We start from the raw sequence: 142246 nt of genomic DNA on the forward strand, positions 1-142246 counted from the left end.
CTGACTCCTCCTTGAGGAATGAATCTCCAGAAAGTGCTGATCCCCTAGAGCAAGAGTAGGTTCACATAGAACAAATCATGACGTTAACCTTGTTTTCTCCTTCTACAGGGTCTCTGGTCCTGAGGGGCACCACGAATATGGTGAGTCTAGCAAGAGAGTCTAGCAAGCAATAGGGGCTTGGCATCTAGTCATTCTCTAGAGCCTCTCGTCTATGGTTCTCCTAAACCACAGAGGAGCAACCTGGAAAAATGGCATGGTCTTTGGTGGAGGAGGTTAAACCTCAGGGCGACTTCCCCACTGGTGTGGGGTCCCAGCAACCTGGCCACGATCTGGGAGAAGGCTCTAAACTGATACACCCAAGGCCCCACCCAACCCATCCTTAGGCAAGGATAAGCTGATGTGGCTTTTTCAGGTGCCTTCAGATCTGGAGATGACTTGGGTGGGTCCTGCTGCAGTTAGAGCCTCTCCCTGGGCCAGGTGTCCATAGATCAAAGCAAATAGGGTCAGGTGCTTGCACCCTGCCTTGACAGCTTGGCTCTGGGAAATCCTTCACTCCCCAACAGAACACCACATCCTTCACCTCCCAGGCATGCATCTTGTGAATAAAAACATGTCCAAGTTAGAACTATAGTAAGATACAATTTTTCACCTATCAGATTGGCAAAAAATAAAAAAAAAAAAAATTTCCAGTAGCACACTTTGTTGGCCAGGCTGTAGGGAAATAATCACACTCATCCATTGCTGGTAGGAGTTCAATTGTTACAACCTCTGCAGAGAACAATTAAGCAATATGTATCAAGATTACAAACACATATAACCATTGACCAACAATTCCAGGTCTGAGAATTGATGCTACAGATATACCTCGTACGTGCGAAATGACGCATGTACGAGATTATTCACTGAAGCATTGTTTGTAAAAACTAAAGAAGGAAATGACCTAACTCAACAAAGGACTGGTTGAATAAATGACAGATCAGCCATACAATGGAATATTATGCAGCTGTAAAAAAAAAAAAAAAAAAAAGCTCAAGGCATTCTTTACATACCACTATCAAGAGCCCTCTGAGATGGAGTAAACTGAAGAAGTAAGATACAGAACCATGTGTAAAGTATGCTACCTTTTTTGGAGAAAAGGGACAAAATAAGAATAGAAATTTTAAAATTCATGCCTTCCCTCACAGAGGCAAGGCAAAAACTCAAGGGACTTGGAAGGGACTTGGAAAGGACTTGGAAAGAAATTGCCCTGCCCACCTCTCCACCTTGGAATAAGAATATAAGAATAGATCCTTTTGTAGTTCATAAGCATGATGATTGGGTGTTCACTCTCCTGTGTGACATGTGCCTCCCTTAAACCTTGTTATGACCTCAGCACATTACCCATCTGACGTGGAAAAAAAAAAAGAGAGAGAGAAAAACAAAGAATGTAAGAATAATCCTGTTCTCAGACCTGCTTCTTATCCCTCAGGGCCTTTGCACTTACAAGCTAGCCTCCTTGCTCCTCCCCTGACCTCATTAATACCAATTGTCCTTGGCCAATGAGGAAAGAGCAGAGGCGGTGCTTAATATGTAAATGAGGTGTTGGGTTCAGTAGTCGCCAGCCACTCCCAGGTCCCCCTTCAAAGGAACAAAAGCCTGTATTCTGGAGGTCCCTAGCTTGTTCACACTGCAAGTGATGATTTGGTTTCAGCACTAAAGTGTAGGTGTCCTCCCTTTGAAATCAATTGCTTGTACTGTTTTCTTTGTACTTAAACAGCAAATTGATTTTCCTTTTGAGTTGTGCATAAGCTGAAAGTGAAAGGTATTTTATATCTAGTTGTATGTCTGCATATATCTAAGCAAACTTGATTTGAGTTAATACTGGGGTCCCATGAGAATATTTTTTCCTTGAAATGAGGTCCTAAACGTTACTGATGGTTGAGAAGAATCTGTTTGATTACAAGCTTCTCAAGAGCCTACAAGAAGTCTTTTCTTCTTTTGAGGGTGGAAGGGGATATCTTCTCAGGAACGCAGTAAGTGCTTAGTTAATGTCTGTCAAAGTAATGATCTAATTTAAGTAGGAATCTCAGCGGCAAGCAGGCAAGGTCCTGTCCCTCTCCCTCCCTGATGCAATTGGCAAGGAAGCCAGAACTTCATGATGCGGAAGCAGACGGCGCATGGCCCAGCGCCAGCACCTGGCTTGCATCCTCCACGCACCTGCCTGGGAATGGGGGTGGTGGCGGCGACAGACCAGGGCAGACCACTGCCTATGTCGGGCGTGGTCCCCCAAGTCGATGGGAGCGCGTTCCTGAGATAGGGGTGCAATGGTTGGAATGTGAGACCAGAGGCAATGATGGAGCTCACCAGCCCAAGAGCTGAACAAATATTGACCCTGAGCAGGGCAGACTCTTGAAAGCCCTCCATGGGATGCCTCTCGGTGTTCCCCTATCTCCAGTCGGCCTCACAGCTGGTTGTCTCCAGCTGGGGTGGGGGTGGGGCTGGGGGAGGAGGGTGCTGACTCTCTCTCTTGGGCCCCAAGACCCAGAGACCCTGCTCCACCTGGCATGAGTTTCCAGGGGCTTCCACTCCTGGCTCTCACTGACCTCTGGGCTCTCCAGCCTGGACATGGGTGGCCCCTGGATTAGGACATATGCCTCCCTGGAGCCAGGTTGCCTTTAAAATGCCCCATGGAGGCCCTCTCCCCAGGTCTTCATTAAAAAAGAAATGCACTACGGGCCAAGGACAATTGCTCTCCTAATTATTAATAATAATAATGATAACATTTATTTAATTTTTTAAAAGATTTTTATTTTTATTTGTCAGAGAGAGAGGGAGAGGTAGGCAGAGGGAGAAGCAGACTCCCCACTGAGCAAGGAATCTGATTCGGGACTCCATCCCAGGACCCTGGCATCATGACCTGAGCCGAAGGCAGATGTTTAACTGACTGAGCCACCCAGGAGTCCCAATGATAAATAACATTTAGTAAGAGATTTTTGTGTGCTAGGCACTAGATGCTTTACATGTATCAACCCATTTAATTCTCACAACAAGCGTGGGAGGTGAGTATTATTTTTCATCCCCATTTTACAGATGTAGAAACTGACTCACAGGGAGAGTGAGAAGTGCTAGATGGAGAAAAGTCACTCAAAGATATCATGTAAAACATGGAAATGGGGGGGGTCCTTTAAGAAGGCTGGGTACCAGTCTCCTTTTACAGAAGGAGACACTGAGGCCCAGAGCAGGGATGGCCTGCACAAGGTCACTCTGGGCTGAGGAACAAAGGTGCTGAGTCAAAGGTGCGGCTAAGCGACCGACATTCCTAGGGAGCTGACTGCTGAGCCTTGGGGTTACCTGAGGTCTTGTCTTCCAAGATCCCAAATGCTTTGTTTTCTTTTCCTGCAGGCCTGATACTCTGGGCAGACACCCCCAGCCCCTCTCCCCATCGAATATCTTTCTCCTCTCCTATCTCATTCACCCTAACCCTGACATTTTCCCCACATCATGCCAACAAATCGCTTTCTAGACCCAGTCCCAGGACCCTCTCTTCTGAGGCTTCTCTGGAATGTGTTCCTAGAACCTCTATGGACCTCTGTTCCCCAACTTGTTCAATGAGGACATTTGGGCCGGATCGTGCCAAGACCCTTCCTCTGTGTCTCTGAGGAGCTAGGAATCTCAGATTCCGAGTCTGTACCTGACAGGGTGGCTGCTGGGCCTCCTGAGACCCTGCAGGCAGCTGGGGTCTCCCTCTCGGTTTCATCGCCAGGCTGGGAGGAGGAGGAGGTCAAGATTGGAGATGGGAAGACGGGAAGGGTATTCAAGGGGTTTACCCCTTTGCCACCCCGCAGTCATCCAACCAGATTTCCACCCCTCAAGCCCCACATACTGTTCCAGCCTCCAAGGCCTTGTCCCGACTCCGAGGACCCCTCTGCCAATGAGGAAAGAAAAGGGAATGTAGGCTGGGGTGGGGTGGAGTGAACACTGTCCCGGGACAGAGTGGGGTGTGGTTGCCTCACTGGCCTCACAGCCTGGTCTCCCCTCAAAGATGCTGAGGAAGCCCAGCTGGGAATGTGATGGGCCCCTCCAGTTCTGCCAAGGGCAGCACCTTCTGCTTAGAAGGAAACACAGCCTGTGTGTGTGTGTGTGTGTGTGTGTGTGTGTGTGCACGCGCACACACGCACACGTCCTGCCTGCTCCACCCCAGGCTTGCCCTTGCCTTCCCAGGTCAATGACCTCTGGTACTCCGAGAACACTCAGGGACTCCCATCCTTCTGCCTCGTTCCAAGTCAGATTCACTGAATGAGATCCCCAAGTAAAGAGAAACCTCCTCAGCCCTCTCCTCAGTGTTCACGGCCCATGTGCTCCTTGGGAAAAGGGTAAGGCAGGCCCCAGATCCCCACACGGACTAGCACTCTGGCCCACCCTGGCTCAGCCCAACTCGGTCTGAGTGACAAGATAGTCTGTGTCCTGCAAGGGAGATTCTCAAGGAGGCACTCACCTCCCGCATATCCTCAGGACATGCATTCCCTGGTTCCAGGAGAGACTAGAAGCAAGGAGAAACACACAACATCTTCTGAGACCCAGGAACAAGCACTCGGGGAAATGAATCAGGTGTTGACACCCTGAACAGGCTAAGAGTGAAGGAGTTTCCTGGGATGGGAAGGAGGAACCAGACCCAGGGCAGAAGCGGGTGCTTCTGAACACAGAGGAGCCCCTTCACTTCTCTCACATGGTCCCGAGGAGCTGGGCTTGGGAACTCTGTGAACACAGGGATGTCTCCCCTCAGATGATGAGCTCCCTCAGGCAGGGCTATGTCTCTCCTCAGACTGGAGCTCCCTGAGGGCAGGGCTGTGTCTCCTCCCACTCAGACTGGGGTCCCTGAGGGCAGGGCTGTGTTTCTATCTCAGACTGGGGGTTGTTTGAGGGGTAGAAATCAGTTGTTTTCCTCATCATACTGGAAGCTTCTAGAATAAGAAATAGGAGCCAAGGCTATAAGTTAAAGACCAATTGTAAGTCATGACCAGAAAGAAGTCACTTCTTTTCTGTCATCTAAATTAATTAATTGGTCTTTATGGAAAGTAAGGTCACACACATTCTGGATATCAAAAAAATGTTCAGCTTGGGGATGCTTGGGCAGCTGAGTTAGTTAAGTGTCTGCCTTTGACTCAGGACATGATCCCAGGATCCTGGGATGGAGCCCTATGGCGGGCTCCCTGCTCTGCCAAGGGTCTGCTTCTCGCTCTGCCTGCTGTTCCCCCTGCTTGTGCTGGCTCTCTCTTTCTCTGACAAGTAAATAAATAAAATCTTAAAAAAAAAAAAAATGTTCAGCTCAGCCATCAAGCTCATCTACTCTGAGAAACACCTCTTCTACCAGGAGGAACAAAATGAACAGTTAAAATTTCATCTCATTTGCTTTTAAAATTAGATAATATATCTAATTATTATTAGATATGGTTATATGGATATGGTTATCATATGGATATATTGGTTATCATATCAACGTAATACCCAGGGATATACCTTGAGAAACCTCCTGTACCCCATTCCTCCCCATTTCCTCCCATATGTGGTCACATTAGCTTCTATGTGTCCTTCTGGTGTTCGTTTATGCAAATGGAAGTAACTACTCCTGCTTTCCCTTCCCCAGAGAGAACTTTCTGGTAGCTAGAACTAGTCCAGTCAAATGCCCGGGCTTGTTTCCCAGTTGTGACGTTGACCTGCTTGAATTTCAGGCCCCTCTCCTGGGGGGGCGGGGGCAGAGGGGACAACCGGTGTCCCTGCTTGCCATGAGGAAGGAGGCAGCCTTTGTAACGGGCCAGCATACAGCAAGTGCTCAGTGAGTGAGTGCTGACTGGTTTTTGTTGTTGTTTTTTTTTTTGGTTTGTCTTTTTTTTTAAGGAAAATATCATCTGAACTCCATGTGTTTCCTATGCCCTTAAATCGGGCTTAACTGGGCTTGTTGGCAAGTGGATTTGGAGAGAAGAGGTCTTCAGGTGAAGAGGTGGTTTTCGAGAGAGACTGAGGAGTGGGGCGAGGCCAATGCACGCGTAGAGGCAAGTGGCACTTCTGAGGTCTGCGGGTTTTGAGACTCTCCCAGCAAGCCATCCTGGTCCTGAGCACAGAAGGCCAGCCTGTGTATCCCCAGCAGCTCGGGGCCCAGCAGCCTCCGGGGCCAGACCGAAAGCCCTATCTAAGGTACACAGCATTATTTCCATTCCTCCCGCGGGGAGAGTCCAGGCCTCCCAGAGGGCCGGCCACCCACCACTTCGTTAATATTTACCGCCGCTGGAAAATGGCAGGCACACTAGGGACAGCCCCCTATCACCCAGGAATGCACACAGGGGTGCATGCACCCCACATGCAGCAGATCACGTCCGAGGGTCCCCGCAAGCCCCTTCCATAGCCAGGCAGGCACCAGCACCGAATCCCTGCACGCCAGCGGGCAGCCCTGGCTCCTTCCAGTGCAGGGAAGAACGTGAGACAGGCAACTGAGCCCTCGACACCCGGCGCGGGGGGCTGGCCCAAATTGAGATGTGCTGTGAGTAAACAGAGAATGCACACGGCTTCTGACGACTGAGCATGAAAATATCGTGTAAATTATCTCATGACATTTTCATGCCTTGATTAGCTGTTGAAATGAGACTATTTGTGGATATTGTAGGTTAAATAAATAAATATATGTACAAATACATGAAAATGTATACCACCTGTTCATTTTAGTCTCTCAATGTGGCTTGCTACTTATTAATGTGGGGTGTGGTCACACCATCTCCTCCAACCCCTGGAGCCTGTTCCACAACCCTGCCAACATCAGACTGGGGGCCCTGGGAGGACAGGAGCCAGTTCTCTGCTCTCTCCTGGTTTCACCCCAGCGCCCAGATGCTTTGGAGGGGAGAGGGCTGGCACTGTGTGAGCTGGCTGCCCCTGCTGTCTGCCCTGTCAGTGACAGCGTGCTCTCAGGAAGGCCAAGCCCCCAGCCCTGCGGCCTCGCATGATAACCCTCCTTGGCCTCGGTTGATGATCAGATTAGAAGTTGCTAGTTTCATTCAGCTGATCTTGAGAGAAAGCATTGTTTTCCCAAGACTTGAGATTGAGGCATTCAGCAAGTCGTGGGTCACTCCTGGGTCAGAAGTGGCTTGAAATGCTCACAAATTACAAAATTTCATGGAGAATCCACAGTAAATCTAGAAAAAGTCACAGTACCGAGTCTGGTCACATTTCAGCTTCTGCTCCCTCAGCCTTGTTCCACTGCTGTGAGACATACCCTCCTAGGAGAGCTCTTCTCTGAACGGTAGACACACATCTCTGCTCCCCAAGTCCACTCCTTTGCAGGCCCTTGGCCCTCTGTGCACTCCCTGCCTGGATCTGCTGGGTCCACTCCCAGCTCCCCTCCCCCAGCTGAACCCAGTTCCCCCATGTGCCTCACACTGCTGAGCCCAGCAGGTCAGTCACCTCCCTCACTCTGGATACGATATGTCCATTAACCGAGCTTGTAATTGCCACGCTCTTCGGATCACTACACGTCACTGCTGACACACCAGGAGCTGTCAACAAGCCTCAAGTCTTTTGTACTCAGATGGTTGATGTGTGAGACCCCCATGCTGAGCCTGGTAAATGCCACCTTGTATCTCTATGTCCCTCACGGCCACCTATCGTGGCCCTCCTGTGTCCCCACTCCCTCCCCAGTGGTTCGATTTTCTTCCCAAGAGGATCGGTTAACATCTGGGCCCTCTTCCAAGTCCTAGCTAGTGGGAAGCAGGATGTCACCCCCCACCTCTCCAGCATGGTGCTCCCATCCCTCCCAGGGTCTCTCCTCGGTCCTCATCCCAGTTCACCTCTCGGCACCATTTGGAACAGTTGGTTACGCCTCTTCACTGAAACCTTTTTCCCACTTTATTTTCAAGCTATCACACTCTCCTGGTTCCCCCCCACCCCCACCTCCTGGCCACTCCTTCTCAGCCTCCTTTGCTGGTGCCTCTCTGTGACCCAACTCTGTGACATTAGAAGGCCCCATGGCTAGTGCTTGGAGCCCTTCTCCTCTAGTCTCACTCACTCCCTGGGCAATCTCAAGCAGATGAGAGGCTTTAAATAAGACTTATAAATTGCTGGTTCCCAGACTTCAGTCTCCAGCCCAGCCCTCCCCTCTGATTCCCAGACCTGCATGTCCCATTGTCCCCATTCATCACCTCCCCATCCGGGTGTCTCACAGTCATCTCTGACTCAGCATTCCATCCCAGACATCCCATTCACCATCTCAAGATCTCTGGGCAGGTCAACTCCATCCTTCCGGTTGCTCAGACCAAACGCCTTTGCCATCCTATTGCCCTCACCCCTTTCTTTCACATCTCCTGGCCAATGTGTCAACAAATCCCGTTGGCTCTACCTTCACAACATAGCAGACTCCAACCATTCCTCTGTCCCTTCCAGTCAGGTTCAAGCCACTGTCATTTCTCGCTTGGATTTTTGCAAGAGCCTCGTGACTTTTGCCCTCTTGCTCTTTGGATCACTACAGTTTCCCTGCTCTGCCCTCCGTCTATGCTCAGCAAAGCTGCCAGAATCAGCCTATGAACACCCAATTCAGACACCACCCCTCCTCTGTGCAGACTCTCTGAGGGCTCCTGCCTCAGAGTAAAAGTGTCAGGCTTCACGAGGGCCCCCACAGCCCGCATCATCCAGCTTCCTCCCCCACTCCAACCTGTCTCATCTCTTCCATGCTCCCCCTCCCTCTCTGCTCCTCCAACACCCAAGCATTGCTTCAGCCTCCCGGGCTTTGCAACAGCCTTCTCTCTCTAGAAAGCCTCATGGCTCCCTTCCTCCTTTAGGTCTTTCCTGGCAGCCCCATTTGGAATCGCAGCCCCACTCTCTGGTACTCTTTATCAGCCTTCCCCACCTAATTTGTCTCCATAGCACTATTTTTTTCTTTCTAATATGCTATATATATTTTTTTCTTTGTTTTTTCCAGATTATTTATTTATATGGGAGAGTGAGCGAGAGAGGCTAAGAGAGCACACACACAAGCAGGAGGAGGGAGAGGGAGAAGCAGGAAGCCCTATGAAACGAGTCTCGGGGCTCAATCCCAGGAACCTGGGATCATGACCCGAGACTAAGGCAGACACTTAACCAGCTGAGCCACCGGGGCGTCCCTGTTTTTCTTACTCAATTTGTTAGTGTTGGTCTCCTACCAATGGAGTATCAGCTCCAGGAGGTCGGGGATTTCTGTCTGATTTGCTCACAGCTGTATCCCTAGTTCCTAAAGTAGCACCTGACACATAGCAGATAGTCAATCACTATTTGTTGAATGGACAAGACGGGACTAATGATGGAGCCCCCGTGGCATCTATTGTCCTTTTCTAGACCAATGTGGATTTATTAAGCAATATCGTTGACATATGGCCTTCTAATGTATCACATAATTTACTTATTTGTTCAGGCTTTCATTCACTGTCAGTCTCCTCCTGTAGAATGTAAGCTCCATGAATGTTTGTTAAATGAATGGATGACCATTTTTCCAGCTACTGACCCATAAAGCTACTTGAGGATCATGGCTCTATTTCTCCATCTTGACCATCAAAGCACCTGAGAGATGTTATCAAGAACTTTGTGGAGTTCCTGCACTTCCCACAATTTCTGCATCTACCAGTATCCAATCCTCTTGGGAGTCAGAAAGTCCATTAGTCAGAAATCTTTTTTTTTCCTTAAGACTTTATTTATTTATTTGACAGAGAGAGATACAGCAAGAGAGGGAACCCAAGCAGGGGGAGTGGGAGAGGATGAAGCAGGCTCCCTACAGAGCAGGGAGCCTGATGCGGGGCTCAATCCCAGGACCCTGGGATCATGACCTGAGCTGAAGGCAGACGCTCAACGACTGAGCCACCCAGGCGCCCCCATTAGTCAGAAATCTTAATAAGAGAAACGTGTATTAAAACTAGAGATTCCTTCTATCCGACCGCCCAGCACCAGTAAGACCTGAAAGTTGGAAAACACAGTTAGCCCAAATATAGGGAAACAGACCCTCTTGTATATGAAGATGGGGACATGAATCCGCACAGCTTCTGTGGAGTTGGACAATTTGACAATATCTATCCAAATCAAATGTGCGTAAATTCTCTGCTCGGCTACTCCCTGAGTATTTATTCTATAGAAATGCATACATATCGCATATGTCAAACATGCAGAAAGTGATATGTATGCAAAGTATTCATTGTAGATATGACAATGAGAGAGAAGGCCTGGTGGCTGTGGGGGGCCGGTGGGATAAGTGATGGGGCATCCTACTATGGTACTCCCATGCTGTCAAAAGAACCAGGCAGCCCCACTTGCACTGCTGCGTAAAAATCTCCGCAATCTACTATTAGAGGAAAAAAACTTCGATAAAATGTGGCAAGTGAAATATGCCGCATTTGCCCTTCTTAAAGAGTAGGTAGATGGGTGTGTCATATACATGAGCAGTGGTAATACTGGAGGCCTTTGAGGAACGCAGCTGGGGGGCTAGCAGGCAGCGGGGAGAGGGGGACTCTGCTCTGTATACTTTTTGTGCTTTTTGAATTTTATTCTGTGGGTATTTCTTATCTACTTCACAACACTTTTGTTTTTAATTGGTCTGACACACTAGTCATAGAGAGCCCGAGCCCCTGCTGGGTCCCTGACACCACCCTGCCACCTCCCTTTCTAAGTGCTCGTGAACCATCCCTGTCCCAGTCTGCAAGGATCCTGGCCCAGAACAGTCCTCAGCTGTGAAGTTATAGATTCCAAACCTCTCTTTTTGAAACTCAGAGCCACATTTTCCCTGCACCCAGCCCCGTGCTCTGAGCTTTCTCAGAGGGGAACAAGAAGACCCAGCAGTCTTATCCAGAAGATTCCCTTGTGCCTGAAATGTTTTACGGTGAGAGTCCCCCGCATACTCCAGGAGCAGCTGCTGGGGAAGGGCTTCTCTTTCTTCTCCCAGTGTGGCCTCGTCTCTGGTCTCTGTCAGAGGGACCCCAGCAACACAGCCCCAGGAACACCCCCTTTCTCCACTCCCCGTCGCCTAGGCCTGGCCTCGGCTTCCTCCCACCCCAGTCTCCACAGGCTCTTCGGTTGCCCCAGGTATCTCTCACAAAGTTCTGCCTATTTTTGTCTTCCAGGCACTGTGTTCACAGGCTCATGGCCCTGTCTCGGATTTGCCCTTCCCTTCTTTGCTCAAACCTTCCTAAAACAGCAACGCAGTGCCGAGCTGCCATGCCGCCCACTGATCATAGCCGCCGCTCCTCTTTCTTCAGCACTGGGACATAGACTACCCTGCATGTGATTGCACAGTCTGATGTACATTTTGGGGAGCTTCCCAGCCCTCTTGAGACATCTGTCCCTCCAGAGATTCATGCCATGGAATCCTTCCTATCTTGTCGCTGAAATATTGGCAGGCAGATTTGGAAAATCTTACTACAGGCCCTTAGCAGCTCTTGTCTGGATGGGGCAGGAACCTCCCTGCTTCTGCCTGAGCTTCTCCCAGCCTCTCCCATCCATTTGCAGTGCCCCAACCTTCTTAAAATCCCAGCTCAACAGGCCCCTCCTCTGCCGAAAGCCATTCAAGACCCTACAGGGTAGAATCCAAGTAAGCAGCAGGACTTGCAAAGCCCACTACAGTCTGGTTTCTTGTCACATCTCCACCTGCACCCACCTCTACCTCTCTGACTTCGTCCTTGAACTTAATATCTAACTGTGCACACATGCCCGTGCTTCTCCTCCGGCTATTCCTTCCACCTAGGTTCCCCTTCCGACTGGTCTTGATAGGTGTGGCCCAGACCTCGCTCAGGGATCACCTTTTCCAGCACCGCTGCCCCCCCACCCCCCGCCCTGGGAAGGGCTAACTCTGCCCTCTGGTTTCTCTCTGCATCCCAGGCCTGATCTTAGCTCTTACTGCATGTAGAAAACACTGTTCCTTCTACCTAATGGCCCAGCACTTCCTCCAGAACCCCCACCTTTCAGGTGGCAATGGACCCAGGCCCCAGGGATGAACCAAGGCTCATCTAAGATGTCATGAGCATCCTGTCTGCCCTCCCCCACCCCCACTGCCTGACCCTCACTTTCCCTGTCTCCCTTGCAGCGTTGCCTTTCAGTCCTGGCCAATGAGACATGAAAGGTCCTTTTCTGATGGAGTTTCTGGGAAATACTTTTCTTCCCTGATAAAAATGCAGCCACATTTTCTCCTGGGCCTTTTTGTTTCCTGCCTTGAATATAATTATAGGAGGCGCTGCAGCCGCCATCTTGCAACCCTGAGGTAACACGCATGCGGACAATAAGTTCATGGGTTGAGGAGAGCAGAGCAGAAAGACAGAAAAAGCCTGAGTTTCTGATAACATCACTGAGCTCTTTCACTAAACCTGGAGCCATAGCAGGTCCTAGAAGATGCTCTTGTTGGAGTCTGTCTCCATGGCCATATGATAGGCTCTTGAGGACAGGAATAGTGTCTTAGGCCTCTTGACGGTCCCAGAATGTGTTCCTAACACAATGACTCAGGAAACGAAGGTTCAAGAGAGTTGGACCAAAGTCCCTTCCCTGACAGTTCTGAATAAGGGGACAGGTTTACTTTTATCCCACATTTCTCGGATCACGGCCATTCTTTCAACCAATCCTTCTTGCTTCATTCTCTTCCCCCAATCGTCCAAGACATGAAATGGTCTCCAGCGCCAGGCAGAAACGAGCCAGATGCCTGGCAAGTCTTCACAGTTGAGGTGCCCATGCACTGGGTCCTGCCCTGGGCCAGGGAGACACCATGGGTCAAGAAAACACCACCTCCATCCTCTCCCTGCCCCTGTGAGTAAGGGCACAGGACACACACTGTCAGCTCAGACCAGGCCTCCAGACCCGGATCCTGACTGCTTCAGGGCATCTCCTCTTCGCTGTCTTTAGGAAGAGAAGTTCTTCAAAGGCAGAAGCCTGGCCTTCAGGATGGACCCCAGCCTCCGAAATCGTAGACACACAAAGAGGGCACTGCCTCCGCCATCCCTGACTGTGCTCCCCACTGCCTCTCCCAGGGTCTGGGTCAGGAAAATGCGAAATTCCAGAATGAACTGCCAGCCCTGTGCCCCTGTCTGGCTCATTATTAATGGACTCAACAATTTGAGTTACGAAACGTATTTTTTTTTAACCTTTTTTCCCCCCATATACCCACTTTTCTTTATTATTGTCTTTTTTTCATTCCTCTTTATTTATTTATTTATTTATTTAATTTCTTTTCAGTGTACCAGAATTGATTGTTTATGTACCACACCCAGTGCTCCATGCCATCCGTGCCCTCCCTAATACCCACCACCAGGCTCCCCCAACCTCCCACCCCCCGCCCCTTCAAAACCCTCAGATTGTTTTTCAGAGTCCATAGTCTCGCATGGTTCGTCTCCCCCTCCAATATCCCCCAGCTCCCTTCTCAAAACCTACTTTTTAAACCTAATTGATGCTGGGCTCCTGGGTGGCTCGGTGGGTTAAAGCCTCTGCCTTCGGCTCAGGTCATGATCTCAGGGTCGTGGGATCGAGTCCCACATTGGGAGGAGGGGGTCTCTGCTCAGCGGGGAGCCCACTTCCCCCTCTCTCTCTGCCTGCCTCTCTGCCTATTTGTGATCTCTGTCAAATAAACAAATAAAATCTTAAAACAAACAAACAAAAAAACCTAATTGATGCTGAGCATTTAAACCACTGATAGCATTTCATGTTGATTCCCAAGGGCTCCAACTACCTGTACTAAATATTGAACACAGACTCAGTCTTCTGGTAACATATGACAGAGAGCGTCACGTTGCAGCCGCACTCCGCTTTGCCCACATTCTCAGCAGGTAACTCACCTGGCCTGGGGCTCCATTTGCTACCCCTCCGCTCTCTCCGAGAAGCCTGCAGATCGATGCCCACCGTCCACCTCGGGGGGTGGGGGATCAGCAACATGCCCACCACTTTGGCTCCCGCAGCCCAGCCCCGGGGGACCCTCAGAGCCACTGTGTTTGTCCTCAGACCTGTTTGTCGGTGGCTCTTGTTACTGTCATTGCACAATTTAGTTGACTCCGGCTTAACACAATGAAATATGACTGTGAGAAGAAAGAGTTTTCCTGTTTTCTTAAAAATCCAAGTTGAATGTTTGGAAGAGTCCTGTAACAGCAAACCTCTGAAAACACGGCCATTGAGTTGGAGGTGGAAAAGGCAAACCACGAAGAGTGGGGCCAGCAGGCCATGTGGTTGTGGTTGCTCAAAATCTGGAAGAATCCTCCCCTTGATTAGTTCTTAAGAGGTGTGAAGTTCTCCCTGTACTTTAAACCAAAACTGGAACCCAGAGAAGACAGCGTGTCACAGGATGGTTTGCATGAGAGAAAACATTCAAGGCTCAGGAGGGGCTGAGCCCAGGGGAGGCCTCAGTCACGTATCAAAAGGCTGGCAAATATGAGCACATCCATAGGTCTCCAGGTAAAATGAGCTATTCGCCCCGTGCACGTCTATGAGCCCTGTGCTAACCAGCCGACTGCAAGTCCTGATGGAGAGAGGTGTTAGGAGAGCTTCCCAGTGCCAAGCCTAAACCCTACAGCAGAGGACTTATCACTCTGAGCCTCCGTGTCCTCATGGGTGATATCCGACCCACTTCAGAAGGCTAGGAAGATTAACTGGGACGGTAAAGTGGTTAGCCTAGCGCCCAGCACAGAGGAAGCACTCCGTTCACCAGCCAACCAATTAAGCATGTGAGAAATCTCAGACCCGCTCCCCAAGGCTCCCTCTCCCACCCCTCCCAATGCCACTCCAGTGACCCTGGAAACCCATGCGGGCTGCTGCTGAAAACCTCTTGACCCGGTCCTAGGGGGCCCTCCTCTCTCACGGGAGGACAGTCCACACATCTCTCCCCACCTCAGATTCCATCCTCCTCCAGCAACAAGAGGGGTGTTTTTATTTATTTATTTAAAGATTTTATTTATTTATTTGACAGACAGAGATCACAAGTAGGCAGAGAGGCAGGCAGAGAGAGAGGAAGGGAAGCAGGCTCCCTGCAGAGCAGAGAGCCCGATACAGGGCTCGATCCCAGGACTCTGGGATCATGACCTGAGCCAAAGGCAGAGGCTTTAACCCACTGAGCCACCCAGGCACCCCAGAGGGGTGTTTTTAAAACGCAAATCTGATCACGTCACTCCTTTGCAACGTTCCAGGCTCCTTCCAATAGCTGAGAAGGCACTCTGCACATACGTGCAGGCCCTCGTGTACGCACACGCACGCAAGCACACAGAGAGCACTGCGGCCACACCAGCCACCTGTCAGCTCCTCAGAAATGCACTCTGCCCCCTCCTGCCTCAGGACCTTTGTACATACTGCCTGTATCTAGAACAGTCCTTACCTCTTCTCAACCTGGTAAATGCTCCTCACCCTTCAGGCCTCTACTTACATGCCACATTCTTGGGAATACTTTCTCTTTCACTTCTTCAAAAAAAAAATGTTTATTCAGCACCTTCTACGTGCCAGGCGCTGTTCTCGCTATTGGGGATACAACATGACCATGACAGACAAGAATCCCTGCCCTTATAAAGATGATATTCTAGTGTGAAAGAAAGATAATAAACAATTAGATAAATAATATTTTCAGGCAGTGGTGATAAAGGAATCTGATCAAAACAAGATTCATTTTATTGCCAGAAGAAATAAAAGGTTAGAAAAAAATGATTTATATTTTTTATTTAAGAAAAAATTAAGTTTCAACAGTATATGGAAGGCATTTTTTTGATATATGTCAAACATATGACACAGAATACACATACATGTATCTGCCTAAAGTAATATCACAATTTGTATTAAAATTTAGTTCTAGAATGTTGTTTTCTGTTGGCGTAGTTTTGAAAAGGTGAGTCTGGTGCGTTCCATGACTCAACAGGTAAAATCCAATACGATGGCATTGCTCCTGTGTATACACACACGAACACACAATACCTGGAAACCAGCCTGCAGAGCCCGTCACAGGTGGCAGACTCACATGTGTACATACGCAAAGATATTATTAACATCATACACACATACACACACACACACACACACACACACACAGTGATAAACACACAGAAACCGGGGTTAGGGTGTGAGCACTACCCCCCACAAAAGCTGGTGCTCCCACCAGAGGTATGATTGCTGAGAGAGGTGAGCTCCTCGTCTCCTAAGACGTCATCATTCCGATGATAAGCAGCACCTGGGGTGGCAATTCTCCCCCCCACTCCCAACAGTTACCCAGCAACCTGACCCCTGGCAGAGGCTGAGGTTAAATTAAAATAAAGAGAGATCAAGGTACGTTGTAATTTTGTGGTCACTCTTTTCCCTGGCCTGCACGCAGCCCCCAAGCCCAGGGGCACACTCAGAACCCACCACATCACTGACACAGCCCACCTCGCCCACAGCATGCACACACACAGTCCCCACAGCTCATATGATCTCCTCATCGATCCCCCCTGCACTCGCACCCACAAATCACACACTCCTACATCAGCCCGTCTCGCATGGCACACAGAAACACAAGGCAGCCACCAGACCTCCCTCCCCCACCCACACATACCCAGTGCCCCTGCTCTGCTCTCTTTCTCCTCACCACTGCCTGCAAGAAGTGACTCACTGCTCTTACACCCAGAGCCAGCCATGCAGGGCAAAGTGGTACCCCCACCCTAGCCCCAAGCGAACATCCAAGTCTTCCCACTGTCCACTGGCACCTGACCTCGCTGCCATACTGCCCATAAATACCCAAAGAAAGGCCAAAGTCTTCGGGGACAAGGTCCCTCCTAAGTGGGGCAGGGCAAGTCATAGGATCTGAGGTGACATCAGAGGTCTTGGGACATCAAGAACACAGGGAGGGTTGAACCCTGGGCAGAGCACAGAACTGACCACCCGGGTCCCTCTGTGCCTGGGACCCGTGGAGCACAGCTGGTCGTGGCAACAATGGCCACGAATGGAGGGTAGTGGGGCAGTCCACAGAGGAGGGATCCAGGGAAGGCCCCAGGGAAGGATCAGGGATGATCCTTCCACCCTCCCTCCAAGTCTTGGCTCCAGGGGGCCTCTGGGAGTAATAATGCCTAGGAGATCATCAGAAAAGTCATATGAGAGCATCTGGAGGGAGACATGGCCAGGACCCTCTCCAAATGCCAAAGGATCTTCTCTTCTCTCTGATCCCCTGGTTCCAAGGGAGAACCAGGCAGCCAACAAGCTAGAAGGAAAACAGGCACAGAATGGTCCAGGCCCTCCTGGGGGAGGAAACCAGCACTGAGATTCTATGATTCTGTGACTTGGCACAGGGGAATACAGGGGAGGAAGAAAAGGGGGAGTGGCTGCCTTCCTCCAGCCCCAGCCTCTCCTGACCTGCCACCCCAGCCACACAGCCCCTGTCTCAGCCCAGCCTCAGGATCCCTTTACTAACGGCTAAGAACCAGTGGTTTACCTCCTTTCTCAGGGTGGGGGGCAGGGGGAGACCAAGACCCAACCATGAAGCAGATCGATGGAGAACAGGGCAAAACAGGCCAGGGAACCACCGGGAGAAACTAAGGGTGGAGTAAGGAAAGACTGCCTGGTTGACAAAAGACTCTAAAATCCAATTAACAAACAGTGACTGAGTACCAGTGGGTCTGCACTGGGCACTGGGCTAGGTGCTAGAGCCGCCAAGACGTAGGGAACGTGTTCTCTGACCTCAAAGAGCTGAGACTATAATAAAGTAATAATAATAACAGCCAGGACCTGTATCATGTTGGTGATATGTTAAGTCTTGTTTTATGAGTCATCTGATTCTCATAACCAGCCTTCTAAGCTAGAAACTGTTATGCCTCCTGTTTCAAAGATGGCAAAGAAACTGAGGCATAGAAGGGTTAAGCAACCTGCCCAAGACTGGACAGCCAAGAAGAGGATTTGAACGAGGCATTCTGGCTCCAGAGTCTGTGCTCCCCTCCGTCTTGTCTTCCCCCTCCTGGACAGCCATCTCACACCCATTCTCCACAGCACCGGAAGCCCCCCATCTCTCCCACCACGCTACCCCCAGCCCAAATCATGTGTCATTACAGATCGTCTTCCTTTCACCAAACACACACACAGAGCACCTGCTATTTGCGGGTCCTGTGCTGGTGTTGGTCATATGTCCCTCAACCAGGCGAGGGCCCAACTCCTGTGGTTGGTGGGTGAGGCCAGCCAGGTGGTCCCACTGTCAATGCAGGGAGACAGCCCTAGAGGTGACTCTGGAAGCCCAGGTGAAGTAGCCAGCCCCAAGCATGGCAACATCAGGAAGAAGGGTCATTCGTGAAACTTAGAATCTTCTCTGCATCTGGACACCTGGCAGTCTCAGTCAGTAGAGCATGTGGCTCTTGATCTCGGCATGGCAAGTTCAAATCCCGCACTGCATATGGAGATTACTTAAAAAAACAAATTTTAAAGAATCCTTGGCGCATCAAAAGATTCTATCAACAGAGTAAAAAGGCCACTCCCAAAATGGGAGAAAATATTTACAAATCATATATCTGATACCCGATAAGAGATTAATACCCAGAATGTGTGAGCACTCCCAAAACTCAACAACGAAAATACCCAATTCAAAAACAGGCAAAGAACTTAAAGAGACGACATACAGATGGCCAATAAGCACATGAAAAGATGCTCAACTCCACTCATCATCAGAGAAATGCAAATCAAAAGTAGAATGAGGGACACCTGAGTGGCTCAGTTGGTTAAGCCTCTGCCTTCAGCTCAGGTCATGAGCTCAGGGTCCTGGAATCGAGCCCCGCATCAGGCTCTCTGCTCAGCAGGGAGCCTGCTTCCCCCTCTCTCTCTGCCTGCCTCTCTGCCTACTTGTGATCTATTCTGTCAAATAAATAAATAAAATCTTAAAAAAAAAAAAGTAGAATGAGGTATGCCCTTACACCCATCCAGATGGCCACCATCAAACAACCCGAGAATCACAAGTGCTGACTAGGATGTGGAGAAATTGACACTGTTGTCGGGAACAGAAAATGGTGCAGTCTTTGTGGAAAACAGTTTGGTGCCTCCTCAAGATATGAAAAATGGACTTACCATATGATCCAGCAACTTTTCTTCTGGGCATATGACCCCCAAAGAATTGAAGGTAGGGTTTGAAAAAGGTATGCGCACACCTGCGATCATAGCGAGGACATGGCGAACATTATTCACACTGGCTAAAACATGGAAGCAATCCAAGGGCCTCTCAGCGGATGAATGGATCAGCCTAAGGTGGTCTATACATACTGTGGAGTGACATTCAGCCTTCAAAAGGGAGGAAATTCTACCATTACACCACAACATGAACGGACCTGAAGGACGTTTTGCTAAGTGCAATAAGCCAGCCACAAAATGACGGATACTCCTCTGTGAGCTACCTAGAGTAGCCCAATTCACTGAGACAGGAAGTACACGGCGGCCGCTGGAGGCTGGGGTCAGCCGGGGAAGGGGAGTCCGTGAGTCCGTGCCTCATGGGTGCAGAGCTGCAGCTGGAAAAGACGAAAAAGCTCTAGAGAAGGATGGTGGGATGGTTGCACAACAATAGGAATGTACTTAATGCCGCGGAACTGTGCACTTTAAAGTGGTTGAGGCAGTAAATTTTATGTTAAGTGCGCTTTACCACAATAAACAAAAATTAAGTAAAAGAATTAGAGGCAAGGTGTAACTCCAAAGCGAACGAGCCTGAACAGAGAAAGTTCTTTGAGGGAGAGCTGGAGAAGCAGTGCAGCGGGAAGCCGCGTGAGGCCCAGGCTGAGGAGGGCTGGTCGCCGCCACCAGGCCTCTCTAGGCTCCAGTCACAGAACTTCCTCGCTCCAGGGCTCAGTGTCTTCGTCTGTCTAGTGGGATTAATAAAACTTTCTCTGCCCAAACCCTAAGAAATTGTGTGTGCAAAGGGCTTGAGGAAGGATAAGCTGCCAGCCTGTGGTCTTTGAGCCAAATGATAACAGTTAAAAGCCACAGGCAAGAATCTGGGGGAAATCATTAGATTTCAATGCCTGTGAATAGACAAAAGTCATGAATTGCTCTATGAACCATGTGCAGGAAAGGAGAGCGAACTTGAGTAAAGCCTTCACAGAAAGAGGGACACTCCTGTCCATGGAAGTCTCTCCTGTGAGGTCATCTTGTCCATCCCTCTGCCTCTTCTGGGCCTGTGCTACTGGACAAGCCCCCTCAGGGCCCCCAGCCCCTCCCGTAGGGAACCCCCAGACGGCACAGCCACTTGCAGCCACAGAGCCCAAGGCAGTGACAGACAATGCAACATGGCCAAGCTCGAGGCCACGAGATTGCTGCTGTTTCCCACCCTGGCTCGCACACACTGACATCTGGGACTAGTGTGACCCCATCCTGCTCTTCCTGCGGATTTGTCCTTTTGTGACCGGAGTAGAGCACTTAGCAAAATGTCCTCCAGTTTGATCCACGCTGTGGTGTCTGGTAGAATTTCCTTCCTTTGGAGGGCTGGATAGTCCTCCATTGTATGCACAGACCACATTTTGCTTATTCCTTCATCCATTCCCAGGCTGGCTGGGGCAAATCATGAAAGCCTTCTGGAGCCTTGACTGAGCCAGTGTGCTGGAGAAACAGCCAGGCCGCAGCCCATCACCCCCTGTGGTAAAAAGCATGAACCTTTGATACAACCCAGACCAGGGGTCGAGTCCTGCTCTGCCCCTGCCATGTGTGTGATCTCAGGCAGTTACATAAGCTCTCCAGGCTCCCTTCTCCACTCTGGGAAACGTGGGGGTGAGATCCGTACCCTCTCGCAGGGCTATTGAAAGGATCACAAATGAATCTATATATATATATCCTCAGGGCCCAACAAAGGGTGGCCCTTGTTATTAATATTATTACTTACTATTCTGCTTCCCGAGGCTGGAGGGGTGGGACCGAGAGGGAGAATGGAAGGACTGGGCAGGTCAGGGGTGATGCTGGCAAATCATCCAAGTCTGGGGGACATGCATATGTCTAGTGGTTGAGGGTGAGGGACCCCAGGGACCTGCCTAGCCAAGGCCTGACCTCCTGAGGGCCCAAGACGTGCTCTCCCCTCTCATTTGGCTGGAAGACCCCCCCCACCCCTACTGTGGGAATTCTACGCCTCGCAAGTTTCTTCCTCTCCCAAACCGCTCTCCTGTCAGAGCTGGGGGTTAGGGAGAATAGTGCCCTGGACTTTACCCTCCCTTTCAGGCTCACAAGTTTCCTGGGCTGTCTGCCCTTAAAGACACACATGGCTCAAGCCCAGCCAGGAGGGGAGGCAACCCCAAGAGGTGTGCTCAAAGGGCCACGATCCTCCTCTTTATGTGTCAGCCCAGCGCTGTCCCAGGCCACCCGTCTGTCACCACTTCCCACCCATCCTCGTACACACTGTCCTCCAGGGCTGTTGGTGACCCAACAGGTAACCATTAACCCCGAGTGAAGGTGCTGGCCCTTTAAGGCTACCCTGGGAAGAAATGACAAAATCACCCCACTGGACTTTGTGCCCTGAGGCTGTGGAGGGGGAGGTGGACAGGAATAAGGCCTGGGAGCTACAAGCAGCCAGCTCAGGCCAGCTGGCAGCCAACAAGTCCCTTTCCTTCTCCCTTCCTCTGATAGGTTAGCCCTGCTTGTGAGAAATGGGACCTCTGCTGTGCACACAAGTGTCCAGGAGGCAAGCTCTCACTGAAGAGCATCCTCTCTGCCCCAGCTGCTTCCTTCATTCCCTTCTCTTTCCAACAGGTATCTCAGCCTGGGCCATCTTTTCAATGCCTATCTGCCACTGGGCGAGGAGGAGACCCTGGTAAGGACCACTCTCTCTGTGCCCCCCACTTCACCTGGTGAAGGCACTGGCCTCGTGAAGGAAAAGGGACAAAGGGTGACTCTGGGAGGGAGCTCAGGGGGGAATCAGAATACTTGCGTTCTGGCCCCTTTGGGTTCTGGCCACATCGCCCCATCCAGACCAGACCTTGGGTTCTAGGTCACTGCGGGGCCTCGGGAGTATCTCTGCCCATCTCCGAGCCAGCATGTCTGGCAGCAGGCGACGGGCCCTCTCATTGCAGGCTGCTGGCTGTGGCTCCTGATGGGGCAGGGCTTGCTGGAGAACAGCCCACATTCTCCCCTTCTCCAAGAACCAGGCCCCAGGCTGGTCACCGGCATATCTTGGACTAACAGAGATGGGCAAGGGCTCTCTTAAACAGCTTGACCACATGAATGGTTGTGTAAGAATGTTTTAAGGGCCTCAGGGGCCGCCTCCTCAGGGAAGCTTTCTCTGACTGCCCCAACATTTGGCTCCAATGCTGAAGACTGTTCTGGTAAATATCTCACCTCCCTGAGGTCAGGAACTATATCACCTCCAACTCTGAGAACCAGAATGAGCACAGCACCTGGCACATTGAAGGCTCTGGCCGAAGGTCTTTTTAGTGAAAAATGCATGAACATCGATGGTTTTAAAATATCAGCACTGCACGCCAAAGGGGCCCTGGCTCTGAGGAAGGATGTGCTGGTTGGGCCAGGACAGGCCCAAGCTCTTCAGCTACAAACTTGGGTGACCTTGAGAGATAATCTGACCTTCCTGGCCCTGCTTTGGCCCAGATCCCACAGGCCAGTTGGTTAGTAAGCATCACTTAGGGGTCCACTGTGTGCAGGACACAGGGGTGGGGTGGGGATCAGGGGACGACGCGAGAGAATAAGAAGACCCAGTCTCTGCATTCACAGAGCCTACCTATGGTTGAAGGCACCCATCTAAAAGAGCAACAGTGAGCAGAAGTTGGGACAGGATAGAGAGGCAGACCGAAGGCAGGAATGAGAAGATGATAAGAGCAGGGTGGAAGCAATCATGGCAGGTTTCCTGGAGGAGGTGAATTCTGAACTGTAGACCCAGGACGTTAGTCTCAATCCTCCATTCACCAGTCTTTTGGACCAGATGTCATCACCGGCCTTTGAGGACACAATGGTAAACAGACACTGTCCTCACGGATAAGTGAGGACAGCCTTACGAAGAAGCCAGCATCTTGACTCAGGTGACCACATAATCTGAGATGAGGCCTGATAGATACAGAAACCACATGCAGAAACAGGAAGTGCATCTCGGAAGGGTCAAATGCAGAAATCTTCCGGAAGAATCTGAGCTTCTAAGGAGGCAGGAGACAAAGTTAATGAGAAGGGCAGGAGGAACCTTATAAGGCAACAGGTACCTGACAGATAAACAAGGTTAATGAGGACCTGTTGTTTCTCCAGGTTCTTGGTGACCTCACCTTTGACCAACAATTTCCTGGCACTGGCTCAGGCTGCCAAGCAGGGTAGAGGGGGAGGAAGAGGAGTATAAACAGCAGGTGAGGCCAAAGGTGGTTCTGGAAGGCAAGGGGCACATTCCGAAAAGTCTCCCCAGCCTGAGGCCTGTGACAGAGCCCAAAGTCCGATATCGAACCCACACCTGCTTTCAAGCCATCCGAAGGGACCATGAGTACCTGAGAATCCACCAGAAAGGATGGTCTCCGGTGCCTGGGAATTCCTCCCCTCCCCAGCTCCCCCAAGTGCCCCCTTCTCCAGAAGGCCTTCAGGGTTCAGTGGAAGGAACTGAGGATTTCCATCTGGGCATGACCTCCTCCCCCTCGGCCTCCTCCTCTTCTCCCTTCTCCTCACTCTCCCTGCCCAGAGTGCCAGTAGGAGAACCCAAGAGCTAGTTGCTGGGTCCAGGCCCACGCTGCCAGCCACAGTCTGTGTGATCTCAGGCAAGTCACCCAGCCTCTCCAAACCTTGGGTTTGTCATCTGGAAGACAGAGCTGCTGACAGGGAAGGCTTTCACAGGGTTTTTGGAAAGAATAAATGAGATAATGTACATGAAATAAAGGTAGACATTACTATTCTAAATGCTGGGTGTTATTCTGATATCTCACAAACTTCTCATTTACTCAAGAGGAAACAGGTCCAGAAAAGACATGAAAAAAATTGGGGAATGGGGTACTCTCTCTCTCTTCCTTCCCCTTCCTCCTTCTATTACTCATCTTAGTCAGCCTGGCCTTCTAAATACGGGCTCCTAAGCTTTAGGGGGCACAGAACCCTTGGAGAACGCAAGAGCAAAGAACTTTCTGTCTCCCAGACACATTCATTGGCCTACCCCCCAAGTCTGTGTGAGTGATTTCAGGCAGTTTATTTGCCTTAGGCTGGAGGTGCTGTCCCTGTGACAGATGAGAAGGAGAGGCTGGCACAGTCTTCAGGTCATGCTTCCATAGTCACAGCTCCGGGAAAGTGAGAAATGACAAGGGGCAAAGCCCCAACTTCAGGGAGCAAACCTCAGCTAGAGGGTCCCCCAAAGCCCTGGGAAGGAAGTCCTATCTGAGACCCCACCCCTCCAAATAGCTCACCACCCTCCTCCTATACCCCCCCCCATTCCCAATCCACAAAAATCCCCTGAGCTAGTTCATTCCATTCTGGTCCTTGAAAGTCAAAAAGTCAAACAGAATCTGAGAGGCTATCTGTGCAAACCTCTTTATCTTTCCAGATGAGGAATATAAACAACAAAAGATAGACGGACTTGCTTGAAGTCACCTGGATAATCAGTACAGGAGCCAGGCTGAACTAGCCAACCCCGTCCCCCAGTGTGCGCCAAGAACCTACTGTGTGCTCTGGGCCCTGCTGGCAGGGGTGGGGCCGCCAAGAATTGATGAGCTGCAACTTGATTGGCCAAGCAAGCCTAAAATCCTTGGAATGAGAGCACAAACAGGTTACCAAGCTCCTGATTGTGTAAGAGAGGTTGCAAAATCTCTTCAAGTTAGCAAAGGCAGTGCTGGGACGTCGGTCCATCCATCCATCCATCCATTCGTTCATTTGTTCATTCATTTAACAAATATGTATCAAACCCCAAACACTAGGCATGAGCACGCAGTGGTAAATCACCCAGACCAGGTGCCTGCTCTCCTGGAACCCTAGAGAGGGAGAAAGACAATAAACATGTAAACAAATAAAATTAATTCAGCTAGTGAGGAACATTATGGAGAAAATAAAACATGATGTAATGGTTGGCGTGACTGATATCGTCGAGGGGAGGTGCTCAAGGGAGGCCTCTTGGAGGAGGTGATATTTGAGCGGAGTCCTAAAAGGTGAGGAGGAGGCATACAGGCAAAGGTGTGGAGCTGGAATGTTCTAGAAGGAGGGAACAGCAAGTGCAAAGTCCCTAAGGCAAACATGAAACTGATATGTTCAAGGAACTGAGAGATCAGTGTGTACAGGGGGTGAGAGGGGCCTCCAGGAGGTGGAAGAGGTGGTCAGGAGGCAGGTAAGGAGGGCAGGATTTATGCGGCGAGTGCGAAGGGTTTAAGCAGAGAGGCAGCATGATCCCACATATGGTGTCAAAGCTCAGCCTGGCTGCTGGGAGGGGCACGAATTGGAGGGACTGAAGGGAAAAAGGAAGCCACAGAACCCAGGAGAGACGGCGGGAAGAGTGGAGCAAGGGATGGAAATATTTTTGAAGTAGAACAGGCCCCAGGATTGCTGACGGATTTGGATGTGGGGCTCAAGCAAAAGCAGAGATCAAATACGAAAGCCAGGCTGTGGGCCTGAGCGACCGTGGGGGTGGCGGTCCCATTTCCAGGTACAGGAAAGTAACAGGTTCCAAGGGAAGCCAAGGGTTACCAGTTGTGTTTCAGGACAAAAGAGCCCAATGTCCTTTGCTCACAACCTTTTCCATTAATGTCTAGCACAGAAGAGTGTCCACATGACAACAAAAGATAGAGCCTTTTCAAGAATTCAAAGGAGGTTGTAACAGAGGATGGGGAAGCAGAGGCCTGGCTCTGAAAATGGTCAAAATCTCCAGAATTGTATCCATCACAGTAGAATTTCAAAATTATTTTCCTTCTGGGTTTTCTACACGGTGTGGCAGGTGGCCGGGCCGTGCGGCCGGGGACAGCGGGGCTGGCAGGGCAGCCTCGTGTACTGGTGTTCGTGGTTCTCTTGCTCACTCTCTCAGCCCATTTTCATGTTATACAAATGCAATTGCTGGATTTGGGCATGGTTCCTTTTCGTAAGTCGAGAGTTTCTTTTTATCGGAAAAAACTACCAGCTGAGATCAAATACAAAACCACACTCTCGGTGCCACCTTCTGAGGGAAACCCAGGTAGTAGACCCTGCACCCAGAGCTCCCGCTGGGGGCCTCCTGGGTTGCAGGGTGACACTGACCATCTCCCCTGTGCCTGTTAGGTCAGACCCCAGAGAAGGGTGACGGATTTCTCCTCTAGGGATTCTGGGTGGGAAACCCAGACTCTTCCTTCCTGTATCCTGTAAGGCCCCACTGGAGTACCCACCCATTAAGCCCTTGGGGTCTTACTGGCCCCTTCTCAGCCCTGCCTCAGCCCTGCTTCTCACCTGGGCCTCTGCTGACCCCTGCCACATCCTTCCTCTTTCTCTTCCATCTTAGTAACCACTATACGGTCCTTGTCTACTTTTTTTTTTTTTTTAAGATTTTATTTATTTATTTGAGAGACAAGGAGAGTGAATAAGAGAAAATAAGCTATGGGCGGGGGCGTGGAGAGGCAGAGGGAGAAGTAGTGTTCCCACTGAGCAGGGAGCCCAATGAGGGGCTCGATCCCAGCACCCTGGGGTCATGACCTGAGCCAAAGAAAGATGCTCAACCAACTGAGCCTCCCAGGCGCCCTGGTCCTTACCTACTTCTGAATGGAGGTGTCCGACAGTCTTCCTCATGTGCCACTCTCGCACTAGGCCACCTCCTCCAGAAAGCCCCCAGTGGTTAAGCCTGATGCCATCATCAACCTGGTAGTACAGTTTCTGACCTTTTTTTTTCCCCCTCTCTGTTCTGGATACAGATGTGTGATCATCCTAGGGAGAGAGAGAGAGCGAGAGAGCTTCCCCTTCAGACAGGGGAGATCTTACAGGGCCTCAGAGAGACCAGTAGACATGCCCCAATTCTCTTCTGCAGGAACTGCCCTTCCCCCACATATGGGCTGATTCCTGGTCATTGTCCTGCCTTCCTACTCTCCCTGGTCCCTTCCATCCAGCCAACAAATATTTACTGGATGCCTCCTCTGAGCCAGAGAAGTGCCAGGAGCACACCAGTGAAGGAGGAAGACAAAGCACCAGGTGTCTGGGGGACTGTTGCTCCAGGCGGAGTGACTGATTATAAATGGAGACATTGATGGGGCAGGGGTGAGAAGGTAAGTAGAGGCAGAAGGAACAGGTTTCTCCCACAGGGATAGGTGCTAGTCCCTCTCTCAACAAAATGAGCACCTACTATGTGCTGGATCCTGTTCCAAGGACTTAAGATACATCAGTGAACAAAACAGAGACACTTGCCCCTGTGGAAGTTTAATTCTAGTTGGAGGTGAGGGGAGACCGGCACTGTATCATGCAAATAACAAAAGCTTTTTATAATGTGAGGGCATTAGGAAAGTGATCAGCATTTAGGAGACAGAGTAAGATGAGAGACAAGAGCGTGGGGGAAATGTTGCCATTTTAAACAGGCAACTCCAGGGAGGCCTCATTTTGCAGGTGGTATTTGAGCAAAAATTTGAAGAAGGTGAGGGAGCGAGTCCTGTAGACAGCTGGAGAACATTCCAGGCAGAGGGGAAAGGTTGTGCAAAGGCCCTGGTATAGGAGCATGCCACATATGTTTGAAGGACAGCAAGGAGGCCTGTGGAAAAGGAGGAGCTGAAGACCAAAGTTAGGGAGGAAGCCAGGCTGGGAAGGGATTATGGAGGTGTTTGAGGGCCATGTGAGGGCTTTGGCTTTTACCCTGAGGGAAATCAGGAGCCGCTGCAGCTATCTGAGCCCAAAAAGAACGTGATCTGAGCCACCCTTTCCTCACTAAGGGGCATGATTGTAGAAAGTGATGGAGGAGGAGGCTGCTGCTTGAGGTAATGAGGTCAGTGGGTCTCTGAGGAAGCGCATCTAAGCTGGGGTCTGAGGGGCAAAGACTGGATGTCCCCCCTTCTTCCCCCTCCTCATCCTCAGTCTGTCAACCAGGCAGAGCCTTCTGCTGTCAAACTGCACCTCTCTCTTCTCCCTTCACATCTCCTTTCTGCCCCCTCATCCTCTCTCTCCCTCGCTCTCTCCTCCCACCCCCTTGCTGACCCTCCCTCTCTCCTCATCTCCGTCCTTCTTCTCACCTCTTTTTGTCTTCAGCCTTGCCCCATGGGGATGAGGGCTTCCCCCTTCCCAGGGTTCCTAGGAAACAATTGTAAAACCACTAGGAAAGGCCACAGCAGGCCCTTGGCAGGAGGGAGGAAGGCAGATTACAGTGTCTGGTCCTGGATGCTCACCCTGTAATCAGCAGGGTGTCTTAGGTGGACAGGGACACTGGGGCAGGCCCTGCCAGGCCAGGACTTCTCATCCCTAGTCCACTCCTCCCCAGCCCCCCACCTCAAGCAAGAGCGTGGAGAGAGAGAGAAGGCATCTTGCAGGCTTTCCCTCAGCCCAGCCCTCACACCTTGATAGGGGGAGAAGCGAAAAGAAACTTCCAAGCTTTCCAACACAAACCCTCATGGTGCAGAGGGTGGGACCCAAGGGCAAGAGTGCAGCTCCGGGTCTCATAGTCAGATTCAAACCCAGGATGCTGTCCACAGCCCAGACTGTCTCATCCTGTGGCCCCGTCCTCAGGATCAAGCAGCAGGTCAAGGCTTCTCCAGGAGCCCCTGCCTCAGGCAAAGAAGATGGGGCTGGCAGACATTCTCTAAGGGCAGAGCAGGGCAGCGTGTTGTGAGCTGCTGGCTGCTGTCTCCAAAGGGAAAACTCTCCCATTGACTGTGACCCTACTCCCACACCTCTTAGGGATAGTGGAGATGGCTCAACACAGCAGCCCTCCTGTCCTCTAGGAAAGGAGCCTCACAAGGTCAGTCTCCCGGGTCACCTGTCTGTCCAGGAACAGACCCAGCTCTTCTCGGCTGTCAGGTGCCACGCGTGGATGTGGCCTCCAGCACCTGAGTCATCTGTGACTCATCGCCCTCTGCCCTAGGTCCCAAGAGGGTTGGGCTGGGTGGACTTGGCTTGGGAATGGGATAAGACCTGTCCAGTGTCCCTGCTTCAGGCAGGCCTGCCCCTTTCCTCCCTGAATTGAGACAGAAAGAGTCAGACCCCTCATGGAGGACACCCAGGTCAACACACCTTTACTCACAGAGGAGCCGAAGCCCTCCCACCCTCACACACACATGCGCGTGCGCACACACATGTACATACACACACTCCCTCGTAGTGTCTTCTCACTCACACATGTGTTGTGTAGACCCACATCCCCCTGAGTCTCCATCTAGCCAAGAGCACAAGTCTGGGAGTCAGGGTTTACACTTACTTCCCTGTATGACCTCAGAAAGGATTCTTCCCCTTTTCAGGCCTCAGTTTCCTCCTCTGATCTGGGACTCACAGACCTCCAACATCCCTTCTATTCCTAAATCACAAGAGGGATTTTGGGAAGTGACTTCAGACCTGTGGTCAGCAAGTGAAGGAGAGAGTTAGCAGGGTGAAGGTGGGCATGGCTGGGAGAAAGGACACTTCCCTGGTACTCTCCAGATCATATAGCAAAAAATGCTATAGGCAAACACTGCAGGGAAAGGGATGATAAAGCCTCTTCCCCAAACCAGTCAGCTCAGGGCCTCCAGGGCCCCACTGCAGTCAGCACCCCAAGGAGAAGAGTCACAGAGATAGACTTCCATAGGTCTCCCCCTCAGACTGGGGCTCCCTGTGGACCCGGCTGTGTCTACACCTAAAACTGCGCCTCCCTGAGGGCGAGGTTGTATCTGTCCCTCAGACAGGAGCCCTCAGGGCTCCCTGAGGGCAGGGTTGTGTCTCCCCTCCTCAGACTGGGGCTCCCTGAGATAGGGCTGCGTCCTTCCTCAGACTGGGGTTCCCTGAGGCAGGGTTGTGTCTCCCCCTCAGACTGGGGGTCCCTGAGACAGAGCTGTTATTTTCCTCAGACTGAAAGCCCATAGGTCAAGAGCTTTTGGTTTTATCTTTTTTTCCCAAACCAAATCGTCCCCTCCCTGAGTGAGCCTGACCCAGCACCAGGGCCTGTTCCCCATCTGCCTGTTTTACCATATGTGAGTTGGACCCCCAAGAGGACAGCACCTACAGAGATAGAGGCAAGCAGTGCTATAACAATCTAGCAGCCTACCAACTTCCCAACTTTCTCCCATCTTCTCCTCAGATCCTCTCCAGAATGTGGGTCACACCTGGATCTTATTCCTCAGAGGAAAGGGCAGTGAGTTTCAGAGAGCCAGAGATCTGTCAGGTCACACAGCAGAGGATCCCCAGGCCCTCACCCTTTCTGTCATGTCCACCCACCCAGACCCCACAACTCCTGGAAAGGACCCCTCCCCCAACCCCCAAAAGGGGTTAATGAGCTTTAGCGCTGGCAGGGTGGAGGGCAGTTGGGAAAGTTGGGAAAGTTAGGGAGGGAACAGTGTTTCTCCACTTGGCCAGAGCTTCGGTTTCCCAACACAGTATTACTGTGGGGCAGAGACAGGCAGCCGGAGGGGCTGGGCACCACCAAGCTGAGGATCTTAGCACTTTCCTCTGTTGCACTGGCTAGGGAACCAGCCCCATCCCCTGAGGGCCCTCAGTGGGGAGGGACCTGGTCTCTGGGGAGGGTGGGTCGGCGCCCACAGAGGCAGGGCGGGAAGATACGACTACCACCTAGGAGAGTGATCCCCCAAGGGGGAGCTGCCAGCTGCCTGGCATCCATGAGGTGAAGAAGTAGCAGACACCTACCTCCAGGTCTCCAGCTGCCCCTGCCACCTTCTGTCACAGCTTCGAAAATAATGTCCTCCTGACATTTTTGTTTTACCATAATCCCTGTGAAAAATACAACCTTCACTGTGACCCCTGAACACGTATGAACATACATACCCCAAGAGTTTCAAGAAATAATATTTACCCTTACTATGTGCAAGCCTGTCAAATATTTTATATTCTCTTTCATATTTAAGAAAAAGCATAATGCTGCTACAAACCCTTAAACTGACCTCCTGACCCCCTGACAGATCACAGTTCACGGTTTGGAAAACACTGCCCCAAGGTCAGCAGGCTGGACACATTGCCACTGTACACAGAGGGACACTGAGGCCCAGGGAGGAACCAGAGCCTGCCCGGGGTCTCAGAACCCCAGCCAGAGCTCAGGTGGCTCCCTGAGAAGGAGAAGAAGGTCTGCTGAGAAGCAGGCTCTCCTAGGGCTCCCCTAGGTCCCAGCACTTGAGACACTTTTGAGTCTCTGGAAAACATCAGGCTTGGACGTCAGGTTCATTTCCTCCAGAGATGGTCTTAATTATGATGCGGAGGAGAGTCAGAGGTTCCCAGTTGGAGGGGCAATGACACAAAGCCCCTCCCCTCTGGGAGTGCCCAGTCTGAGGAGGAAGACCCTGCCTGCTCTCAGAGAGCTCTTCATTTGTTTCACATCTCTGCTGCAGGCAAAAATTATGGACATATCCAGAACAGGGGCCCAAATATAATGTCTACACAGGGAACCTTGCTGGCAAAGTTGCAAGAAGGATGAGGAGGAAGGAGAGAAGGATCAAAGCACCTGGAGGGGGGCGCCTGGGTGGCTTAGTCTGTTAAGCATTCAACTCTTGATTCTGCTCAGGGTCATGAGATCGAGTCCTGAGTTAGACTCTGCACTCAGTGAGGCACCCGCTTCAGACTCTCTCTCTCCTTCATCCCCCACACCCACTCTCACTCGCTCTCTCTCTCAAATAAATAAATAAGTCTTCAAGGCACCTGAAGGAATCACCTAGGAGGAAGGTCTAGCCACTCCTTTCAGGTAGGGTTGCCAAGCTAAGTACAGGATGCTTAGCTAGATTTGAACTTCAGACAAATAATGAAAATTTAACTGGGTGTCCTGTATTATTATTTGCAGTGTCTGGCAACCCTGCCTCCAAGATATTTCCTCTTCGTACCTATCAGGGTCGGGGTGAACAGGAGGCGCATGTAGGACTAATAGCAGAAGCTCAGATACCCTGTACCCAGGGCTCTGGGTGGGGGGCAGAAATTAGAGTCCCTAGAACCCCCTCAGCCTCCAGCAGGCATACCTCAGACCCACAGACACCCCCAGCTTGAGCAGCCACCTTCCCTCTCTCCCCGGGAAGTGTGGCTGGGATGGAGAAGGCCAGGAAGAGCCTCTGGAATGGGCATGTGGTGGTGGGCAAGGGAGCAAGTGGCTTCCTTCACTCCTTCTCAGCAGCCACACCAGGCCGGATGAGATAAGAGAGTCTTCGGGGAAACTTCCTTTTAGGCCAAAACCAACGTCTGGGCCTGGCACCTGTGGGCAGTTTCTCTGAAGTCATGGGGTCTGGGGAGGGTTTACCAGCATCAGGAGGAGCTCTTCCCCAATTCATGTCTCTTCTGCCCTCCTTCCTCCCTGCACCCCCCCAACACACAAACCCACAGTTTGGGCTTTTAGCATGGTCACTGGCGTTGGGCAGGGCTGAGGGTATGGCTGGGGTGGCCACAGCCAGAAGGAAAGGAAACGAATCCATCGGCCTCACTGGGAGGGCATTCTCTGAGCTCTCATAACCTCTGTGGGCACAAACATCCCCTCTCCCAGGCCCAGGAGCAGGGCTAAGTGCTGGGTCCCAGATCCTGCCTGTCCCCCACTCATGACTAAGAGGAAAGGAAAAGCTGTTTCTGTCTTCCCTTGTGGGTTTCTACACTGGCTGTTTCCACATTTCTTACCGACCAAGGGAATAAATCATCCGAGATGCTGAGCCTTTGTTGGGTCCTGTAGATCAGCCTCGAGGAAGCAAGCCCAGAGTTGCACCCCCATCCTCAGGGAGCACCCCGCCTGGTGACAGAGACTCTATCCCAGTCCTTAGGGACCCTGACAGAGGGATGTGACTACTGCTCAGTCTTTCATTCAACGAGTACTGTAGTTACTGAGCCCCTCTTAGGTGGCAATCACTTTATATTGTTAACTAACTTAACCTGCATCAACAGCTGGGAGATAGGTCTTATTATGCCCATTTCACAGATAAAGACAATGAGGCCCAGAAAAGTCAAGTAACTTGCCCCAGGGTCAGACGGCCAGAAATTTCTGCTGATGTGAAAAGTAGAGCCCAGCTCTGTGGGATCCCAGATACTCTCTTCCCACCACCCTGTGCCCAGTGACAACAGCAACAACTGCTGACGTTTCCTGCACACCTACTCCGTGTCAGCCACCGCCCTAGGCCTCTCCACATTGGCCAGATCCTCAGGGGTCATGGCACCCATTTAACAGACAGCCATTAAGACTCAGAAAGGTAATTCTGCCCTGAGACACAGTTTAGAAGCGGTCAGGGTTGGAGCTGTCTTTTAGGTTTGGTTTTGAGGCCTTGGCCACACAGAATTAGCAGCCAGGATTTGAACCCAAGCGGTCAGGCCAGGCTGGACCAGAAGTGACCCGGCGTTATCAGTCCTGTGGCCGCCAGACAGAGGGTTATTAATATCCAGGAGGTGCTATTGCAGAAAAATCAGCAGCTCCCAGAGGGCAGCTCTGGGCCATGGGGCGACAGCCAGGTCAGCACCCGAGCCCCCGCCCCCAGCCCCATGGGGACTCAGCCTGAGAAGCCGGATCCCTCCGCGGAGCCTCACAGCCCCTGCCCCGGGAGCCCTTACCCAACCAGGCAGCCGCCCCGTGACTGGTAGCCGTGACCCCTGTCACACTTGCATGTGTGCGAGCCTGTGGACGTGCTCGTGTGCTAGAAGACCTGTCTAACCCCGGGAGAGAGGATACCTTGAGGGTGTCTGCTGGGGATAGGCCTTCCCCCACAGGATTCCAGCCTCAGGAGGCCAGCAGTCCCTAAAGGCAGGTCCAGGTACCTTCTCTCTTTCTCAAGCTGGATGGAGGGGACTGAGAGTGGATCCACCAGGAGGAAAGCCTTGGGGAGTGAAGCAGAGGGGATTGAGGTTGGAGATGGAGATTCCTGTGTCAGAAGCAAAACCAACCGCAAACACCCTCCCTGAATATTTCTCCAGAAGACATCCTCCCGCGACCTCCCCAGGAAATGGAAGCTTCCAGCTCTCAAAGTCCCAGGGAAAGGCTCCTTCCCCCTGCTCCAGTCCCAGAGGGCTATACATAAACACAAACCTTCTCCCCACAAAGATCCTAGAAGAACAGGACTTCAGTCTTGACGGGTTTCTGAGGTGGGCCCCCTGAGAGCCTCCTCCACGGGGGGCCCCTCAGATGTAATCTGGGAACAGTCCGAGAGCAGTTAGCCCAGGCAGCCGCACCTCAGGCCTCCAGGTTTTCTGCCCAAAGCCCAGCTGTGTATAGAAGCGTGGACACAAGACCTCCTCTTTCAGACTGGAGACCTTTGGTGTGTTTGGGGGGACACGGAGAAAAGAATGGCCTTGTGTTCTAGTCCTGTTCATTTGTTCCTTAATTTCTCAAATACTCATGGCAGGCCTGCTTCACACCTGGCCCTGGGTTCAGAGCCCTATAGGGCATCATCCCTTCCCCAGGGGGCTCTCTCCACACCCCCTCCCCTTAGTGTGACCCCTCTTCCCACTCCTGGGCTCCAGGGCTGGAGTCGCCCTGGCTTGCCTCACTTCTCACTGAGAGAGAAAGGATCTCTACTCGCAAAGATTGGTAAAAAAAACCCTGTTGTGGTATTTCAGTTTAAAAATTTTTAAGTGAGGGGGCGCCTGGATGGCTCAGTCTGTTAAGCAGCAAACTCTTGGTTTCAGCTCAGGTCATGGTCTCAGGTCTGTGGGACTGAGGACCCTGTGGGGCTCTGCCCTCGGTACAGAGTCTGCTTGTCCTTCGCCTTCCCCTCTGCCCCTCCCCCTCCATGTGCAAGCACACGTGCTCTCTCTCTCTCAAATAAATAGATGAAATCTTAAAAAAAAAATTTTTTTAAGTGAGAAGGGAAAAAACTAACCAAATTACACCAAAGTAGGAACTCAGAGAAGAAAAAAACATTGACGTGGGGACTAGACCTACGAACATAATCATAAAGACTGGCTTTGAGGTGCTGTACTAGGTGCTTTGAGATGTCATCCTCACCTCTTCTCCTCAAGCTCACACACCGGTGTGATTGTGCCCATTTCAGAGAAGAGAAAGTTAAGGCCCAGAGAGGTGATTTAGGCCGTAGCCAACCCAGGCTTCTGACCTAGATCTGTCAGAAGGCTTGGCGGTGCTCAGGGCAGCACAGACTGGCTCTACAGAGGCACCAGGCAGGGCCCTCAGGCCCACACCTCCTCGCCTGGGAGACTTCCAGTCCCGGGGTGATGGCGTCTGCTGTACACAGGAAGGGGAGCGGGGCTATGGTCTCCCTGCGGGGAGCCTGAGGAGGGGGTGAATGGGGTTCTCAGACCTCCCTAGCAGAGGGGACAAGCAGGGCCCCAGGATGGGGATCCAGGTTGGCTTCTGTCCCACTTGGAAACAGACCCAGAGACCATGAGGGGATGTATGTCAGGGCCCAGACTGGTAAGCGGCGCTCAACTCTTAGCAAATGGGCAGAGAAGCCTTGCGGGACCTGTCAATGTGTGTTGGGAAAAGAGGGAAGGATGAGGGTGAAGGTCCCGGAAGGGCTCGACACGCACCCGTACCCTGTGATTCCAAACATCTACCACAGCCAAATGAAGGCACGGGAGTACCTTCTTGAGAGTGGTTTCCATCTTAATCAGCAAAGAAGTGTCTGCCGGTGGGGCTTCTGTCTCCTCCCTCAGACTAGAACCTCTGTGAGGACAGGGCACTACCTGAGGGCAAGGGCCATATCACTCCCTCAGACTGGGAGCTACCTGAGGGCAGTCCTTTGCTTCTTTCACTAACAGACTCTCATCCCTCCATCCAACCACCACCAATGCCAAATGCAACCTTTTAAAAGTTATTTCAGATCTCAGGCCTCTTGTCCTGAGGAGACTCAGGCCCAGCCCTTCTCCCCTAGGTGTCTCAGCCTGATGGGTCCTTTCCCTTTGAACTACTGCTCCCCTCCATTCTGGCTCTTCCCACTTGTGAGTGGCTTCCGTCCCCTCCTCTGCAGATGCTCAGCCAGGCCCCATCTTTGCTTTGCATTTTTCCTTTCCAAGTAGATAATAAATATTTACCAATTCCTTCTCTCCCCTGCCCTATTCCTTGAGTCCTGATGCATGATGGCCTGTGGATATGGCTGAACTGTCTCTCTCCCAACAATTCTGAGGCCAACCCAGCAGGGCCTCTCAAGAGGATCACCTCCTCCATTCCGCCATCTCTAGGCTGGGGTGTGCTACAACCACCCCTAGTAAAGGAGAGGTCACTCCATACCAAGGAACAGCACATCTGACTGGTATTCCATAAATCCTGGAGGAGGGGAGGGAGAAGAAAGGGAAGGGGGGGAAAAGATTCTATTGGCATTTCCTCCAAATTCCTTGTGCTTCTCTCTCTGCCAGTTCTCCTTAACGTCTAGCCTCTCCCCCTCATGCTGTAGATGGGGCCCCTTCCTCCTGGTAAGGCCTCGGTAGAACTGTCTTGCTCTCCTCACTCCAAAACTTTGGACAATACTTTGTCCTGCTTGGGACAGCCCCTGTCCTGAGTCTTCCCACCAGAATTCCCACCAAGATAGACCCCTGGTCTCTGAGTCTGTTATACATATGTCCTTCCTTCCTTGAACCTCGATCTACCCCCCCAAGACCATCTCACATACCAACAAAACACTATGGGTGGGAAGGGACAAAGGACCAAGCCCTGAGGAAGTGACCACTTAGTTGGATGATATAGTTATGATTGCTTGGTAATACCCACCCCAAAACCTCATAGCTTGAAACAGCAACAGTCCATGTATTTGCTCATAACTGTGTACATTTAGGCAACGATGGCTTCTCACTCTATGTGTTCTTGGCAAGAGCTGCTCCCCTGGGCCTAGAGAATCCAAAATGGCTTTGCTCCCGTGTCTGGTGTCTCATCTTGGGGTGGCTGGAACAGCTGGCAGCTGTTCCTGCCTGAGCCTCTCTCTTTCCCTCTGTGGCTCCCTCCCCAGCAGGGTAGTTGGACTTCCTCACAACATGGTGTCTGCCTTCCAGGAGGGCAAGATGGAAAACTGCGTTGTCCCTTAAGGCCTTGGCCAAGAAGCCCTAGAACAGCTCTTCTGCCACATTCTCTTTGTCAAAGCAAGTCCTATGGCCAGCCCAGATGCAAAGGAGGAAAAACGGACTCTGCTTCTTGATGGGAGGAGCGGGCTGTGTGCACAGGGATGGCAAGAACAGTTGGCAGCCGTGGTCTCATGCAGGCCACCATGATGGTCCTCACATTATGAAATTGATCCAGAATCAGCCAGGTCTGTATGGATCTACCCAGCTTCCTTGCAGGGGTCAGGGGGTGGGGGAAGAGAGGAGGCTGGCAGTGTCCTTGGAGAAGCAAGAACTCGCAAGGCCTTTGGGGCTATGGCCAGGGTCTGTCACTGCTTAGGGAAAAGGGAAGGGGAGTCAGACTGGGCAGATCAGAGTTGAGAAGGAGCACTGTGTATTTCTGGGGAAAAAAGTGGCCAGGCCAGAGGGAAGGCTGTGAGTCCAACAGAGGGGAGATGATTTGGGACAGCTTGGCACTGGGCCTCGCTCCAGGTTGGGGGTTGAACAGGTCTTATACAACTGGAGGATGCAACATTTTCATTTTATCCTTCTTTTCCCCATGGTCTATTTAAAGACTGTTTCTCTCCTCCAAGGCTGCATGTTGCAATTTCTTTTATGCTTAGGTTTCGGATCTCCCCCTGACAAGCCCTAGGCCCTGGAGACATCTCTTGCCTCGCCTTGCCTTACCACACTTGGGGACTCTGGATTTCAGCCCTGGGTTTTGGCCACCACCACATCCTCCCCCTGTCCCACTTTTCTTCTGGCTGTTTGTATTCAGTCTAGACGATTCATTTTTACTTGTTGATGTTCTGCCCTAGCCTGGGGCAACCACGGTGTGGTGGGACCGAGCACTAGAGTTGGAGTCAGGAAAGCTGGTTTAAATTCTGGCTGGGCCATTTACTGTCTGTGCATAAATTCGGGCACGTTATTCACCCTCTCTGAGCCTCCTGCTTCTCATCAGCAAGCAGAAATCGTGAGCCCCATCTCCAGGGTGGCTAAAAGCGAGAAATCGTGCCTAGCACTGGCTTCTGTCCCTAATCCCTGCCATGGACTCAGTTCCGTCCTTGTCCAGCCCCATTCAAGTGTCTCCACCTGTCAGTGAGCTCCTCCACCAGACACCACAGCCGGTCTCTCCCACCTCCACGGCCTTGGGATAAACCCCTTGGTTGCCTCGGCTTCAGTTTCACAATGTGTCATTCAACAAACGTTAACTAAGCACGTGCTATATTCCAGGCACTGTTCTGGGAGCTAGAGATACAGCAATGAATGAAACAGACAAAAATCTTTGCCTTCACACATTTCCTGCATTCTAGTGAGGGCAGGGGTGGGGCGTGAGTGGTAGGGGGAGAGACAGACAAAAGGGAAAGTAAATTTTAGAGCTACCTGGTCCAAAACAGTAGCCACGAGCCACATGTGTATACTGAGCCCTTGAAATGTGGCTGCTCCCAAATGAGATGCACGATAAGAACAAAGCACGCATCAGATTCAAAGATTTCACACACAAAAAAAGGGAAATCTCTCTTTAATAATTTTTACATTGATTAAATGCTGGAAGTTAGGGTTAAGTAAAATATAGTATTAAAATGAATTTCACCATTTCTTTTGACCTTTTGAAATCTGGCTCCTAGAAAATTCCAAATTACCTGTGTGGCTCACAGGGCAGTTCTCCTAGACAACACTCTTCTAGGATGGGTGAGAAGATGGCACACGTTATGGGGAGAAGAAGGGGTGATAAAAGGAGGATCCAAGTGCAGAGTGAGGAAAGGTTGTCAATTGTAAATGAAGTGGTCAAGGTGGCCTCCCTGAGAAGGTAACAATCCAGGTTGCCAGGATTGGAGAAGAGTGCTCTGGGAAGTGGGGACAGTTAGTTCAAAGGCCCTGAGGTGGGAGAGTGCCCATAGTCTGAGGAACAGAGAGGCCACAGTAGCTGTTGCTGAGTGGCCAAGGGGGTTCAGAAGTCATAGAATCAGGGAAATAAAGGCTGCCCAGATGGTACAGGGCCTTTTCAGGCCATCATAAGGACTTTTATTTTTTTCTATGAGTGAAATAGAGTCTCTGCAGAGTTTTGAGCCAAATGGTGACATGATTTGGCTCACAGTTTCCCAGGCTCACTCTGGCTGTGGTGTGAGAACCAACTTAAAGGGGGTGAGGCTGAAAAAATTAGGGGGCCAGTTCAGAGGCTCCAGCAAATACCCACTTAGGATGACGAGAGCCCCTACTGCACAGGGCTGTGGTGTAGATTCTGAGTTAACCAATGGAAAGCTCTGTAAGGCAGAGACCTAGCCTCCCATCTTCCTCATGGTGTAGCCAGGGGAGGCAGAAGTCGCCACCACCCCCTCAGCACCTCCCCTTGGAGGGAGGCCACAGTCTCCTTTTGGCCTCCCTCCCTCCTGCCTGCCACAATGCTGGGGTACTCCTTCGAAAACCCCTCAATTGCTGCTCATCCCTGACAGGCCAGAGGCTCCTGGCATGGCATTGCAAGCTCACTGCGAGCCAGCCCTGCCTCTCCCCTGCCTCCACACCTCACCCCTGCCCCAGAGTCCCCATTCACACCTTTGCTCATACTGTGCCTTCTGCCTGGGATATCTGCTTCAACCGTTCCCCTCCTTCCCTCCCTGTTCTATCTTCTCCTACCTGTTCTTCAAGGGGCTACAGAGAGGTAATGTCAGGAGAGGACCCCCAGACTCTGCCACCCCCAATACCTCCAGCTGGACAGGTAGCCCCCTCACATGTTATGTATCTTTCTAGTCATGGATTTATAGTTTCTGTGACTCCTCAGCCACCCACCCTCACCAGACCCTTAAGGAGTCCTCTACCCTAGCGTAGCCCCATAAATATGGTTTGAGGGAATAAGAGAGTCAAGAGGAAGTAGATTTGGAAGCTTTGCTTATAAATGCCAAAGACCTAGACAGTGTCTACCCTCGCCAGGACCACAGGAGGGCAGGCCCTCTACAAGGCAGGGCGGGGAGTCCTCTCAGGGGCCACCAGAGCTGCGGGTCTATCTTCCAAGGGCTCAAGGAACTCCAGGACCCACTCTGTAAAATTTAATTACACCCTAGGGTCACAGGGTGCCCGTGAGCACCCCTTGCCACCCCCAGCCTGTTGCAGCCAAGGCCCCATAGCCAACCTTGGCCCTCTCCTGTACCGCAGGCAGCAAGCTCAGACACATGGCCAGTCTCTTCCTCCACCCAGGGACTAGGCCTGGATCACGCAGTTCCTGAAGGCAGCACTGCTCACTGCAGGCCCTGGCTCTTCTCTAGGGTGCTGTTTCTCCCTCCCCCATTGCAGAGCCCCCTCCCTGCACATCATGGCAGAAAGTGGACGGGACGGCACCTGCTCAGCCAGAATGTAAGTGCTGTAACCCCCAGCACAAGAAGGTGGGCCACCCCATCACCTGCAACCCTGGGACCCCTTTCCCAGACCTAAGACAAATGCCATTTTCCCCAAGGGAGGAGGGAAAGGGGGCAGGAGGGAGTCTGGAACAAGGACCCAATGGAGAAGGAGAAACCAGGAGGAGCTTTGAGATCAGAATTAAATTCTTTAATACAAAATGCTTTTTTTAAGATATATCTGTATTTCTTTGTTGTTGTTTAAAAATAAATATGTACTACGGAATATCTCGAAAAACTGTACTAGAGACAAAGATGTGATGTTAATATCTTTTTCCCCCACAATTATTACGGATAAACAGTAGCACCAATAAATAAATGATAACAAATATTAAAATTAAAAAAGGAGAGAGATTTAGTATGTAGAATTCTCTATTTTTTCTTGTTTTGTTTTTACATATAAAAAACAGAATAGCAATGTCTATTTTATCAGAATCACATATATACATAAACATATATATATATATATATATATATATACACACACACACACACACACAAACGCAAGTTGCCAAATATATATATAGTATGTAGATGTATATTGAAACCTTATTTCAAAGGAATGTGTGGTGGGGAGCCAAGGGAAAGGGGAGGGCAGAGCTGAGTGTTAGCAAAATTAAATATCTGTTCAGGACAAGCTAGTGACTGTCACCGATCGGGGAGCTAGAGATTGGAAACATGAATCTTAAAACACAAAGACCAGTACAAATAAGCAAGAGAGAGCAAGAGAGAGAATACATCTCATAAATAGTTGAAATTAAATATTAACCAAGAATACTGAAAAAAACCCTACTCTTTAATTAAATTAACTGTTTTAATTTCTAATTAAAAAGGAATATTAAATAAGTACCGTATATAAAACACGTTCTCTGCCTCCGTGGTGGGCACGTGGATCCTGCCCTGTCTCTCTGTGCCGCGGGAAGGGTGGGGTCTGGGGACAGGGGAGGGGTGAACCACTCACACACACACAGCCAGGTCTCCTGGGGGGACAGAACTAGTGGTTTCAATGGTCTGAGGACATCAGGCCCTCCGGGGCTGCACCGGGGAAGGTGAACTAGGAGAAGGCCAAGGCAGGAGTCCCCTCCTTTGGAGGACAAGCTGCCGCCAAGCGGCCCTTCCCCCACCAATGTCTCTCTTCTTTTCGCCAAGACTTCTGCGTGCAGTGCCCTGGGCCTCTAGGGAGCGAGCGAAGAGCCGGTGAAGGTTGCCCAGTCTCCTGAATCTTCCAGGCAGTGCCCCTGGGGGCAAGATGCCTGTGCAGCATGCGGAGAGGATCCCCAAAGTACAGTAGTGTCCGGAGGCTCCCCAAACTCCTGGTCAGAACCAGTGTCCTCATCCCTGTACCTGCTGTCTGCCCATTTGACTCGGGGTAGAGGCTTGGGGCCAGGGCTGGGTTTGTCGGTGTTCCCAAAAGCAGGCCAAATTTGCCCCCGTGCCCTGGCCACGCACGTTCCCGGGCAGGGAAGGGGACCCTGGCCTTCCTAAGAGTAGGACTGCAAGATCATGCCAGAGTCTCCCCTCCCATCCTCTTCCCTGTTGGGATCTGGGTAGGGGCATTCTCCTCCCAACTCAAGTCCACAGCAGTCAAATACATCCAGTGAAGACACCAATAACATTAGCAATGTTAATTTAAAAAAAAAAAGAATATATATATTTTATATATATAAAATATATATATTTATTTTTATATATATATAATATGTATATATTATATATATATATAAATGTATGTATGTGGGTAGGTGTGTCTACAGGAATCCCAGAAATAAAACTCTCTAATCTTCCGGGCTCGGTGATTTAGCAGCAAGAAAATAAAATGGCGATCCAATTCCAAGAGGGACCGTGCTTGGTCACCTGCCCGGGAATGCTTCTGCCGGAGTCGCGCCCTCCGGACCCAAAGTGCTCTGCGCAGAGTCTCCTCTTCCTTCATGTCAGGTTTCTGGATTGAGGGTTGTTCTGGTGACGGCGATGGTTGGTGTGGTGGTGGTGGCGGCGTGGTTTCTGTAGCGTTCTGAATCAGGCTTTCCCGGTGAGAGGTCTGGTTCCCGAAACCCTGAGGGAGGCTCCTTCCAGCCCGGCTCACCGCCTGGGCTTGTCACATCTGCGGGAGATGGGAAACAGAGGCTGGGGTCAGGGCCGGCCGTGGGGATGCAGTGGTGAGGCAGGCAGCCTCCCCATCCTGGGAGCCCCGAGTCCCCGGCCAAAGCACGGTGCTGCCTCGAGGAGCCCAGCGTGAAGGGAAAGCCAGCCCCTGCGTCCAGGGCACCCCTCTGCCCTCTAGAGCTTACAGTCTAGTTGAGACAGGACAAGGACACAGGGACATGTCATCAGAGGCGACAAATGAATCCACACTCAAAAGTCCCTCCTTGACATTTAAGAGCTGATGGTGACCAGAGTTAGACTGAGTTAGTCAGCGAAGAGTGCCCACAGAGAGATGTGCTTCGACTCTGCCTCTGTGGGGCTGGCTGGCGGGAGACAGTGGGGAGAGCACCCTGACCAGGGGCTAGGGCCAGCTGAAAGGGAGGGGATGCCGGCAAGGTGCTGAGGGACACATCTCCCTTCACCATGTCCTCCCTCTGGTCCTCATTTCTTCAGAACGCTGGCCACAGCGGGCGCCAGGTACCAGGTTGCTGTGTGACTGACACTGGGGAAGACGTGATCATTTCCTGCACTGCTCCTGTCCACCCAGAGGGGATGCCGAGAGCTTTTGTGTCAGGCCCCTACCCCTGGCACTGATCGCCTTTGCCCTTCTCCACTATGAGAGGTTGGAGCAGTCCCTGCCCTTCTCAGAACCCGGTAATGGCATCCTAAGCCCCAAGTTGGGGTCCTGAAACTCCCACGTATGGGGGAAGTCACTGGAGGTTAGCATAACTTCCATTAGCCCCAGGTCACTTCCCACACCCCATCCCAGACAGTCTCTCTGCAGAATAATCCCCACAGAAACCCTAAAATGATAAAGCCCTCACTTTCCCCAAAGCCCCTAGGGCATGTGGAGACCCCTCACTGGGCCCTAGAGTTAGGCAGAGCCCCAAGGCTAGCGCTCACTTTTACTTCCTGTCTTTATGTACCCCCGAGACAGACAGAAGGCTGCACCAAAGCCCCAGGGCCTCATCCCCGGTACCCCATGAACATCCACAGCCACAGGAACATAGGGGGTGGGGAAGGCAGCCACATTTCAAAGACTTTGTTAATGGAGCAACTGGAATGGCTGGGGGGGACCCCAACCCTGCGCGGGCATCCCCACAGAAGCCCCCCTGAGTGACACTCAGGCTGGCCCAGAGGGCTCCTGGCCTTGGAGCAACAGCCTGACTGGTATAAACACCACCAAAGACTTCGAAAGATTGCCAGCCAACCTGTCACAGCTCTGTGCTCCTGACCTTACCCCCTGAACTCAGCCATGTATTCGCTTACATGCTTGACACTTTCTAGGTCCCCACTGTGGTCCAAGGACAGAGCTACAGATGCCTGGAAGGTCACCCGGGTGAACAAAAGCCAGGCCCTCCCGTGGGGTGCTCCCGACCCGCCCATCCTGGAGGCATGTGAAACTAATGTGGGCTGTTTGGGGTTATCATCATGACAAGAACGTATTACAGGTTAACTCTCCTAGGATCCCAGTTTCAGAGGGCCTTGCCCCCTGCCCCGTGAAAGACACTGAGGGGATGAGAAGCCCAGCAGTACAGACTTCAGAGGGTGGTGGCTAGGCCCCCAAGAGCCTTTGCAATTTGTAGATGGCAGCACCCCCTCAGAGCAAGAAGGGCCCTCCGTATTAGTAGCAAGGTAGTAGTAACCACATCAGGACCAACAGCCACCACAGGACACCGCGGGACCACAGGACACAACACTTAGCCCGCGTCCACACCGTCACATGAAGCCACACCAGGCTACCCCCTCAGGCAACCAGGGCAACGTTTGAACAGGCCCCACCAGGCCAGGCCAGCGCCTGCCACCCCCCGCAGGGGCCTCTCGAGCACAGAAGGCAGCAGTCAGTCACCAGGCAGGCAGCTAGAAGCCGAGCAAGCAGCTGGCCCCTCTTGGGTGCGCGTGCGCGCCAGCTCTCTCTCTCTCTCTCTCTCTCTCTCCCCATCTCCGTGTGAAGCCCCTCTCTGACTCCCTTGCCCTCTGGGAACCAACCTGCAAGTACGTTCGTTTAACTCAAGCTGCCTCGCCTTGCAACGTGAGTCTGTGTTTTTGCAGGAACATTTACACGTCTGCGGATCTTGTACAAACAAATGCTTTCTCCGCTCTGAGCAAGGCCCACAGGGACTGCAAAAAGGCAAAAGGAAAGACATCTAAGCTAGAGCGTCAGCAGAGAGAGAGAAAAAAAAAACAAAAAACCATGCAACACCCCCTAACAGTCCGCAGCTGCACCACACCCCCCTCAGCTCACTGGTCCCCCTGCCCTTCCATGCCCTGGAAGGATCCAAGGGCTGCAGCGGAAGACGGAGAGAGCGGCGGAAAGAGGCAGCACTGGCTAGGAAGCCTGCCTGCAGGAAGAGGCAGGCACAGATGGGCAGAGTGCAAGGAGAGGGCCCCCGTAAGGGGGGTACTATCCCCTGGGGACAAATACAAGTCTTGGGCCGCAAGGCCCCAACAGCTACCACCCCAGAAAGAGCACACCTTGACTCTTCACCTGCTGGGGACAGCAATCCGGGCCACCTTCCCCCGTGCCAGGGCTCAGGCCCGGGCCCCTCCACCAAAGGCAGGCTGAAGGAGGGCACCATGGCAGGCCAAGCCCAGAGGCAGCATCCACAGCCAGGCCACCAGTGGCCGAAGGGCCCACCACAGCCTCCAACCCAGAGGAAGAGCCTCCAAACCTATAGGGAGGTTCCCGTGGGTGCCGTGGGTTGGCCGAGTTACAGGGCTTCCCTCCGGAAGCCCCAGGTCCACGAGGATGGGCTGCCGCGCAGTGCCTGACCCCACCCGGCCTCTCCTTCAGCTGACGACAGGCTGCCTCGTGTCATTCGCGCCCCTTCCTCATGCCACATCTGCCCACCCCACCACCCTCAGCTTCCAGACAAGTGCACAAGCCCAGAGCAGTGGAAACCAGTTGAGTGAGAAGGCACCAGTGCCTGGCACCCATGCCAAATGGGCCCGCCACCAGTGCCCAGTGGGTGAGGGAAAGGCGGTGCCCAGCCAAGCCAGAGTCCCCCCCCCACCCGAATCCTCTGGGTCCACTCTGCCCGCCTGCCCACCCATCCCAACCCTGGACCAGCCAGCCACGCCACCACCGAGTCTAGCCACTGGTGCCAATTAGTGGAGTGAGAGTGAGAGAGAGCCACTGCGGGGAGAGGCGGAGGAGAGCTGGGGGGGGGGCCGGGGGAGCAGGGTTAGGGGTCCCGCCGGCAGGAGTCTGACTGGGGGCCAGGGAGGCTCCAGGCATTGAGACAGCGGAGGTACCACGTACACGCTCCAGGGTTTATACCGGGATTTCTTGCGCTTTCTTTTTTGCCCCTTTCCCTTTCCTCGAATTGATTTTCTGGAAAATAAAAAAACAGAGACAGACAAAGAGAGAGCAAGGAGGAAGGGGAAAGGAAAAGAAGCAACAAGGAGGGCAGGGTTCGGGACGCACTCCCTGGAACAAGGCATCGGGAGGCCAGCGGGCTCCAGGAAAGGGCCTGCACATGCGCGCGCGCGCACACACACACGCACACGCAGGCTGGGGCAGCTGGCATGCAATGGCTCCTTCTTCTCCCTTTGGCCTCCCTGGGGAGACCCGTCCAGCCTCCAGCAATGCTCTGTGCTGGGAGCAGAGGCTGGGTGGAGGACACAGGACTCAAAGGCCTGCATACTCGTGGCAGCTCCTGGTCCCAGGCAAGGACCTGTCGGCAGGCTCTGGGGCCAGCAACCCTGGGCAGGTTTGACCCTGAAGGTCGGGCGGTGGGGCGGCGGCGGCTATAAAATGTAGGCCAGAGTTTGGAGAGACCTGATTTGATGGGGGTAGGAGTCAGGGCCCAGGCTGTGCTCCAGGCACCTTCTGCCTTCATTTCCAAGTGCACTAGCAAAGGGGTCCCTGAGGGCCCTGCCTCCACAGATCCTGGTGTGGGAGAGCAGCTACCCTGGGAGCTGGCACAGACCCAGGGGCGGCACGTGAAAGGCGCCAGCCTGCCCAGCTATATCCTGGGCCGAGAGGCAGAGATGGGTGTCCTCAGAGCCCCAGGCAGGCGGTAGGGTGGGGTGGGAGTTAGGAAGGCACGGGAGGAGGGGCCTGGGCGTTACTTGGCAGGAAGTCCTCTCCCCAGCCTGTCAAAGCCTGCTACACCATCTCACCAGACTCTCTTCCGAGCCCATGCGAGCCCCCCACTCTCCCTGTGGGCAAAGCAGACATTTGGGAAATAGGCAAGGGGGGGCAGGCTGAAGCCTGTTCCCCTCAAGGGAACCAGCACTCTCCACACCTGCCAGGCCAGAGGGTGCCCAGAGTGTCTGCCATGGGGGAAGAAATGAGGAGGAAGGGACTGAGGAGAGGGGCAAAACAGCTCCCCTAGGAGAAAGCACTGGGAAGGCAGGAGGTCTACACACACAAATACACATTCTCTCTCTCTCTCTCTCTCTCTCTCTCTCTCTAAGCCTAGTCTCCCAAATCGCTGCTCTGGGAGCAACAGCAATCCTGGAAGTTGGGGACTCAGGGAAGAGGGAAGGGGTTGAGGCCCCAGAGTTTCGGAGTCCCCAGAGCTTTGGGGGCAGACGGGATGGTGAGGGAGGGGAGGAAAGGGCACAGTTGCTCTCTCTCATTCTCTTTCCCTGCAGGCTAGTCCCTAGACCTCACCAGGTCTCAAAGGCCCACTGCCCCCAGACTGTGCCCCCCTGCTCCATCCTGACCCAGCCCTCCACACGGAACAACTAGAAGCCTCAGAAAATGACCAACTGTCAACTCATTTCTCCCTGGCCAGGGAGGGCTGAGTGGCTCTGACCCACCCTCCTCCTACAGGGCATCACCCAGAAAACATATCAGCCGGCCCCCAAGTCCAATCACACCACCGGAGCAACCACTGTGAGAGGCCGTCCCCTCTGACACACAGAAGCTGGCCTCTTTGCTACCCGCTCCCTCTCCCCACTGTGCATGATGGGAGACTAGAGCAGGCCGGGGAGGCCATGTCCACACAGCCCCCCAGCACACCAAAACTGCAAGTCCCAGCCAGGAAGGACCTGGAGACCTGGAATGTGTGGTCTCTCCTACAGGAAGCTCCAGGCTCCAGACTGGGGTTTTGCCCCTAATCCTAGAGCTATAATCCTCGAGTTTGCTCCAACCCCCTCCTGCCACCACAAGTCTTCGGTGAGGCCAACTCCCTGACCCGGTGAAGCCATCAGACCCCCTGAGAGAGGAAGCCAAGAGCCCCAACCAAGATAACCGGCCAAGGAGAGGGAGAGGAGCTAAAGTCATGTCCACTTACTTTTCTTGCCTTGCTCTATCTTTCTTTGGTCTGCAGTGGGCAGAGAAAAAGAAAAGAACAAAACAGAGAGGGATTCAGACGGTGATGCTGACAAAGGTAGTAACATATTATTTATGACACATCAATGCAGTTTTAATCCCTTTACATAAAATAACTCAAACCTTCCAACAACATTATGAGAGACATCCTATGGTTGTACCCATTTGACAGATGTAGAAACTGAGGCACCATGAAGTAAAATTAAAATGCCCAAGGTTCCACAGTTCCAAGAGAGAAATGGCTAGCAAGTGTAACATGCTTAGCCCTCCCACTGTCTGCTGAACGAGCAAATCCGTGCCTCTGTCCTCACCTGCATTCACATTTGCTGTGCTGTAGGAAACTCATCTCCCCTATGTGCTGGCCTTGATGAGGTTTGATCCGCATAATCTAGAGGGAAAGGAAGCAGATCACAGAGGTCAGTGACCCAGCCAGCCATACCCAGATGGGACACCCCGTGGCTCTTGCCACTTAGCACCAGGGGTTCTACAGAGCAGGGGTGGGGGCAGAGGGAGGAGGGACCTGGGGCTCTACCAGAAAGAGCCTCAGGCCCACCCCCACTCCCCTGACTCCCCAGACCCTGCTGACCTCAAGGAGCCCCCGCTCTTCCTGGGGGCAGGCGTGGCTGCACGGGTTGGCCAGGCTGGGAATTTGAGTCCTGGGTTCTTGCTGGTCCCCTCCCCTCCCCTCCTGTTAGCCCCTCTAGACCTCACCCTGACCCCTAGTTGCTACCCAAGAGCTACCTTCCCTGGGGTCTCAGAGCTCCCTCCCACCCTGTCCGGCCTGAGATGTGCCCTGTCACTGGGCAGCAGCAAACGATGTCCTTTGAACACTCTCCATGTGCCAGGCTCATCCAGCACCCCAAACAGAGCCCCCAAGGAGGAGGTGCCCTCTTCTTCCAAGAGAAGAGGAGAGGGGCACCTGTCACAGGTATGAGCCCCTCCTGAGCCCAGGGGCAAAGGTCGGGGGGAGGAGGAGGCAGCAGGGACTTGTGGGGAACCCCAAACCAGAAAATGCAGGCATCTTTTCCCCCAAAGGGGCAAGACCCCCCACACCTTGCCGTAACTGACTTAGGGACAGGCGCTGAGCAAGGCAAGTCTGGCTCTCCTCTTAAGAGCTGCCCAGGAAAAGGCCGGGGAGCACCTGTTCCAAAGTCTAACCCCTGCTGCCCCCGCCCCCTGTCCCGCCCCCACCCCCACTCCCCACAGATGCCCACCTGCATGGTGATGTTGAACTCCTCAGTGGGCACGCACTCCAGGCCCTCATCATTACAACAGCCCCCACACCGCATCAGGGGCACACAGGATGGCTTGAAGATGTACTCGATCTCGTCGGGGTACTCCTGGAAGATGTCCACCAGGGTCTCAATGGGACGGCAGTAGCTGCGCTGGTAGACATCCATGAACTTCACCACTGCATGGGATGGGGTGACACATGAGCCCCGCTGGTCACACGGGAGATGGCCGGCCCCTATCTCCCCCGAGCTTCAGAGGCAACCCCATGGGGTTCCTACAAGGTACCCCCTACTGGGGTACCAGCCCTTCCCAAAGTCTAGCTGAAGTCCCTCCAGTTGTGTGCTTGACATCCTTCCCTAAGCTTTCCCCCGTGGGCACTGATGAAGGTCTGGTTCTATTCCAAAGTGATCACACGAGGCTGTCGGGTCCTGAGGAAGATGGTCTGCCATATCTGACCCACTGCCTCGCCATGACCACCGAGCCAATTCGTGGGTCAACCTTGACGCCAGGGCACAGTCTGAGGACAAGTATACTTGTCGGGGTTGGGGGAGAGGGGTGATCTAAGTTTTCCATGAAAGGAGGAAGAGCCAGCTTGGCAAACCTACTCCCCATTTCCCTACAATTTCTGCCACATGAACCACCATGCCAACAACCGCTGAACAAGAAGGACTTATCATAAGGTGGGCATTGTGTGCTGTCATCCCTGGTTTTCATGGCCAATAGTATGAGGTTCCAGTAGGAACCCCATTTTACAAAGGGGGACCTGGAGGTTCCGAGGGGCTGAGGAACTTGCCCCAGGCCCACACTTCTGAACAGCTCTGATCAAAGCCTTCCCAGGACAAATTATGTGGAAGCATGGTCGGGGGAGCACTTTGCCACCTGCCAGACCCCTCCCCAGACACGGGCTGGGGAGGCAGTGAGCATCAGCACAGGGGCCGGGCCTGCCTGGAATCAGCAGGTGGCAGCGGGTGGGCACTCTGCAGGCCCAGCCACCCCGATAACCCTGCCCGCCCCAGAGGGCAAACTGCTTGCATCATGGAAAACACGGTGCTGCCGTTGCAGCCGCAGAGCACTTCTAGAAGCTGATCTGGAGGGAGAGCAGGGTAAAGACAGCTTCCCAGGCTGGCCATGGAGCCTGTGGTGCACTGGAGCATGAAGGGGTAATTCTAGGCCACAGGGGCGGGGCCCTGGAGAACAGATATACTCAGGACCTGGAATGATGGTTCCCAGTTGTGGCCCAGCCTGTCACTCTCCATCACACACACATACACACACACACACACACACACCCTACTACCACAAAGTAATCCTCTCCCTGAAATGCTTCCCCGCCCCGCTTCCCCTCTGCACGGGAGGAAGAAGTGGCATCCAGGCTGTGAAGAAGTCCAGGCACTAGCCATGACTTGGTGTGTAACCTTGGGCCAGTCCCTCCCCTCTCTGGCCCTCAGACTGCTCATCTGTATAAGTGGGCTGGGCAGATCCTCAAAGACACTGAAACTGAGACTGAAAATGTGGGGTTTTGTATCCCATTTCCAGCTCTGAGAACAGGTGCTCTTTCTCAGCCCAGATAACACAAGGCTTGGAACCTCACCCCCAAGTCATCTGAAGCGCAACCCCCTGGCCTGCCTTTCCCCAGGGACTGTGGCTGAGCCTCCTCTTCCCTTCAGAGGGTAAAGGAAGATGAACCTGAGTGTTATCTATATAATAGGGAGGTTGAGAACTGGGGGAGCTGAGGGGCAGGGAGGGGAGGGCCACAGGTGTGCAAATAGCAAGGGAGGAGGAAGGGGCTCCCAGCCAGTCCCTGGCCCTGTCTGAGATTTACTACCCCTCTGCAGACAACAGACACAGAATTCTCCTCCAGCCTCGAAAGGGTTAAGGTCAAGCACCATCAGAAAGAGTACAGACGAGATCGGGGATCTGAAGTAGCCCTTTTCTAAGCCAAGCCCCTATCGAAGAAGAGGACTAATCAAGAAATCCTGACCTAGGCGTGCCTGGGAGGCTCAGTGGGTTAAGCCTCTGCCTTTGGCTCAGGTCATGATCCCAGGGTCCTGGGATGGAGCCCCCCGCATCGGGCTCTCTGCTGGGCGGGGAGCCTGCTTCCCCCGCCCTCTCTGTCTGCCTCTCTGCCTACTTGTGATCTCTGTCAAATAAGTTAATAAAATCTTAAAAAAAAAAAAGGAAGAAAGAAATCTTGACCTGACACTTCGTCATGGTTGAGAACAGAGATGGCCCAGGCTTTGTGACCCCAACCAGGACAAGAAGAGAGCAGGAAGGTCTGCTCTGGACTGTGGCAGCTGGTAGCTGAGGGTAAAAAGTCACAGACTAGGGATTCCTTGGAAAAGCTCCCTGGAATCCTCAAGGGCCACAGGAGAGAGGTCGAGGGAGCAACTTCGGACCCCATCCCCTTCGGACCCCAGCCACCACCCCCAAAGGAAGCCGGCCAACTTCTGCCCAGGCCACGGACATGCATCAACTCCCACGACAAGCTTTCTTGCTTTTCCTTACTTCTTGAAGACAATCTTGTCCCCAGGAAACAAAGACCATTTGTCTTGCCTCTCCCAGAACACAGAGACCACCGGGAGGCTGATGGGGGGGTGGGTCCCCACTGGCAGCCAGGAGCCTCTGGGGGCCACAGGCTGTGGAGTGGCCAGGAAGCCAGGCCCTGGGCCAAGGAAAGAGCTCCTGAGTGAAGAGGGAGGTGGAACTAGCCGGGCATCACCCCTGCCCAGGGAGTGCCAACACCACCCCTGGCCACCACCCTGGGCCACAGTGGGTTTGGGGCTGGAAAACTCGCCGGAAGACCTGGGGGGCCTTCCCACCTCAGAGGTGGGGAGTTGGGGGAGTGGCATCAGGCACTTCTCTCCCCAGAATGGAGCAGAGGCTGCATTCAGTGAGGGGGGTGGGGGGGGAGCCAGGGCTTCCCTAGAGAAATGGGAGGATCCCTACTCCAAACCACAGGAACAAAAGGCAGGCTGACTCTTAGTTGGGCAGGGGGCGGGGCACCTGGGAGCTACAGCCAGCCCTCTGCTGGCCCAGGAGGGAAGTTCACAGCACCCAAACCTATCCCACCCAGAGGGCAGAGGGAGACGGCAGGGCCTTCTCTCCAACCCCAAAGGAATACAGGCTGTGGGGGCAGGGGGTTCTCAGGAAGTTGGGCCCTCTGGAACTCCAGCTCACGCACAGCCAATCTGCTGGACAGCCAGGGGCACAGCCCCCTCCACGCAGACCCCACAGGTGTGAAAAGGCTGGGCTGGATGAGACATGACATAGTCTATCCAGACTCCCCTCGGGGCAGGTGGGACAAGGGACACCTCCTGCAACACCTGGGATCTTTGAACACTGTCTTCCTGGCCTGTGCTCACTGCTCCCTCTCCAAATAAAATTTTACTGGAAAGACCAGAAGGAAAAGACAGCAAGTTCTATTTCTAACAGAGACCTGACCCTTCCCCCCGCCCCCCGCCCCGGTCCCATGGCCACAGACTTGAAAGAAAGGGATCGGGCCTCCCCACCCCTCCCCTGGGGAGACAGGATACCCCTCCAAGGGCCAGAGGGACTCACCTTCGTGGGGTTTGTGCTCTCCTTCTGCCATGGGTGCAGCCTGGGACCACTGAGGACAAAACAAAGAGCAAGGCACGGGCATAAGCAGGGATGGAGAGGCCCAGCCACACGCCTGGACAGCAGCCTCTGGCTTCTCTGAGGCTTCTGAGAGGAACAAGGCACCTGCCCGGCTCCCCAGAGCAGAGAGCATGCCCACTATCCCCTGCAAGTTCCAGTTGGGACAGAAGAGAAAGAATGACCCGCTATGGGGGATCTGGGGGGGGGACAGAGAACTGAAAACACAAGAGGAAAATACCAGAATGCTGTGAGGCCTGGGTCCCCACCCCTTCCCCACATTTCCCTCCCCGCCTCTCACTGGCCCACTGCTGAGTTCAGTGAATTTTCTCAGTCCCCCTGACTCCCTGGTCCAAAGCCACGGGTAAGTAGTAAGGTCAAACAGGAGGACAAATTTGGACTGGAGCAGGAAGGAAGGACTGGGGGCGAGAAAAACAACATGGTGACCTTCTCCTGCTGACATGACAAATACCAGGGTGAGCTGGTGCTGGGGAAGGAGGAGGGTGCAGAAGAACGAAGGGCGCCAACCACCCTCCCCCATCCAAACTCCTCTGCTCTCTGGAGTTTTCAGCAAATATCCTCTGGTATATTCAGCAAAGCCACAGGTTGCCTAGAAGGGAAAACCAGGGAGGAAACCCTGGGGGTGGGCAGAGCCCCATTTCTCCCAGCACACAGACCTCCGGGAGCCAGAATGTACCTCCAAAGCCCGGAGCCTCACACTCCCACCTTGTTCCCTGGTTTCTTCTGCCTCCCGGACTGAGGGGGGTTGGGGTCCAGAGTCCCTCTCCGCTAGCTCGGCACTTTTCCTCCAATGCAACCAGCAAAGCCTTTATGCCTTAGCACTGCCCAGCCCCTAGGGGGCCCCCTGCACTACCCAGCCTTGAGGCCTCCCCTAGCCCTAGCCATCCTCCCTACCCCCACCAGATCATTCCTTCCCTCCCCAGAAGCTGTGAAGGTCAACATGCCCAACCATGTGGACCTGACAGCTCTGAGAAGGCAAAAGCTTCTCCCCACCCTTCCAGAGGGCCTCCGATTCTCACCAGCTGCCCACCCCACCTGCCCTTCTTTGGGGACATATTCCAAGCAGCAGAGCCGTACACCAGCCCGTGGAACTGCAGACCCCACTGACAAACTGTCTCCTTCCCACACACCCCCAATGCACCCTGGATCTCAGAGTCTTTCCCCAGAGGCAAGGTCAGATAACAGTTTCCAGGATCCCAGCTGGGCAGCCTCCCACAACACCTCCCTCAGGGACCCCCAGGGTCTCCACCTTAGCTCCTGGCCCATCTCTGAGATACCCCCTGGTTTCCTTCTGCCAACATTCTCTCTGTGCCCTCCACTCCTCCTGGGCCCCCATGAGAAAGGGGGACAGAAATTTAACCCCCTCCAAGGCCAGGGGGCACTGGGAGGGGCTGTTCTGGGCAGGGAGGGACCAGGTGCCCTTCTCTGGGGGCCTCTGAAGGTCACACTGTGGCCAGGCCGCCACTCCTCCCCCTCTCCCTCCCCCCCCAACTAGGAGGCCTGGAGCCAAGGCCTTTGTGCCAGGGTCTGAGGCACCCAGGGTGCAGCAGGGACCCCAGCCCATTTCTTTCTCTCTGCCTCTCTCCAAGGGGAGACTCTGTGGCCGATGTAAGGTGTAAGGGAAAAGTGTCAAGGGCCCCTTAGGTGGCTCTGAGAAGCGAGCTGGGTGGGCAAGTTTTAGAGTTCCAAAAAACCACCTGCTCCTGCTTGGAGACCCCATTTCACCAGGACAACGTGTGTTTGCAAGGCTGGAAGAGCTCCTTCCAAAAGGGGTGGGGGGCGGGGGGGAAGCTGGTCCCACAATGCCCACGTTACAGCAAATTTTAACCCATTTTTCCAAAAAGTGTAAAGTGGGGTAATGACACTCTTTTCATTCCTACCTTAGGCCACCCCCATAAAAGCTAAACCACGGCTCGGAAGTGTGGGGGAGGGGAGCAAAGCGGACTGTCACCAAGTGGGGACTTTAGGTAGTCTGACAAAGCACCAGGGTGGACCCCTGCGACCTGACCTCTGACAACGATCATCCTTTTCCTGGCCTCTGGGGTCGGAGAGGGGTTACACGGGTCTTCTCAGCAGAGGGGAGTAAAAAATAGAAGGGTGGCAGGGGCTTCTCTCCACGTCAGGGAGGAAATGGGGAAAGGGCATCAAGAAATCCGTCCCAGCACAGGAAGGGGCTAGGGGCTGGGGACAGTGGAGAAGACGTATGGGGTGGCTCTCCGCGTCCCCCGGCTAGGGATACCTCGAGAGGTCACCTTCCCGCGGAGGGCCGGCGGGGGGAGGGGCGCCGCTTGCCGCCCGGGTCTCCCCGCTCGGGGCCGCCGAGGCTCAGGGAACACGCGGCCGGCCAGGCCCGGGCTGATGTAATCGGCTCCGCGCCGCGCGCGCCCGGCCGGGCGGGGGAGGGCGGGCACCGAGCTGGACGCGAGCGGGAACGGGCGGGGGTGCCTCCGCGCAGGTGGCCCGGCGGAGACCGGGGGTCCCCTCGGCAATCCACCCCGAAACTTTTCTCAAACTCGTGGCGAGGGCCTAAGAGATCGAGAGCCAGTGACAGCAAGCCCCCTCTCTCTCGCCCGCGCCCTGCCCCCTCCACGCTCTCTGCCCTCCCTCGGTCCAAGGTCCGGGCACCCCCCTGCCCACTGGGCTCTGGCTCCCGCCCCCGCTGCCCGGACTTCCAGTTTGTCCGGGACCAGCGGCCAGGAGCAAACTTCAGCTGCCCGCGGCAGCGCAAGCCCAGCCCCTTCGGCCTCCTCCTCTGGCTCCCGCCCTCCGCTGGTCGGCCCAGATCGTACGTGCGGTGACTCTGGTGGGTGGGCAGGGCCCGCGTGGGCGGTGAGATTCTATCCCGGTGCCCTCCCACCTAGCGCGCGCCCCCTCCCCCTACATGTACGAGGATCGAGGGGGAAGCCACGCGCCGGGTGCCCAAGGACCCGCGTGGGGTACGGAGCCCCCACGCGCGCGCTCGCACGCACGTCCCCAGCCGGGAGAGGCGCTCGCAGCGGCCCGCGACGCCTGGTGGGTACGGCCGCTTACCTTGGCATGGTGGAGGTAGAGCAGCAAGGCAAGGCTCCAATGCACCCAAGAGAGCAGAAAGTTCATGGTTTCGGAGGCCCGGCCGGAGCCGGCGCGGCTCGCGCTCCCTCTCCGGCTCGGGCTGCGGGGCGGCCCGCTCTCTTCGGCGCCTAGGCGGTCTCCTCTTCCTCCCGAAGCCGAGGCCCGGGCCAGGGCCTGGGGCGCGCGCGCGGCTGGAGCACTGTCTGCGCACACAGCCGCCTCACCCGTCCATGAGCCCGGCTTCCGAGCTCCAAGTCGCCACCGCGGCCCCCTCTCCTCTTCCTTCTCTTCTTCTTCCTCCTCCCCCTCCTCCGACTGCGGCTCCTCCCGGCCCGAGCTAGCACTTCTCCCGGTTCCGCTCGGCTCGGCTGCCCCGGCGCGGACCACGGCTCCTCCGGAGCGGGAACAACCCAGAAGTTGGACGAAAAGTTTCACTGCAACGCCGCGAGCCCCGACCCCCTCCACCCCGCCTCCAGGCGCGGGCTCCGGCTCTTGCCCGCGGCTCGTCGCCGCGTCCACCCTCGGCCGCCCGCCGGGGAGGAGGTGGGAGTTGGGGCGGGGGGCGGTGTCTGTCTGTCTGTCCGTCAGCGCTGCTGGTCCGATGCGGGATCCCGAGGGGGAGGGCTCACGCCGCGCTCTGGCGGTCACCCCCAAAAGCAGGTCACTCACTTTGACCCTGTCCCTGTCGTTGCTCGCTTCGCCCGCGCGCGCTCTCTGACCCCGTCTCTCTCTCTCTTCCTCGACTTCTCTTCTGGAGCTCTTGCTACCTCTTTCTTCTCTCTGCAGGTTTCCAAAATCCGAAGTGATTGGGGGAAGTAAAGGAGCGATCTCCCCAAACGGTCGGCCCGATTTTAGCGGGGAATGGAAAGCAAAAAATAAATTAAAACGGGAAAGAATGTGGATTTTAAAATTGCTGAAGAAAAAAAGAGGAGGGTAAACCCTGGAAAAATGAATATCAAATTCCAGTGCGGAGACCCCTGGCCGGTGACCCCGCCGGTTCGTCCGCCTCGCCGCTGCGTCTCCCGACCCAGCGCCGCTGCCGCCGGTTCCACTCGCCCCCCACGCCGCGGCCTCCTTGCAGCCCCGCTGCCCCAAGCCTCTGCGCTCCCTACCACTAGCGGCCGCTTAAAATAGGCTAAGCCCCGCCTTTGGCACGCCCTGGGGCGGGGCCAGGCCCAGTGTCTGCGCCTCTCGGACTGCCCCGCACGCCCCTCGGGCCTTCCCGGGGGACGTGTAGCAAAGCCTGCACCCCCCCGCCGCCAGTGAAGGGAAGCTCGACCCCCACCTAGGTTCACAGCCTGAAAATTGACCAGCCCCCCTTTGCCCAGACACACACACGCCCGCGCCGTTTTAGGGGGAAGGGTACAGGAAAGTGAGGTTATGTGCGGACAGGGCTGGGGAGCTATTCCTTCTCTGCTGGGAATATTGGAGGGAGGGGGGCTCTGGGCGGTCAGGGAGTCGGGCAGGGACGGGTGGGGAGAAGGACATACAGATCTATTGGAATACTGGAGTGACCCCTGGCCTTCTCCCCACTCCAGCACTCTCAGTCCGCCCCACACACACACACCCAACACACACTCACACTGACACACGCGTCCTCACTCTCACGCAGACGCCGCTCTCCCAAGTTCACCCAGCTTCCCTGTGGTAGCCGAGCGCCCCCTAGTGACTACTGCCTGCACACCCCCAGCTCTGGCTCAAGAGGGAATGGGCTCTGGGAAGAGGGTGGAGGGAGACTAACCCTGATCCCATTTCTGACCTCCCAATCAGAGGCATGTTTGGGACTCGAACCGACCCACGTGCAGAGAGCCCGATGCTGGGTACAGGAGGCATGACGTATCCGTGTGGACAATGTGCCCATCTGGAGACTTCATCTGGCCTGCTGACATCAGAGTGAGCTACAGCCAAAGGACTGGGGTGACTGGGGTCCTTTGGGAAGTGTCCAGGGAAGCTTCCTTGGGGGAAATTATTTGGCACCAGGTTTGTAAGACTGAAAATGGGAAGCCGTGTGGTTCTGGGTTAGTCAGTGGCCCAGAGGGAAGAGGACCTGTTGGAGCCCACGTATGCACTGTGGAGTCTGGCAGAGCCCAAAGGGAGAGGCAACCGGGCAGACAGAAGCCCTTGTTCCTGCTCTCCCCCCGGCCCCAGATGTTGCCAGGGAACTGAGGCCAGGGGGCTGGTGGGGGCGGATGGAGGCCAGGGCCTGAGTGATGATTCAAACCTACTCACCAACACTAAGGAACGTCTGTAGGCCAGCTGCCCAGAGCTCCCACGAGGCTGGGGGCCAAAGCTTCTTTCTATCAGCCCCAGCCCAGCCTCCCAGCTCATCTTCTGAACAGAATTGGGGTTTCTCCTCAGGACCCCCCAGGCCCCCAGGATCCCTTGCCCACTTCTACTGACTGGGAGCCTCTCTCCTCTTTCCCCCAGATCCCCCCACCCCACACTGGCTCCCTTCAAAGACCGCTTTTCCCCAACTCCCCTGGTGTTCCCTAAGTGCTCCCCGAGGCCCCCCACCCCACCCTTGGATATAGGAACCAGCCTGGAAAAATTCCTGGTTGGGCTTTGACCCAGAAGCTCCCAGGTTCCCCCAGGGAACAAAGAGGGGGCTCTGATACCTGAGGGAAGAGAGGGACCGACCAGTCTCATTTTTCATCCAGATCTGGCCAAGGCCTGGCCCAGGGCTGATGTAGCTTCTGTGGGTGTCTGGGCCAAGAGCAGGAATGCCGCAATTTCCCCCAAATTGACCCAAACGATCCAGGAAGGTTACTCAGCCAACCCCTTGCCTCGGCACATGGTCCTGCGGTTGGGTGAGGGTGCTGGGTTACCTCTTTAGGAGCCCAGTTCCACAGGAGTGGCGTCCTGAGGCTCCTATGAGCAGAGGGGCTGCCCACCCCACCCCATTCTACCCTTTGAATCACCCATGCCTCCAGTCCTGCCTATACCACCTGGCAAGCTCCCCAGCAGCAAGGACAAGGTCTTTTTCCAGTTACTAAATGTTTATTTGCTGGCTCAGGGGGCCCTCCTCCCAGGCAAGCCTTCTTACCTAGTCTCCATGCTCCAAGCTGCTGCATGGGAGATGGAAGGGAAGCCATTAAACCTCCTCCTTCCAACCTGGTCTGCATGTAGCACCACCAGGGCCCAAGATGTGGGTGCTTTGGTAGGGCCCCCCCATCCCTCCCCTGGGGCAGGCAGAGCGAGGACTGAGGCTCCCAGCAGCAGAAGCAGGGGTTCATGCTGGCCCCCTCCACCGCGTTCCTCCTCAACTCAGCCTTGCTTGACCCCCGAGAGGCCAAAAGAGGAGATCTTAGTAAACGACCCTGAAGTTGAGAGGAGAGTGGAGGGGTTACAAGGAAAGGTGGCTGTCAATTGTCGCTATAACCCCAGGGCTTTCCCCAACCTGAACCAAACATCCCCCTCGGTGGTGTTAAGTAAGGTGTGTCTCGGCTACCTATTCGAGGCCCCCTCTGTGTGCTTGGCCCACAGAGCCAAAGGAAGGAGGGAGCAGAATTGCATCCTGGCCTGAGGGACTTTGGAGCACCCTGCTCTGCCCCCACTCCCACCCCTCATTTCAGAGACAAGCTGGTGGCAACTCCGAGGACGGTTGCCTCTGGACGCTACCGCCCAGTGTGGTGTCACTGGCTTTCCCAACAATACACTATCCTGACAGATAACACCCAGCCAATGCCCATATTACCATCGAACTGAGAGCCCAACACACCTGGGTCTTCCAGAAAGGGGACAAAAAGCACATGGAATCAGGAACACCAATCAACAATCACAAGACCACATTGTGTCTCTCTAGTACCCTCTTCTCCCACACACTTAATCCCCCGGACAGGGATCATGGTCCCCTCCAAGGGTATCCTCAGCCCCACCCGGAAGGCTCAGGACCAGGGCCCCCTCAGCTTAGGGCTCGGAAGCAGTTCTGCAGGAGCCAAGGAAGGGGAAGGTGTTCCAGGTGAGGGGGAAGTGGGGAGAAGGTGGGGGTGAGGGATAAGGAGCGGGGAAAGGTAGCCAGGAGCCAGCCGTGGCCCCAGACAAAGGAAGTAGTGATCAGGCCCAAGGCACAATAGTTGTACCTTGTCCTAATGACCTATCACTTGGATGTTCAGGGAAGCCCTTGCCTGTGTGGGTGTGGGCGGTTAACCTCCAAACCCATGGAGGAAGGGACAGAGCCCCTCCAAGTGGGGAGAGAGTGGCTCATTCTTGCTGTTGTCTTAGCATTTCTCCAGGCGGTTTTGCCATGGAGAAGAGAGGTCTCCTCCCTCACACAGTCCCCTGACTCCCCAAGCACCTAGCAGGACACAGATCTGATCCACTGGAAAGGTAGGAGTACAAACCTCACTGAATTGGTGGAGAGAGAATTGGGTTGGCTCCCTTCAATTCTCTGTCCCTGGCTGCCGGTCTATCTCTCCCTACTCTGTCTCTGTCTCTCTCTGGTGCCAACCCTTCCCCGCCTCCCACCCCCCACCCCCGGTCTCTCCCTCAAGGAAGAAGGGCCTCTTTTTCCTCCTGCCAGCTTCCAGTCCCCATCTGGATCTGGATCTTTGACTTGGGGTAATGATGGGCAAAGATGCTGATTGGTAATGAGACTAGAGGCTGACTCCCCCAGAGAAGCTCGGCAGGAAAAGGGGAGGGAAGAGGGATGGCGAACAAGCCGAGAAGGGGCAGACAGGCAGGGCAGGGCAGGGTCGCTGTCTGGGGGAGCCAACCCCAGTCCTTTATCAGCTGAGTCTCTGCCTGGCCCTTACAGACCTCTGTTTAATCCCCTAAAGCCGGGCTGTCTCCCTGGATTGCTTCTCCCTGACAGCCCCAGACATGCTCACTTCTTGACACCCCCAGTCTTGGCTACCCCTCAAAGTCTGACCCCCCTCCTGCCCATTGCTGCGCCTGGTCACACACACCCACTCAGTCTTGGAGGGAGTCCCTGTCCTGGGAAGAGGTGGTAGCTATGGTCCTAGAGCTATATTCTCCCTTCAGACCTGGGCCCTGCCTGGGAGCTGAGCCTCATTCCAGCCGTGGATCTTTCCCGAGGCCTACCAGGCACCAGGCACCAGGCACCAGGAACCGTGCTAACGCTGTAGAAGATACAGGACAGAGAACACTATGGGGGCTTCGGATCCAAATGGACCCAAGTGGCATTCCGGGCTGCCACTCTTTAGCTGAGTGACCTCGGGCAAGTGACTCAACCTCTCTGCCCCCCCTGATTCCCTCATCTGTGAGACAGGAGGGAAAATGCTGCCTATGGACAGGTATGCACACAGCCACAGGTGAGGTGGGAAAGCGGCCCTAAGAGAGGCCCAAGGTGCTATGAGGGTACCAAGGCAGAGCAGTCAGACTGGCTGGGATGGGCCTCAAGAAGGGTTTGCTGCAGGAGGTAGCACGGGACGTTTATTCCATAAGCAAGTATTAAACTCAGCCCGGGAACCCTGTGTTGGCTTGGCCCGGGGGCTGCCACAATGTGGAAGGGGCTCTCCGTCCAGAGGAACCAAACAGTAAACAGAATATGGGAACTCTGAGGGGGGCACATGATTGCTGGCGGTAGAGAAAGGTTTCCTGGAGGAGGTGGCACATGAGGATAGAGGGAAGAGAGGCCTTTTTGCCCACTGCATGGAAAGGGATTTAAGAAAAAAACAGGCAGGGGAAGTAAGGTCTGGAGGATTCTGAGGCCCACCACACCTCTGGGGGTGATAGAGACTCTGAGGTTAGGCAGGACGGGGGATTAGGGCTTCTACAGAAACATTCCCAGTCAAAGCCCACAGGGACAATGCTACTCCCTCAGGGGTGAGCCCCACATGGGTTTCCCCGCCCTCTGGGACAGCGTGTCTCTGCCAGAGAATTTAAACAAACAAGCAGACACCAGATGTAGGTCCAGCTTGCAGGTGAGCACCACTATTGTTTGCAGGGAAGCAGAGAGGCAGAGGGCAGAGGACACCAGGCCATGACAAGCACAGGGCCACTCAGCTGCAGCAGGGCACAAAACAGAAAGAAGTTTTCTCCAGTTTTGTCCCCTCCCTAGCCCCCAACAGGTGCCCAGAGGTCTGGTCTCCCATCTGTCCATCACAGACAAGTGGAAACCTGGAAACAGCACTGGGAGGTTGGCGGGGAGGAGGAGTCAAGGCTGCTGCATGCCATGTGACCTTGGCCAAGTCAGTCCCCTTTTTGGACCTCAGAATCCTCCTAGATAAGAGCAGGAGGTTATACCCCCTAAACTTTAAGGCTCTGTAACCCTCCATCAAACACTCCAGCTGAGATCACTGATAGGAAATGTCACATCTTCCGGGGGTCTGTGTATTTCAAAAGGCTTCTGGAGAGAACAATGCTTAACTCAAAGATGGGTGAAATCTGGGGACCCGGCACCAAGTGGGGGAGGGGAGATGTGGTTCCAGGGAATCCCTCAAATCCCAGCAGGTCAGAACAGCTTCCTCTTTTACCTAGGAGACCAGAACCTCTGTCCTTTTTAAAAAAGAAACTGGCAGGGTACCTGGGTGGCTCAGTGGGCTGGGCCCCTGCCTTCGACTCGGGTCGTGATCTCAGGGTCCTGGGATCGAGTCCTGCATCGGGCTCCCTGCTCAGCGGGGAGCCTGCTTCCCTCTCTCTCTGCCTGCCTCTCTGCCTGCTTGTGATCTCTCTCTGTCAAATAAATAAAAAACCTTTAAAAAAAATAAAAAATAAAAAGACAGTGGCCTAGTGAATCCTCATTGTGAAAAGCCCTCACCAGCTACCCTGCCCCATCCCTACACCCCCATGGTGTGATGGAAAAAGCCAGACAGGCTGGACTCCATTTTGGTTCACCACTTCCAAGCCAGGAGACTTGGACAAATCTCATCATTTGCCTGATCCTTGATTTCCTCATCTGTAAAATGGGAGTTGGGGTGCTTTACCGCCCAGAGTTGTGAGAAGATAAATGGAGGCTATGAATACAAGCAAAGCTCTAGTGGACAGTGTCATATGCATGTTACTACCCTTCCCTTTCTCTGTCCCTGCCCCCAGGAGTGAGTAAACTCTCAAGAGAATGCCAACTCACTAGCATCTCGATAAAGGCAAACAGAAAGGATTAGAGAAATAGGTTTATCCCATCCCTCTGTAAAAACAAAAACAAACACAACAAAAACAAAAACAAGGGACGCCTGGGTGGCTCAGCAGGTTAAGGGTTAAGCGTCTGCCTTCTTTCTGCTCAGGTCATGATCCTAGGGTCCTGGGATCCAGTCCCACATTGGGCTCTCTGCCCAGCAGGGTGCCTGATTCTCCCTCTGCCTGCTGCTCCCCCTGCTTATGCTCAATCTCTCTCTAACTTAAAAAAAAAAAATTAAAAACAAAAACAAAAGGGAAGAAGGAGGGAAGGAAGGGAGGGAGAAAGGGAGGAAAGAAGAGAGGGAGGAAGGAAAGAAGGGAGGAAGGAAGGAAGGAATCACACAGTGCTTGCATAGATGACTAGGGCTGGAGGATATGTGGCCTGGGCCCTTCTTTAGCCTTTCTTCAGAGCGATTGCATCACCAGGTTGTCACTGAGTTGGCTACACTCTAGGTTCCTTCAGGGAAATCCTAGGGGGAAAAAAAGAGGCAGGTACCCAAGCGCCCCCTGCCTCTTAGCAAGAAGTGACCCTTCCCACCTCCCTCAGGGACCCTCTGAGCCTGGACTCCCAGGGTGGTTCACAAAGATAAAGCCGGTCAATGATTGGTCCCCTGAGAGGAGTCACCCCACCATCCTGCTTACCTAGAAGTGCAGGGCCTACCACAGGGAGTGGGGGAGACCTCCCCGCAGCTCCCAGGAGCAGCTTGGCCTAACAGCCTCAAGAAAATCAGTGAAGCAGACAATGAGTCAAGAGGTCTCCATGTCAGGAGAACATCAGACCCAGTTCCTGGGAGCCTAGGGAGGCCCTAAGAGGCCGGGCAGGTGGGGGAGGCAGTGGGAACAGGCAGGCACCACAAACCCGGTTTTATCTGCCATATTGATTGGAGTTTCTCTTGAGATTTCTTCTGAAGAAAAGACTCCACGACTAAAGAAGTTTGAAAATACCATCTCTGGCCAGATGAGCAGAATGAGGCCCAGAGCTATCCGAAGCCTTATACCTCCTTGGAGGCAAGACCCAGACTCAGATCTCTTGAACTCACAGCTCGGTGCCCCTTCTGTTTCTCCAAGGGCTAGTGAATCCCTTCACTGGGGCACGGCACTGAGCCAGATGCCTTTGAGGGAAGTGGGGCTTCTGCCCCCAAGAGTTGACTGGCTCACTGGGAAGCCAGGCAGTGCCAGGGAGGGGGGCTGGCATGAGGTGTCACATGTATCTGAAACAGTTCAGCTGCTAGGCCCGGGACTTCATCCTTTGCTTCTCCTTCCCACGTGGAGAGGTTCAGCAATCCCTCATTCCAGGCCGTGCCCTGCTGAGGGCACAGCTGGTGTGAACCATGACCTCCTGGGGTCCCCTGGAGAGATGGCCCTGCCTACATCTCCCTGGATGTCAGCTCATTCCGTTGGACCTCTATTCTTCCGAAACACAGCTAGAAGCATCAGGAGAGGTGAGGTAGGCCAGGTTCCGGACTGTCGTGTCTGCTGCCAGTGTCCCCAAGTCCCAGGACCTGGCCCCCATCAACTCCACGGGGACTGGTCTCCACCACCCTGCTGAGAGTGATGGTCAAAATATTGAGCATCCATTATGGTTCACATAAAGCTGGGGGCAGAGGCCAGACCACCATAAACCCTACAGGTTCTGGACTGTGGGGAGATCCAGGGGACTCAGGAAGAGACTGGGGTGGCCAGAGAGGCACACAGACGGCTGAGGGGGTAATGGGGACCAGGTGGTGGAACAGTAGCTGTTTACCAATCAGGTGGCCTTGCTGGGGCGCGCCAGCTGAATGTCGGCCCTGCCTCAGTCTGCTCTCAACTCTAGGTTGGAATGTCGAGTTCCCAGCCTAGAACAAGGCCTGTCTGGGGCCCTGGTCTTCATGCCTCCATGTCTCCTCTGCTCCTGAGAAGATCAAGCCAGGACTCCCCACCTCTCCATACATATATATAGTCCATCCCACATAGCAGGGGCCTCACGGCTCTTGGGTTCCAGCCACTGTTGAAAAAATGGCAGACACAGGGGATGCCTGAGGGTGGCTCAGTCAGTTAAGTGTCTGCCTTTGGCTCAGGTCATGGTCCCAGGGTCCTGAGATCAAACCCCACATCGGGCTCCCTGCTTAGCAGAGAACCTGCTTCTCCCTCTGCCTGCCTCTCCCTGTGCTTGTGTTCTCTCTCTCTCTCTCTCTCTCTCTGACAAATAAATAAATCGATTAAGTCTTTTTTAAAAAATGGCAGATGCACCCAGTCCCAGCCCTGGACTGGAATCCCAACCCCAAGTGCCCAAATCACAGACAGTTATAAGAAATTAGAACATTTTCCTTTTTTCCTCACTCTTTCTTCGAGTATCTTCATCCCTCTCCCAACCTCTCTCCATCCCTCCTGTCTGTCCCATTGTCCCAGGGAACCTCCTGGACAGTCCTGTTGGCTGAGTGTTCCTCTCCACCTGTCTCAAGCCTCAGCTTCTCAGAGCCTCCTGTGAGGTTACTGTGGAGGGCGGCAGGCTGGGCAGTGGGGGACGAGCTAGGGGCAAAGATGGTCTTCACATCTCCTCTATTCCCCCTGGCCTCCAGGGACTAAGGGAGATCCTGCAAGAGGGAGATTTCTGAGGAGGTGGGTCACACACTTGCTCACCTGGGGGCCAGAGGAGTTGAGACACGAGTACAGTGAGGGGTTCCAAACCCCCTCCCCCAAGCCAGCATGACCTGGGGCTTGAAAGAGGACAGAGGTGGGCACAGTGAGTCTTACACTCAAGGGAGCTGTTCCTCTCCCACAGTGTGACCCTCTCCCCGACCACGTATCCACCAAAACTTCCTCCTCTGTGAAGCTCCTCAGTTCTCCAGCCTGAAGGCCATAGGGACTGATCACACACACATACACACACACACACACACACACACCCCACTGCTGCCACTGCCCCCGACGCTACTGCTGCCACCCGTGACAGGGCCCCACAGAGAAGAAAGGAGTGTTCCCAGAAATCCAGCAGTTCCAGGCAAGCTGACCTGGGTCATGGCGCCCTCAGCTGCAGAGGCTGGGTGCCCCCTGATCACCCTCTCCCAACACCACCGCAAGATTTACCTTGAAAACCCCTCACACAAATAGCGTCTCCAAAGCCTTGCCCTTAAGCATGCTGCTTCTTGAGCAGCAACTCAGATATCCATGTGTGGGGCTGTGGCTAGGGGCCTGAGCACCTGAATTCAAAACCAGGGAGTGTCATTGCCTTTGCTGTGTGACCTGGAGCAAGGCACTGCCCATCTCTGGTCTCAATGTCCTCTCGACAGAGTGAAGGGGTGACTGATTTCTGAAGCCCAGATAGGGCTCCCAGACTGTGGCCAGTGGGTGGGGATGGGGAGGAAACAGTAAGGCTGAGGGGTGTGGACTTGGCCTGTGGCCTGTGGGACTGGAAGGTATGGAGGAGGACCAGGGAGCCTGGCTGGGACCACCTTTTAGAGATGTTATAAAGATTACAGGAACAGAGGTAGGCAGGGAGGCAGACAGCAAACTCTTCAGTCCATTGTCTCATCCCCAGCCCCAGTTTGCCTGTTGCCATCAACCAGAACAGCTGAGATTACCACAAGAAGGATTTAAATTACCAAAGTAGAGGCCCACCAAACTCGTCTTCGCTGGGGGATTTATGGGATGATAGCTGTGGTATGTTTGTCTAGAGAATTCTAGGCCCATTCCTAGCTGGGATGAAATGTTGGGGAGTGGGAGAGAAAGGAGGACAGACAGGGTGTCAGCTTCTAGGTCCCCTCCCCCTGCTTTGGGAGGTGGGTGGGATACCCATACCTCCAATCTGAGAGCTGAAGTGGGGGAAGGAATTTGTCAGGGGTGTGGTGGGGCTGGGAGCAGGGCAGTGAGGGAATGGAATGAGAAGGCTGTCAAGTGGCAAAGAGAGTGTTTGTGGGAAATAGAGAGAAAGACCCTTCCCTGGTGGGAGGGGTTGAGGGAGAGCCTCAGCCCCGGGGGTCCGTGCCCTGGGCACCCCCAGCCCCGCTCCAGGCACCACACCACCTCGCTGGGGCAGGTCCTGCGCCTCCACTGTGATGTCAGCTTAGCTAGAGGAGCCTGAAGCCATACTTTGAGACGTAGAGATGATACGCACCTAGCCTGGGCCCAGGCAGGCCCTGGAGTGTCCACAGAACAGACTGTGAGGACAAGTGCCCTTCCCTCCCCCTAGACTACTGGTTGCAGAGGCCAGGCCTGCTTTTCCCCTGGGTGTCACCCCCAGCCCTCACCTGGGCCCAGCTGGTAAAGTCCAAAAGGGTCTTCCCTTGCTCTACTCCTGGCCTGGCACTTGGGCAGATTGGACAATTCTGTGACTCATTCCTCCTCTGTCCCACACCCAGGTATCTCTGGGTCTCCTAGGGGAATGGAGGCAAAAAACCACCCAGGAAGGAGGGCCCTTCTTTTTTATGGCAGTGAGGATCGGGGAAGGGAAAGGGATGAACTGGAGTGTAGGGCCAAGCCCCCCAAAGACCTCACTCAAATAATGGACAATTTGAGGTGGGCCTGGGGTGCACTGATGGGGTCCCAGTGAGGAGAGGCCCTGCTCTGCAAATGCTTTATGCATGTGTATTACCAGGAAGCTGGGCTGGCCCTGCCCAGTTCCCTTGGGAGGCCCAAGTCTCCGGCACCCAGTCTTCTAGCTGGAAAGGCTCCCATCCTCCCAGGCTCTCCCCACATTACCGCTCTCCCCCTTCTCTGTCTGTCCTACCCAACCAGGAGTTGATGATTTCTCCCACCGTCTTACTGGGTTCTGTCCTCACAAAGCCACCTGGGGACACACTCCTCACCCCTCTGCCCCTCCTGGCCTATAGCTCCTCAGGGCCCCCCTGGCTATCTGAGGAGTGGTCTCCCCACTTCCCCAGAGCTGGCAGGGGCAGCTTCCAGCCCCTTTGAAGCTTCCCAAAAGGAAGGTGGGAGGTGGAGAGGGGCCGTCCTGCTAGGCTGGCTGGATTGAGACTGGGGAGCATACAAGGAAGGACCCTCCACACCCAGACAGAGGTGGGGGACCTTGAACTCATTTCTCCTGAGCTGACAGCACAAACTCACTGGGCCCCTTCCAGTGGGGGGTTTAATCAAACTGTTGTCTGACTGTGGACACCTTCCAGACATTCTTGGAAGGCCAGGGCCCCCTCCTCAATCAGGACCCCTCCTAGGTACCTCACCCAGTGCCACCCCAAGCCTCTAGAGGGCGTGGGAGAGCAGCGCTGAACTTCCCAGCCCCTGGGGCGTACCAAAGTGGCTCTACCAACAGGCCTCTGGGATCTGGCAGCTGCCCCCACCCACTGCCCCTGGGGGCCGGGGCACCATGCCGGAGACGGCAACCAGGCAGGAGAGTATGGGCTGCGCCTGAGTGGGGGTTCTTGGAGGAGGCAGGGCCCAGCTGGGCTGTGGGGCACTCTGAACAAGGGTGGGTTCAGTGGGAAGAGTGGAAAGATGATCTGAGACCTATCTGAGCTCATCCCACTCTTCTGTGGGGACAGAAGGAGAGCGGTGGCCTGAGCCCCGGGTTTTCCTGCCTGGCCTTGGAATAAAGAGGGGCTTCTGGGCCCATACAGTAAAGCTGCAGAGCCCCCCCAACCCCTTGCAGGGTCAGAACTAGGGTAAGGCGAGTGTGGACACAAAGGACCCAGTTGGCCCTGACAGTGAGCGCCTCCTTAACCACTGCACCCCATCACCCCACTTCCACCACTCTCCTTCCTCGCCCTGCCCTCTGAGTCATGCTGGGGACTAAAGCTGCAGGAATACTGGGGGCAGAGATGGCACAGTGGAGCAGAGGGGTTATTTTTTCACACGGGACCCCTCAAAGGAAGGAACTAGCCCGTAACTCATCTAGAGGGGAGGGGAGCAAAGAATGAGGAGAGGGGGAGCAAAGAATGAGGAGAGAGACAGCTGTCTGTCGCCTGAGCCTGGGCCCCTGTGTGTGTCTGTCTGTGTGTATTTGTGCATCCAAACTGTGGGTCTGATGATTTCTAGCTCTGTGTTCTTGAACAAGTTACCCAACCTCTCTGAGTCTCTGTTTTCTTAACTTGTGATAATAATACCTGCACCTATAATGATACCGAGTAGGGCTGGAGTAAAGATTAAATGAGGTAATATATGGAAAGGGGGTAGCATGGGTATACTATGGTAAGAACCAAATACATGTTGACTATTATTCCCATTGGTATCAATATACATGATCGTGTGTGGCCCCAGCTTTGCAGCCTTATTCTCGCTGCCTTCCCTACACATGCATCCCACTCTAGGTGAAGAGGGCTTTGGACAGAACACACTTATTTCTTCATCCTCACCTAGGCATCACCAGCCATCAAATTTCACCTCTCAACATAAGACTCCCCGGACCATTCAGTGGTCTCAAAACTCCTATAGCATTAGCTGTCTATCCCTCACAAGCCAGCTTCAGATTGTCGGTCAGTCAATACATTGAACTTTGCAAGGGAGTGTGTGTGTGTGTGTGTGTTCTCTCTCTCCAAGTGCATTTATATAGGAAGAACTATATTTTTCTGTGATCTCACCCCCCAGCCTAAGAACTAATACAGGCCTGCAGGTGTAGACGCCCATATATAGACTGTCTGTGAATGGTGTTGAATGGTACAAACTGTGAATGTTGCCTTTCGTTATCCTACTGTGTGCCTTACATTTCCTCGTTAACTCCCACATTCACCCCGTGGGATAGATTATGCTTTTAAAATTACAACTTAGAGAATTTAAGTAACTTGCCCAAGATCATCCAACAAATAAACAAGAAAGCTGGGATTTAAACTCAAGTCTATCTGGTTCCAGAGCCTGCACTCTTAATCACTATCGTTTCAATAGAAGAATGAACCAAAAACCAGAATTTCCTTTCTGTGATCAAAGATGGAAATAACAAGAAAGCAAGGTGATATCAAAACTTTAATCAAATGCTTTCAGGATTTCAAATCAGAGTCCACTGGCGTCAGGTCCCATCACTCACGGCTCATAGTGAAGCCAGAGAGCCTCAGTCATCACAGAAAAAGGCACCTGTAAGGTTAAAATAAAACCTATCCTAGGAGCCTGGGTGGCTCAGTCGGTTAAGTGTCTGCCTTCGGCTCAGGTCATGATCCCAGGATCCTGGGATCAAGCCCCCCATCAGGCTCCCTGCTCAGCAGGGAGCCCACTTCTCCCGCTCCTTTTGCCCCTCCTCCCTGCCCATGTTCTCTCTCTCTCTCTCTCTCTCTCTCTCAAATAAATAAATAAAGTCTTTTTTAAAAACACACAATTCATCCCGGAGTGAGTCAGAAAAATTGCTTACCTTGATCGATTGTTCAATTACCAAAATGTTCCAGTTGATCCTAGTTCTCTTTCAGCTGCTCATAGGAGAAACTTCCATTTCTTTTTCCTCTCTTTGTTGATCAACAACTCAGCATCAACAACATTTAATCATCAGTATTTGCTGGTCAGTCGGCAAAGGTCAGATGGAGTAACCACCAGAAGACCGCTCGTTGGCTGATTTTCACACATGGTTCATCAGTCCCCAGCTTTTATAATAAAATCTGGCCATGGGGAATATGTCCCCTTTAGGCCTCCATCCTCCTTTGCCATCTTCCTTTAGTCATTCTGGGGCTAAATTGACTTGACATGTCTACCCTACATTCCTCTCCCTGTGACTTAATTTTCTTACCCAGAAAATGAGGATAACAAGACTACCGACCCCACAGGGCAATGGCAAGGATCTAACGAGGGGACGTGTTTAAAGCCCAGTGGCTGGCATGGAGTGAGTGCATAATACACAGTTAGGGCTATCGGTGATGTCATTTCCAGCTAGGGAGAGATGCCCAGATTCCTGACCCCACTTTGGCTTCAGAGAAGCTGCTTCTCCCAGCACCCCTTCCCTCTGGCCTACTAGGAGGCCCGTCCCAGAGAATTGGCCTTCTGCATTCTCTTGCCCCTCCAGTCATACCTCAGCCCCCAGAGATGCCAAACCCCATGGCCAAGAAGGTAGTGATACCTCATCTGGTTCAGTTTCGGTTTTCATTTTTGTTTTTTGTTTTTGTTTCTGAAAGGGAAGGCAGAATCTTCTACAGCCTCAAAGCCTTGCTCTAAAAATCATACACCGTTTGCTTCCTTTTGTGAAGTGACCTCAGATTTCATTGTACACCAAACAAGGAAATCAATCTCATAACTTGGTGCCACACCCCGTTTAGGACCCAAAAAAAAAAAAAAAAGGTGTTGTTATTACCTGCTTAACTTTGCTCACTTCCCTAGTTCACACATCTTGGCACTAAAGAAACTCTGGCTATTTCCACATACTTGTCAGCTCCTAAAGGTGAAGTCTTGACATCACTGAGGAAATTTTTTAATGTAATAAAGGCTCTGAAGGGAGCTCGGTTGTTTATTTGTTGATTCATACATGTAGGAAATATTTATATACTTTCAGGGGTGCCTAGGTGGCTCAGTGGGTCAAGAGTCCAGGTCTTGGTTTCGGCTCAGGTCACGATCTCGAGGTTGTGGGATTGAGCCCCACGTCGGGCTCTGTGCTCAGTGTGGAGTCTGCTTCAGATTTCTCTCTCTCTCATTAATTATTTAATTAATTAAAAATATTTATTGATACTTTCTTATATACCAGGCCCTGTGCAGGGGAATGAAATGCCACAGTAAGACAGACTGACTCAGTTCTGACCTCTTGGAACATACAGGTTAGCTCCTGAGTAGAGCACACCTGGTCTGTTCTTTTAGTATGATTACATAGAATTGAGGGTGGGGGTGCCTGGGTGGCTCAGTGGGTTAAGCCTCTGCCTTCAGCCCAGGTCATGATCTCAGGGTCTTGGGATGGAGCCCCGCATAGGGCTCCCTGCTCAGCGGGGAGCCTATTTCTCCCTCTCCCTCAGCCCCACCCCCTGCTTGTGCTTACTCTCTCACACACTCTCTCTTTCTCGAATAAATAAAATCTTAAAAAAGAAGAAGAAGAAGAAGAAGAAGAATTGGCAATAATAAAAGACTCCAATAATGTATTAAGGGACTTCCAGGAAAAGGTAGCCTGAATACTTGTGTCCACTTAGCTCTTTTCTAAAATGCCACTAAAGCAAAGTTAAGGGCTTTTTATGTTTTCTTTCATTTTGATTGTTTTTTAAGGTATATACCCACAAGGACAGAAAGAATTGGTGAGAAGATAATACCAATACAATTTTGAAAGCTAGAAAGCAGGCAGAAGAGTGATAAAGAGGGGACAGGTGGTAGGGAAAACCATAACCACCTGATTTCCAGAAGGCTCAGGAAGTAGTGATGCCAGTTTCCTCTGGAAGTGGGAGTGAAAGGGATTTAGTAAATAAAGAGAACTAGTCAAAAGAGTTTGTTTAAAGCAGTCAGATCTTGGGGTGCCTGGGTGGCTCAGTCGTTAAACGGCTGCCTTTGGCTCATGATCCCAGCGTCCTTGGATGGAACCCCACACTGGGCTCCTTGCTCATCGGGAAACCTGCTTCTCCCTCTCCCACTCCCCCTGCTTGTGTTCCCTCTCTTGCTGTGTCTCTCTCCATCACATAAATAAATAAAATCTTAAAAAAAAATTCAGAGCCTCAGACTCTTCCCCTACCCCACACAGCCAGGCAAAAGTCTACCAGCTTACTTCCTGGTGAGAGGAAAACAGAATGTCTTTGGACAAGGGTGCCCAGAACACTGAGAGCAGAAAATGATCCCATGGTGGATGCTGAGACCCAGGCCCCCTGGAATCCCAGAAAACTGGCAGGACACAGAGAGTGCATCTCTGTGGAATCTGACTCACTTGAAAGGAAGAAAAGACCCAAGATACTAACATCAGAGGCTTTAAAATGAAATATCCCAGTCAGATCACCCTAGTGTGAGGCTCACAGATGATAAACTACACGCAGACAGACACACACACACACACACGCTTTTCAGATCTTCATATTTAAAAACACCAAACAACCAAGGATTATAAGACATCTGAGAAAAGCTCCTAACACAAAAGACAGACCAAAACAAAATAACACAAAAAGTGTCTTGGAAGAAGCTAAGACTATGTAGCAAAAAGAAACTTTAAAAATAACAACACATTATTGTTATAAGAATGATAATAGAAAATATTGCAAAATGAAACAAAAATGGCATAGGTTTTTCTAAAGGAAAACAAGAGAGAAGTCTTGAAAAATCAAACATGTGATAGCAGAAATAAAAAATTCAGTGGAAGTCTGGAAGAGAGGGACTCCTGGGTGGCTCAGTTGGTTAAGCATCTGCCTTTGGCTCAGGTCATGACCCCAGGGTCCTAGAACTGAGTCCAGCCTCAGGCTCCCTGCTCAGCAGAGAGCCTGCTTCTCTCTCTGCCTGCTACTCCGCCCTGCTTGTGCTCTCTCTTTGACAAATAAATAAATAAAATCTTAAAAAAAAAAAAAAAAAGAAGAAGTTCGGAAGAGAAAGCTGAGGAAGTGTCCATAAAATAGAGGGACAATAACAAAAGGGTGTAAAAATATGAATGAATATACAATAAAATTAGAGGATCATATAGGCAATAATATCCAAATAATAGGAAAATATCCAAATAGTACGAGAATCAGAAAAACTAAGGGAAAGATATCGTTAATGATGTAATCTAAGAAAATTTCTGAGACCTGGAGAACTGAGAGCCCAGGGCAATGAATGATCATTTTTAAAAGTATTACTTTTGGGGCACCTGGGTGGCTCAGTGGGTTAAAGCCTCTGCCTTCGGCTCGGGTTGTGATCCCAGGGTCCTGGGATAGAGCCCCACGTCGGGCTCTCTGCTCGGCAGGGAGCCTGCTTCCCGTTCTCTTTCTGCCTGCCTCTCTGCCTGCCTCTCTCAGATCTCTGTCTGTCAAATAAATAAATAAAATCTAAAAAAAAAAGTATTACTTTTAAATTCATTACTTTAAATTTGTTCAATACTAATTGTTCAATACTAATTCAATAATTCAATACTAATTCAAAAATTGTTCAATACCAGTATATGCAAATACAATTGATTTATGTATATCTATCTTGTATCTTGCAACCTTACTAAATCCATTTATTATTTCTAGTAGCTTCTTTGTATATTCCATCAGATTTTCTACACAGGTGGTCCTGTCATCAGCAAATAATGACAATTTTACTTCTTCCTTTCCTATATGAATGCTAAGAATGCCTTGTATTTCTTTTTCTTGCCTTACTGCACTGGTTAGAGTTTCTGGTACAATGTTGAAAAGACACAGTTAAGAGTAAGCATCCTTATCTTATCCCTGATCTTAGAGGGGAAATGCTCTTATCTTTCACCATCATCAGTTTTCTTTTATAGAGTTTCATTATCTAGTTGTGGAAGATCCTTTCTATTCCTGACTTGCTGAGGTTCTTTGATGAGGAAAGGATATTGAATTTTGTCCAATGCTTTTTCTACATCTATTAAGATGATCCTTTTTTTTCTTTCTAAATATGATGCATTACATTGCATTACATTAATGGTACCAACCTTGCATTCCTAGGATAAATCCCATTTGGTCATGGTGTATTGTCAAGGAGGGAAAGAAACAGTGAGATTCAATTTACAAATATTTTGTTGAGAATTTTTGCATCAATGCTTATGAGAGTTTTTTTGTTTTGTTTTGTTTTTTTAAGTAGCCTCCACACCCAACTTGGGCTTGAACTCGTCACCCTGAGATCAGGAGTTGCATGCTCTACTGACTGAGTCAGCCAGGTGCCCCTCATGAGACATATTGATCTATGGTTTTCTTTCTTCATAATATCTTCATCTAGTTTGGGTATCGAGTAATGTTGTTTTCTTTGTGGGAAAGCTTTAAGTACAAATCCAGTTCTAAAAATACATATAGGCCTATTCCAGTTATCTATTTCTTCTTGAGTAAACTTCTGTAGTCTGTGTCTTTTAAGGGATTTGCTTATTTCATCTAAGTTATGGAAATTATTGGAGTAAAATTGTTCATAGTATTTTCTTATAGTCTTTTCAGTATTTGTATAATCTGTGGTAAAGACACCATTTTCATTCTTGTTATTAGTAAACTGTGTGTTTTCCCTTTTTTCCTGATCAATCTGGCTACATACAGGTTTATCAATCTATTGATCTTAAAAAAACAGCTTTTAATTTCACTAATTTTTTTTGCTCTCTACTTCTTTAATTTTCTTTATCTTTCTTCTGCTTACTTTGTGCTTAATTTGCTCTAGTTAAAGATTTTCAAATTTATTAAAAGTTTAAAACTGTGAACCAAAAAAATACACGAACAATTTTTCATTTATTTTGTGCTCTGAAAGAACCTTTCCATTTAAAAATTCTTGGTAAGTATAAAAACACATCCAATTATTCATTCATCAAATATTTATTGAGCACCTGCTATGTGTTGGGCATTATTCTAGGCACTGGATATAGAATAGTGAATAAAACAAAGTTAATGCCCTTGCTGAAGTTACTTCTAGTGGGAGGACACAGGCAATAAATAAGTAGACATAAACATATATAATACATCGGGTGGTAATAAATCCTATGCAGAAAAATAAAGTAAGGTGAAGGAAGAGACACTGGGATGGGGTCAGCAAAAGGCTCTCTGTACAAAGACCTGAAGGAAATAAGGGAGAGGGCCTTGGAAATGTCTGAGGAAGAGCACTCCAGACTGAGAGAGCAGTAAGTGCAAAGTCCCTATCTTTAAAACATGCTTGCCTTTTAAGGGAAAGTAAGAATGTCTAAATGGAAGGGGAGAGGGGTCACTAGGGGTCTGATCGTAGTCCTATAGACTGCTATAGAAACTTCATATTGAATTCTGAGTGTGGTAGGGAAAATTCTAAAATGGCCTCCAAGCATTCCCCGACTCTCTGTATAATCCTGGGACTGTAAACATGACCCTTTGCACTCCTCTGATTAGCTTATGTTATATGGCACAGTTGACTCTAGAAAATGGGATTTTATCCCAATGGACTGGACCTATCACATGAACCGCAGAGAGCCTTCTCAACAAGAAAAAGCAAGTAACCCAATTCAAAAATGGGCAAGAGACTTGAAGAGACATTTCTCCAAAAAAGATATGAAAAGATGCTTTACCACACTAATCATTACGGGCATGCAAATCAAAATTACGATAAGATACCACTTCACTTCCATCAGGATGGCTATTATCAAAAAGAAATTTTTCTGTAACAAAAAATAAGTGTTGGCAAGGATGTAAAGAAATTGGAACCCTTGTGCATTGCTGGTGGGAATATAGAATGGTGCAGTCACTGTAGAAAACAGTATGGAGGCTCCTCAAAAAATTAAAAATAATTATCATATGATCCAGCAATCCCATTCCTGAGTATATATGTGAAATAATTGAAGCAGGGTCTCCAAAAGATATTTGTACACTCATGTTCATCCCAGCATTATTCCTAATAGCTGAAACATGAAAGCAACCCAAGGATCAATCAATAAATGAATGGATAAGCAAAATATGGTCCACATATACAATGAAATACCATTCTGCCTTAAAAAGAGAGGAAATTCTGTAATATGCCGCAATATGGATGACACTTGAGGACATTGTACTAAATGAAATAAACCAGGCACACGAAGATAAATGCTGTGTGATTCCACTTAAACCAAGTACTTAGAATAGTCAAAATCATAGAGACAGAAAGTACTGTGGTGGTTACCAGGGGTCAGGGGAGGGGACAATAGAGAGTTAGTGTTTAATGGGAATAGAGTTCCAGTTTTACAAGATGAAAAGAGTTCTGGGAATGGATGGTGGTGATGGTTGCACAACGTGATGAATGTATTTAATACAGCTGAGCTCTATACACTTAAAATGGTTAAGATAGCAAGTTTTATGTTAGGTATATTTTACCACAATTGAAAAAGTTGAAAAAGAAAAAATAAAGCAAAGAGTTTTCTTTTGCTGGTCAAAGAAGAGGAAGTCAGAGATTTAAAGCATTAAGAAGGGGTTGACATGCCCTTGCTGCTGCAACATGGAGGGAGCCATGTGGCGAGGAGTACAGGAAGCTTTTAGGAACTTTGTCCAACCCCCGCCAGATAAAAAATCAGTCCAGCCAACAATTTGGTTTCAGCCTTGTGATACCCTAAGCTGAGAACCCAGCTCTACCACAGCAGACTTCTGACCTTCAGAACTGTGGGCTAATAAATGGATATTGTTTTGTGGTGCTAAGCATGTGGCCTTTATTGTACAACAGACAAATAATGTGCCCAGTATCGTGGGAAACCATAGGCCTATGTAGTCTCTTTCATGAATTTTACTTTAATGTCACCCCAGTTAGAGAGCAAATTTCCTGAAGGCATACACTCGACAGTCTACATGTTCTTACATAAGACTGGACCAGGTGCCTCATGGGCATCCAGGAACTGAATGGGTCAGATATTTTGATCAAAGGCAATCTATTTGGAAAAATCATCTAGACCCTTGTACTGGCCACTTTGAATAACTGCTGGTATTTATAGAAGTTCTTTAAGAAAAAACAGACTCGGTATCTGCGTGGCTTGCCTACAGTCTTGCGCTCTTCTGGAATGCATGACTCATCAAAGGCAGCATGTTGAAATAGAGCACACCTTCTATCCAGAGTTCCAACAGACTTGACCTTCCACTGCCAGTAACACCAGCATCACCCAGTACTCAAGCTTTGTCCCCCAGACTCACACGCAATTCCTCCCTCTCCCATCTCCCCCAGAGCCAGAGTCCTTGAGATTCATTTTCCAAAATGCCTCTCCTCAAATCCAAACTTGGTCCCACCACTATCAGCCTAACCGAGGCCTCTTCAGCTCTCGCCTGCACCATCCCCTCTTTCCTGCCTCCAATCTTCCTTGGTCGCTGCCAACCTGGCTAATCTCCCCAAAGAAATGCTCAGTACAGGTAAGCCCTTTCTCTGAAACCTCCACAGGCTCCTCTCTGGTCACTCAGGTCAGCTGGGTGTCCTGCACCAGGCTGTGAGCATCTTGAGAGCAAGGGCTGTGTGTTGGGCTTCTTTGTAGCATCACTGGTGTTCCGTGCCTGCATGAGGCTACCGATGATAATGGTCATGACCATGAGAATTCACACGTTTCCCTTTTTTTTTAGATCAGAGAGGACCAGCCTGAGTTGTCATCCTCCCGGACTCCAAAGACTTAATCAGGGGCGCCTGGGTAGCTCAGTCGGTTAAGTGTCTACCTTTGGCTCACATCATGATCCCAGGGTCCTGGGATCAAGTCCAGCATCAGACTCCTGCCTCCCTCTCCCTCTACCATCCCCCCACCCCCACACCTGCCTGTGCTCTCTGGCTCTCTCTATCTCACTGTCAAATAAATAAATAAAACCTTAAAGAAAGGAGAGAGAGACTTATCAGAAGCAAAGGAAAGCTGTGAAGCCAATCTTTTCTCTTCTATAAACTTGATACCACCTGAGAATCCTGGCCAGCCAGTTCCCCCATCCCAGTTACCCGTTTATCAATATCAGCTATCAGATCTTTTAGTGGGGTTCCCATCCCAAGGCTATTTGCAATTTAACAGGGAGCCAAATGTTAATTGGTGGAGTTTCAAGTATCAGCTGGTGGGTGGAGTGCGATGTTTGGATGTTTTGACAGGGATACAGAGCTTTGTTCCTACATCCAAAAACACACCCCCGCCCATGTGGTAGGACTGATGTTAATAAAAGAATGGCTTCGAACACGTGTACCTCCCCCTACAACTGGGAACAGAATGGGAATCCACAAAATGGGCAGGATCCATAGAAGGCTGCTGGAAGGAACCCCCAGTGAGATGATGGAGAGAGAATGCGTGAGATGCCCAGTGCCCTGGAGAATTTAACGGAATAAAAGAAAAGCTCCTCCATATCTTCCCCAACTGAGACCCTTCACCTACACCCCCAAGGTCGGGAGGGGAGTGTCACTCAGTCTAGAAGCACGGGGAAGGCTACTGTGGCCTTGGTCATTTTTAATGCCCCTCACCTCAATACCAACTTTCCGCCCCCCACTGGATGATGGAGAAGGCATTTTCTAGATCCAGCAGCCTCTCCCTACCCTGTCTACCCCATTCTGCTACTCGAGCCCAGAAGAGGGGACGCCTTTGGAATACTTTCCTCCCCATAATTGTATCCCATGGTTTCCCCGGGCTCAGAGAGGGGAAGCCTGTGTGTGGGCACGCGCGTGTGCATGTGTGTGTGTGTAAATGGGAAGGGGTTGGGGGGGGGATAATGGAAAAGGAGGAAGGGAGGAAGATGTGCGCAGCTGGGGGGCTGGCCCTCTGGCATCCTGGGGGAGTCTTCCTCCTTAATTGCTTGAGTTCTACAGCTGTCATCGCTAACGAGAAATTAAAAAGCACCCTGACCCCTGCCCCCACCCCTGCCCCCGTGCCTCACAAGTGCTCTCTCAGCACGTTGCTCTTGAAGCAGCACCCAGTGGAGGATACTGTAGCGATGGGCTGCCTGGCCTGATGGCTTCCGGCCCCCAGATGGGGAGGCAGGAGGCTACAGGGAGTGGTCGGCGGGAGGGAGGTTGGAGTGGGCCCCAGCTTCTCTACTCCGCTCTGCTCCGGGCTCTGGCTTTCAGACCGGCCCTGACATCTTATATATCCTGCTTCTGAATCCCCACAGCTCTTGTGGAACCTCAGGCCCAGATGTGGGGTGTGGGAATAGGGTCCCCAGAAGTGCAGATTGAAGACCCTGTTCTCAGAATGGACTTCGCTACAGCTCCTCTCCGCCACCTACCCTACCCCTCCACCTCCAAGGACCACTGAATTCTCCCGAGCAAAGTTCTAATGTCTCCCCATTGCATTTCTCATAGGCACCGCCACCCCAACAGTTCTCCCTGTGGGGGGGACAGTCAAATGTGGCCTCATATCCCCATCTTCCTGACCACCTCCCCCTGTGGCTCCTAGTCCCTCCACTTGAAATAATAACATGAACATCTTTGCTTACATCGTGGAATGAACATTATTCTTCAATACATTTCTTTTTTTTTTTTAAGATTTTATTTATTTATTTGACAGACAGAGATCACAAGTAGGCAGAGAAGCAGGCAGAGAGAGAGAGAGGAGGAAGCAGGCTCCCTGCTGAGCAGAGAGCCCGATGCGGGGTTCGATCCTAGGACCCTGGGACCATGACCTGAGCCGAAGGCAGAGGCTTTAACCCACTGAGCCACCCAGGCGCCCCGCTTTAATACATTTCTGCTGTTGTTTCAAACTCGTGTAGATTCTAGGGCGATTAATGACAAGTGATTTCATCTCAAATTATTCCTCCCCTCCCCATATGCTGGCTGCCTTCACCCACTTTCCCAAATGATAGACACCTGTCATGACAACAATTGCCCTTTGGAGTTCTATGACATGTTGGAGTTCTCTTTTGAGTGCTAAAATCGGGTTTTCCGGTTACAGACCCAGTAAAGGTGTCTGTACACAAAGGCAACAGACCGTTTTATACGCATGCGGTGCCCAAATCAGGTTGGTATTCTGTTCTGGCAAATCTTATGTAAGGCTATTTTTACATAAGTCAGAATCCTTTCAAATCAGAAGATAAACGAAGGCAGGTATCTGCTTGGCAGCACTGTAAACATGGGGGGGGGGACCTGCCCAGTGAGGGTGCCACCGGCTCTCCTTGCCGTGAACAAGGGTTACCTCAGAGCGAGGGAGCGAGAAGCGTGACACGCTTACGCCCTGTCAGCCAGGGTGCTCTCTTCGCCAAGCCTGCTGGAAAAGCTTGACTCAGGCTGAGTTTACATAAGTCAGTCTTGCGTAAGTGTTCACCTATAAAGACATTGCAAGGAGAAATGTCAATAGCTGGGATTATGGGTGTGAGTTTAATTTGGGGTACCTGACATTGTATGACCGCTTTAAAAAATAGTTTAAGCATACTCAAAATCAGCCTTGGGCACAATGCCTACTGTGTACCCAGCTCTGTGGAGAGGTTGTCGGATAATTAAGAGAGGTTATAAGACAGTCCCTGCTTTAACCAAACTTCTAAGGGGGATCTAGGAACACTAAAACAGGCTTCCATCTACCTCCCGCTCAGCCGGGCCCAGGGTCCAGGCTGCTGTTTTTCCCTCTTAATGCCCTCCCTTTCCCTGCATTAATGCCTAGCCAATCTTTTCCTTCATACTGTCCCCACCTTGTCCCCACAGAGAAGCAATCCTCTTCATTTGGGAAGAGGAATGTTCCTTTGCATTTCACAGATATTCACAGCTATGATAATGTCACAAGACAGACACACACACGTGGGTCCGGGTCTCCCTCCCTCAGCTTCCTTCCTTGCCTCCCCAGTATCTCTGGGGGGACACCAGTGTTCCTGACTTCTGTCCCCAGCCTCCTCCCCAAACACAGCCCGGCAGACGCAGAATGGGAATGGAAGGAGGGAGGGAGGGAGGGAGGGACAGCCGGCCTCGGCCATCTGCATGTCCTCAGCAATCAGTCCTCCCCAACGCCCATCGCTGAGGGGGGGGGGACGGCGGGTGGGGGGGACGGCGGGGTTGGGGGGTGGCTGCTGAGTCAGGATATTCCTCACATTCCCGCCCTTCTCCCCTGCCGGCCCAAATGCCACAGACCCTGCCTCTGAGTGACTGGGCCTCAGCTGAGTGGCTGCTCCCTTTACCCTGACACCAGCCCCCCAGCAGCCCTCCTCCCTCACACCCTGAGTGGGAGGCCCTCTTGCCTTTGGGGCCCTGCTGGGAGGAGGAGCCTGTGGCCACACGGCCTCCTGCTGCCACCATGTCCTTCCTTCGCTCCTGGCTCCATCCCCCCTCACCGGTCTCACTCACAAAATCTGCTGCCCCTGGTGGGGAAAGGACAGAGAAGGTGGCAGACAACCAGGAGCAGGACCCCACAACACACACAGCCAACAGGGCACCAAGGTGCGGGCACAGTCACCCCCTTAGTGCAACATCAGAAGTTTCTCTGTTAGGCAAACAGAGGCAAACCCAGAGGGAGGCCCAGAACGGCCAACACCAGGGAACCCCCAGTCTGAATGAAGGGCCTGCCCTGTCCTCAGAGGGTTCCAAGTCTTGAGGAGGAAGACCTGGAAAGGCTGGTGGACAAGGGAGGAAGGAAGCTGTTCTCTTTCATTCATGTGGACTAACATAAATAAAGACTCAGAAGTTCAATGGCAATGCTGTGTGAATGAGCCTGGAAGGGGTAAGAGGCGTGCGGGAATAATCCAGCAGGTAAAGCTGATCTAAACAAGAAGGGAAAGCTCCCTGAAGGAGGAGATCCTGAGGGACAAAGGACATTTCAGGAGGCTCAGAAGCAAGGGAGGAAGAGAGGACAAATGGGAAGGCCCAGAATGGAAAGGAGGCCTTCTAGAGCAGCGGGGCCCAGGAAGGAGCGCTGGACTGTGAGCAGGAGTCCAAGCCTTCATTCCCAGGTGTCACAGCCAAGACCCTGGCCTCTCTCTGGCCACAGACATTTCCTTGGCACAAGGGGGCTTGGCCACAGGACTCCTAGGGCGGGTGACCAGGGGGCCCCCATGCTCAGCTTAATGTTCTGCGGTTGAAGAGGAGACCTGCATTTTCATTTTGCACCGGGCCCTTGGGGGCCAGTCTTACCCCCCTACCAGCTAGAAAGGTCTATTTTTCCTCCCCATGTCTTATCCTCTGGAGAAGCCCTCATGGAGAGGAAAGCAGGAGGGAGGAGGCCTGAGGGGCTTGGCTCCCCACCCCCCAGGGTTCCCTGCTCCTGGAGGCTGTAGGCAGGGAGGAGATGGGCCCTCCCTAAGCCTGAGGCCTGAGCCCTGGGTCCCGCAGGTCCCCAGCCTGACCCTTGGCAGCCTGCAGTGGCCCACTCAGCCCACAAATGGCCTCATCTCTTGGAGGGCCCAGCAGGATCATTTCACAACTGTACGCACTCAATGGAGACTGTTCTTGGAAAGCTGAGGACAGGACAGCTCAGTCCTGGGTGTGAGAAAGGCTTCGGCCCCTGGGGTCTGAGCTTGTACGGTAAACAACGGAGGACTGCTTGCTTGGGTAGGGACGGAGAGTGGGGACAGAGTGTAGCCAGTGCTCTGTGGCTAGCTGGGGGGCGTCTAGGGTCCGCTGAAGAGCTTAGCATACAACCTCTCTCCCTCTGGAGTACTACCCCAGTCTGATGGGGCACAGGGTGGGCCCCCACTGGAGGAGGCTGGGATCCTAGATTAGGGGCCTGAGAAGCATATTATGACAGGGGAGGACATCATCGCCCCGTAGGCTGAGAGGGCCCTGGGGTAGGGCCACCCCTGCCTGTCACAGTGCCTGGTTCCCATGAGCACACCAGAGAGGTTGGGGAGGTAAAAACTCAGAATCCAGGTCGGGAGCAACAGGAACCTAGCCTTGCACTGTGGGCATCCGGCCACCTGAGCTGGGACACAGAAGCAGAAGAGAAGTCGGTACCTCGGGAGGGTTCAGTTTGTAGGGTACAGAATAGGTCCTGAGGGCACCAAGAAATAGCTGAGTGGGGGCCAGGAATTCTCAGAGAAGCTTCCTGAAGAAAGGACTTAAAACCTCTTTGCTAATAATACAGTATGTATCAATTAAATTGAATTTTGAATTTTAATAAAATTAAAAAAAAAACACCTCTTTTTAACGAATGGAAGGCTTTGCACAGAACAGGGCTGGTGGTGTCTTGGCAGAGAGAGCAGCATCTACAAAGGCCCAGGAGTGCCTGGGTAATGAAGATGCCCTCCCTGTGGGGGGTGAGATTAGGGATGGTGAGAGAGGGGAGGAGCTGCCCTTCTCAGCTGATCCATGGAAAAAAGCCCTCTAATGAGGACTCAGGGCCATTCTGCCTTTGATGTGCCCATTCAAATAGCCGAGGCCTCTAACAGGCAGAGGCCAGGCTGGGGCCACGTGGGGGTGCTGGAGGCGAGGATCTAGCAGTGATCGCCAAGGCACAGGTGCTCAAGAAATGTCTTAATGAATGAGCTGACCCAGTGGTTGATTGACTGACAGGGGTCATGAGTCAGGGTGGCACTTTTCGGAGAGGCTGGCAACTTAGGTCTTTGGGCTCAGCAGAAGGGGGCCGAGCCCTTCTGATGGGGGTTAGAGGTAGGCTGTTAATTTCACCCATGGAATAGAGCCCCCTCCACGCTGCCTCCTTGGTTCTCCTGGCTCAGGGTCCTCAGAGATCTTGGCCTCTGGACAGCACAAAATTAGCAAAAAGGACTTTCATGTACAGAGAACAGCAATGGCAGTAATAATGAACACATAAGGATCGTTTCCTCTGTGTCGGGCAGGGCACCGACGCATAGGTCTCCTCTCCTAAGCCCCAGAAGGAGCCTTCGGAGTAAACACTCGGAAACTCACTTGCAGGAAAGAAAATGTGAGTCCAAGAGAAATGTTTTTCACTTTTATTTTTGTTCTCTGACACATATTTTTGACATTTTAACATCCCTGAAATCAGGATGGGCCTTGCAATCACCCACAAGAAGGCACTGTGTCAGAGTTTAATGAGCGGCGTTCTTTCTTCTTGGTGAGACGTGAATTAATCGTGAGTCTTGCTTCTGATGAGATGTGGTTGATTATGTCCCTGGTCTGCATAACTGACCACCTGCCCCTTTGAGTCAACAGTGGATGACACACAGAGTAGGTGTGTTTGCAAGCCCGGGTCTCAGCCCATCGACCTGGGAGCTCCCCAAGGATAGGCTGTCTTCTCTCCCTGGAGCACCCAAAAGCCCATAGCTTAGCACCCCCAGCTAGCACGTGGAGGGTGGGTGGGCACTGAGAACCTTGGGCCTCCCAGGGAAGCCCATTGGAGGCATTAGGGAAAGGAGAACCTCAGAAAGCTGCTCTCGACAGCCCGGGGAGAATGGAGGTAAAAGGGAAGGGAGTAGGATTGCTCCACACTCCACCAGGACACTCTAGGCCAATGGAAGTGGTAGGTACAGGCCAGCACTTGGACAGAGGACCGGGAGCCAACTGCAAATGCTGGCCCCAGCCTCCTCCAGCCCTCACTATGCTTACCTGCCAGAGCATGTGTTCTCTTCGGCCTTTCCCTCTGCCCTCATGCCTGGCGCCAGGCATGATCAGCCCCACTGGAGAAACCCAAGGAAAATGAGACCTGAGGGGCCCCCCGGGCCTGGCTCCCCCCAACACCCGCCCCTGGCCTTCGCTGCTCTGCTGCCACATCGAATAAGGGCCGAGCTGGGTTCTCATGCCTGCCCTGAGACACCCCTCAGTGGGGGATCTCCGGGGTGCTGAGGGGCGAGGGGAAGGGAGAAGTGATGTTTGCCAGGGACTCTCCCACTTGGTCAGAACATTGCCACCACCTCCTCCTCTTTTCCCTCTTTTCCTAGGATTCCTCCCTCAGAGGTCTGTCTTCTCCCACCTCTCCTTCCCAGAAGCACAACCCTGGGGTGCCAGTGGCCCCCAGATGCCCATTGACTGCTTGGTCAGGTGCCCAAGCCCAGTCTTGTGGGTGGGGGTGAGGGAAGGGAAGAAAACTCAGAATCAGTAGATGTTTGCCCCTGCTAGACCTGCCTGGGGGTGGAGACCTTTGAACCCACAGCCAGGGGGCTGGCGGGAGGATTAGGGTCTTTAATGAGGACCAAGGACTTATGGGGTTAGGGAAGGGAGCATTTGCAGTCTGGCCTGGGTGGGGGAGGGGCACCCACTCTCTCAGCACCCCTGGCCCTCTCCCCTTTCTGGGGGAGTCCCACTGACTGATCCTGCTGAGGTACAGCAGGGAGGCGGAAAAAACGACTGCCACTCCTGTCCCTGGCCCACCAAGACTCACACTCAGAATCCCTACTCCCGGCTGTGGCCCCTGAAGCCGAAGCTGTCCCTCCTGCTCATCTCACACCTCCTATCCCTGCAGGTGAGCTTGAGGGGTGCTTTTCCCTCTCTCCTCGCCTCCCACCTCCTGGCTGTCAGCCTGGCAAAGGGGTGGGAGGGTGAAGTATGCAGGCACAGGGACCCACTGCTGCCTCCAGTGACATTGAGCTTAGCCTCATGTGCAAATGGAGGCGGGGAAGGAGTTCAGGGTTCATGACAGGGACTGGGGACTCAAGCCCCATGACCAAAGCTGGAACCAGGGAACTGGGGCTCGGATCCGTTGGAGTGGATCACGACTCCCCATTTGTCAGGGAGAAATTACTCCCAAGGAAGGGAGAGGGCCAGCCCCACCTTCAGAGGCTGGATCCCAGGAAGACAATCTCAAGCTCAAAGGCTCTCAGAGATGGAAGGAGCCCTGGAGATGATCTCATTCCTGATCTCACAGCCTGGGAGACTCAGGCCCAGACAGGTAAAAGGGCTTGTCCGAGGTCCCACAGGGTATTAGCAGTGGGCCAGGAATCGCCCTGGGGCTCCTAACTCCCAGCCTAGTGCAAGTAATCTATAATAATGCAAATAACTATATAGGCATTAACTCACGTAATTCCTCTTATGAGAGAACTGAGGCTTAGAGAGGCCATGTATCTCGCTGAAGTCACACTCAGGGTCCTTGCTCTAGGGCTTATAAATATTTGGTTCAAAATTATCTCTCCGGGTCACACCATGGGTATAAGTAGTGAATCCAAAAGTCAAAGCTGAATGTGCCTGGGGACACAGGGGTGCAGGAACTGGGGGCTGACCCAGGAGTTGGGGGGTTTCCCCAGCCTGAGCACCAGACCTGCCAGGACCATCCCAGTCCCCACAGAGATGACCTAAGGCAGGCACAGAGACCTGGCACCCCACATCCAATCTGCTCACTGCTCCCCGAGCACCAGCTCAACCTTGCTTCCCTAGCAGGGAAGGGCCACACTGTAGAAGATCTGCCCCTCGGTGGTCAGCGGAGCCTGGGCTTTGCTGGGCCCTGACCCCTACCTCATTCCAGCCCACTTCCAGTGATACAAGCAGACACACAGGGAATAGGAAGAAGCAGACTGCGAACACTAACCTAGGCACAGAGCCAAGTGCTATAAGGGATATAGGTTTCTTTTTTTTTTCTTTTTTTAAATTTAAATTCAATTAATTAACATATAATGTACTATTGGTTTCAGAGGTAGAGGTTAGTGATTCATCAGTCTTATAGAACACCCAGTTGCTCCTTACATCCCTCCTTAATGCCTGTCACCCAGTTACCCCTTCCCTTACACCCCTTCCCTCCAGCAACACTCAGTTTGTTTCCTATGATTAAGAGTCTCTTATGGTGGGGTACCTGGGTGGCTCAGTAGGTTGAAGCCTCTGCCTTCAGCTCAGGTCATGATCTCAGGGTCCTGGGATCGAGCCCCGCATCGGGCTCTCTGCTCAGCGGGGAACCTGCTTCCTCCTGCCTCTCTGCCTACTTGTAATCTCTGTCTATCAAATAAATAAATAAAATCTTTAAAGAAAAAAAAAGAGTCTCTTATGGCTTGTCACCTCTCTCATTTCATCTTGTTTTATTTTTTCCTCTCTCCACCTACGTCCTTTGTTTTGTTTTGCTTTTTTTTGTTGTTTTTTTAAAGATTTTATTTATTTATTTGAGAGGGAGGGAGAGAGAGAGAGGAGGTGTGGGGTAAGGGGCAAAGGGAGAGGGAGCAAAGGGAGGCCTGCTGGGGTGAGACCCTGACTCGATCCCAGGACCATGACCTGAGTCAAGGCAGACGCTTAACCGACTGAGCCACCCAGGCGCCTCTGATCCTTTGTTTTGTTTCTTAAACTCCACATATGAGTGAGATCATGTGATAATCGTCTTTCTCTGACTGACTTATTTCCCTTAGCATAATACCCTCTAGTTCCATCCATGTTATTGCAAATGGCAAGATTTCATTGTTGGTTTTTTTTTTTTTTGTTTTTGTTTTTTTTTTTTATGGCTGAGTGGTTAAAAGGGATATATCTTTCACCAGCGTATCTCCAGCCCCCTGGCTCAGTGCCTGGCTTTTGAAGGCACTCAGTTAAGTGCTGCATGAATAACAGAAACGCGAAGATCCGTGAGGCGTAGACCTGCCCTCCAAAAGGCGACAGTCTGATGGGAGAGTTGGATACAGACTATTAATTATAACAAAGTACAACAGGAATCTAATGGAGGACGGGATTAATCCTGACTGTAGGAATGAGGGAGGCTTCATGGAGGAGACAGCATTTGAGTTTGGATTCGTTTGGTTTGGCAGGGGTGGGTCTTTTTAGCATTTGAGCTTTGTAATAACAAGACTGATGGTGATAATGACCATGGCTTATACTAAGGGTTGTGTTTGGCCCACGTCTCAGTGCTTCCCATACATTAACACATTTATTCTTCAGACTATCTCCAAACATACATACTATTAATATACCCATTTTACAAATGAGGAAATTAAGGCTCAAAGTAAGTTGCCCTAAGTCACATAGCTATAATAAATGAGCAGAGCCACAATCTGAGCCCAGTTCTGACTCAAAGGGATGCGGGGGGAGGGGGAGTGGTTCCATTTGCCTGTTTGACATTCACTCAACAATTATTTCCTGAATGCTGCTCTGTGCCAGGCAGTCAGAAGTGAGCTGACCACAGAACCAACCCCAACAGGTAATTCAACAGGAATATAAAACCTTAACACAAAGCAGGAAGTGACTTGGGTCATAAAAGATGTCCATGGGATGGAGGGAGCACAAGGCGAGAACCATGGAGGCTTCACGGGGGAGGTGGCTTATGAGCTGGACTTTGAAGGATGGGCAGGACTCGGGCAACCAGCGACGGCAGAGGGCTTTCCAGGCTAAGGGAACAGCTTAAGCAAAGACACAGAGGCAGGAATGGGAGGGCCGTATACGAGAAACAGGAAAGGTGCCATCTGGCCAGAGGGGAGGCTGCAAACTGGCGCCGTGGACCACATCCGGCCCTCAGACATGTTCTGTCGGGCCCACCCGCACTGGCCTGCGCAGCGTCCTTGAAAAAGGCTCAGTCCATCTCCAGAGCCAGAAGGTAAACAATGAGGCTGGGGGTGGGAGTTGACGGGCTTTGGAGTCTTAAATTCCAGAAAGGCAACAGCCATTGAGAAGCCAAGCGCACACCTCCCCCACTCAGTCCGGTCCACTTCCCTTGTCCCCAGTTACCTGTCTGGCCTCTGGCAGGCATCTGAGTTTGAGGACCTGGAAGAGCGCCCAGGGCACCAAAAGGAGCAGCTGTGGATAACCAACTATGGGAAGGTGCCTTGAGGTCTGAACACAAAGGGCCTTGAACATCAGGCTAAAGAATACGGGCTTTATGTTGGCAATGGCTCCGTAATTACAGCCCCTCCAGCAGCTGGGTGAGGAGGGCACGCGTGCGTGCACACACACACACTGGGGCTGAGGACGGTCTAAGTTGATGTCAGCTGAACCAGAGTGGACTCAGTATGCCTTTATACACACATTGTCCCGGCCTTAGCCTCAGAGTTCACATCTCTGCTGCCCCCATGCCCAGCCCCCCACCCCAAGAGTTACCCAGCTCTGCCCACACCAGACCTCCTTAAGCAAGCTGCTCTTTCCTTGATGTGGAAGGGAGTCCCATAGGTGTGTCCTCCCCAACCCCCCCAGCCTGTAGTTTCCCCAACCCCCATTGTGAAGCTGGCTGGCCAGGGTGAGAATTCCGGACAGGATTTAGGGCTGGAATTTCCCTCTGTGTGGGCAGGGCGGATCAGGTGAGCCTTGTTAACAGGGCTGGGGGCTGAGTGGAAAAATTTGGTCTGTCCCATCCCCTTGCCCCAGTGACTCAGGGCCCCAGTGGTGGTGAGTCTGGGGAGGGGACAAGACAGGAACCCACAGAAAAATTTTCCCTTTTCTCTCTGGCTCAGCTATTGCCCGGTTCCCCTCCCCCATTCCATACACACCCTGCCTGCCGCTCACCACAGCCACTGTCTGTACCTGCAGCCACAGCCCCAGAGCCAGCACGGGGCCTTCTCAGCCCACTGCGAGCAGGAAGCAGGGTGGCCAGCCCACGGGACCCTGGGCCTTCCCCACTTCCAGGCAGCCTTAGGGAGACAGGTGTCCCTGACAAAGCATGGTGGGTGTAGGGGTAGGATTGCCAGGCCTGGCAAATAAAAATGCAGGACCCCTAATGTCCCATGCAGTGTTTGAGATATACTAAAAACTATTTCTTATGTATTTTCTCCTTCTTTATGCAGAAGGGCAACCCCCGCCTCCCCTTACCCTCACCCCGCCCTGGTCTGGAGCCAAGGACTCTGGAATTCTAATTTAACTGGGAACCCTGAATTTCATCTGGCAACTTTTGGTGAGGTGCAGGTGTGAGGCTAGGGAATACCCAAGGTGCTCCCCACCAGTTAGGCCCACCCATTGTCCGAGACCTTCCCCACCACCGCGCCCAACATCCACGCCTGCTAGAACTTACTGGGCTCCTTTTGGCCTTCAGGCCTCTCTAAGACCTTCTAAGTCCCCAGGAACAGGTTCTTTCTCCCAAAGAGAGAGTCCTGGGACCTCAACCCTGAGGCCAGCAAAGAGCCAGCTAGGATGTGGGGTGTCGTTTCCTGGGAGTGACCATTTATATCTGAGGACGCCTCGCCCTTCCAGCAGTCAGCTTCAAGCTAGAAGAATTGTGGGAAGGAGGAGGGTCCACAGCTCCAGGGGATCTCCTAGGGGACCTCTTAGAAACCCCACCTTCCACACCTTCTTCTTTCTACCCATCTACCCCTCTGGTTGAAAGTGTTTCTCTTACCCTCTCTTCTTCTGGACCCCACATCCCTCCCAAACCAGACTTGGCCATGATTTTGTATTCTTCCCCCTTACTGAAGTATTGGAGCCCAGGCCGGGAGCTGTGTTCAGGGTACAGGGAAGCAGGCAGAGACCCGTTCCACCAGCCCTCCCTGCGGGCACGGAGCGAGCGGCTCTCATGCAAACATGTAGCCAGACCCTAGGACAGCAGCGGTGCTCACAGTGCTCACAGCCTGCAGGGGGACAGAGGACATGCACCTGGCAGTGACGGAGGGGCAGACGGAGATGAGAGCAGGACAAAGGACATGGCCACCTTTGGGGCTGGTCTGAGAAGGCGAAGCAGGTGTATCTGGCCAGCCCCAGTGTCTAGGCTGTAGCAGCAGGGGGCTCCTCCCTCCCCTCCCTGTCAGTTCTAAACTGGGCCTCTGCCCCAGCCTGTACCTTCTGACGGGCTCTGACAACAAACTCTCAGAGGGCAGGGCCGCAGCCCAGCAGCCACTGTGTCAGAGGCTCCCTGGAGATGGAGTTCTTTCTGACTCAGGACTGATGGACAGTCTCTTTGGCAGCAGGCGCCTCAGGCCTCGGGGCGAGGGGTGGGTAAATGTCAAAGGACCATCTTGTCTCCTTCCTAGAGATTTCCACACCCACTGGTGGGAGAGGGCAGGGCAAGGACCTATGGTGCAGATGGAGAGGAAAAGTCCCAGAGATCCAGGTGCCTGGGCAGCTCAGTCATTAAGGGTCTGGCTCTTGGTTTCAGCTCAGGCCATGATCTTGGGGTCGTGGGATGGAGTCCCACATGGCATTAGGCTCCACACTCAGCAGGGTGTCTGCTTAGAGATTCTCTCCCTCTGCCCCCCTCCCTCCCTCAAATACATAAATACATCTTAAAAAAAAAAAAAAAGTCACGGTGACTCACCTAAAGTCAGGCAGGCTGGGTGGGGGGTGGAGTGGAGCCCAGAGAAGAGCCCGGGATCCCAGAGCACACACCAGGGCTCCTGCAGCCTCCCTCCCCGCAACTTATTGGCAGCTGTCTGGTGATGGTGGCCAAAAAGGAAGATACCAGCTGTTCCTGTGGTGAAGGCTTTGCACTCCTTCCAGCAGGATGACAGAAGTCAGAGGGGGAAGAGAAGTATTTCTCTTACCTTGGGGACCTCTCTGTCCTCCAACCTCGGTCCTGACCCTCAGAGGGGACTGGGGCCAGGCAACACCCCAGTCTGGACCCGCAGACATCTTTTTTTGACTTTGGCTTAGCCAGCCCTCCCCCACCCACTCCAGCTGGTATTATGACTTCTGAGTCCCCTGGGTCCTGCCCTGGTCACTGCCTCCATAGCCACCCATGTAAGCGCCCTCCCCATATATTGGGGTTGCCTTAAACAGTCATATGCTGCCAGAAATGAAACAGATCAGGCATCTGTCAGAGTCCAGGTTGGGTTGTCCAGCAGGCAGAGCACTGAGCTGTGAACTCAACAGAATCAATCTGGCCACTGCCCAAACCAGGCACTCCATACACAATTGCCTCTGGTCTCTAGGTTCCCTGGGTGGGGGTGGGGGGAGAGGGCTATGTTGCTGAAAACAGAGGCTGAACCTGCTGGAAGGGTCCTTTTACCTCACCCCACCCCCAGCCACCTCCACCAGCAAACCTGGGTACATCATCAGGGAAAACAAGGAGGGAAAGAGGAGACACTCTGGGCAGGTCCACAATATCAGAGCTAGAAGGGAGTCGGGAGACCCCTTGGCAATCCTTCAGCACACAGATAGGAAAACCAAGGCTGCAGAAGAAGGGAAAGAAAAGTAGCATCTGCATCCCTGGGTTCTGGCATTAGCTCAGCTATTGAGTGACCCTGGGCACATGCCTTCCCCACTATGTGCTCTGGGGTCTCCCCATCACCTTGCTGTTCCAGGGTTTCAGTTAAAGCATCCTGCCTCAGGAGCTCAGGCCTGACCACTGCAGTCAGTCTCCTGTGGACCCCTCTCCGGACAACCCCTCCAGCTCCCACCCCAGCCAGGGCCTGGGGACTTAGGGCAGAGGGGGTAGGGGAGGGGAGGAAAGTGTCACCCCAGGGAGGAGCAGCAAGGGAAGGGAAACTGAGTGTGTCCCTGGCTTGCCCCAACCTGTCCCCTGCATCCGGGGAAGGGTAAGAGTGACTGTCAGCTGGGGAAGGGGGGCAAGAGGGGCAGGCTGGGAGGGGCAGGGAACCCCCGTCTGGACTTGTCGGGGCAGCTGGGTGCAGCTGTTTCCGGCTGATGAAAGGGCCCTGATTGATATGACAGTCGTGACTGATGCTCACCCCCAAATCTGAGCCCTTCCCATCCTCTCCGACCTGGACATGCCCAGAGGGCCCACTGTAAAGACAGCCAGAGAAAAAAGAAGAGTGGGGCTTCTGCTGCCACTGGGGACAGTACCCCAAAGACAGGGGAATGGGGTATGGTCTCATCTTCCCTGCCCCAGCCCAGCAGGGGCAGGGAAGCTGGGGCTGGGCTCCACTGGGGGTCCAGGAGGACAGGGCCAGGGAAGAGGGACAAAAGACTCACCCTCTCCTCTCCCTATCCTGGGGTGCATCCACACACATTCAAATGTTTACACAGAGAGATCGATCCTATCCATCTGTCCTCCAGGGACTGCTGGGAAGAGAGCGAGGATTACTACTGTGCATTCATTTTATAGTCTAGCCATCTGTGTTTTGCTAAACAACAGCTAAACAATGTTGATTGAGCAGGTCCCGTGCGCCTGGCATCCTTCTAAGACATTTTCATGCACAGCCCTATGAGGTAAGTGTTCTCACCACCCCCATGTTATAGATGAGCATGTAGAGGCCCAGGGTGGTTAAGGAACTTGCCAGTAGTCACACAGTGGTCAGAGGCAGAGTGGAGATGTGAGCTCAGTCTCCAAGGCTTGGGTCCTAACCACTGTGTTTCTCCCACAGGGAAATCATGGTGGGGCAGGGGAGACAGGTCAACTTGTAACTAGATTGTAAACAAATAATGAGCTTATAATTGGGAAAGGTTTTAAATAGAGTCCTCAGAGGAGGGGCACTGTGGGCCAGGGGGGAGGAAGGGAAAGGGAGAACCAGGAGAGACCTCCAGGACAGTAAACACTGGAAGTGGAACTGAAGGGTTTTCTCTAGGTTAGCTATTTTTTGAACTTTTTTTATAGTAAAATATACAAAACATAAAATTTACCATTTTAACCATTTTAAGTGTATAATTCAGTGGCGGCTTTTAATTTTGACAAAGTCCAATTAATCTTTTTTCTTTTGTCCCCTGTGTTGTTGGCATCATACTAAAGAAATCACTACCAAATCCAAGGTCTTAAAATTTTTCCCTAGGTTTTGTAAGAGTTTTAAAGTTTTAGCTCTTAAACATGGGTGACTACCATTTTGAGGTAATTTTTATATGTAGGAAGGTAAGGTCATCAACAAACAGGTAATTTTACTTCTTCCATCCCAACTGGATGTCTTTTATTTCTTTTTCTTGCCTAGTTGCTCTAGCTGTAATTTCCATTACTGTATAGAAGAGAAGTGACAAAAAGCACTTGCCCCATCTTATCTCAGACTGCAGGGGAAAAGCTTTGGTCTGTCTTTCACCATTAAGTATCCTGTTTAACTGTGAGTTTTTCATATATGGCCTCTGTCATGTTGAGAAATTTTCCTTCTATTTCTAGTTTATTGAGTGTTTTCATTTATTTATTTATTTATTTATTTATTTATTTAATATTGAGTGTTTTTAACCATGAAAGTTTTTGTATTTGGTCAAATGCATTTTCCCCCATCAGCTGAGATGATCATGAGTCTTTTTTCTCTTCATTCTATTAACATAGTATACAACATTGATTTTATTTATGTATTTATTTGAGAGAGAGAGCATGCGTGCACAAGTGGGGAGGGGTGGGCAGAGGGAATGGGAGAGAGAGAATCTCAAGAAGACTCCCCACTGAGTGCAGAGCCCAACACAGGACTTGATGCCAGGACACTGAGATCATGACCTGAGCTGAAACCAAACTTAACCAACTCAGCCATTCAGGCGCCCCTCATTTTTGTTGTTGTTGTTGTTGTTATATTGAGCCATCCTTGCATTGTAGGAATAAGTCCCAGTTGATTGGAATGTGTATTTCTTTTAGTAAAATGCTGCTGAATTCCGTTTGCTAGTATTTTATTGAGGATTTTTTGCATCTATATGCATAAGGAATAGTGGCCTGTAGTTCTTTTTTTGTATTGTTTTTGTCTGGTTTTGGTATCAAGGTAATATTGGCCTCATAGAATGAGTTGAAAATGTTCCCTCGTCTTCAGTGTTTTGGGAAAGTTTGAGAAGGATTAGTATTAATCCTTTACATGGTTGATAGAATTCACCAGTAAAACCATCGGGACCTGGACTTTTTTTTGGACGGATGGGGTTTGATTATTGATTCAACATTTTTCTTCTACTTTCTATTTCTTTCTATTACATGTTTCTAGAAATGTGTCTGTTTCATCTAGGTTATCCAATTTGTGGCATAGAATTGTTAATAGTTTTCTTTTTCTTTCTTTCTTTCTTTCTTTCTTCCTTTTTTTTTTTTTTAAGTTTTATTTATTTCAGTAATCTCTATACCCAACATGGGGCTCGAACTCATGACCCCAAGATCAAGAGTCACATGGTCATCTGACTGAGCCAGCCAGGTACCCCATTAGTACTTTCTGACAATCCTTTTTATTTCCATAAAGTTAGTAATAATGTCCCCACTTTCATTCTGATTTTAGTAGTTTAAGTCTTCTTCTCTTTCTATCTTAGTCAATCTAGCTAATGTTGCTTACAAAGAATTTTTGGTTTTGTTTATTTTCCTTATTGTTTTTCTATTCTTTATTTCATTTATCTCTAACATTTATTAGTTCATTCTTCTGTTAGCTTTAAGGTTACTTTGCTCTTCTTTTTCTAGTTCCTTAGGTGTACACTTGGGTTATTGATTTGAAATCTTTCTCTTTTCTTTTATTGTAGACATTTACAACTCTAAATTCCTCTCAGAGCACTGCTTTCTCTGCATCACATAAAGTTTTGGTATGTTGTGTTTTCATTTTCATTAATTTCAATGTATTTTCTAATTCTCCTTGCTAGTTCTTCTTTGACTCAATGGTTGTTCAAGAGTGTGTTGTTTGATTCCCACATATTTGTGAATTTTTCCATTTTCTGTCTGATACTAGCTTCAGGTCTCATCTCATCGCAATCAGAAGAGTTAGTTTGTATGATTTCAATCTTTTAAAATCTGTTAAGGCTTGTTTTGTGGCTAACCTATGATCTATCCTAGAGAATGTTCCATGGGCACTTGATAAGAATAATTACTCAACTATTATCAGATGGAATGTTTTATGTATATCTCTTAGGCCTAATTGGTTCATAATGTTGTTCAAGTCCACTACTATTCCTTTATTGGCTTTCTGACCAATTGTTCAATATGATATTGAAGGTGGGGTATTGAAGTCTCTGACTATTACAGTAGAAATGTTTATTTCTCCCTTCAATTTTTTCAATTTTTGCTTCAGGGCCGCTGTTTTTAGGTGTGTAGAGGTTTATAATCATTATATCTCTTTGCTGAAATGAACCTTTTATTAATATACAATGTCCTTCTGTCTCTTAAGATGTTTTTTAGACTGACAGTCTCTTATATGACAAAATTAGGCCACCCAACTCTCTTCTGGTTACTATTTGCATGGGATATCCTTTTTCTTTTCTTTCTTTTTTTTTTTTTTTAAGATTTTGACAGAGAGAGAGATCACAAGTAGGCAGAGAGGCAGGCAGAGGAAAAGGGGTAAACAGGCTCCCTGCTGAGCATAGAGCCCAATGCAGGGCTTAATCCCACGACCCTGAGATCATGACCTGAACCGAAGGCAGAGGCTTAACCCTCTGAGCCACCCAGGATCCCCTTCTTCTTCTTCTTCTTCTTTTTTTTTTAAGATTTTATTTATTAATTTGACAGAGATAAATCACAAGTAGACAGAGAAGCAGGCAGAGAGAGGGAGGGAAAAGCAGGTCTCCCACCAAGGAGAGAGCCCGATGTGGGACTCGACCCCAGGACCCTGAGATCATGACCTGAGCTGAAGGCAGAGGCTTTAACCCACTGAACCACCCAGGTGTCCCTTCCTTTTTTCTTTTCTTTTTTTTTTTTTAAGATTATTTATTTATTTATTTATTTGACAGAGAGAGACGCAGAGAGAGAGAGAGAGAACACAAGCAGGAGGAGTGGGAGAGGGAGAAGCAGGCTTCCCACTGAGCTGGGAGCCCGATGTGGGTCTCAATCCCAGGACCCTGGGATCATGACCTGAGCTGAAGGCAGACACTTAATGACTAAGCCCACCCAGTCTCCTGGTATATCTTTTTTCATCCTTTTACTTTCAATCTCTTTGTGCCCTTTGAGCTTCTTACAGACAGCATATGATTTTTCTTAATCTAGTTTCTGCCTTTTAATAGGAGAGTTTAATTCATCTGCGTTCACTGTGAATACTGATAAAGAGTGACTTACTTTTGCCATTTACTGTTTTCTGTATATCTTAGCTGTTTTTTGTTCAAGTCCTTCGTTACTGCCTTTTTCTTTCACTTAGTTGATTTTTTATAGTGTACTATTTTGATATACTTCTCTTCTCCTTTTTAATATATTTTTATTATTTACTTAGTGGTTACCTTGGAATTACAATTAACTTTTTTTTAAGATTTATTTATTTTAGAGAGAGAGAGAAAGTGTGAGCAGGGGGAGGGGCAAAGGGAGAGGGAGAGAAGCAGACTCCCCACTGAATGCAGATCTCAATGCAGGGCTTGATCCCAGGATCCTGAGATCATGACCTGAGCTGAAATCAAGAGTCAGATGCTTAACCCACTGAGCCACCAAGGTGCCTCTACAATTAACATTTTTAAACTAAAAACAACCTAGTTTTTATTTTTAAGTTTTATTTATTTGTTTTAGAGAGAGGGAGAGAAAGTGTGAGTAGGTGAGAGGGGAAGAGGGAGAGAATCTCAAGCAGACTCCCCACTGAGTGCAAAGCCTGATGCAGGACCAGTCCTGTGACCCATGAAATCATGACCTGAGTTGAAATCACAAGTTAGGTGTTCAACTGACTGAGCAACCCATGTGCCCCATAACAACTTAGTTTTAATAATACCAACTTAGTTTCAATATACAAACACTCTGCTCCTTTACATCTCCATCTCTCCACCTTTATGTTATTGTCATAGATGATGTCTTTGTACATTGTGTGCCCATTACCATAGTTTTAGAATTACTGATTTGTGCATTTGTTTTTTATATCCAATGATGATCTATAAGCAGGAAACTTTTCAAAGAAAGAGGTACAAGGTAGGGTGAGTCTTCAGAGAAGGGGCACTGTGGATGGGGGCTAGGGGAGAAGAGGAGAACCAGAAGAGCTTTCCAAGACAGTAAACATTTGAATTGGAGTTGACATGGGTTTTATTTATTTATTTATTTACTTGAGAGAGAGAGAGACAGAGAACAGAGAGAAAGCATGAGCAAGAGGGGCAACGGGAGAAGGGGAGAGAATCTCAAGCAGACTTCACGCTGAGCACAGAGCCCCACACAGTGCTCGATCTCATGACCCTAAGATCATGACCTGAGCAGAGACCAGGAGTCAGACGCTTAACCAAATGTGCCACCCAACTGCCCATTGAAACTGACTTCTGAAGAGCAAAAAAATTACTATGTGAAACTGCTTATTCACAGGAAAAGATGTCCAAAATATTTCACTTAGAACACGAAGTAAGTTACCAAATAGCACAAATGAACTCATTTTTGTAAGTGTGTATACATTTCCATGCATTTAAAGATCTATGTATATCTATGCACGGAAAAAAATTCATGATTATATTCATAGTACTTTAACAGTGGTTATCTCCAATTGTTGGAACTGTGGGAAGAGGAAACATGTCCTTTTTATTTTTCCTAGTGTGTTCTATATTGCTTAATAAACTTATGTCACTTTTTTTTATTAACATATAACATATTATTAGCCCCAGGGGTACAGGTCTGTGAATCGTCAGGCTTACACACTTCACAGCACTCACCATAGCACACACCCTCCCCAAGTCCATAACCCAACCACCCTCTCCCTACCCCCCCATCCTGGCAACCCTCAGTTTGTTTTGTGAGATTAAGAGTCTCTTATGGTTTGTCTCCCTTGTGTCACTTTTATAACCAGAAAAGGCAATGATGCCTTTTTTATTCTGAAAGGTTAAATGAATGACTTGGCATTCCTCGTAGAGACAAAGTCCGGAAAGACCTACCAGGTGGAGGGGACAACACAAGCAAAGGCAAAGAGGCATGAAAATCATGGTCTGTTATAGGACCTGGCAACATATGGCATGGCTGGCAGGCACTAGGGGGCTAGAAGAGAGGTGTTTCCAGGGGCCACATTACCAAGGCTTCTCATTCCATTAAAAAAGTTTAGTCAGTTCTTGGCACAAGGGCAAGAGAGTGACAGGTTTTGATTTACATATTAAGCAAATTAGTTAATGGGGGTGAGAAAGAGCCCAGAGGCTGAAAGGCCAGTGGGGAAGGCTGTTGCAATCATTGAGGAGAGAGAAGATGGGGCGGGAACTGAGTCAGGGCTTGGAGGGTGGAGATTAAAAATGAAAATATGAGAGAAGTGGAGGCCAAACCAGACAGCAATTATCCCTGAATGGGAAGTAGATTTGTGTGTCTCCAGGGTCTCCAGCGCTGTGGCAGGAGGCCAAGTCCAAAGATGAGCGTGGTGTCATGATCACGATGAAGATAAGGCTGATTCCCGGCGAGGAAGAGGAGAGTCCCATCAGAAGAGCCCTGGAGCCCCTTTTGTAGCTGGGCTACAAAGACAAATAAGGCCTGTGCCTGTCTTCAAGAAGCTCACTGTGCCACTGACTCAACCCGCTCCCTCACACATGTATTCATTGCTTACTAGAAACCTCTTCTGGGCCACACACATACACTCTGTTTATATCTCCTGCCTTTAGATATGAAGCAATTAGAGTCTTTTCCCAGGGGTTGTTATGTTTCGAACCTTCTTCTCGTACTTTCCCCCACCGTGTACCCTCTCTGTGCCCACACACCAAATCATACAGAGAAACCAAAACAGAGACCCAGGAAGAATGAATTCTTCCTGAGGCGCCTGGGTGGCTCAGTCGGTTAAGCAGCTGCCTTCGGTTCAGGTCATGGTCTCAGGGTCCTGGGATCGAGCCCCGCATCGTGCTCCCTGCTCAGCCGAGAGCCTGTTTCTCCCTCTCCCTCTGCCTGCTGCTCTGCCTACTTGTGCTCTCTCTCTCTGTCAAATAAATAAGTAAAATCTTAAAAAAAAAAAAAAAGAATAAATTATTCCCTTATACTTCTTGTGGCTGAACATCTTCCCCTAGTTCCTGGAGTCTGAACGGCAGAACAGCCACAACTGAATTCTCCAGACTCGTCTGCATTCTTGTGTTCATCCAGCAAACTGCTGACTGAGCCCAGGCGAGGCCAGGGCCAGGGCTGGCCAGTGTGGGGGTGACACAGTGAAGAGCCACAGAGCACACCCTCAAGGAGTCTCCGCTAAGGGACTCAGTGGCTCATTCTTTCCACAAGTATCCACTGAGCATCTCCCATCTACGAGGAAAGACTTTGGAATGTGAATGAGAAAGACAAAGCCTCTGACTGCGTAGAGCTCGTAGAGCTCGCTGTGTAGACAGAGAGACAAACAAATGAGCAAACAAAGACATGAATAGAAGACAACTATCTGTGATCAAAGTTCTAAAGAAAATAAACCAGGGCGATAAGATAGTGATGAGGTTAGACTGCACCAGCTTTTTGATTTTGAGCAGGACGCTTCCCTTCCCTGAGCGTCGGCTTCCTCTCAGATAATAGTTGTGCCTTCCTCAACTGCGAGGAGGAAATGAGTTAATATGTGAGCCTTGCACATGGCAAGCACTCTAGGTTATCTACCATTATTTCTAAATAGATACATAAACAGATCATCAAAACGCTAGGCAGTTAGTGCAGGATAAAGAGATTGAGACCTGAGGCATTCTGGGAGCACTACGGAGGAGCCCCGGGGGGCCAAGTGCAGCCCAGCCAGGGAAGGGGGTGAGGACACTGGTCACAGATGTCCTTCTTCCCCTTCCCTAGCCCTGCACCCCACTGGTGACCCTGAAGCATGTTGCCTCTCTGAGAGACGGGAGCAGGTGGGACGGGGCAGAAGAATCAAAAGTAACTTGCTTCCCTTGAGGACAAGAAAGGAGGGTTCACAGGTAGCCCACTGCCACCACATTCCAGGGCCCCTGGCTCTTTAAAATGCCCGTTGCCCCATCTGATGATGGAGATGCTGTGAGGGGGCCCGGATGCTCCATCCTTGTGGGATTGAAGGAAAGGCAACTCTCATTCACAAGGATCCCTTCCTGGATATCCTAGGGTCCCTCCCAACAGCCCTGTGGCAGAAGTTTCATCGCCCCATCTTTCAGATGAGCACATGGAGGCTGGGAAAGGACACAGATCATCCTCATTTGGTTCAGAAATTGTGGTGGGCAGTGGGACTGTGACCTGGCTGTAACTCAGCAGCTTCTCCCCTCTTCTGTTCTGCTTCTCCTCAGCATGGAGTGTGCAGGAAAGGCTATGGCAGGGAGAGGGCTGGGGAATTCGGGAAGGTGGAGGGAGTGATAGACAGAGGCTGCTGTGCAAAATGACCTGGAACTGAGGTGAGGGCTCCAGGATCAGGGGTGTGGGGGTGTCAGTTTTACAACCAGGAAGAGATGGAAGAGATGGAACCAAGGGAGGAAGCTCATTCCCCCCACCCCCATCACAACAGGCATCCAGGCAAACAGGATGAGGATGGGGCAAGCCCCCCCTCTCTGCACCAGCTCTGCCGCCACCCCCACCCAGCATCAGCTGGCCAGGTGGCCCCATTTCAAGCCCTGTGGCCACAGGGACCAGGATGTGGGCACCCAGGAACGGAGGAGCCCTGACGCAGACAGCTCTGCGACCCCCGTGCCTGGCCTCCGCAGCCACAAGCCAAATCCTCCCTATGGTCTGGGCCCCAGCCAAGCGCCCACACCCCAACTCACAGGACCGCAACTTCCCTGTTGCATCAGGTTACAGAGCGCGTGCACACACTCCAGAGCTCATTACACAATTGGAGTGCGCGCTCCTGGCACCCACACATCCCGGGTGGCCTGACAGGCCCACAGAGGAAACCACAGCCCTGCTGCAAGGCACAGGCCCCTCTGTCTGGAGAGCTCTGGAGAGCTGCAGGAGAACTGGGGAGGGTGCCTGGCCAGGACCCAGGATTCGGCCAGCTCCCCCGCTGTATCGTGAAACCCCAGTAAGTCAGGGCCCCCTTCCAGGGCCTGTTGCCCCACCTAGAAAGGAAGACCTTCCATGCCGATGATCCGAACACCGGCTTCTCCCCCACGCCACTCGACACCTGCCAAGCCACTGCCAGCATCCTCTTGCCCCCAAGAACATCCCCAAGGATGGGAGGCAAGAATTTGGAGACAGAGGGTTGCACAGGACAACCTCTAGAAGGGCTCTCTTCTGACAGGGCTTCTCTGTAGCAGAAGTGGGTGTGCCTGGAGGGGAACCCCATGGTCACCTCCTTCTCCCTAGGAAGCGGCCAGAGCTTTCGAGGTAGTCCTAAGGAGCAGCAGGTGGCCGAAGCAATTTTCTTCTTTGCGCTTTTAACTTTTCCCATCCACAACAGACGTGTGTTGCATATTACTTTGCAATAAAAGGTCGGAGGAGGAGGCTGGGCTTGACCCATTAACCTCCCAGGGCATGTGCCGTCTGCCCAGGACAATGCCTTAAACCGGTGCTTCCCTCAGCCTGTTGTGAAAAGGCTCACGTGAGCCCAGGAAGCCTGGGACAAAAAAGTCCGACAGGTTCTCTTGCCAGTGGGACTCCTCAGAGCCTCCAAAACGCTAATCTGGGCCACGACGCTCTGAGAAGAGGAATGAGACGAGGAAACTCATTGGTCTTGGAGCTCTTTATAGGGAAGTGTTTCCAGAGACACCTTCTGGGTCCTGCCAGAAGTAAGGATCCCAAAGAGGTGGAAATCCAGGCATATACCAGATATAAGGGCCTCCATCGAGGCCTGGAGGACACAGAGCAGCTGCCCTAGGCGGCCACCTCCAACTGCATGAGTCAAATCCCAAGCCCACTGCCTGGAACTGACCTGAGCCCTGCATCCCCGTGATGGCCGTGACAGAGGCAGGTAGCAGCGTGTGAGAGGGCCCTTGGGTGGCCCGCAGCCTCCCATAGTTTACTTAGATCTGCAGTGACCCCTGCTGGCTCTGCCCAAAATTGCCCCTCCCCTTAGTCCTCACCTTGCTTATCTTCCTCAATCACTGTCCTCCTCCATCCCTGGCTCTCCAGCATCTTCCCGATAGCCTTGACCCAGCCCTATTGGGATCCACCCTGATCACACCCTCCCACCAGGTCCCCACTCTTTTCCCCGTCCCTGGGGTTGGAATCTCGCTGGGCTGATAGAGCCCACCAATGAGTTCTGGGCCCTGAACTGGGGAACTCTGATGGCATGAGGAGTGGGGGCTCCGAAGACCACCTGCTGCCCTACTAAGGGCATGGAACAAACCCCCAAGGCCGCTATAATAACAACAAACGTTCTGGGCGCCTGGCTGGCTCCATCCATGGAGCATGTAGCCCTTAATCTTGGGGTTGTGCGTTCGACTCCCATGTTGGGTGTAGAGATGACTTAAAAACTTTTTTAAAAGCAAACATTCCCCTTCCTCTCTCTCTGCCTGCCTCTCTGCCTACTTGTGATCTCTGCCTGTCAAATAAATAAATAAAATCTTTTTTAAAAAATAAAATAAAATAAAAATAAAAAAATAAAAAGCAAACATTCGTTGAACTCTTACTATCCTCTAGGAGCACAGCTAAACCCTTTATGTAGGTTATTCTATTTAATTCTCATAAGAATTTTAAGAGGAAGGCATTATTCCTGTACTAACCCAGTTTTCAGGTAAGAACTGAGATTCAGAAGCAAAATAGTAAATGGCAAATCCAGGGGGAATCAAATGCCGTCACTGACTTCAGAGCCCATCCACGCGTCCACGAGGCTTATTTTATCATCCTTGCATCTGCCCACCACTCCAACTACCCGGGCATGCAAGTGTCTGTCCAGTACCCATGGCCTTGAGGAAGTGGGCCTCAGTGGGCCTTGCCCCATGCCCTCTAGGTATAGCCCTGTGACCCAGCCATGGCCATCTGTAACCTTCTCCCTGGCAAACTGGACTTCAAATTTAGTTGTCAAGTCCAGGACCCATCCCCTTTTCTGATCATTGAGTCTTGATTTATTTCAGGCAAAGCACAGGCCTTCAGTAAAAGTGGCTCAGACAGAAATGACTCTGCCCCCTAGCTCCAAGGGGAGTCACGTGATCCAAGCGCCACTCAAGCACCAAAACGTCCTGGCTACAGTGATTGGTTCACAAAGGACATATGACCCAGACTAGGCCAAAGGGGCTAGTCCTGGGAGTTCACTGGGGAGTCACTGGTTCTCCAGTCTGGAGTTTCTAAGGCCTGGGGAGGTGATGTCTGAGAAGGGAGCTCAGAGACCAGGAGAGCAGAGACCAGACCTGATGATGTTATTCACACTATGTCAAAGACAGGTCCACCCCTGGACTTTTCAGTGATCATGAGCCAATAAGTTACTTTTCTGTTGTTCTTGTCTTAAGCACATATGAATTGGGTTCCTTCCTTTGAAACAGAGATCTAGCAAAGCCTCCCCACCATTGTTAATCATTGGTAACAACTGTGTCTCCTTCTTGCCTTTTCCTCCTGTGCTTATTTAGACATACTAGACATTTTTTTTTAAATAAAAATTGACACCACTGACTACTCCTTCCTACAAGATAGGCTTTTTTGCTTATTTTTGTGAAACCTCACTCTCCTGGCTTTCCTCAGGCCCCTCTGAAGTCCTATCTGGCTCATTTTCCTTTGCTGGCTTCTCTTTGTTTGCAAGTAATGGAAACCAACCCTGGCATTTACAAGCCAAAAATTTTTTTAAAGAATTTATTGGAAAAATATTGAGAAACTAGCTAGGGATTTGACTGGAAGGCTAGAATACCTTGCTTGGAAATGGGGCAGAAATTAGTTGGCTGAACTCCAAAGGCCTCTTTCACGCTAGGGTCAGGTGCTCAAGATGCCCAGTCCCAGGAGAGAGTCTGTCCTGCTGAGTTTAGGTCACATGGCCGCCCCTAGGACATCCCATGGAGATGAGAGGGTCTGGGGGAACAGGTCTCTAGGGAGCCTTCCAAACTCTGAAGTGGGAGAACGGATTATCTGACTTATCACCCCACAAGATGGTGGAAAGACAATGCTCCAGAAGGGAACCAGAGACAAGAAGACCACAAAATGAAAGTGAACATCTTTCCTGTGTTCTTGGGGTTGTGCCCTAGGTGTTTTCTCTTGTCTGCACTGCTCCCTGAGCCTTCGCATTCCCTCTCATAATGGCTGCAGTTGCCACTGATATGCCAACCACTCCCAGTATAGACCTGTCTCCTGTGTAATGAGCCTCCCTCACAGATGACTCAAAGGACATTGAACTCAACGGGTCAACCCTGAACTTGTCCTGATCACCAAACCCGTTCCCTCTTCGAGGTCCTTTGGCTCAGCAAATGAAATCGCCAGTCAGCTGACCACACCAGGAATAGGGAGTCACTGAGTCATTCTCAATACCCCACCTGCTTAACGGGCTTCAAAGATGGCAATCCTCTTTCGGACACTCTCGTCTTGATCACCCCCATCTTTCATCCAACTAATTCCTTGTGCCATAGAATTTATCTGTCATCTCCTCTTCTTTTTTAGTAATAGAACTGCTGATCTGTAGTTAGATCCATGTCTGCCCAGAATAAAGACAAATTCCCCCAGCCTCCTTTCTAGCTAGGTATATAACCAAGCTCTGGACAGTGGTCTATAAGTAGAAATGGTGTGTGCTACTGACAAAGATATGTCCTTAAAAGAAAGGTTATGCCTACTCCCTCTTCTTTTCTCCTCCCCACTGACTGGACTGTGGGCATAATGACTAGAGTTGGAGCAGCCATTTTGGACCATGAGATGGAAGCTGTGTATTTGAGAATGGCAGAGTGACATCATTAGATAGAAGAAGCCTGAGTCCCTGACGGCTATGGAGATGCCCTCCCTGCCAAGGAGTACCTAGCTCTGGGCTTCATTTATGTGAGAAATAAATAAACTTTTATCTTGTTTACCCCCACCATTATTTGTGGAATTCTTCTGTCACTCAGAGCTGAATCTGACCCCAGCACACTGTACTCATTCTGTAAGTCTCAGATTAAATGTCATTTCTTCAGGGAAGTTTTCCCCAGTCACAGACTCAGATAGGATGAACTGTTATAAATTATTATAGTATAGGATCCTGTCATTCTCTCTAATACTTTTCAAATTTGTATCAAAATCAACTGTTTATATAGTAATTGGTATATTGTCTTTCCCTTTATTTGAACACAATTTCCAAGTGGGCAGGAACTGAAGCTTTTTTTTTTTTATTTAAAGATTTTCATTTATTTATTTGACAGAAAGATCACAAGTAGGCAGAGAGGCAGGCAGAGAGAGAGAAAGAGGAGGAAGCAGGCTCCCCGCTGAGCAGAGAGCCTGACGCGGGGATCGATCCCAGGACCCTGAGATCATGACCTGTGCCGAAGGCAGAGGCTTTAACCCACTGAGCCACCCAGGCGCCCCGGAACTGAAACTTTTTATCGCTAAATCCTTGGTTCCTAATACAGTGCCTGGGATAAAGCAGTCACTCAATAAGCCTTGTTGGTGAAATGAAGGGATGAATGACCTTAATGTTGTAAAAGAAATTATTACTGATTTCTCAAGCCTCTGGAGTTGCTTGCCATAGCAGATTAACCCAACAAGACCCAACTCCTCGGACTCACCAGTTTTCTCTAATGAAGTCTACTTCCCCTACATAGAAATGTCCCCTCCCTTGCCTCCATTGCAGCCTCTGTGACTCTGTTTCTCTTTCCCTCACAAAGGTGGTCATCTGGGATCATCTTTTCACCACAACCAAGTTGGCCCCAACAGGTCTCAGCTTCCAGCTCAGCAAACATGCTATTGTCTTACTAGACATCTCCTCCATTAAGGAGGAAGGTGGCACCCACCATCCTCCTCCCACTCAGGCACCAGTCCAGGCAGCTGTCCAAAGAAAGGGGTTCCAGGGCCTGGTACATTTGTTGTGGGTCCAGCTTGCACTGGTGCCCCAGATCTTCTCTGATCTCCAGAGCCCCGAAAAATCCCTCTCTCCACTTCTGTCCTCCACCTTCAGTAATCCTCCAAAGGCATGACATTGTGTCTAAGTAATAAAACATAGAGTAAGGAATGAGAACTGGTTTGAGTTCCTTAGGGCAGGGCTCAAGCTGTATCCCTCTCTGTCTTCTTACACCTGGCATGGGACCTGGCCCATAGCGGACACTAAGCAAACATCTACTGGATAAATAGAAAGGCTCTCCTGGGTGTGGCTGGGAGGGGAAGAAAGGGCTTATTGCATGAGGAGGATAATTTGAGGTGCTGCGCATGAGTTGTTCTGACGAATGGAAGAAAGGGAATGGAAGGGTAGTGAGAACCAAGGGTCTGTCCCTATCCTTCCTACTGCCTTGGGGCGGGGGGAGAGCACTAGCAGAGGAGGCCAGCGGTGGGGTCCAGGACTGGTGGGAACTAGATGCCAGCAGACCCTCTTCCTGCCCTCACCCCATGTCCAGATGGGGGTCTGGGGAAGTGAACAAATCGGGCCATTATCTCTGATCTGTGACGTCACTGCTCCTCTTGACAGAGAAGAATTTAAGAGGCAGCTGCCACAGGGGCACACAAGAGCTGTCCAGACACATGGGTCTTTTATGCCATTGTCTTTTCCCCAACTCCCAGCCATTCCCAGGGGCCAGGCTGATCCCAGGGAGGTCTGGCAAACAGGACTAGGTCCAAGCCAAGGTGGCTTAACTCCAGATAGCACCTGGAAGGGCCTCAGGAAGCCACAGTTTCCGTGCAAGGCCTGCACAGGGCAGACAAGGAAACTGAGGCCAGAGAGTAGGACTGGCCCACAGCCACATAGCATATTAGAGGTACAAGACCTGGCTCCCCAATTCTTTTCTTTTCTTTTTTTTTTTAATTTAAGATTTATTTATTTATTTATTTTAGAGAGGGCGGGGCAGGAGGGGCAGAGGGAGAGAATCTAGAAGCAGACTCCCAGCTGCACGGGGAGCCCTGAGCGGGGCTCAATCCCTCGACCCATGAGATCACAACCTGAACCAATAACAAGAGTTGGACACCTAACTGATTGAGCCACTCAGGCTCCCCACCTGGCTTCCAGTTTTGTCACACCGGGTGGGACACTGGGGAAGGGGAGGGGTCTACAGGTTTGCAGTGGGGACTCAGGATTTCACAGGAGGACACCTACCCCCACCCCACCCTGGAGTAGAAAAGAGCTTAAGCCCTGGAGTTCAGATGTTCTCATCAACACTGTATAACTTCAGCAAACATTGGAACCTAACTGCCCCTCAGCTTCCTTTACTGCAAAATACAGATAACAGTAACTGTACTAACCTCATAGAGCTATTGGGGGGATCAAATGAGTCGATATGCACTTGGAAAGGGACTGATATGTAATAAGTCCCCAGTAAACACCTGCTGTCACTACCGAGTGGACATCAGAAGGTCTTCCTGACCTGCAAATGTCTTCCCTAACCCGCCGGAAACCTTGCGGGAGGCGTGATTCACACGGGCCGGGCGAGTATGCGGAGGCTCAGCCACACCCACTTCCCAGGGTCCAGGGCAAACCAGGCCCGCTCCCCAGTGTTCACTGACCCCACCCTCCAATGCCCCCGTCTCTGGGACTCAGTGGCCCCTCAGCCTCCGCAGTCGCCAGCCTGTCTGCCGGGCTCTCACGCCCGATGCAGAGATAAGCGCATCCCACGATAGCATTGTTTCTGCTTCCTGAAGCTCTCAAGTGCGATCCTAGAGGGTGGGATTAGCCAGGCGTTTGGACAGCTCAGGAGTTTGGAAGGATGGATAGAGGCTGTTCCCAGAACTGCTCAGTCCCATCCTTAAAAGTGGTGGAAGTGGCTGGGCATGCAGGGAAGGGGCAAGGGGAGCAGCTGTGGCCTGAGCTCCTGGAATAATTCTGCCATACCCACCACCACCCCACCCCACCCCCCCACCACACGTACACACCACACTTGGCCTCAGGTGGAAGGAAGGGCTGCACAGCTCAGTAGAGAAAGAAGACATCCCTCTCCCACAGTCTATTCTCTCCCTGCCCCCAGATCAGAGCTGGCTGGTCCGGGGACTCCCTCAGGTGGCTGAAATGAATAGCCAGGTGTCTCTGGAGAGAGAAACTCAGAGCCCGTAGCACCAGAGCCTGCAAGGAGCCAGGCAGGCAGAGGAGAGGGGAGTCTGGGGGAATGGAGCATCAAAGCGGGCTTACTTCATCATGTTCGATAGGGTCAGCCTAGGGAGAGAGGCCTTCTTCCTCTCCCAGCCAGGGCGGGCCCCCTCCTCCTGTCCCTGCTCCCCCATGCTCCCAGCATAGCCGCTCGCATGACCTCACTGCCATGGCCAGGCCAGGCAGGTGGCCAGGAGCCAGGGACCCGCCAAAATCCACATCCCCAGAGACACGCACGAGCCAGGCAGGGCCTGGATATGTCACCTAAACAACCTCCACCCGTTGAACCCACGCCTGGGAAGACAGCCTGTCCCACTAAGTGTTTACTCCACCAGGCAGTCTCACCTCCTCTCACAACAAGACTGGACTCAGAGCCGTCCTCTACTCCTGATCTCGTCTGTTAGCCACACACATCCTGACTCTTGACTGCTCCCCTGCTCACTGCTGCTCAAGCTGTCCCATTCCAGGACCTCCCCCAAGTCCTCTGACCCACCTCTAACCTCTCCATGACTCCACATGGCAAAGGCAGTCACGCCAGAAGTAATGGAGGTGACAACCTGGATGTGGCTGTGCTGCCTCTGACAGGGGTTCCAGAAGTTTCGGTGGTTATGATAGTGACGGAGGTGGTGGTGATGGTCCCAGTGATGATGGCAGGGGAGGCGCTGGTGGTGACAGAGGGGCTGGCGATGGCGGTGGCAGTGGGGTGGTCCTGAGGGTTGCAACAGCAGGAATGAGGCGAGCAGGGGCGGGAGTCTCCCACCCCTCCCTAAGGCTCAGGGAGGTGAGCAGACCCTCACGAGTGTCCCCGAGGGCTACGGGAGTAGCAGTGAGTGGCGACTGCCCAGTCACCGCAGGCCCCCGGAACAATGAGGTCATGACCCCTTGCCCTGTTCCACAGTGAGGCCTAATCTATTTCCCTCCTGGACCTCTAGAGACCTTCTCTCCCACCTGAAGCACGTATCCTCTGACCCCGAAACGGCTAAGGCTCCCCTTGAGGGGACGTGGGACGAGGCCAGGCTGGCGAGACAGAGGATACAGTGTTAGCATCCCAGCTATTAGAAAACAAACTTGGGTCTGAACCTCACCAAAGAATGGGAATCATAATTCTTACAGGCAGGATCATTGTAGGGTCTGAGATAAGCATCTTCAAAAGTGCCTGGCACAGAATAGTAGCACAATAAATAATAAATCTTTTTCATTCTGTTTTCCGGGCCTTTCTTATGAAGCCCTGGTATACCCACCCACTCCCGACCCTTTTCCCATACGCCGCCCCACAACTGCTATAGCAAGTCGCCACAAACCTGGTGGCTTGAAACAACAGAAATGTGTTCACTTGCACTTCTGGAAGCCAGAAGTCTGAAATCAAGGTGTCGGCACAGTGGTGCTCCCTCCGAAGGCTCCAGGGGGAGAATTCTTCCTTGTCTCTTCCAGCTTCCAGGGGCTCAAGGCGTTCCCTGGCTTGGAGCTCCAACCTCGGCCCCCGTCTTCATGTGGCCCTTCTTCACGTGGCCTTCCCCCCGGGGTTTCTGTGTGTGCAAGGATTCTTGCACTAGAGTGAGGGCTCACCCTAACCCAGCATGCTCTCATCTCAGTCCTTACCTTCATTACATCTGCAAAGACTATTTCCAAGTAAGATCACACTCTGAGGTTTCGGGTGGCTATAACTTGGTGGTGGTGGTGGGGGGCTGTTCAACCCACCGCATACACACCCCCACCTCTGAATGAGCCAAACCTAACCCCCCACACACACACACACCCGGCATACTCATGGCCCCTGTCTCCCTCTCCCTTCCCAAGCCTGCTCCTGAACACCCCTACCCCACCCTCACCGCCCCCCACCTGTGGCATCCGAGGTCCTCGGGTCCTGTGCCCCGGGGCTCCCTGGTGCCCCACGTGCCCGCATGCATGTCCACAGACTCTTTCTCACTTGGCGATGATGAAGGGGGATTCTAGGCTTGAGTTGGAGTCCGCAGGGGCCTCACTGCTCGGAAACGCTTCTTCCTCTCCCGCTGGCAGCTGTTTGGCTTGGCGGGGGCCCAGCTGGCAGGACGTGCAGCCACGGAGGTGGGGGGGCGGTGGCAGGGGGAGGGGATGGTGAGGGGCAGGCAGCTCCCTCCTCGGGCCCAGGCCCCGGGAGCTGGGCCAATCGTGGGCCTCCCTACTAGCCAGCTCCAGCCCCCCTCACTCTTGGTTCTCCTCCTCCATGCTCCCCTGTCCTCCCCATTTGACAAAGGGGAATTCTGGAGACCCTCCACCCCCCCACCCCGCCCCAGCCAAGGAGAAGACGTGCCGAAGGGGAGCAGCAACTGGCAAAGCTAAACACACACACACACACAGAAAGAACAGTCAGCAGACCCCGGGGCTTTGCTCAGGGGGGCTCCGGGTACTCTTTGAGGCCACCCTAGGACAACCTGGACTCCTTCCTACCTCTGGACACCCTGCCCCCTGCTCCTTCCACATTTCTGAAATCTGTTCTTAGTGCCCCCTTCTAGGGCACTTGCTTTCTCCTTCTGGGTCCTCTCTGAACCCCCAAACTCGTGCCAATTTTTCCCAGTCAGTCCTCTCGTCAGATTAAGTGGTAAGGATAATGATGGCCCCCAAACCCCGGCCCCCAGCAGGTCCTACAACTTCTCTTAGCACTGTGGAAGCTGGTGAGTGGCTGAGCAGGGTCACTGCCCTCCAGGCTGGGGCAGGGGAATTCTATGCCTCCACCATGGGCAGGGTGGAGGATTAATGGACAGGGTTAGTATTAATACCATTAGGAAAAAGGTGTATTTTGTGTACACTTTGGATGGACACTGTGAGAAGAACGCGGTTTTACACTTATTCGGGCTTCATTAAAAAAAAAAAAAAAAACTTTTAACCCAATTATTTCACTTGATTTGCCAGCTTTAGAGAAGAGATCCCGGATGTTTGACCCATGCTAGAGGTTCAGCATTGGCACAGCTGGCGGCGGCCTTAGAAGAACTGTGGCACCAGAGCCCATCCTTCTTTGTCACTCTTGACCCAAAGATGTCACCATTCCTAGTTATTTGTCACCACCTAACTGGTGTTGATTGGAAACTTTTCCTGAAATGGGGCAGAACTGCCTGGTTTTCTCTTCCATGTAACTTAAGCACAACGATATAAATAAAATAATAGTTGGATGTTAAAAAAAAAGAAAGAAAGAAAGAAAGAAAGAAAGAAAGAAAGAAAGAAGGAAGGAAGGAAGGAAGGAAGGAAGGAAGGAAGGAAGGAAGGAAGGAAAGAAAGAAAGAAAGAAGGAAAGAAAGAAAGAAAGAAAGCAGAAGGCCGCGGAGAGCAGCTGGGCCACAGGGCTTTCCCACGGGCCCTGCAGGTGCAGCATGGAGGGCTCCCTCACGCTGCACACATGCGTGTGCACGCCGTTCTTGAGGAGGGGAGCTGCCCAGCTGCCTTGGCAACTCTGGAGTGCCGGCCGCGGGGGCCAGCTCATCCTGGCCTCCCAGCCACGGCGGGAGACCATTGGACTGGAGGCTCCCTTGGCTCCCATGCCCTGGCACATCTGGAAGCTGTTAGCTTCCAGCCCTTCTCCCACTCCCCCCTCCCTGCGCCAGCTGTTCTTGGTGGCTAATTCTGGGAAGTACCCCTCGGTTGTGGATGCCTGCAGAGGACGGGGTAGGAGGAGGGGAGGTCCTCACCCCTGTGTTGGTGGGTGGGAAGGAGGTGGGCAGGCCGCAGAGCGTCCCGTGAGTCACCCAGAAGAGCCGGTCTCCTCCTCCCCTGGCCCCGCAGGACAGCTGGTAGGGTTACTAGGGGTTGAGTAATGAGGAGGGAAAGACAGGGAGGAGGCAGGGGCAAGTGTGGAGGGAGACCAGGGCGCAGAGACTGCGAGAATGTTTCTGCCGAAGACATTGCCAAAGGGTCATCTGATAGCGTCCATCCCCCGTGCTGCCTGGGGTCCACGTGGTGTGGTGGAGAGAAGGCAGCCTTTGTGGCTGACCGGAGCCCAGTCGCAAGCCCAGCTGCCTCGCTGTGGGTCTGTGTGAGCTTGAGCAGGGTCCTTATTCTCTCCGGCCTGAGCAGCCTCGTCTGTACAAGGGAGGGATGGCACCCCCCGGGGAAGGACTCCGTGTGGTCTGTGGTGTGGTCTGCACTTAGAAGCGTTCACTCGCTCCTCTCTGAGAGCTGCTCCGGACACCTTCTGCTCACTCCCCTCCCCATCCCACCTTCAGGGATCTCATTCCCTAGTGCCTCCACACCACACCTGGACCTGCTCCCCAGATGGAGTCTGACCCTCTCTCCTCTCTGCTCAGCCCGGTCCTCTTCGCTTCCTAAACTTGTAGAGGTTTAGGAAGGCGACTGCCCCCAAGTCTCCCTCTACTCCCCAGCACCTGTGGCCTTAGGGAAGCTGTTTAACATCTCTCTAAGACTTGATTATCCCAGGGGTTAAATGTCATCACAGTTGCGAAGATGCCTCCTCAGATGCTTTGGCATTCCATCTTCCAGCAATTCCAGAAGACAGGTTTCTCAGCCGCCCTCTTATAGATGTGGAGGGAAGGACAGATACTAGCGTTTACCAAAGGCTTGCGGCACACCAGACCACATGCTGAGCCTGAAAGAAAAGCCAAGGAAATCCTATAGCCTTGCCTTAGAAAACACCTGTGTCTTCAAAAGCTGAGCTCTGGTTCATAGCTCCTAGGATCCCCCCAGGTAGCCAGAGAGCCTGTGGCTCATCATCCTGGCTAGGACACTCAGAGAGCAATCACACAGTCCCAACCCAAGGAGCCATTCTGTCACCAGCAGTTGGATGGCCCCACACCCCCTTCCAGGGCAGCTCCCCTCCCTGTTGCCCCCACAAGCTCCAGTCCCCTGGGACAATGAAATCACACGCCCCTGCTCCAGCCTCATCCTTGGCCTTTCCTCTCCCAACTCCCCAGCCTGCACTGCCTAACCCATCTGATGGCTAGTCTGCAGGAGCTGATCCAAGCTAGTTCTTCAATATACTGTCACTCCCATCTGAGTGCCAATGATTTATGGCTACTATCTCATTCAGCCCCCATAACAACCCTCAAAATGAGTATTATCATACCAGTCTTGCCAAAGAGGAAACCAAGCCTTAGAAACAGGGTCACCCCATCCACTGGGGGTTCTCAGTCTATGGAAACGGTGGCATCCTCTGTGGCTTGCAGTGGGCCTGCATCCGTGTTGAAGAGGAGACTCAAGTCCGTTCATTGCAAAGGATTCTAGGCCCGAATAATCAACTGCCTATGCATCAGTGCCAGCAGGGACCCACCACACTGCTCGAATCCTGCACGTCCAAAACCAAACCTCTGATCTTGCCCTCTAGAGGCACGTCACTCACACCTTCCCCATCACAAGGAATGGCAACTCCATCCTTCCAACCCCTTGAACCAGAAATCTTGTCCCCAAGATCTCACTTTCAATCATCTGAAAGTCTTTTTGGCTCTACCTTCAAAACGTATTCAGAACCCACCTCTCCCAACCTCTGCTTGCACCATCCTGTCATCCCCTCTCTCTGTATTACTTCAGTGGCCTCTCACAGGTCGCCCTCCTCCTGCCTTTGGGCCCTGCTGTCTACACAATACCCAGAGTTAGAGGTGACCTTTTAAAGCCAACCTCTTCCCTTCGCTCAACACCTTCCAGTGTTATTTCCCACTCAGAGCAAAAGCCAAGGGCCCACAATGGGCTCCAGGACCCACACCATCTGACCTCTGCCCTCTCCCCAACTCTTCCCTCTGCTCCAGCCCCACTAGCCTCAAACACTCCAGATACACTCCTGCCTCAGGGCCTTCGCTTTAGCTGTTTTCTTCTCCCCAAGTATCCCCATAGCTCCCTCTTTTAATCATAAATCTCACCTCTCAGTTGGGCCCACACTGACCAAGCTCTTTTTTTTCTGTGACCACTCCTCCCTCAGTACTCTCAATCTCCTCCTTTTATCCCATTCAACTTGACTTATCCCATTCAACTTGATTTCCAAAGCCTTTGTTTCTAAACCTTATGATTTACTTATATTTATGTTTTCTTTTTTATTGTCTCTCTTCCCCACTAGAATGTCAGCTCCCTGTGGGCAGGCAAATCTGTTTTGTTTACTGCCGCATCCCAAGTGCCTAGAACTATGACTGGCACCCTGTAAGTGCTTAATAAATATTTCTCGAATGAATGAGGCAAGTTAGCCAGTATATATCTTCAAGACACCCTTGGCACAACACATCGTAGGAAATTCTTTTGGTCAACACTTTTGGAGGGCTGCCATGTGTCAGGTCTTGTGCTAAGTCAGTCCAGGAAAGTGATCAGGAACAGATGTAGTCCCTGCTCTAGAGACTCTTCACCCAGAAGAGAATACAAGTACACCTCCACTATCTCCAGCAATGGGGAGTTGTAGGGGGAGGGGTGGTCATTCAACTTAATGCAAACAGTTATCATTGAGCACACAGCATACTCCAGTCCCCTTGCTTAGACACGTTTTACTTTGCCCTTAAAATACGTTTCACAATTGAAAACATCTTTGCATCCATATATCCTGGGATTCTCACTATCACTACCACCATATCACACCCCTGCTTTATTCCTTCCATCTTGCTTGCCTGCCCGCCTGTCTTCCCTCTTTCCTTTCTTCCAGAACACTTCCTGAGCACCTCCTCCTTCCTGAACACTGCAAGGCAGGTGTGGTAGGTTCCAAGGTGGCTCCAGAATCCCAGAAGATGTAGAACTGCACCCACAACAATTTCAGTAACAAGACCAAGCTGTTAGATAAAGGAACAGGACAAACCATCACCCTCTAGAGCAGTTAGGCTTGATCAAAGACACAGCGAGTTCTCACGGAGAAAGTAGATCTGAGCCAGACCTTTTAAAAATGGATTTTCAGATATTTCAACATTGAAAGGAAGAAGGAAAAGCATGCCCAGTAAAAGGCACAGCTTGAACAAAGACTTGGAGAAAAGAATGAGCCTGGCATGAAGGGCATTAATCTGATTCTAAGAGCAAGGTAAGGTCACTTGAGGGGTGGTGGGATTCAAGGAGCACCTCACCCAAATGTTGAATGGGAATGTCAGCAGGTTGACTGTGCAGCTGGATTTGTAGCAAGGATGGTATGCAGCTAGGTGAAGCACCAATTCTGCATTCAGACAGACCTGGGTTCAAATTCTGACCATGCCGCTTGGGCAAGTCGCTTTCGGTCCGGATTTCCTGCCTCTAAGATAGAGATAATAATTCCAGCTCACGCAGTGTTTGTAAAGATTAAATGAGATGATGTATATGAAAACCTCTGGCCCAGCACTTTTGTGGATGCTCTTTAAAAATGTTTATTGAGAGGTGCTGGGGTGGCTCAGTCGTTAAGCGGCTGCCTTCAGCTCAGGTCATGATCCTGGGGTCCTGGGATCAAGCCCTGCCTCTGGCTCCCTGCTCAATGGGGAGCCTGCTTCTCCCTCTTCCTCTCCCCCTGCTTGTGTTCCCTCTTTCGCTGTCTCTCTCTGTCGAATAAATAAATAGCACCTTTGAAAAAAAAATAAAATTAAATAAAATTTAAAAAATAAAAATGTTTATTGAATCTAAGAAAATTAAGGCAGTGGGCGTGAACCACTCATTCAAGAAGTTTAGTCATGAAAAGAGGGAAACATATTGCACAATGGCCACAGAGTGCAGAGCAGGGTCAAGAGAGCCTTTTTTTTTTTTTTTTTTTTTTTTTTAAAGCTGAGGAAGACCTGTGGGTGTTTGAAAGCTGAGAGGGTGGGTGCTGCCAAAAGACAGGCTGGCTGGGGATGGAAATGCTCTAAAACGGACTGCGGTGATAGTTGCACAACCCTGCGACTAGACAGAAACCCCTGGATTGTCACTTTCAGCCGGTGAATCGTGTGGCATATGAATTACATCTCAATAGACCTTTAAAAAAAAAAAAAAAAAAGCAAGGCAGGATGGATAGAACCACAAGCTTCTTTGGGAGTCAGGAAGCGGGTGTACGCAGCAGGGGTCAGACTTGGAGAACAGAGGGGATGCAGGATTCCTCCAAGACCCAGCGGTAAGCTGGAGGACTCGCTCATCACTTGCATGGGCGTTAAGGATTGCCTACTAAGTGCCCAGCGCTGTGGCAGGGACCCGGGGACTCAGATGTCCTCGAGCTGCTCACAGCACTTGGGGCGAGTCCAGCATGAGCAGAGCTATGTAAGGGCTGGGAGCAGGCGGGAGCCTGCAGGAGCAGGCGGGAGCAGAGACAGACAGCCACCCAGCAGTCACAGTCTTCACCAGTCAGAATGGGCTTGGTTTCTCAATCACAGACTTGCAGGTGGGCTCAGGGCTGCAGCACACAGACAGATGCTTGGGCTGTGAATGGGGAGCAGGGACCAGCAAGGTGGGGAGCTCCATAGCCTAACCAGGAGAGTTGTTAGAAGTGCCCCGTTGTGGAAGAGGTCAGAGAGTCCTGAAGCTGTCATCTCCAACCCCCAAGTCACTTCCATTAGACCTCGATACAGGAGCTTCCTGTAATGTCAGGTATTCAACATGACCCCAAGCACCAGGATGTCCCCCTGACCGCCACCCAGAACTAGTCTCAGCCTTTCTCTTCATCCCCATGGAGTTAACGCCCCTGCTGGCCCTCTCCCTACACCACCCTGCTCCCCAGTTCATCAGGTAAACTGAGGCAGTGTGCTGGAGAGAGGGTCTTAAAAGGGGTCATGGATTCTAGAACCCCTTGTTCTGCCCTCAACTCGCTGTGCAGCACCCCTCACAACTACTATGCCGCTCAGTCTCCCCTCTGTGTAAGAGATAGAATGTGTGAGGGTTCAGAGCACGGGCTCCACACCAGACTTCCTGGTTTTGATTTCCAGCTCTTCACTTACTAGCTTTGTGAACTTGGGAATGTTCTGTATCTTCTTTGTGTCTCACTTTATTTTAAATGGGGATACTGGGACACCTGGGTGGCTCATTCGGTTAAGCCTCCAGTTCTGCCTTCAGTTCAGATCATGATCCCAGAGTCCTGGGAAGGAGTCCTGCATCAGGCTCCCTGCTTAGCAAGGAGTCTGCTTCTCCCTCTCCCTCTGCCTGTTGCTCCCTCCACTTGCGGGCTCTCTCCAGCACATGCACTCTGGCTCTCACTCTCTCTCTCTGCAAATAAATAAATAAAATCTTTAAAAATAAAATACAATAAAATGAGGATAGTGGTAGCATCCACCTCAAAGGTTAGAGTGAGGATTTAATGGGTTAATCAGCACAAAGCACTTGGAATGTTGCCTGGAAGAGTAGGGGCTCAATAAATGTTAGGTGTTTGTGTCATTATGACCATAATGGAGGAGTTGCTCAGTGGTCTCCAAGGACCATTCTGGCTCGGGCATTCTATGACCTTGTGATTCACCCCATGCTGTCTTATTTGTCTGCCATTTCTAATTATGTGACCATTGAGTAACCTGGGCATCTCAAATCTGAATGTTTGCTTGGCCTTGGGTCTCCTTGACCTACCTTTTCCTATGACAGCCTGGGGGAAGCCTTGAGCCCCTATCCACACACTGTGGGAAGTCAGAGCCCTTCCCAGCATCTTTGAGGGCTGGGAATGGGGCGTTCTCTCAAACCTTTCCTCGCAAAGCCCTCTGCCTTGCAGTGATCTCCTCCTAAGCCTCACCAGGCCCACGTCTGTGTAGCCAACTTTCCTGAAGGTTCAAGAGTATAAGGGGAAATTACAGCACAGAGCAGGAAGAGATTTGACCGTGGAGGTGAGACAGTAGGAATCTGGATAAATAAACCTCAGTACACAGTCACAGTGGAACACTGCCCAGCCGTCAGAAAACCAGAAAGCTCTGTTGCTCCAGGGCTGATCACTAAGGAAATGCAAAGCTAAGCAAATGTTGGGTAAATACAGAACTAGATGCAGGGTGCTGTGAATGACATATTTGCAAAAGAAAGGGGAGAAGCAGGAAGGAAAATATGTTTATATACAGTTGCCTTGTATGCACAGAAGATCTCTGGGAAGCCACATAAGAAACTGGTGGTAAGCTTAGTGGCCCGGGGTGGTGTGAAGGGAGACCTTTTATTAAACCTGTACACCTCTGTGCACTTAATTTTTTTTTAAGATTTTATTTATTTATTTGAGAGAGAGAGAGAGAGCAAGAGAGAGAGAACACGAGCAGGGTGAGGGACAGAGGAAGAAAGAGACAGCCCCGCTGAGCAGGGAGCCCGATGCAGGGCTCAATCCCAGGACCCTGAGATCATGACCTGAGCCGAAGGCAGACGCTTAACCAACTGAGCCCCCCAGGTACCCCTGGATACTTTTTTTTAAGAGTTTATTTATTTATTTATTTTAGAGAGAGCACAGGGGAGGGGCGGAGAGGGAGGGAGAGAGAGAATCTCAAGCAGACTCCCCTTTGAATGTGGAGCCTAACGCGGGGCTTGATCTCACGACCCTGAGATCATCAAGAGTCAGACTCTTAGTCACCTTAGTCTCAGGTGCGCCTCCAGAGACTTTAGAAGGGAAGGGCGGGGGTGCCTGGGTGGCTCAGTGGGTTGGGCCTCTGCCTTCGGCTCAGGTCAAGATCTGGGGTCCTGGGAATCGAGCCCCGCATCGGGCTCTCTGCTTGGCAGGGAGCCTGCTTCCCTTCCTCTCTCTCTGCCTTCCTCTCTGCCTACTTGTGATCTCTCTCTGTCAAATAAATAAATAAAAATCTTTAGAAGGGAAGGGCAGACCACTCCTAGTCCAGGACTGCCTGGAAGCAGGAGGCTGAACAAGATCACCTTGCAAGGTTTTCACTGTCTTCTGACTCCCACCTCCACCGTGAGCCCTAATGGCAGAAGTCTACATATGGCATCCCTCACAGGGTTCAGCAGGGAGCCACTGCCAATGCCAGAGGTTCAAAGGAGGGAGCAGCGCTGCTCCTGAAGAAAGACAAATATTGATCTGACTCCATCCCTGCTTAGCAGTCAGAAGCCCCCGGTGAGGCGACCAGGAAGCAGGCAAGAGGCAGAAAAAGGCAGGGCATTTCCAGCTCCCAGACAGCCAACCTCAAAGTTGGTCCAGCCCCCTTCTCCACTGCCTGTGCTCCCAAGTGTTTCCACACAGAAGTCCTGGCCCAAGCAGAGACACCCCACATCCCCTGAGGATGCAACATCCCTCAGCTGTCCAATGTACCAGTGAGTCCGCGGGCCAGCAAACCCATCCATCCTTCCTCTCACAAACTTCCAGCAAGCTCATGAAGCTGCAAGCCCCACACCAGGCACCAGAGATGCAGGCACACTTAGCAGTCACCCTTCGGGTGGAGAAAAGCAGCACCTGAATGAGGAAATGCAATAAATAAATAATCCGTGAGCCCAGTTGATGCAGGAGTCAGCAAAGCCTTCCTTTTTTTTTTTTTTTTTTAAGATTTCATTTCTTTATTTGATAGAGAGAGAGAGACAGCAAGAGAGGCAACACAAGCTGGGGGAGTGGAAGAGGGAGGAGAAAGGAGTCTGATGCAAGGCTCAATCCTAGGACCCTGGGATCATGACCTGAGCCGGAGGCAGATGCTTAACGACTGAGCTACCCAGGCGCCCCAGGGCTTCTTAAAAGAGGTAACATTTGTGCAGAAGAAAAGTGAATGAGGGCAGGGGAGCATGAGCTTTCCAGGCAGCAGTCAGAGTCCACCTCTCCCTGGATAGAATATTTCCTGTTGTGGGTGACTGCGGGCCAGCTGGCGAGGAGAGGAGATCAACTGGGCTGACTGGCATGGGAAGCCCAAGATTAACAGCCACAGATGAAATGGAGAGGGGAGGGAGACAAAAGGCTGGGTGCCACACAGGCCCCTGCATTGCCCCAGGCTCACACTGCAAGAACCAGAGAAGCATGGATGGGTAGAAAGCAAGGGAGTGACGTGGTCTTCTTTCTGGTTTAGAAAGACCATGCTGGCAGGACAAAGAAGGATCTGAAAGGGAGAACTCTGGTCCTTGTCGGTCAACTTCATGGTCTATAGGCCCCTCCTGCCCTTCCCTCCAAGCAAGACTCTGTCTGCATGTGTTTGAACCATGTTTATGCCCATAAGCATGTTAAGGGAAGGGAAAGGAAGTTGGTCGGGACACTGCCCTAGACCCCAAACATGTGCAAAGCTGGATCCAGCTAGCCCCCACTAGTATCAGCTGTAACCCCAGCAGGGGCTCAGAGGAGAGCAAAAGAGAGCCTTTCATGAGGGAGGTGGGGCCAGGAAATAAGGTTAGAGATTCAAAATGGCAGCAAACATTTACTGAGTGCTTCACATATGCTAGGCACTGTCTCGGGGCTTCATACATATTGATCCTATGATCTATTTACTGTCCCCATGTTGCAGAACAAAGCTAGTAAAGCACAGGAAGGTCCCACACTGTCTGCCTGTGGGGGTTCAAACCTGGAGTCTGGCTCTTTCTGCTTATTCAATAAATACTTGCTGAGTATTTAGTACGTACCTGACACAGTCTAAATATTTCTTATACAACAGTGGACAGATAGTAAATCGACAAATAGGCCATGATATCAACACTTAGGCTGCACTACCTCCCTGAGGTTGTGTGGACAGAAGCAAGGGTCATCCTCGTGGCTGGAGAGGATGCTCAGTACCCCAGGGCATTACTGGCCCAGTTACCAGTGAAAAAGAGTGGCTACTCTGCTGAGAAGCTGGTGGGCTCTGGAATTCATGACCCCTATCTGATGGCTAAAGTACTGGATGGAGAACCCAAGGCTTAGGCCCTGTAGTGCCCTCACCACCAGAAAGAGCGCCCCTCCAATGGTCTCCTTGGGCTGTACCCAGTCTCTTAGAGGCCACTGGGGAGGAGCAGGGAATGAGAAAGGCAAAGAACGGTTTGCTAGGCAGACTTCACAGAGAAAACAGGGTGACTCAGTTTCTCCTTCCCCCAGCCTGCTCCTGACCCTGTAATTCTCTCACAAGTGGGGGACCAGAGCAAGCAGGGAGGGGAGAATGGCAGGACACTGGGACAGCTGGGCTGCTCTCCTGCCTGGGTGGTTAGCAGCGACCTCTGCAACTGCCACTCAGCGGCAGGCAGGTAAAGGCAGGGCAAGGGAGAGAGGGCTCTGGGGTTGCCATCTTGCTCCAGCTGCTCCGGGCAGGTGGGCTGAGGACTAGGTCAGCCTCAAGAGCGTGGACTAGGACAGGTGTGTGTTAGAGATCTCGGGGCTTCTTCAATTCACAGGCCAAGGGGAAGAAAGACATTGTCTGAGTGTATATTCCTGTTACAGGCTGTATAGACCCCCCCCAGCCCATGTTCTTTTCCCACCCGGTTCCTTCCTTTCCTCCCTTTGCCCAAGAACCTCCCTGAAATGCTGCCTCCTCCAAAAAGCCCTCCTGAACTGACTGGAGTTAATGCTTCTCCTTGCCTCTGATCCATGTGCTGATACACACACCGGCTCAGGGCTTCTCCAGCGTTCTTCTCAAACCTTCGTCCAAGTCAGGGAGTATGACCCTCTCTCGAGTGCAGGTTCATGCCTCCTGACACAATGGTCAAATTTTTTGATACCTGATCTTTAACCTTCAAATATATATATTAAGTTTTGTTTGTTTGTTTTTTTTAAGATTGTGTTTACGAGAGAGAGAGCTCACATGCGCAAGAGAGAGAACACGAGGGCGGGGAAGGGCGGTGGGAGAGGGAACAGCAGGCTCCCTGCTGAGCAGGGAGTCTGATGACACCAACGCCTGGCTGGATCCCAGGACCCTGAGATCAGGACCTGAGCCAAAGGCAAACACTTAACCAACTGAGCCACCAGGCACCACCCCCCCAATATGTTTGGGCTTTGCATTCTACTCCAGGATATAGCCAAATCTCTTATTAGATCTTTAAAAACATCTTAAGTTACTTACAATGTGAATCATAATTTTTCTCCTAAAATCTTCCAGGAAATTGGTGCTCCAGGAAGATGCCCCATATTTAACCTGCAACTTTGTAAAGCACCTGGCATTTCAGCAGGAACCTCGTGTATGCGTCAGCTGGAGGAGCAAGGAGGGAGGAAATACTTGCAGGGACAGGAGAGCTTTTTGCTGGTACAGACACTAAGCCCTGCAGTTCCTAGGGGCAGTTGGAGCCCCTCTGCGGTTACCTCTGTTAATAGGGCACTGTTCGTGGGGTGCCTGGGTGACTTAGACGGTGAAGCGTCAGCCTTCAGCTCAGGTCATGATCTCAGAGTCCGGGGATGGAGCCCTGCCTTGGGCTCCTGGCTCAGTACGGAGTCTGCTTCTCCCTCGGCCTCTGCGCCCACCCCCCTGTCATGCACTCCTGCTCTCTCTCTAACAAATAAATAAAATTAAAAAACAAAAAGCAGTACTATTCAAATACTATCTCATTCTAGGGGTGTCATGATGTGACCATGGTCAGGAAGCAGTTATCTAGAACAGTGGTTCTCCAACTTGGGTATAAATTCAAATCACTTGAGGATCATCAAAAAAAGTCCCAAGTCTCAGGCGACAGCCTACGCCAATTAAATCAGCATTTCTGAGGCTGAAAACAAGTCAAGAGTAGTTTTTAAAGCTCTCCAAAGGATTCCAAAGGGCAGCGGAGTTTGAGAACTAGTGGTGTGAACCAAGCCCTTTCTAACCCAGGGAGGAGAGCTGCCCAAGGTCACACAGCCAGGAAGCAACTAACCTGTTTCCCAGGGCCCAGGTCAGGCCTCCTTCCCCGGGGCCCTGCCCCCACCCTGGACGTTGCCATGGGAACTGAGTTGCCCCACTGCTACTCCCACGGGGACCTTGGAGTTCTTGGCTCAAGGCTGGCTCAGAGGAAGGAATCCGGGACAGGCTGACAGAGTCCCCTCACCCCAGTGTGCTCTCCCTCAAGCAGTCCCTGAGGCTGGATACCTTAGGACACAGCCCAGCCTAGAAGTCTTCTAGGCCCAGATGCCAGTCTGGATTTTAGGAGCCCTCAGGGAAACGGGGGGTGAGGGGGAACGGGTGGGACTTGGGGCAGGGACATCAAGCAGAGATTCACTATAATCACAGGGGAGAGCTGGGGGTGGAGATGGATGATGACTGCCCTGACCCCACCCTGTGGGGCCCAAGGACTCCCCACTGCCTCCGCTCCCCACCCTCCTGATGACGCACTGACCCCTGCCCTCTACCTCACTGCCCTTACCCTTGATGGGGAAGCTACAGAAACGCAGGTACCCTGAAGGCTGTCACAGTGTTTCATTCTGGGGTCTGCTTGGGCTGATAGGCCCATCCGGGGCCCCACAGGGTCCTGTGTGGAGGGCCGGCACAGACAGGAGGATGGGCTCTCTCAATAGGCAGAGGGTCATGGAAAGAGTCTGCCCTTCCTGGGACCACAGGGCAGGATATATATACCCCGAGACTCCTTCTTCAAGTCCATTATCAGTGCAGTGCAGTGACAGGCTGTGGCTAGAAGCGTGGGCAGGTTCGGGTCTTTGCTCCCCCTTTCCCTGCCTTGAGCAAACTGGCTTCTCAGAACCTCGATTTCTTCGTCCATGAAAGAGAGAATAGTCGTCCCCTGGCAAGTACTTGTGATAATTAAGTGATTGACTCTGCACACTCTTGAGTATGTGGTAAGCAGGTGATACAAGGTAGCCCTTTCCCTAAAAAATAAAAACCTATTTGTACATCTGGGTTCATAGCAGCATTAGTCACAATAGTTATAACATGGGAACAACCCCGATGTCCCTGGCAGATGAATGGATGAGCCAAATGTGGTCTGTACACACGACGGAATATTACTCAGCCTTAAAAAGGAAGGAAACCCTAACTTACACTGCAACATGGATGAACCCCGAGGACACGATGCTAAATGACATAAGCCAGTCACAAAAAGACAAATGGTACTGTGTGATTCCTCTCATACGAGCTACTTGGAGTAATCAACACCATAGCGACGGCCACCAGGAACAAGAGGAGAGCAGAATACAGAATATTTATGGGGATATTTTCAGTTGTTGTTGTTTTTTTAAAGATATTATTTTTTTATTTGACAGAGACACAGCAAGAGAGAGAACACAAGCAGGGGGAGTGGGAGAGGGAGAAGCAAGCTTCCCGCTGAGCAGGGAGCCCAATGTGGGGCTCTATCCTAGGACCCTAGGATCATGACCTGAGCTGAAGGCAGATGCTTAACGACCGAGCCACCCAGGCGCCCCTAGTTTCAGTTTTACGCGATGAGATTTCTGGAGATGGATGCGGGTGATGGTTGCACAACATTAAGAATGTATTTAATAGGAGCACCTGGGTGGCTCAGTGGGTTAAGCCTCTGCCTTCAGCTCAGGTCATAATCTCAGGGTCCTGGGATCGAGCCCCGCATCATCGGGCTCTCTGCTCAGCGGGAAGTCTGCTTCCCCCCTCTCTCTCTGCCTGCCTCTCTGCCTACTTGTGATCTCTCTCTCTCTGGGTCAAATAAATAAATAAAATCTTAAAAAAAAAAAAGAATATATCTAATACAGCTGAGCTTTACACTCGGGTGTTACATTTTACATTATGCATACGTTACCACAATAAAATAAAATGCGGAGGGAGAACATTTCAAATCAGAACTGGTGATACAGCTGACTACAGGCCTGAGGGAGGACCATCCCAGGGGAAAAGCAGACACATGGCCATTTCTTCGGGCCTCCCCTTCTGACACGGATACAGCAGGACAGATGCACAGTGAATGAACCCAGGATTTACATGGCTACTAAACAGGAAATAATAGATGGGTTTAAATATTTACACGGCATACAGGCTTCTGGGTGAGGACATGATCGGGAAGGGCAGAGAGGAAGAGGGGGAGGAAGGGTTAGGAGACAGAAGGACAGTGGAAGGCTTGGTAAAAAATGGGGATTGAAGCTGCCCAAACATGTTTCAAGTGCACCCAGGAAAAGAGGGACAGCGACAGGAGGGGAAAGCCCTGTCAAGGCCCAGGGGGGTATGACAGAAACCTGGGTCCTGCTGTTCCTTCCCTCCACAGAGATCCTTGTTTACCCTGCGAGGCTGGAAGAGAATGTAATCAAATTATGACTCGTTATTCTAAATTATACTCTCTAGTGGCGAAGGCAACCAGGCAGGGCGCCTGGAAAAGGGGAAGCAAGTTGTTTTCCAGGACATTGTTTGTTTGCTCACTCTCCGCTCCCTCTGTCCCCAAGCCCTTTCCCTCCCTTTCTGCCCCCCACCCCCATCCCAGCCTCTCCCTCCCTCCTTCCTGGGCTTTGCTCCCTAGGTCCCCAGCTCCCAGGCAGACTCAGGGCGAAGGACAGGAGCAGGCCCTGCTGAATCTCAGGAGGTGCCCGGGGGGCAGGACCACTGGAATGTCCAGTCCCACAGGACTACCTGACCAGCCAGACAGAATTTTTCCAGCCCCTCACCTCCCAATTTTTCCAGCCCCTCCCACCTCCCAATCAGAGAGCAGAAATACAATCTATTTCTAGAAGGCAGGTCACTTGATTGACTAGGACTCTGACTCTAACTGGCGACTACGTCACTTTAAGCAAGTCATTTGTCCTATCTGGAGCTGGGAGGTCATTCCAGAAAGGAGAACACCCTCTGCCTGCCACTTCCTGCCTCCCAGGACTGGTGTGAGACAAGGAGTGGTCCTGCCATCAGAGCCACTGGAAGCCTGGAAGCCTGAGATGGACAATATGCACAGGACTTCAGGGGCAAGGGCAGGGGCAGGGGAAGCCAAGGGTCACAGAATGGCCCCATGCCCTGCCCCCCCAGACCCCAGGACCAAGCTGGCCTGGAAGGCATGAGCTCCATGGTCCCTCCCTCCCCTGCCAGGGAGCATCCCATCTACCTTCCTCCCCTCCTCAGGGCATCAGAGAGGAGGGGAGCAGGACATAGGTCCCACTGAAGGGTCAGATGGGCTAGAAAGGGGAAAGGAAAGAAAGAAGTCTCCATCTCCCGCTGCTTGGCTGCTCTGCTCGGTGCCTTCCAGTCACCCAGAAGGGTGAGCAGAGGTTGGCTCCACTTCCTCCCCTGGGTTCTCACGTTCCAAGGCTGGCAGGCAGTTGTGTGGTGATAAATACAACCAAAAATCTTCTCAGTGGTCAAAGGGAAACTGTGAGCAAAGGGGAAAAGTGGCATTTTTCCAAACATCAAGTTATTTTTTTTTTTAAGATTTCATTTATTTGTCAGGGAGAGAGAGAGCCAGCACAAGCAGGGGGAGGGAGCAGCAGGCAAGGGGAGAAGCAGGCTCCCTGCTGAGCAACGAACCTGGGATCATGACCTGAGCCCAAGGCAGACGCTTAACCAGACTGAGCCACCCAGGCATCCCCCAAACATCAAGTTATGATGGCTCTCCCTCTTTCATTCTTCACACATACACACACACATACAAGTCATGCACAGAGCACATGCCATATTGTATGAGTATCCATGTCACAGATAAAATCCAGTTTATATTCTTTTATTATTAGTACCCTGAACTTTAATAAATTCACCCTGAAACTGTCAGATCCAAAGCTCCCAGAAGTTGCCCCTAGCCAGGAAGGACAGTACTGAGGGAAGGTTGTGATCTTGGGCCCTGTCCTCTTCTCACCTCCAGGACCACCCTCCCACCCCACCCCTACCCACCCCACCCAAAGACAGCCTTCCTGGAAAGGCTTCTGCACAAACAGCAGGGCCAGAGTGAAGAAAAGAGAAGGAAGCCTGCCTCGATGGCTCCCAGTCTCTCCCCTCTGCCCATCCTAGCCAGGGCAACAGAGGAGCCCAAGAAGGGCATTTAGCTCTCAAGTGATTGAACCACAAAGTTAGAGATGAGCTCAGAGACTTCTTACCTGATCTCATTCTTCAGAGGAGGTCACTGGAGTCCACAGCATCCAGGGACACACCCCAGGTCACAGGGCCAGTGAGGGGCAGACCTGTCATGGATACTCAGGTCTCCCAACTCTACTCCTCAGTGGTGACCCCCGAGGGGTTCTTCGGCAGCTTCCTTCCTCCTCTCCCACCACCAGGGTCCTCATCAGTGAGGCCTGCTGCCACTACCAGACGATTTCACACACAAGACGTTCCTTTCTCACAGTTCTGGGGGCTGGAAAGCCCAAGATCAAGGTGCCAACAGACCCGGCTCTTGGTGAGGGCCTGCTTCCTGGCTTGCAGATGGCCCCGTTCTCTCCAGGTCCTCCCAAGGCAGAGAGAGGAAGCTCTGGTGCCTCTTCCTCTTCTTCTAAGGGCTCTCATCCAAACACTGGGGCTCCAACATCAAGACTCATCTAAACGAAATCACCTCCCAAAGGCTCCCAATTCCTAGTACCATCATACCGGGGGTTAGGGCTCCAACATACAAATTGGGAAGGGGCCCCCAAAATTCAGTCCCTGACAACCACTTTGTGACTTTTGTCCCCTGCCAGGCCTTTCCAGGACTCTGAGGAAAACCATTCCAAAGAGTAGAGCATCCCAGGGGCCCCTGCCAGCTGGTCCCTCAGGCAGCTTCCCTCTCACCTCGATGCCCATCCCTGGCCTGAGACCCTAGTGACCCCCTGGTTCTCGAATAATGCCCACAGTAAACCAGATAAAGCCAGAGATTAGGGGAGGGCATGGGAGCCACCTCCGGATTCAGAGCAGGCCTTTCAAGCAGAGCTCCTACCACAGCTGGAAGCTGGCCCACCCTCAGCCCATCCCACCTGGTGACTCCCCAGCCAGCTTTTTTTATGAGAGGAGAAACTGAGGCTCAGCAAGGTGAAGGGACTGGTCAGCCACAGTTCTAGAGCCCCCAGCTCTTCCACTCTGTGGTAGATGCCACAAGGCACTGTTCAGACCCCATTTCAGAAATAAAGGACCTATTTTTCCAGCTGCTTAGAGAGGTGCAGGCCCAAAGCCCCGAGCGGCCAACTCCTGTGGAGAATGTTTAGCTGACGGGAACCCCACATCCAACGGCTCATCATCACTCGAATAGAAAGACCTGGCCGTCTTGGGTAGCCTGGGTGGCTCAGTCAGTTGAGCGCCTGACTTCAGCTTGGGTCATGATCCCAGGATCCTGGGTTCAGGCCCCCACATTGGGCTCTGCGCTCAGCAGGGAGTCTGCTCCTCCTCCCCTCCCCCATCCTCTCTCTCTAATAAAATAAATACAATCTATAACCAAAAAAAATAAATAAATAAAAGGCCTGGCCCTCTTGTCCCTACTTGAGACAATCCTGAAGGATCATCCCAGCTTCAGAGCTCCCTATGGGAGGCTGGGACATTTCACTGAGATTCCATTGCAGCTTGACCCCTCCCTCTGTCCGATCCTCCTTCCTTCCCTTCCTTTAGCAAACACCGGCTCTAAGAGCACTCCCTAAAAAGCCCATTACATGCTAACTTCCACCTCAGAGTCCGCTTCTAAGGAGCCCAGTCTGCAACATACTCTGAAATCTGGGTGTTTTCCATTGTTCTGAGAGACCTTGCACCTGACTTAGGGAAATAACCTTACCCAAAGGAAGACACAAAATAAACAGCTCCATGGTGCCTGGGTGGCTCAATCGGTTAGGCATTTACCTTTAGTTCAGGTCATGATCTCGGAGTCTTAGTATGGAGCCCTGAGTTGGGATCCGTGCTCAGCGGGGACCCTGCTTCTCCCTCCACCTCTGCCCCTCCCCCCTGCTCATGCCCTCTCTCTCTCTCTTTCTATCAAATATATAAAATAAATCTTTTTTTAAAAATTAAAAATAAAAAAATGAACAGCTCCATGGGGAACATGGAAGATGGCTGACCCTGGCAGAAGTCAGAAGGAAGAGCAAATCCACCAGTGGACAGTCCAGGTATAAAGTGAAGGCTCTAGACACTTGTGAAGACCCACTGTGGGCTCAGGTGGCCAGGGGAGCAGATGGCAGAAGGCGAGCATTCTGGCAGCATGATGACCACATGAGGATAAGTGGGAAGTTAGTTGGCAATTAGCCCACCACACCTGAGATAGCACATTCTCCCTCAATCTTGGGCACATTGGCAGATGTAGGGTGTTGAGATGGGGGTACCAAAAGCCCAATTTATATCCTCTACAGGTCACAGAACACCTGGGATACTGGGCCCAGCTGAAGAATTCACTTTTTTTTTAAGATTGTATTTATTTATTTGACACAGAGAGAGAGAGAGAACACAAGCAGGGGAAGCAGCAGAGGGAGAGGGAGAAGCTGGCTTCCTGCTGAGCAGGGAGCTCAATGAAGGGCTCGGTCCCAGGACCCTGGACTCATGACCTGAGCTGAAGGCAGATGTTTAACAACTGAGCCACCCAGGTGCCCCAAGGACTCACGTTTTTAAGGACAATATTGACCAACCTCAGCTGCACACCGGGGTCTCAAACTTAGAAGAGAAAAACAAAAGTTAAGGGTGATAGGACCAAAACTGACTTGGGTGCCAGTTTTGTCTTCTAAAAATGTAAATACCATAGTATAGAAAGGATTTAGAGGGCAGAGCAAGAACTGGCAGGGATCAGTCACAGAGGGGTGAATGCGAGCTGTCCAAAAATTGAGGAGGTCAGCTTGCATAGCAGTGTGTTCCCCATCAGCTGGAAATGTCCCTCAAACACCTCAAGGATCATGGTCCCTGCACAGGCTAATTGTCCAAGATCCATCCCAGCCTTCTTCCTCAGCATGTAATAGCACTCTGATGTTTAGCCGTGCATGCGGCTGCCCAGAATTAAGGGATTCCTCAGAAGCTCTTCCAGCTAAGGATAGCTGTAGAACTAATTAAATCCTGTCAATACAAGGGATATAAGCTGAACTTTGTGCAGCTTCCAGAAGGCATCTTTAAAAGATGGCAAGTCAGGTCGTTCTTTATTCATTTCTCCTTTCTGCTATCTAGACTATATGGGTGGAGTGGCTGGTGCTCAAGAAGTCTTCTAGAACTACAAGATGGCAGAGTAACAAGCTATACGGAGCCTGGGTCTCTCTCTCCAGAGTCTTTTGCATCTTATTTAAGTCACTGCTCTTGGGGGCTTTCCTCACACAATAGCTGATCCGAATCCCAAGTAACACAGTTACTAGGACAAATGGGTGACCATTGATCATTTTTCTGTCCAGCATTTTCCCTTTTTCTTGAAACAGTACTTCCCCTTCTTTGTGGAAACATGTTTTCTTTTATTTTTTCTACAGCTTCTCCATACAGTTCCCCCGGGGTCTGGCAATCTTAGAATCTACACGCCTGCTTCAAGGCTAAGAACCACCAGCAGCCTTACAGAGAGAAGGAGTGAATAAGGGCCAACGAAGAGAGAAATAGAGATGAGAGGAGAGGATGCACCTGTTTCTGATGTTTCTGAGTTTCTTGTTCCAGTTGCCCCGAGGTCCCACTGAAATCTGCCTGTCCTGTGTTGGTTATAAGAGATAGCAAATGGGGACGCCTGGGTGGCTTTGTTGGTTAGGCGTCTGCCTTTGGCTCAGGTCAGAGCCTGAGATCTCAGGGTCCTGGGGTCAAGCCCCATGTTGGGCTCCCTGCTTGGCGGGGAGTCTGCTTCTCCCTCTCCCTCTTCCTCTCCCACTCCCCCTGTTCGTGCTTACACTCTCTTTTTCTCTCTGTGTCAAATAAATAAATAAAATCTTAAAAAAAAAAGTAGCCAATGTCCTCCTGCAAGTTTGGTGACTGTCACTTACAGCCCAGAGAGTCCTGGCTTCTGTGGAATAACGTGGAATCACGTCACCAGAGGTGGGAGCAGCCTAGCACTGGAAGGGCAGGTAGGCAAGAGAGAATACCCAGAAAGCTCAAAGGCAGGAAGTCCTGAGGAAGGAGGGGAGAAGTGGGCCGGGTCTGGAAAGAAGAGAAGGCACCCCTGAAGAGGAACATAGTGAGAGTAAGGGGGTCTGCGGAAATGTGTTGGGGGTAGGCTTTGAGAGTCTGTGTGGGAGAAGGGTGGGAAGGGGGAGATGGGGTGCCACCTCGTGAAAGGCCCCGTATGTCAAGCTGGGACTTTAGTTCCCTTGGTCAGCAATTCTCAGATGGTAGTATTCCAGGACTTCTTTAAAAATGCAGATTCAGAAGCCAGTTGCGAGTGACAAGGTGCAGTCAAGAAGGGAAGAGATCAGGAGTGTTTGGGAAAATTAGACAGGGACAGTCATGTAGACTGGAAAGGAACAGGGCAAGGGGCGAGACAAATGGTGGTACTGGAAAAATGACAGAAATGGAAATGGTGAGGAAGAGGGGAAATCAGGAGGTAACTTTGGAATGTAAGAATGTATGAAAACTTTGGCGACTGGATGGGGACAGTAGACGGTGACTCTAACTGACAGACGTGTTGGCAGTTATCCAGAAGGTGGCGGTGGCCTCACCTGGACATGGTGCACATTGACACTCCTTCGGAAGAACAAAAGAGACTCTGTGGACAGTTGGAGACAAAGGCTGGAGCTCAGGCTGGAGCAGGGCTATCGATTTCGGACTTACCAGTGTCAAGTTGGGAGCCAGTCAGAGTGAGAGCTCTGAACAGGAGCAGAGAGGGGAGCAGCAAGCTAAGGACTGGACTCTCTCATTCTGTCTCCTTATGGAATCCGAATTCTAGAACCAGACTGAACTCCTAACTGAGGGGGAAACTGAGGCCTAGAGAGCATTACTGACTTAAAGTGGCCAGTGGGTAGAGCAGAGCCTCATTTTCAGACTGCAGCTCTTCCCTTTTGCTTTTGTATGTGTCCCCCACGTGCAAGCAAGGGACAGCATCTACCCAGGGCACCATTTTGTCTCTCTTCGCAAAAATATGCCAAGTTTCAAAGTGCTCTAAAAGGTAAAAATCTCCCCCTGATGCAAGAACTGGATTCAGGAACCAAGAGAAAGAAATCTGATGAGCTCCTCAGCCTGACAGGGATGTGAAGATCCTTTCCGAAGGGGCACCCAGCCCTCTGCACAAAGCTCCAGCCACAGCCAGGATGGCTTAATTTGCAAGGACACTGAGCTGAGCGGGTCTCACTGGCCCCAACCATTAGCTGAGCTGCGGTGAGGCCAATGCCAGCTGAGCTCTGGGCATCCCTACCAGGGTGCACTCTCTCAGAGAAGATTCTGGCCTGTGCCCTGGGGATACACTCAAAGGGCTCGGCAGACTTTGTCTCCTCTGGCAGTTTGGTCTGGGACCTCCTTCCTCTGGCCTCTGGAATTTCCTGAAAGGTTTTGGGGTCCTCAAGGCTCCTAAAGCCACGTCTCATCAATTTCACTTCTCTTTCATACACCCACTCCCTCCAGCTCTTGTTGAGACAGAAGCGAGCCCTAGAGATCCAGCCTAGAAACGAATCCGTTTTGCCTTGTAATTAATCCATGGTACGTTTAAGTTTTACATGCTTTTTCTGAACATATTTTATTTTACTAGTAGAAAATGCTTTTTTAAAAAGCGGGGGAAGGGGAGAGGAAGCAAATAGGTCCCAAGGCAATCATCCAGGTCACATAATGTTTCTTTGTCAGACAAGAGCTTTCACAACACGAGAGTCTCCCCTGGTGTATGTAATCATTGGTTTGCAAAAGGCACATAGTAGGCACTCAGTGGATACTTGCTGGCCCAATGAATCCATGAACAAATGAGGGGTTAAGACACATAACTTGGGCAGAATAAAAGTCCCAGTGAGGAAGAGGCGCAACTCTGAAAAACTAATGGAAAACACTGACTTGCCCAGGGCCCTAGACATAGCCTAGTTGTTTCTAGGCTCCTTGAGTCAAACAGGGCACACCCCTGGAAAGGTCACCACTAAGTGCAGGGTTCTTTGTCCAAGGTTTCCTCACTCACCCCCATTCATACCTGTCTGGAGGCAACACTCCAGCCAGACCAGCAAGAAACTGCCCTTTTTTAAAGGCATGGGAAACACAGGTGAGCAGCGAGGCAAGCCCAAAGCAAGCCCTCTCTGGCTGTCCCCTCCCAACTTCTCACGCTCCCCCATTGAGGGGCTGTCCCTTCCCTCAGCTGCACAAAGCCAGTTGGGGAGGAGGGGCAGCTGCGGCAGATGAAACCAGACCCTTCTTGGGAGGCTCACAGCCTGGGCTCCCGGCCTGGGCTGGGCGGCCACGTGTTGTTATGGTTGAGTCAACCAGCTGGGAATCAGCAGGGGTTTGTAAGGAAACCACATTAATTAGGAGAAAGCAAACATGACAGTCATTCACTCTGTGAGCCCTTTCCCCTGGCTTCTCTTGCAGCCCCCTCCCACCTTGGTCTCTAGCAGATCAGCCCTCTCCACCTTCCTGTGCCTTTTCACTGCCTCTGTCATTCACGGGAGAACATCTGTGTGGCTCTTGGCTCCAACCCATTCTTCCTGGGTGAGGTGGGAGGAAGGCAGGAAGAACATCTTCATCCCCAGCTGGGACCAGAACTTCCTTAGCCCCGAGGCCATAGACAGGCTGACCCACCCATGGCTTCCCAGTGTTTTGTCTTTGCTCTGGCCCCATCTGGCTGGCCTGGTGGCTGGGAGCAAGTCTCTAGACCAGATTGTTTCTGCTGCTAGTTTAAGTTTCTCTTGGCAAAATGAGCATTTCTGGTCTCATCCCTTGTGAACGTTTCCCCAAACACCTTTATTAGGACAGTTTACTGGGGATGTGAGTTATCTCCAGATTTAAGATATAGGATCCAGGACAAGTAATGGACAAAAGAAGGAAGATTTCCCTAGCAAATGGGTTGGAAGCAAGGGATCTGGGCTCCTCAGAAGAAGGGATGGATAGGAAATTTTGTTCAGCTAAGGAGTGGCTGGTTCAGCAGCCTCCCTTATCTCATCTCTATGCATCCCAGGGTCACTGCTGCTCTTCAGGGTCCAGGACTGCTAATACAGTTACAAACAGCCCAACCCAGGCACCAGAGTGACTCTGCCAACAGCCCCAGAGACTCCGGCTCTTGAAAAGACCCTTCCTTTGCATAGCAGCTATCATTCTGCAGCCCCCAGAGAAGGGCCCTCACTCCCTCTTATTCCAAACCACGATTTTACTTTTTTTTTTAAGGTTTTATTTATTTACTTGATAGAGAGAGAGAGTGAACACAAGTAGGGGGAATGGGAGAGGGAGAAGCAGGTGCCCCACCGAGCAGGCAGCCTGATGCGGGACTCGATCCCAGGACCCTGGGACCATGACCTGAGCCGAAGCCAGACACCCAACGACTGAGCCACCCAGGCGCCCCCCAACAGTTTTACTTAAAAAAAAAAAAAATCCACAGGCACCTGGATGGCTCAGTCAGTTAAGCATCCAATTCTTGGTTCTGGCTCAGGTCATGATCTCAGGGTCATGGGATCGAGCCTTGCATCTGGATCCAAGCTAAGTGCACAGTGTACTTGAGATTTTTCTCTCTCTCTCCCTCTTCCTCCTCCTCCACCCCTCTTTGAGCTCTCTCTCTCTCTCTCTCTCTCAAATAAATAAATAAATAAATAAATAAAATCTTTTTTTAAAAATTCCACAACACACCCAACTGGGTAGCAGAGTATGTAAGAATCACTGATGAAATAGAAAATGCTTTTTTTGGAGTAGGGAGATAGGTCTTAGAAAATATGTTCAAAGTAAAAGCAACTTAGATTCCTAGCAACCGGGGACTGATTAAGTTATGACACTTTCAGACAATGAAATCGTATACAGCCATTTAAAATAATGCTAACGGACAGAAAAAGAGAGCAAATAGAAACTCCAGAGACAGATCCTAGACCAGATAAAATGCAATGGGGGAATGTGTGATGCTTTTAATAAATGGTGCCAGGTCAGTTAAATATTGCTAATGGGAAAAAAAATGAGTCTTAATCCCAATCTCAAATCATGTAATAAAACAATTCCAGGTGAGTTTTGATCTAATTTAAAGGTAAAACAATACAGTTTTGAGGGGGGAAAAAAAACAGAACATCTGCATGATTTTGAAGAGGAAAAAAATTTAAATAAGAAACCAAAGGGACACACACTGGCTCAGTTGATAGTGTGTGACTCTTGATCTCTGGGTCATGAGTTCAAGCCTAAATTGGGCATGGAGCCTACTTAAAATATCAAAAATGCCAACTACAAAAGAAAAAACTGATAAATTACACTGTATTAAAAATTAAAAAAAAATTTAAGGGGTGCGTGGGTGGCTCAGTCAGTTAGGTGTCTGCCTTTGTCTTAGGCCAGGATCCCAGGGCCCTGAGATAGAGCCCCACATTGAGCTCCCTGTTCAGCAGGGAGTCTGCTTCTCCCTCTGCCACTCCCCACTGCTCGTGCTCTCTCACTCATTCTCTCTCTCTAATAAATAAATAAATAAATAAATAAATAAATAAAATCTTTTAAAAATTAAAATACTGCTCATCAAAAAAAATACTACAGAAGGCAACTCAGAAGGAAAATGACATTTGCCATAGTTATGTCCAACAAAGGACAAGTATCCAGAATATATAAAGAACTTCCACAAATCAATAAGAAAAATACAGGAAGGGATGTGTGGGTGGCTCAGTCAGGTAAGCATCTGCATTCAGCTCAGGTCATGATCTCAGAGTTCTGGGATGGAGTTCCAAATCAGGGTCTTTGCCCAGCAGGGAGCCTGCTTCTCCCTCTGCCTCCTTCTCCCCCTGCTTTCCACTCTCTCCCTCTCTCTCTCTCTGACAAATAAATAAATAAAAATCTTTTTTTAACTTGCTTCATTGAAAAGAAAACAGAAAAGAAAAATACAGGCAACCCAATATAAAATGGGCCAAAGACTTGAACAGACATTTTACAAAAGAAAATATCTAAATGGCTTATAAACATATGAAAAATGACTCATCTTCATTAGGCATCAAAGAAATATAAATTAAATACACAATGAAATCCTATGACATACTCACCAGAATGGTCAAGATGAAAAGTACAAGAAATATCAAATATTGATAACTATATGGAGCAACTAGAACTCTTATACACAAATGGTACCAGAATAAACTGTTTGGCAGTATCTACTATCTAGTATCTAAGTACATGCATACGCTATGATCCAACAGTTCCGCTTCTAGATAAAGTCCTGAGGGATGCTTGTTCCTGTGTTCATAAAAATCATACAGAAGATTGTTCATCACAGCGCTATTTGTAGTGGTCCCAACTGGAAAGTATCTAAATCCTATTAACAAGAGGAAGGTGAAACAGCAGGTATAATCACAGTGGAACATTCTATAGCAACGGGAATGAATAAATGGCAAGTATACATAACAATATGGATGAATCTTACAAACATGTTGATGAGCAGGTGAAAGAAGACACAAAAGAGTACATGCTCTATAAGATTCTATTTATACAAAGTTCAAATAAGGAAACAGTAATTTATGATGCTAAAAATTAGGATAATGATTACCCTTGAAGAGGAAATAATGTCTGGGACGGGACACCAGGGGGTCTTCCAAATTGCTATTAATATTCTACTTAGTGGTGTGGATAGTGTGTTCCCTGTATAAAAATTCATCAAGCTACAAACTGATAATTTGTATACTTTTTTTTTTAAGATTTTTTGTGGGGGGGGCACTTGGGTGGTTCAGTCGGTTAAGTGTCTGCCTTTGGCTCAGGTCATGATCTCAGGGACCTGGGATCAAGTCCCACATTGGGCTCCCTGCTCATCAGGGAGCCTGCTTCTCCACCTCGCTCTGGCTGCTTGTACTCCTTAGCACAAATAGTACAAATAAAATCTTAGATTTTATTTATTTCTTTGACTGAGAGAGAGACTGAGAGAGAGAGAGCATGAGCAGGGGGAGAAGGAGAAGCAGACTCGGAGCCTGACACAGGGCTCCACCCGGAGTTGATCCCAGGACCCTGAGATCACGACCCGATCCGAAGGCAGACACTCAACCAACTGAGCCACTCAGGTGCCCCATAATTTGTGTATTTTCTTATACAGGTTATTCTTTATTTTTAAAAAATTTTTAAACTAGTCTCCTGAGCAAAATCTGGTCTCAAATAATTTTTTTTCATGTAGGAACTAATAATAAATAGGTCCAGAAAACTAAGATATTGAAAAGCAAAGTATTCTTTCAGTATTATTTCATTTTGCTAAATGTAAATAGTGTTTATCTCTGCATTAATGGTGATATATGTTTTCTTGTTACTTTACTGTTTTCTCTTTTCTACAATAATGACATTACTTGTCATTGTGTAAAATACAAGTTGTTTCTTTTTTTTTAAGATTTTATTTATTTATTTGACAGAGATCACAAGTAGGCAAAGAGGTAGGCAGAGAGAGGTGGGGGGAAGAAGGCTCCCTGCTGATCAGAGAGCCCAATGCCAGGCTCGATCCCAGGACTCTTGGATCATGACCTGAGCTGAAGGCAGAGGCTTTAATTAACTCTGAGCCACCCAGGCACCCCAAAATACAAGTTGTTTCTTAAAATAAAAATTGAGTATAAGAAGTCAGGATAAGATAATGAAGAGAGGGTTGACACTCAAATACTTTAGCTCACTGTGTCCAAAAATAAGCTCTGGGTAGGGGCTCTCTTACTGCCCTTGTTGCTACTGAATCACCAGAAGCTGGGGACTTGTAAAGAAATAGGGGATGTGATACAAGCAGGAAGGGCTCAATGTCATCATACAGAAGGAAAGTGGTAGCTATAGAGAAAGCAAAGGTTTTCCTGATCTTAGCCAGGACATCTTGAAAAATACCCCCACCAAAACCCTCTCCTCCACTCCTAATTCACATGTCTGTCTCATTCACCCAGACTGATCTTTTTCTCCAGGATCTGCCTTTGCTGAATGTGATGTTTTATGGTAACCCAAGCCATATTTCTACTGTCCTCCTTGTCTATGGTGATACCACTCAAGCTCCCCATGGAGCAGCTGTTCTGCAGTCCCAACTGGAAGACGGGACTCCTTCACTCCCCTTTATCAGGAAACATTTAATACTCTGCCATTTAATGAGCCTGATTTTTCCATCTATGAATCAGAGTGGGATAACTAGAAAATCCCCTTTCGGGTTTATTATGGAGGGTGGAAAAGAATATGGAGGATATTACGGAAGGTGGAAGAATTGAGCTGCGTATGTTTCTTATATAGATCTAGGGGAGCATCCTATATATTCTGCAAATCCAAAAGAGGAAAGTTGTGTTCTCTTTTTAGTACTACAAGCCTCTCATTATGAAAGTACATCAAACTTATGACAAGTACCTAGCACAAGGGCCGTCTCAGTAATTGCCTTACTAATTAGCTTTTGTTTATTGAGCACTTAAGTCTTATCTAATCTTCCCAACAACCCTATAAGTAGATTCCACTCATTCAACAACTATATACTGCACTTAAGTGACATATAAGTGTCAGCACAGTATTAATTGCTGGAGATAAAAGTTAACAACAACAAAAAAAAACTACCCTTGCCTTCACGGAGTTTACAGTCTGGTGGAGAGACAAAAATACAAATAGATGTAAAACACCATTATGTCAAGTACTAAAATGGAGAGTTATCTGGCGCTGAGAGCCAGTAACAGCGAAGTTAAGGAAGACTCTATTGTGGAAGTGAATTTTGAGCTGAGCTCTGAGAAGTAAGTAGGTGTTTAGCAGATGGCCAAAGAGCAGGTAGAGGAAATAGCTATGCGAAGGCCCTGGGACCAAAGGGAAGTGTTAGGTATAGGAGAATTAAAGACAAGTGCATATTCGAGGGTGGGGAAAAGGAGATGGGTGGAGAAGGTATGCATTAATTCTATGCCAGGTCGGCCTGATAACTGACGTTCAAGAACCAGCGTCCCAACAATTTCAAGCTCTAGTGTACAGGTCTAGCCTTAGCCACAAGAAGCAGAAAATCCGTATTTGAGTCGAAGAAAAAGCTTTTAAGTAAATAGGGGTGGTGTATGTGATTTTTACAAAGGAAGCCTGTGAGGGAATGAAAGCGACCTGACACACTCGGAGGACTGGCAGACCAGAGCTAGAACACCTGCGCTAGGCCCTCAGAACAAAACACGGGCCTAACACAGAGATCTCTAGGTTTAACCCTAACAGGACAGACTAGGGAAATGGAAGCGCAAGAGCATCGGAGCGTGAAGCCTATAACCTCACACTTCCTGCTCACCACTGCGGCTGCGCACACGCCGTTCCGGAAGCGGAAGTGCACAAGAGGTCACCGTTTGTTTTTCAAGATGGCGGCCCTCAATGTGCTCGTGTACACCTGTAGACGGCTGCTCCGGGGGCTCCTTGCTGGCCCGATCGCAACCAGCTGGGCGCGGCTTCCAGCTCGCGGGTTCAGGGAAGGTGAGTCCTGGGTTCCGGCTACCTCCCAAGGCTGAGGAAGAGAACAGTGGAGGTTGCTTTCTCCAGCCCGTATGCTCCCCTCCCTCCCTTTCCTTCGCGCGGTTCTGAAACGCGGTAGAGGCTAGCGCGCCGGGGGTGCTTGAAAGCACTTTCCAGACCTTGGTTAGTATCTTGACGCTCGGGAGTGTTCTCACTGGTGGGGGCGGGGAAGGATGGGGAAGCCCTGCTTAGTTAGCAGGAGCAGGAAGAAACCTGTCCCGGGATTCAGAAAGCTTTCGGTAGAGGTATCCCCACGGACCATGAGGACCGTGTAGCTATCCTCCCCAGGGCCTCCGTTTCTAGTTTCTCAAAATGCTGTGCTCTGATGGCGGCTTTTTCTGCCCGTGCCGCTAGTCTCCCAGAGAGATAGAAGCTAAGGTGAAGCAGCGATAGATGCTGGATAGTGTTTCATTAGTCATAAGCCTGGAAAGGCAGCCTGATTCTAGCCTTGAACTGGGAGCTTACTGAAGGCCAAGTACTGTACTTCTGACTGTCAGAGGATCCTGGAAAAAGAGAAAATACAGCCCTTTTCCTGAGAAGTAAGGTTCTAATGAGGTGACATGCATACGCTCTAATAAATGCAAGTGAGGTATTTACATGATTAACTACAGGGAGATTTGGTTACCAGAAACAGAAACCCAATTGGAAGTTTTAATGAGGGGAATGTGTCTTGAACAGGCTTATAAGAGGATGAAATCTGGCAAGGAGTGAAAAGTTATGTCAGGACATAGCCTTCCTTTGTGCAGTGCTAGAAGCCAAAAGAGATGAGTGATGTGCAAAAGTGACATCGGTATGTTTTTAAGATTCTGGCATAGTATTGCCCAACGTATCCTTTAAAGCTGAGAGGTGCCAAGAGGAGAAGAATGATCATTGTTGTCAGAGGGAGCAGAAAAGTCCAAAAAGAAGAACCTAATGAGGAGTCCTTTGGATTTGTCTCAGAAAGAAAGCTGTTTTAGCTCTCAAACAGCAGTGGCAGACAGGGCTCCTGGCATGCCCAGCCACAACCAGCTGGACTTGGCCTCCATCCAGAAGATACAGGGGAAGTGAGGTCTGGGTCCCAGCTTGGGGAAATCAAAGAGGTATTTCATGAAGAAATGGAAATAGGTATGTTGGAAGAATTTAGATGGAATCTAGTGTATACTAGAAAGTGTACACTAGAATCTAGTGTATACTAGAAAGAACAACAAAATCGAGATACTGCCTGGTTAATATTAGATAAACTAATCCACTAATAAAGATACCAAAAAAAAAAAAATCATGCTGATAATAGGAAGGACATGGTAAGATGGTTCATCTGTACCTTGCTGCAAAATAAGCATATACCTATAACATTTTTGAGGGTCTCTACGAAGTGTCAGGCTCCAATAGCTGTAATTTACATATCCATTGTGAAATTCAGAGCTGAAAACAATTCTTCGCTATGTTCCCAGAGGATGGGCAAGAGGAATAGTTTTTTGTCTGTTTGTTTTCAAAAGAGTATTTGAGGTTAGAACTTTTTCAGTTAGAGATTTTGTAAAATGATGGACTCTATAATCAGATAGGTCTTGGAACCTCTCTCCATAAGTACCTGGGTTGGTAACTTTTCTGTTACTTGCTGTCAGACCTAAAAGCTAAATAATTGAATTGATGGGATCTTACGTGGAGGCACTACTGTATTCTTTATTCTGCTTGAGAACCACCTGTCTTCAGAGCCTTTAAATGAAAAAAACTTTGTCTTAATATACTACCTGCTATGTGTAAGGTTTAAAATATTCCATATATAGTTAATTTTGACTGGTCCCGGCTGGTATATTTGACACCCAAACAGTATTGTACACACAGAATTTGAAGTTGTGGGCAGGAAGCTGGGTTTTTTGCTGAAAATATTCAAGCATCCTACTTTTCAGGGTATCAAGTAGTATTACTTAATTTTAGTCAGATGATGAGCACCCAGCATTCTGTGCCCTTTTTTTTTTTTTTTAAGATTTTATTTATTTATTTGGGAGAGAGAATGGGAGGGAGAAAGAGAGAGAGAGCATGAGAAGAGGGAGAAGCAGACTTCCTGCCAAGCAGGAAGCCCGATGCGGGACTCAATCTTGGGACTCCAGGAACACTACCTAAGCCAAAGGCAGTCACCCAACCAACTGAGCCACCCAGGTGCCCCGCATTCTGTGCTCTTGCCCGTAGAGACTCTTAGGCTAAAGCAGTGGTTCTCCGTTTGGGGGCAGTTTTGTCCCTGCGAACATTTGGAAATGTCTAGAAGCATTTTTGTTGTCACAGGTGGAACTCCTGGCATCTGGTGGGTAGAGGCCCAGGGATGTGTGCAAGATGCCTACCCCACCCCCCCATCAAAGGACCACCTGGCCTGAAATGCCAGTTATGCTGCTGTTGAGAAAGCCTAGTCAAAAGTTCAATCAGAGGGACACACAAAGGCAAGGAGAGGTGCAGGCAGACAAAAATGGAAATCATGGTTTAGTCTGTGCCTGTTGCATGCACTGTGCTAGGCTTTCCACATACATCTATTCCATATTCTCAACAATCTTTAAAGACGGATATTATTGACATTTTTTCCGCATGAGGAAATCTGGCCTAGAGGTGTTCAGTAGCCACCCGGGATCACCTGCCAATAAATGGTGGCATCAGAAGCAGATGCAGATCAGAAGCAGAAGACTGCTGTGGTGCTCCAAGGGAGGGCTGCTCTGTGGTTCTCCCACCTGAAAGATCTCC

General features: G+C 51.2%; 2 protein-coding genes and 1 non-coding gene across 4 annotated transcripts in view; 2 read left to right on the forward strand and 1 right to left on the reverse strand.

The window, feature by feature from the left end:
- Positions 1-1286: 1286 nt before the first annotated feature.
- Positions 1287-1390, forward strand: LOC116870628. The gene has a single exon (XR_004383272.1). It is a non-coding gene; the product is annotated as a small nucleolar RNA U13 (small nucleolar RNA).
- A 39052-nt stretch (positions 1391-40442) lies between these two features.
- Positions 40443-110762, reverse strand: VEGFA (vascular endothelial growth factor A). Its single transcript, XM_032861948.1, has 11 exons — positions 110743-110762; positions 110540-110597; positions 109115-109266; positions 55636-56764; positions 52531-52579; positions 48954-49150; positions 48051-48127; positions 47702-47731; positions 45718-45789; positions 44445-44576; positions 40443-42414 (listed from the first exon to the last, which is right to left on the reverse strand). Exons 1-11 carry the CDS (start codon positions 110760-110762, stop codon positions 42393-42395), a joined length of 1938 nt encoding a protein of 645 aa, XP_032717839.1. The 3' UTR covers positions 40443-42392.
- A 28596-nt stretch (positions 110763-139358) lies between these two features.
- MRPS18A (mitochondrial ribosomal protein S18A) overlaps positions 139359-142246 on the forward strand; it is a 15799-nt gene continuing 12911 nt past the window's right edge. For both annotated transcript variants that reach the window (XM_032862074.1, XM_032862075.1), the window contains exon 1: positions 139359-139501. In XM_032862074.1, coding sequence (XP_032717965.1) covers positions 139390-139501 — 112 coding nt within the window. In that variant the 5' untranslated portion in view covers positions 139359-139389. The remainder of the gene's footprint in view (positions 139502-142246) is intronic.

The sequence above is a fragment of the Lontra canadensis genome, unplaced genomic scaffold (genome assembly GCF_010015895.1).
Source record: "Lontra canadensis isolate GAN:19392208 unplaced genomic scaffold, GSC_riverotter_1.0 scaffold23, whole genome shotgun sequence".
NCBI classification, from domain to species: Eukaryota; Metazoa; Chordata; class Mammalia; order Carnivora; family Mustelidae; genus Lontra; species Lontra canadensis.

Excerpts from the sequence above, each read along its gene's own strand:
- VEGFA (XM_032861948.1), bottom strand. The coding sequence starts at position 110,762 with ATGGAGGAGGAGAACCAAGA. Across the intron at positions 47,732-48,050 it reads CACAGCAAATGTGAATGCAG|ACCAAAGAAAGATAGAGCAA; the intron begins GTGAGGACAGAG and ends TGCCCACTGCAG. Across the intron at positions 42,415-44,444 it reads TTAAACGAACGTACTTGCAG|ATGTGACAAGCCCAGGCGGT; the intron begins GTTGGTTCCCAG and ends CATCTCCCGCAG.